Source organism: Thrips palmi, unplaced genomic scaffold (assembly GCF_012932325.1).
Source record: "Thrips palmi isolate BJ-2018 unplaced genomic scaffold, TpBJ-2018v1 HiC_scaffold_8, whole genome shotgun sequence".
Lineage (NCBI taxonomy): Eukaryota > Metazoa > Arthropoda > Insecta > Thysanoptera > Thripidae > Thrips > Thrips palmi.
In genome coordinates, this window is record NW_023144635.1 from 3,031,484 (window position 1) to 3,169,132 (window position 137,649).

At 58.2% G+C, this 137,649-nt stretch overlaps 6 protein-coding genes, 1 long non-coding RNA gene and 1 other non-coding gene across 17 annotated transcripts; 4 read left to right on the plus strand and 4 right to left on the minus strand.

Moving 5' to 3' along the window:
- The first annotated feature begins 230 nt into the window (after positions 1–230).
- On the plus strand, positions 231–27,962 carry LOC117653038 (A disintegrin and metalloproteinase with thrombospondin motifs 9). The gene is made up of 28 exons (XM_034398378.1): positions 231–341; positions 1,397–1,545; positions 1,924–2,053; positions 10,222–10,405; positions 15,045–15,316; positions 15,388–15,605; positions 16,649–16,801; positions 17,950–18,099; positions 18,519–18,669; positions 18,748–18,932; positions 19,012–19,173; positions 19,481–19,758; positions 19,843–20,013; positions 20,227–20,644; positions 20,839–21,055; positions 21,132–21,293; positions 21,374–21,538; positions 21,646–21,786; positions 21,899–22,336; positions 22,422–22,766; positions 22,857–23,078; positions 23,695–23,868; positions 24,544–24,877; positions 24,959–25,145; positions 25,258–25,397; positions 25,588–25,787; positions 26,016–26,133; positions 26,317–27,962. The coding sequence occupies exons 3-27, from the start codon at positions 2,051–2,053 to the stop codon at positions 26,103–26,105; spliced, it is 5,160 nt and encodes a 1,719-aa protein (XP_034254269.1). The 5' UTR covers positions 231–341; positions 1,397–1,545; positions 1,924–2,050; the 3' UTR covers positions 26,106–26,133; positions 26,317–27,962.
- Positions 27,876–31,053, minus strand: LOC117653440 (proton-coupled amino acid transporter-like protein pathetic). Its single transcript, XM_034399097.1, has 10 exons — positions 30,895–31,053; positions 30,645–30,743; positions 30,469–30,531; positions 30,242–30,392; positions 29,811–29,932; positions 29,312–29,396; positions 28,949–29,224; positions 28,562–28,740; positions 28,320–28,486; positions 27,876–28,243 (listed from the first exon to the last, which is right to left on the minus strand). Coding segments are annotated over exons 1-10 (1,413 nt in total). The 5' UTR covers positions 30,897–31,053; the 3' UTR covers positions 27,876–27,974.
- A 2,799-nt stretch (positions 31,054–33,852) lies between these two features.
- LOC117653855 (rho GTPase-activating protein 1) lies at positions 33,853–40,078 on the plus strand. The gene is made up of 9 exons (XM_034399821.1): positions 33,853–34,110; positions 34,534–34,641; positions 34,775–35,081; positions 35,175–35,393; positions 35,471–35,569; positions 35,657–35,865; positions 35,947–36,147; positions 36,227–36,333; positions 36,422–40,078. The coding sequence occupies exons 1-9, from the start codon at positions 34,062–34,064 to the stop codon at positions 36,590–36,592; spliced, it is 1,470 nt and encodes a 489-aa protein (XP_034255712.1). The 5' UTR covers positions 33,853–34,061; the 3' UTR covers positions 36,593–40,078.
- Positions 40,079–40,122: 44 nt separating this feature from the next.
- Positions 40,123–41,651, minus strand: LOC117653856 (gem-associated protein 2). The gene is made up of 6 exons (XM_034399822.1): positions 41,514–41,651; positions 41,147–41,425; positions 40,923–41,054; positions 40,712–40,825; positions 40,424–40,606; positions 40,123–40,343 (listed from the first exon to the last, which is right to left on the minus strand). Exons 2-6 carry the CDS (start codon positions 41,345–41,347, stop codon positions 40,254–40,256), a joined length of 720 nt encoding a protein of 239 aa, XP_034255713.1. The 5' UTR covers positions 41,348–41,425; positions 41,514–41,651; the 3' UTR covers positions 40,123–40,253.
- A 5,270-nt stretch (positions 41,652–46,921) lies between these two features.
- LOC117653857 lies at positions 46,922–64,252 on the plus strand. Of its 10 annotated transcripts, XR_004588254.1 has the most exons (28): positions 46,922–47,262; positions 47,341–47,611; positions 48,180–48,331; positions 48,417–48,556; positions 48,640–48,780; positions 48,866–49,007; positions 49,091–49,232; positions 49,330–49,473; positions 49,592–53,028; positions 53,122–53,297; positions 53,395–53,534; positions 53,662–54,101; positions 54,192–54,433; positions 54,547–54,645; positions 54,736–55,215; positions 55,301–55,441; positions 55,527–56,442; positions 56,519–56,820; positions 56,904–57,143; positions 57,230–57,443; positions 57,556–59,190; positions 59,289–59,457; positions 59,552–59,700; positions 59,791–60,004; positions 60,119–60,358; positions 60,453–60,606; positions 60,704–60,913; positions 60,992–64,252. It is a non-coding gene; the product is annotated as an uncharacterized LOC117653857 (long non-coding RNA). The 10 variants fall into 10 exon arrangements; XR_004588262.1 differs by lacking the exon at positions 49,091–49,232; XR_004588261.1 differs by lacking the exon at positions 48,866–49,007.
- A 1,282-nt stretch (positions 64,253–65,534) lies between these two features.
- On the minus strand, positions 65,535–77,769 carry LOC117653737 (ABC transporter G family member 20-like). Its single transcript, XM_034399599.1, is given in 15 exon segments — positions 65,535–66,357; positions 66,446–66,622; positions 66,718–66,806; positions 66,891–66,961; positions 67,031–67,146; positions 67,217–67,394; positions 67,475–67,632; positions 67,635–67,690; positions 67,774–67,970; positions 68,103–68,430; positions 68,548–68,655; positions 68,902–69,056; positions 69,179–69,338; positions 69,615–69,838; positions 77,448–77,769. Coding segments are annotated over 14 exon segments (2,298 nt in total). The 5' UTR covers positions 69,809–69,838; positions 77,448–77,769; the 3' UTR covers positions 65,535–66,046.
- Trnav-aac lies at positions 67,987–68,059 on the plus strand. Its single transcript has one exon. It is a non-coding gene; the product is annotated as a tRNA-Val (tRNA).
- A 534-nt stretch (positions 77,770–78,303) lies between the features above and the next one.
- LOC117653039 (inactive tyrosine-protein kinase transmembrane receptor ROR1-like) lies at positions 78,304–94,549 on the minus strand. Its single transcript, XM_034398379.1, has 16 exons — positions 94,417–94,549; positions 86,217–86,349; positions 84,938–85,289; positions 84,717–84,861; positions 84,573–84,642; positions 83,298–83,598; positions 83,092–83,216; positions 82,684–82,985; positions 82,438–82,577; positions 82,150–82,363; positions 81,821–82,038; positions 81,610–81,736; positions 81,389–81,524; positions 81,168–81,300; positions 80,852–81,080; positions 78,304–80,737 (listed from the first exon to the last, which is right to left on the minus strand). Exons 1-16 carry the CDS (start codon positions 94,547–94,549, stop codon positions 80,307–80,309), a joined length of 3,189 nt encoding a protein of 1,062 aa, XP_034254270.1. The 3' UTR covers positions 78,304–80,306.
- Positions 94,550–137,649: the final 43,100 nt, after the last annotated feature.

Sequence of the window (137,649 nt, forward strand, 5' to 3'; positions counted from 1 at the left end):
TGCCGCGAGGCGAACTGTCCCATCGCGTACCGCCGCACCGCCCCTTACCGCCCCGCGGCGAGAAAGGCATGTGCCAATTAAGCTGTTGTTTACGGCCAGGCAGGCAGCCAGCCAGGCACGGCGGCAGGCGCTCCCTACCGCCAGGAACGCCCGTGGAGGTGAAGTGAGTGTGAAAGGGAGAGGTTCGGCGGGTTCCTGGTTGTCATGTGGTGTGTTGTTTCGTGTTGCAGGCATGCCGTCGACGGTGCAGCCCTCCCTGGTGGAGTACGTCCAGCCCGTGAAGGTGTCGCCGCCGGCCGCGGACGAGCGGGACGTCCTCAGCGGCGGCGCCCCGACCACAGGTCCGTGTGCGAGAGAGAGGGAGAGAGAGAGAGAGAGAGAGGAGAGAGAGAGAGAGAGAGAGAGAGAGAGAGGGGGGGGCGTGGACACTGAGAGTGACGGACACCTGGACCGAAGGCTCGTGTCCCCTTATCGACTCGTAAACTTAAGCACTGTCTCGTGTCGCGCTGTAAAGTCTAAAGGGTGAGATCGGTGGTTCGAGCCCCGCCAATGCCCCGGCGGTTCCCCATTATCGGGGCACGCACTTGGGCTAGGGCATGGCGGGCATGGCGGGCACGGCGTGGAGGGCCTTAAGTGCACCAGGCCGGACAACACAATGGCCGAGGCGAGGCGGAGAGGCCGCGCCAATTCCGCGCGCCTCGCGGGATCCCTTTAGCCATGCTTTAGCAGCAGACTGATTCCGAGAGTCGTTCTCGTCGCTCTGTCTCTCTCGCACCCATGGGGCGTCCCGTATGGGCGCGGGAGAGACAGCGATGGAAACGATTCAGCCTGCAGCGTTTGGACGCGCTTCGGTTCGGGGTGGTCCGTCCGTCGGGCCGTCGGGTGCGTCGCCACCTCGGAATCCGTTTCACACATTCCCCGCATTTGAATGTGCCAGAGGAAGGCTCCGTCTGTGTTTTTGTTTGGCCGGGCGCGTCCTCTGCCGGCCGAGCGATTGTCGCTCTGTCTCTCTCGCACCCTCGCAGCGAGAGCCCCGTGAGTGCGACAGAGACGGAGCGACGAAATGGCTCGGCCGCTCGTGACGAATAATGTCACTGACGGATGCTGCGCTGCCGCGCTCTCCGCTCGCGCTGACGGACGACCTTTTAAGCTTGTCGTCCTCCCGGTCCTCCGTCCTGCGGGTAACGGGAGCGCCGGAGCGGCGGCTCTCTCTGTCTCCCTCGCACTCACGGGGCGCCCCGTAAGGGAGCGAGAGAGACAGCGAGAGGGAACGACTCCCAGTCTGCAGGTGAAACGCTGGCAGCACGCGCGCACTTAGCCGGGGCGGCGTGACAGTGTAGTGACAGTGTGAGAAGGTGAAACAGCCCCGAAGTAACGGATGACACTTGTGTTGCAGGATCGCCCCCGCTGCGGCCGACGGGGCACTTCAGGCACATGCAGGCCGACTTGTGGGACCCGCACCCGCAGTACGCCTTCACGGCCTTCGGCATCTCCTTCCGACTCCAACTCGCTCACGACGCCAGCTTCGTCGACCCCAACATGCTGGTCAGTGTGTGTGTGTGTGTCGCTCATCATAGACGGACGATCGCGAGGCCTGATTAAAGCTTTTATGAGTTCAAATGCCTTTCGACGATTGCCATTTTATTTTCCTCGTGTGTGTGTGTGTGTGCGTGTGTGGGTTACTGCCGGGACGTTCTATCTCGGTTTGGCAGCGGTACAGTAGCGCACACATTCTAAGCACACTGCCCGTATATTAGTGTATGCGAGTGCGAGAGAGAGAAAAAGTCAAGTTTTATGAATGACGATAAAGGCGCGAAAACCTTTGGAATTCAATTAAGAGGAATTCAGCTCGCGTCCGCGGCGTGTAATCTCAGTCGTAAAACCGTGCCGGACATTGTCTTGAAATCACTTCATGTTTTTCAGGTGACCCACATGGCCCACAACTCGACTCAGCGCAGCCCCCGCCTCGCAGCGCTCGTCGCGGTGCTTCTACACGGGACGCCTCCGCGGCGACGACAAGTCGGCCGTCGCCGTCAACCTCTGCCACGGCATGGTGAGTGCACTCGCAGCGTGTGCACTGCCAAAAACGTAGCAAATGAATGGATGGATAAGTGAATAAAACGCGTGGCCGTTCGGTCCAGGCACGCAGCTCCCCCTGCGCCGCCACTGCCACCCCACTGAAAGTTTCCTTCCGCGCCGTTTGGCGCGTCGGACTGGGGAGGGTCACTGACTCCCTTTGCATTTCCAGACGTAGGGCGGGGCGGGGCGGGGCGCCGCGGCCGTCTGGACGTCCCTGCAGTCAATTTAAGCCCCTTTGTTTACGTCCAGCTGCAGCGCAGCGCACTGCATCGGCCTGCGGTGCCGTACTGCCGTACTCGGCAGTACTCGCCACTCGGCGGTGCGGGGCTCCCCTCGCAGTGCACTGCCTCGCAGTCCCTTGCGGAGTGTGAGAATCAGATCGGGCGGATCCGCGAGATTTTTTTCCCCTCCGCCTCGGGCAATAAGGAAGGCGTACCGCTTTCCGCCGCCCCCTCCCCCCAGCCGCCCCGCCCCGCCCCGCCCCGCCCTGACCGCCGAGGAGCATTTTGTGCGTCTATTTCTGCAGACGCCGCCCCGCCCTGCCGCGCCCTGCCCCGCCCCGCCCCGCCGCCACACGGTCAGTCAGTCTGATCTTGGGGCCGGCGGTCGACTGGCTGCTTGCTGCCTCCGCGTCCACGCGGCCACCCTTCGCCCGACGGCCGTGCCCGGCCATGCCATCCCATCGCGGCTAACTCGCCGTGTCCAATGCGTCCACTGTGCGGGATGGCGCCGTCGGCGACAACCCCGTCTAGCCAGCCCCGTCTGGCGTTGCTCTGCGACGCGCTCTAGGGCCTGCCTTTTCGCCACGGCCGGGGCCCTTCCTCAAAGTACACGGAAGTCAAAATGCTGCGAGGCTCAACGCACAACGGCGTGCACCCTTGCCCCGCCCCGCCCGGCCCCGGCCCCGGCCCCGGGACCCTCGCGTTGTGTGTTCTGCTTAGCGTCAGACATTGCTGTAGGGCCACCAGAATAGACCGGGCCAGCCCAAGCCGGCCCTAGTACTCCACTCTCCGCGACGTGCGAAAAAGATTCGCCAAACCGTACACACACACGCACACTCACATACGCCGGCCCGCCAGACTCCCTCTCCCCCCCTCCCCTCTCCACGCTGCCACGCCCTTTCTCGCGCGTTTTCTTCCTTTTCGCCGCGAATATAAAAGTGGGAAATAGCCGGGCGGCGGCGGGACTTGCGCAAACTTTCTGCCATAACATAGTGGCCGCGCGTGACCTTGGCGACGACGACGATCGCCTTCCGCCGCCAAACGCCGCCAAACGCCGAACAGTCGTTTTATGTTTTCTTGCAGTTCGGGACTGACGCGTTCCTGCCCGTCTGTCTGTCCGTCCGTCACGCGTGCACCGCGCCGCAGCACCGCTGTTCTTGTCTTTTCTTTCTCCAAAGGACCCGAGGTATTCCGCCGTGTCGACGGCGTCGACGGCGTGCTCGGCCTCGCGGATCCTTCCTGCTGCAGTGGATCGCGTGTCGCGCTGAGCCGCTTAGAGACAATCCTCTCCAATGCGGGGCCCGCGTCGTTCCGCCGCCCCGCCCCGCCCCGCCCCGCCCCGTCCCGTCCGGCTAGAGGCACTAGAGACCGCCGCCGCCTTCAGTTTCGCCGGGCGGCCGGCCTTGGCTCCGCGGTGGCGAGGACCCCGTCGGCGAGCAGCAGACTGATTCCGAGAGTCGTTTTCGTCGCTCTGTCTCTCTCGCATTTATGGCGCGTCCCGTTTGGGTGCGAGAGAGACAGAGCGACGAACGCACGACTCTCGGAATCAGCCTGCTGGTCCGAGTAGTGGACTTCCTCGTCCACCTGAAGGGTGCGGGGAGGGGTGGGAAGTGTGCCGACCAGACCATCCCGCGCGCATCCCTTCTGTTTACGTTTTTCGCCTGCTTTCTCCGGCCCGGCATGAACTTGGCCGCGGGGCGGGGCGGGGCGGGGCGGGGCGGGGCCGCGCGTATGAAAGACGGCATTCATGGGCCGCGGCGGCGGCGGGCCGCAGGACACGCTGGCGCGGCTCGCGTCTCTGGCGATGTTGCATTCTGCGTGTGTGCCAAAGTGCAGTCGTCGTGTAATTGGCGAGGGGGTTCTCGAGGGAGTCTTTGAGCGGGCCGGGCCGCCGCGTGGCAGTGCAGGCCCAGCTCGGCCCCCGTCACAGTGGGCCGGAAGAACGGCCCAGCTGGTCAAAAGACTTAGATGCGTTTCGAGCTCCAGAGTCGCTGAACGGGCCTAGAACCGAACGTGTGACCCCACCAATCGATTCCTCGTTAAGAGAGCAATCCATTGGTGGAATCACACGTTCGGTTCGAGTTCCATTTAGCGACTCTGGACCTCAAGACGCTTCCGGGATTTAGACCGCCTCCACCGGCCGTCTAGCCCACTGTGCATCAAGGTGCCGCCCTACAGGCCCTGCGGCAGAGCCCGGTAAAGCCCCTGCAGTGTGGTGGTGTATCCGAGGCGGCGGCCGGGGCGTGGAGCGTGGAGCACAGGGCCGCGCAAAAATAGCCAACAAGGTGTTTGACCTGTTGGATGATGTAAGAGAGTCTGTGCGGCTGGGTGAGGCTGCCGAGGCCGAGAGGCCGGGGCGGTAGCCCCTCCAGATTCCCCCTCTCTCCCTCAGAGGCCCCTCAGGGGCGGTTCTTACCGCATTCTGCGTCGCTTGTGTGTATGTGTGCGTGCCTGTATGTGTGGGCGTTGTAACTAGTTCAGCGGAGGTTAAATTTCCGTGACACTGTACGGCACGTCTGGGCGCGTGTGGCCTGGCATGTGCCTGGGGCGCGAAGACCTTCACTTTCGTTGCCATCGAGTATAGTATCGTCAGGGCGCCACGGTACCGCGGCGGACAAACGGCGTGGTCTTGGCGAGGACCGCGCGGAGGCAATGCACCCCCCCACCACCACCGCCACGCCACCACCCCCGCACCGCACCGCGGGGCCCGCAGCCGTTTATGAAGACTTATCGGCCTGTTTGTCGTATCGAGACGCAGCGAGTCGAAAGGCAAAGGCAGGCGAGTTGAATCGAATTTATAGCCCGCGGCTCGGCCAGCGCCGACCCCGTCGCAACGCCCCGTCGCAACGCCCCGTCGCAACGCCCCGTCGCGTCCCGGCGCCAAAGGTGACTGCGCTGCCGCGCTGACGGGCCACAGTGGGCCAGAAGACCGGTGGAGGCGGCCAAAACTCGAGACGCGTTTTGAGCTCCAGAGTCGCTAAGCAGGACTCGAACGGGGCGTGTGACCCCACCAATGGATTGCTCTCCGAACGAGGCACCCATTCGTGGGGTCACACGCTCGGTTCTCGTCCTGTTTAGCGACTCTGGAGCTCAAAAGGCCTCTGGAGTTGTGGCCGCCTGCGCCGGTCTTCTGGCCCACTGTGCGGCCGGGCGCGGCCGGTCCTGGTCTTCCCCCGCGCGGCCGCCGCCGTCGCCGCCCTCCGCTCGGCAACAGGAGCAAGCTCGCGAATCCCGCCTATTTCTGGTCGCTGCCTATTCGCTAGCCCGCTGGTGTTTCGGCGCCGGCCGCGCTACCGGCTGCTGCACTGCCTATTCGCTAGCCTCGCTGGCCTCGCTGGCCCCTCTTGCTCCGCTTCCGCCAAAACGCCGAAACTTACGCCGCGCCTCGCCGTTTGCCGCTCGACGCTCAGCGCGGGATGCGCCACCGCCACGGCGTGCCGTGCACACCGTTAAAGTTGGGACATATTTGCCCCGGTTTTTTGGCCGTTGGCACCGCGCTGGCGTGCTGCCACGTGGGCCACGTGCGAGACAATGTCGCCGGCAATGCGTGGCGGGGCGTGGCGGGGCGTGGGCGGGGCGGGGTCGAGCGGGGCGGGGCGGGGCGGGGCGGGGCGGGGCGGGGCGGGGCGGGGCGGGGCGGGGCTGAGGCGCTTGTTGGACCCATTAGCCGGGCCGCGCGGTCACTTTAAATCGGGCGAATAACCCAAATGGAGTGCCGGGATCAAAGAAAGGAGTGCTTTTTCTGACGCGCCGTGCTGCGCTGCTGGCCGTGCTCTACGGGCTGTAAGACGTGAACGCTTTAAGGGGCGCCGAATGGCGGAGCGCGGAGCGGACGCGGCAGTCCAGTCGTGGAGCCGCGCCGTGAGGTCAGAAGACTGATTCCGAGAGGCGTTTTCGTCGCTGTCTCTCTCGCTCGCTCCTTTACGCGACGCCCCGTGACTGCGAGGGACAGAGCGATGCCCGTGCAGTGCAGCGCCCTGCAGTGCAGCGCCGTGCGGCCGTTCAGCGAATGCGTTCGGTCATTGAGTCATGGAGTCGTTCGCTCATCGAGTCCGTCCGTCTGTCCGACGGAGATACAGTAATCATGCGTTTACGAGTTGCGTGCGCGCAGCGCGTTGTTCGTGGTTCGTCGGTGTGCCGCGTGCCCCGTGAGCTATACTGCCGCGTCGTATCGCCGCGGCCGCCGCGTTCGAAAGCGCAATGAACACGAAGGTAAACACAATAAGGGCCGCAAAGCTCCGCGCTTGCGTCAGGCCTCCTCGCGTGTCGGCGTCAGCGCGGCAGCGCTCGCAAATCCGACCAAGTTGACCAAACTTTGCAAAAAAAAAAGTTTCTTCTAATTTTTTTACTTTTGTCAGGGTAGGCCGCAGACGAACGGTCTGCTTTATTTTTTTTCTCTCGGGGAGGCGATGAGGAATGGGCAGTATTTCTCTGTAATCCCCGCCGTTTCGCCACCTTCTCGAGAGCCAAAGTGCGTCGCGGCGCAGCGGGGCGCGGCGGGGCGCGGCGGGGCGCGGCGGGGCGCGGCGGGGCGCGGCGGGGCGCGGCGGGGCGCGGTGTGTCTGTAGGAGCCGTGCCAGGAGGAAGACGTCTCACCTGTCCTGCTGGGCCTTATCACCAATTCTAAACCTCTCCGAATCTGAATAAACATATCCTATCTAATCATGCGTCCCTGCGCGCGCGCGTGTGTGTGTGTGCGTGTGTGAGAATGTCATTCATTACTCAGCAACCGCACAGTCACTGCAACGTTTATTTTCTTCGGAACCACCACCTCATTCGGTCCACCTCCAGCTCCTTCTCCTTCTTCTCCTCGTTGGCGTTCGATCCCGAAACATGTGCTCGTCTCGTTATCGGCCAAAGTGACCGCCGCGCGACGGCCCGACCGAAACGCGTGGGCAATCTTGTTCGGAATGAATTCACACATTGCGCTAAATTACCTCCTTACCCGCCGCGACCCCGCGCGTCCGTCCCGCGCGTATTATCGTCTGTCGCCGTGTCCTCGCCGTCGTTTCGCGTCGAAAAACGAGCGCAGATCACAGATATCGCCGGCCTTTCCCGCTGTGTGTGTGTGTGTGTGTTTCTCCAGTTGCAGTGACGGCGAATGGAGTCGTTCCCCCGGCTGGCGCGGGCTGGCGTCGCGGCGTCTCTTTATGGCCGTTTATGTCTGCGATTACTCTCTCTGCTCCGCGAGGCCTCGACGACGGCCTGCGCGGTGCGCGTCGCGGTGCGCGGGGTGGCGCGGCGGAGCGGGGGTCGAAAAATGCGCGCATTTCGCCGAGGATGCGGCCGTCTTCTTTCCCCCCGCAGACTGATGCCGAGAGTCGTCGCTCTGTCTCTCTCTCGCACCCCCTGGCGCGTCCCGCGTACAGGTGCGAGGGAGACAGACAGTGCGACGAAAACGACTCTCGGAATCCGTCGACGGGGACCAACTTTTGCAGTTGGGAGTGACAGCCGACGAGAGCGACTCCCCGCGTGATGGCTGCGGTGACCCGAATCTGGCGCGTTAATGCGCCCGTAAAGTCAAGTGGAAGCCCCTCTCGTCGCGGTGCGGCCGGTGCGGTGTAGGGTGTGGTGGATGCGGCCGCTGAAACCCTGAAGCCGTGTCTCTTGGCGGCCCGGCGGCGGCTGCAGGTTCTGGGTTTCTTGGGGTTTACTCGGGTTCTTCACACTTTGCCGCGACTTCTTTTCTCTACCAGTGCCGTGCGCCTTTTTGCAAACGTTGGAGTCTGTTTCGAAAATTTGGATTCCTTGTCGCTTGTCACTGCTGTCATGTTCGTCATAATTCTGCGGCGTCCCTCCCTCTGCCGAAGTGGCGTGTAGACTGATTTCCGAGGGCCGTTTTCGTCGTTGTGTCTCTCTCTCGCACTCATGGGGCGTCCCGTCTAGGTGCGAGAGAGACAGAGCGACGAAGAGGACTCTCGGGATCAGTCTGCAGGGCGGCGGGGCGGCGACCCTCTGCGGCACCGCGTCGCGTCGCGTCCTGGCCGCCGAGTCGGAACGGTCGGAGGGAGGCTGTCTCGGCCGCGGCCTCCACCGCCGCCTCCCCGCGACGCGACGCGACGCGACGTCTCGATGGCCCTCGCCGTTCCGTTCCGTTTCGTCTGGTTTCCCCTTCGGCTTGTGGACATGGGCTTTCTGGCGGTGTGGTGGTAGCCATGGCAACATTGTCGCAGGGCGTGGCCGGCCGGGCCTGAGCCGCTTGAGCAGGCTTGAGGTTGAGGCGCCCGCTGCGCCGCTGGCTCAGGTTCAACGGAACCGGCATTTGCCTGCCTGCCTCGGTCCAGCGATAACCAGGGCCCTTGTTTTCAATAACGGCCTTTGGTCCGGGCCGGGCGCGATGCCCTTCAGCACGGCCACCCTGTCATTGTTATTAATTAGCACCGCGTTATCGAGTCGCTACATTATAATGAGCCCGGCGACATGCTGTCATTGATTACGCCCCTGTCGCCACGCGCCGCCTCGCCGCCGTGCTCGCCTGCTCCACGACGCGGACAGTCCTCCTCGTCGCGGTCCTCGTCGTGGTCCCCGTCGATGTCCCCGATGATGTCCTCGCCGCGGTCCTCGTCGCGGGGGGTCCCGTTGAGGGGGGCGTCGTCGCCGCCAAGCCCCACTGCAAGCTGATTCCGAGAGTCGGTCTCCCTCGCTCTCAAAAGAACGCCCCATGAGTGCGAGAGAGACAGAGCGACGGAGACGACTCTCTGCCGCCAAGCCGCACTGGCCGCCGAATCCAAGAGCCAAGCCCCGCGACGATGCCACACACGCGGCGGATCTACGGTGTAGCGTGCGCGGTCCGGTCCTCATTTATGATACTGCACGCCAGATTGATTAGCATGTCCCAGTGCACCGTTCGGGAAAGGGGAGGGGGCGGTCATGTGTGTGTGCGTGCGTGCGTGTGTGTCTTGGCGGCGTGGCGACGCAGCGGAACCGAGTTCGTCTTCTTGAATGAGGGGCTCTTGTTGTCCGCACTGTTTGCTGCGCCGCGGTTCGCGGTGTGGAGTACACTGTACAGTCAGTGCAGGTGCGTACTGTACACTGTTCCGCCGCCTTATGTCACAGGACGCAACGCAGCCCCGCCGCAGCCCCCTCCCGCCCCGGCCTCTCCCCCCGTGGCCGGGCAGGCCGGGCAGGCCGGGCAGCGCGAAGGGGCTCCCCGGCGCGGTGACTCAGCGAGCGGCGCGCGTGTCTCGCGTCTCGCGGTCTCGGCCGCCGCGCGGTTCGACAACGCCATCGCCGTGTTCGCTGTTCGTCTACGACGACACGTCCGGTACCGCGTCGCCGCGTCGCCGCGTCTTCCGGGCGGGGTGGGGTGAAGTCACTCCACTGGAGTGCGACACGGGGCGTGGCGCGTGCCGCGTCCCTTTCCCTCGCACCCCAGCAGACTGATTCCGAGAGTCGTCTTCGTCACTCTGTCTCTCTCGCACTCTCGAGGCATTCCCTATTGGTGCGAGAGAGACAGAGCGACGAAAACGACTCTGGGAATCAGTCTGCACTGCAGGCGCCGATAAGCGGACCAGCGACACGGCGTGGACAGGGCACTCTCGGGACGGCGACCTCAGGCCAATAAATACACGGACATTCCGCCAGCCGGCAGTGTAGTGGTGCTGGCAGACGCAGGCAGACGCCCCCGGGCCCCGGGCCGCCCTGGCGCCCCGTCCCGCCGTTTACTGCGGCTGTTTGAAGTTTGAACCAGTCGGACGCGACCTCCTTCCTCCTTCCCGGTTGCCTCCTGGCCGCCTTGGCCGCCCCTGCAGACCGATTCCGAGAGTCGTTTTCGTCGCTCTGTCTCCCTCGCACGCACAGGCCGTCCCCTACAGGTGCGAGAGAGAAAGAGCGATCGGTCTGCCGAGGCCCTGCACTGTTTTGCCGGCGCTGTTTTGCCAGCCGTATTTACGCCACCTGCCGGTGTGATTTGTGATTTCAGCGCGGCCACATCCGCACCTCGCAGGGCAGCTTCTTCATCGAGCCCGTGGAGCAGGTCGCCGAGGACGAGCGGTCCGACGGGCCCGACGCGCAGGGCCCGCGCCACATCATCTACCGCCTGGCCGCGCCGCCGCACCCGGAGAACCTCTCCGAGCAGCCCACCCACCACTGCGGCGTGGTGGACGGTAAGTCCCCGGCGGAGAGGAGCGGAGAGCAAACAACTTTGGCCATGTTTGCGTGTTGGCTGTCGGCGGGGCGACGTGCACGCAGCGCGATGGCGCGATTGGCATTCATAGACGAAATGTCGCTGCCAACAACGGGTTTTACGACGTGGTCGCCCCGTCCCACCCCGCCACGCCCCGCCCCACCCCGCCCGCAGGCTCGGGCTGGCCAGGGCAGACAGGCAGAAAAATCTGCCGGGGCCTTCGGGTTTGGGACCAGTAACGTCACAAAGTTGGTCAAAGAGTGACTGAATCTCCGAAAGTAGCCGTTTTCGCTGATTTTGGGCGGCCTCTGCGTCCGATCTAGTTGCGGCCAACGGCCTACCTCGACGCCCTAGAATCCTTAAGACCCTACTCTTTCATGCCCTGTATCGGGAAGACGTTGACCACAACGATTTTGGCTTTGACCGCAACGATTTTCCGACCAAGTTGGTCAAAAAGTGGTCGAATCTCGGTAATTTGCTGATTTTGCTGACTTTGGGTGGCCACTGTGTCCAATCTAGTCGCCGTAAAAGGCCACCCTCGACGTCCTAGTATTCTTAAGACCCTACTCTTTCATACCCTGTATCGGGAAGACGTTGACCACAACGATTTTGGCTTTGACCGCAACGATTTTCAGACCAAGTTGGTCAAAAAGTGGTCGAATCTCGGAAATTTGCGCTCTGCGCGCAGGAAATGAAGAAAGAGGCGCCGCCGAACTGCACGCAGCAGCAGCCTGGCGCACTCGGGTTGGGAGGAGGAGGCCGTATTTTTGCCGAACGAAAGTAAAAGCGAGGAAGAGAAGAAGAAGAAAAGAACGTCGCACTTAAAGCGCTGCCGACCGCCACCATGACGTACTTCGGGGGGAGCGACGACACTGAGTAATGTTAATGCAATTTACGCGTGACGCCGCCAGGCGGCAGCGGAGGCTGTGCACGAATCACGTAACCGATCGAAAGGGGGGAGGGGAGGTTAATGGTGGTCACTACACTCGGCGTATGGTCCGCCGGCCGCCACACCGTAAGACGGATGGCCCGCGTGTCAGCGAGTCAGCGCGGCGCCAATAGGCCGATGGAGCGCCGTTTGCCTCGCCGTTGGCGGAGCGGCCGACCGAAAGAGCGGAGAGGGAATGACCCCCGATTGGGGGGGGGGGGGAGTCACCGTGATCCATGCACTGCGGAAGTCTGTTGAGTCTGACGGGAAAAGCGTCGCGCTGGTTTCAGTCCGCACGAGACGCTGTAACGCTCCATTCTTCGCCACCCCAGAGTGGTTCCGCGGTCCGTCGGCCCCGCGGCCCCGTCATCGGCCTGTCGACGCGCTGCTGCATCGCCGGCACCGCCGCGGTCGGTGCTTGGCGTGCTTGGCGTGCTTGGCGCCGTCCGCACTTGCATTTGGCACTGCTTGGCCGCCGGGCCGAAGGTCCACTTGTCTGTCGTTGCACGCCGCGCTGCTGTTCTAGTTTCCGCGCGGCCGTCCGTCAAGGACGTCGCGGACCCGCGAGGGACGCGCCGAACGGACAGACAGTCAGGCAGACGGACCGGCAGATGGACCGGCAGACGGCCCACCCGCGGCTATACTTCCAGAGTAATCGATTTTCACGCTGTTTGGCTAATGTGACGGACCGCCTCATCCAGTCTCGCCGCGCGTCACGCCAGCCGTCACGCCAGCCGTCACGCCAGCCGTCACGCTGGCTGTCACGCGGCCGTCTCGCCCGAGCGTGCTCGTTAGGGACCGCCGCGAGCGTCGTGTTCATGCTCACCGTGGCGGCGACGCGGCGCGCCATCGTCCCGCGCGCCGGCGGCGTGCGGCGGGTGGCCTACGCCGCGCATGGCAGGCGCTCGGCGCTCCGGTCCGCCCGCCGCCACCTGGCGTCTCATCGCAGTGTGGTTTTGTGTGTGTGTGTGTGTGCGTGTGTGCGTGTGTGTGTGCGGTGCGTGTGTGTGTGTGTGTGTGTCCGAAGGGGCGGGCGCGTTCAAGGGGCGCGACGGAGTGCAGCTGCGCGTCTGCTCTACATATCCTCCCACACTCCCTGACGGCGCCCCTCGCTGGGCCGGCTGCCGGCTGGGCCCCTCCGAGGGCCACTCCGAGGGCCCGTGCAGACTCATTCCGAGAGTCGCTTTCGTCGCTCTGTCTCTCTCGCACTCGTGGGGCGTCCCCTCTCCTAAGAGAGACGGCGGCGAAAACGACTCTCGGAGTCAGTCTGCAGAGGCGAGAAGGGCCCCCTGCTGGCGCGCCGCGCGGCCCCGCCGCCTGCTGTCCAGGACCCCGGGCTGCTCTGGGCTGCACTGGGCCCTAGGGCCGGCCTGAAGGGTCAGAGGGTCAAGAAGACGGACTCCATCTGGCGGCGCCGCGGCCAACTGGAGCAAGGGCGCGAGTGGCGCGGGGCGGGGGTTGGGAGCGGGGGGGCATCACGTCGCTTCGCAGTTACTGCGCGGGAAACGGGAATTTGGGCGCAGGAGGCGGCGGCGGCGTGGCGGCCGAGGAAGAGAAGACCGAAGACCGCGTGGAGGGCGGCCAGGGCGGCGGACTGGCAGGAGGAAAAGACTGCAGCGCCGCTCGGGCCGCCTCGGCCGCCTCTGAAAATAAACGAATGGATTTAATCCTGCGGCAGCCGGCCGTCATTAATTTGAGCGGGCCGCCCTGCTTCGCCCAGTGCAGCGGCCCGTCCGCCCGCGGGCAAACCGCGTGCGTGTGTGTGTGTGTGTGTGTGTGTGTCTGTTTGCGTGAGTGCGGCGTCTTCCTCGCAATTACACGTGTACCTGTGAAGCAGTGGCGGCGAGCGACGAGACGAGACGGGGCTTTCGGATGCGAGCGCGCTCCGGACGATTAGCCGCTGCGGTGCAGGGGTCATGTGGCACGTCGTGCGTGTGTGTGTGTGTGTGTGTGTGTGTGTGTGTGTGTGTGTGTGTGTGTGTGTGCAGGCCCTCCATTACCTGTCGGCGCTGCCAAACGAGTCTTTTCCCACCTCCGCTGCGCGTATCATTGCGTTGATGAAGATGCGGATGGCGTGTGTGTTTTTTTTTTTTTTTTTGTGTGTGTGTGTGTGTGTGTGTGTGTGTGTGTGTGTGTGTGTGTGTGTGTGTGTGTGAGGAAGATACAGACGGATGCATGACAGTGAGCTGCGCACGGAACAATTATCTGCGTGCGATCGTGTGCGGAAGTTGTCATGAAAGCGTTGGGTTGTCGCTATGGTACTTGTGTTACATATGCTGTACCTGCGTTCTATGTTCTAGTTTATGTTCTACTCATGACGGGAGTATCGGGCGAGGGGCGGGTCGCCTCGGCTCGGGATTACTTTCTAACGAACGGGCCGCGGCCGCTTGTGTGGAGTGTGTTCACACCTCTCCGGCGGGGCGGGGCGGGGCGGGGCGGGGCGGGGCCTGTGGGCAGTGATCTCTGACCCGCTCGGACTGCACGCGATGCTGCCCGACGTGTGAAGGCCCGAAGCCTGGAGCGCGATATCTAGCCGTTGTTTGTTGCGTCTCCAACACCTTTCCAGGCTGCTCCAGGCTCCTCCAGGCTGCTGCAGGGCTCGCTGGCTAGACACGCCCTCGCCTCCTCTACTTTACTTCCCCGGCCCTGGCCCTCGCGAACTGGACAGTCGGAATGGGAAGGGAAAACACACACACACACTCACACTCACACTCCTACGCCAGTGAAAAATAGGAAACGAAATGAAAATGTTGTTGTTGCGGCTTCGTACGAGTGAGTGAGTGTGATGATGAATATTTTCCTTCTCCGCCTCCGACACGGTTCGGCGTGTCGCTGTGTCTGAGCGTGAGCGTGCGTGTGAACAGGTGTATTTGTGTGTGAGTGCGTGCATGCGTGGCGCGCGGGGTGTGACCAAGGGACGACCGGCCGCGCCGTGCACAGGCAGACACGTAACGTGATGGTGACTCGTGTTGCACGCTTGGCCGCGGCCTGCCCGGCCTGCCCGTCCCGCTCGGTCCCGCTGGACTAGGCCGCGTGCCGCGCGGCGTGACACGCGTCACACGCACGCGCGCGTCCTGTTTGTGTATCTGTCTGTGCCGGCGTGCCGTCGGCCGCCGCCGCCCGCCGCGGTCCTTCACGTCGTCTTGGCCGGCCGCCCGGGGCTCGTCTCGTCGGGGCGGGGCCGCGGGGCGGGGCCGCGTGGAGGTGAGCCGAGGTGAGAGGGCTGATTATCCGGCCATTAGCATGGATGCCTCAGGACGCGACGCGACGCGACGCGACCGCCGAACTCACGACGACGGAGGAATGAGGACCGGGGAACCCTCGCCGCGTCGCCGTCACCGGGACTGGGGGTGAGGGACCGACCGCATCACGGGCCGCCGTCTGGACTTGTGGCGGCGAAAAAATTGTGAATGAAGCCGAGGGAGATAAATAAAATGTTGTTGTTGTCGTTGCTGCGGTGCCAAGGATTCAATCAGCGCTGCGCCGCGCTGCGCCGCGCTGCAGGCGGCGTGGATTAGCGGCCGTGAGCGCGCGGAAAGCTTTCAACGCGTTGACGCGGCGCGGCGGCGCGGCGTGAGTCGCTGCATCTCGCGGCGCGCCCTTTGTTGCACCGCTGCAGTAATTGTGCCTTTTGTTGTTGTTTTCGTTGTTTGTTGTTGACGTGTTGTTGTTGTTTTTGTTTGCCTTCCAGACGAGGAGGACATGCAGCGCCCCGCGCCCGGCCTCGGCCCGCTCACCCGCCTGGAGATCATCCACGTGAACGCGTCCGACGGCGCCGCCCAGCTGCCGCGCCGCCGCCGCCGGTCCGTGCCGTCGGGGTCCTCGACGAGCAACCGGTACCAGGACGACGAGGGCAGCTCGCAGCGCGCGCACTCCATGGAGATGATGGTGGTGACGGACAAGCGCATGACGGACTACCACGGCAGCGACATCATCAACTACGTGCTCACGCTCATGTCCATCGTGAGTAGAGAAACGAGCGGCGGTCTGATTTTTTTGTTGGCTGGAAATGTGATGCCATGGCTGCGTTGCAGGTCGCCATGGTGTACAAAGACGCCACCATCGGCAACCCGATGACGGTGGCCGTGGTCAAGCTGGTCGTGCTCACGTCCGACGACCCCGACTTCGTGCCCGAGTCCCGGCGGCGCAGTGGCGGCCGCGGCACCTCGGCGGCGGAGATGCTGCGCCGGTTCTGCCAGTGGCAGAAGGAGCACTACCACCAGGACCACGACACGGCGCTGCTGCTCACCAGGTAACCCACCCTCTGGCCGCCTCGACGGCGACGTGCCAGGCGCGGCGCCAACGCGGGGAAGGGGAAGGCCACGCCATAAGGAAGTGTCACGCGCTGCGCCGCCGCGTCGCCGTGGAGCCCCCCGCGGTGCAGGACTTGCAGGGCGCCCGGACAGCGCGTGTGGTCAGGCAGGCCTCAGGCCGAGCCGCGGGCCGACAGGGAGTCAGCCGGCCGGCTAGGGAGCCCCAATGCGGGACTAGAATGGATCCCGGCCTTGACATTCTGACTGACTGGCCGAGCCGTCCGCTCGCCGCTGGACGTGCGCTGTCTGTCTTCTCGGTGTGTGTGCGTGTCTGTGTGTGTGTGTGTGTGTGTGCCAGTCCCATCCCCGCAGGGGGCACGCGGCCGCCGCGCCGTGCCTGCGCCGCGAGCCGCGTGTGGCATTGGTGGTAACGAGCTCGGCGACGGCGGCCGGAGAACGTTTTTAAGATGCATTGTTGACACTGTCGAGTGACTTACCCGCGGCCGGCTGTTCCCTTCGCGCACACCGCCTCGCGTTCGGGACATGCACGGCGAGGCTGTCGGCCGGTCCGCGAGTGACACTGCAGCCGGCGGTGCTGCCTGCCTGCCTGCCTGCCTGCCTGCCCGCCGAGCGAGGCGTGCTCTGCCCATATGGGTGGATATCCTCGCCTTTGTATGGAAAAACAGTTAGCGATTGATGCGGCCGGGCCCTGTGGGTCCTGCAGACTGATTCCGAGAGTCGTTCTCGTCGCTCTGTCTCTCTCGCGCCCTGACGGGACGCCCCATGAGTGCGAGAGGGACAGCGCGCCGGAAACGACTCTCGGAATCAGTCTTCAGTGGGCCCTGGCGGGGGCTCCTGTCGTCGGGAACCGGTTCGACGGTTCGACGTCGCGCTCTCGGGCGTCACGTCGCACGCGTCCCGCTGTCTGCAAGTGCACCGAGTGCGGCGCGCCGAAGCGGGCCGATGCAAGGGCCATGCAAAAGAGCCCGGCTCGCCCCGCCCCGCTCGAGACGGTGACCCACATTGCTTTGCTCTGTCGCAGGGAGAACATCTGCCGCAACCCCGAGCAGAACAAGTGCGACACGCTGGGCCTGGCCGAGCTGGGCACCATGTGCGACCTGAACGCGTCCTGCGCCATCGTCCAGGACAACGGGCTGTCCGCCGCCTTCACCATCGCGCACGAGATCGGCCACGTGTAAGTAGAGGAGCGGGCGCCTTGATTACGTTGCGTTTGCTACAAAGAGGGCCCGCCCCGCCCGCCCCGCCGCGGGTTGTCGACAGAAAGCAGAAGCTGGGCGCGGCCCGGCGCCGGCCGGCCGGCCTGCCGGCTCTTGGCAACACTAGGGAGCCTAGGGATGGCCCGGCCGGGGGGGAGAGCGGGCGGCCTGGCCGCGGCCCTGTCTGTCCGAAGGCCTCAGGCCCGAGGCTCAAGGTAAAGAAAAAGCTATGCAGACCTTGAACTTCGCCTGCCTCTGCCGCGCCGCGCCGCGCCCCGCGGCCGTTACAAATGGGCGTGTGGAGTGCGGATTGTGTACACGGCGTACTACCATCTCGCCTTCCGCGCGGCGTGCTACAGTGTAGCGCCTAGCGCGCCACATGTGCCGACGTTGCAGTCTGCCCCCCGCTGCTTTGATCGCGGTGCTGCTGCCGAGCGATTCGTCGGTCTGTCTCCCTCGCACCCACGCACGGCCCCACCGCACGCCCCACGAGTGCGACAGAGACCGCCGCCACAGGATGCTGACCGCGCTGCGTTTCCTCGTGCGCTTCCCGGGATCCTTGCTGCGCGCCGCGGTTTTATTGGTCCTCGGGCCGCAAGGGGTAGTGGTAGGGGTGGCTGCACGTGCCGGGACCCGGTAGGGGTGGTGCGCCGCGCGGTTTCGCGGAATACCGATTAATTTCTAGTGGCGGGGCGGCGGGCCCACAGCCTGGCCGGCAGCAACGGCGGCACCACGGCGGCCAGGGCCACTGCAAGGATCCAAGGATCAAGGGCAGGCAGCCCAGCCCAAGGCCCAGCCGGCCTAGGAGGGCCGCGGCGCCTAGCCGGCTCTGTCTGCTGGCCGTCATCGCCTCCCCCGCCCCTCCGCCGCACTCCGCCCCGCCGCTGTATCCATAGCTGTAACGCCAAAGGGCCCCGGTTTATTGCGGACCGCCGCTGTAAAACGACCCGACGGCCCATCCAAACCGACACTACTTTTTCCGCGCTCTCTTTGTTTTCTTTTGTTTTGAACGCGCGAAGGGAAGGTGTAGCGGCGCTAGCCACTCTAACGCCCCTGCCGGCGGCCCTAGAGGCGGGCCGGCGGCGCATGCTCTGCGACTAGCAGTGACCTTGCAGTGACTTTGCAGACTCAACATGCCGCACGACGACGACCAGCGGTGCGGCGCCCTCAACGGCCAGACCGTGCGGCACAACGTCATGTCGCGCATGCTGGACCACAACACGTACCCGTGGTCCTGGAGCAACTGCTCGCGGCACTTCCTCACCGAGTTCCTCGAGTAAGTAGCTGGCCGACTCACAGTGGGCCGGAAGACCGGAGCAGGCGGCCAAAATCCCGGACGTGTTTTGAGCTCCAGAGTCGCTAAATGGGACTCGAACTAAACGTGTGACCCCACCGATGGGTTCCTCGTTCGGAGAGCAATCCATTAGTGGGGTCACACGTTCGGTTCTAGTACTGATAAGCGACTCTTGCGCTCAAAAAGCGTATTGAATTTCGGCCGCCTCCACCGGTCTTCTGGCCCACTGTGCGGCTGGTCCGGGTGGGCGGGGCCGGCGGGCCTGGCGCGCCGAGCGCCTTGCAGCCCGCGGCCGGCAACACGCCGAGCACGCCGCCGGTTGGGTTGCCCGCCTCCACGGCGTCCTGCCCGCCTCGACGGACGACGGACTCTTGAACGCCTCGCGCCTCGCGCTGTTGCAGCGGCGGCTACGGCAAGTGCCTTGACAACGCACCCTACAAGGACTACATCGCGGACAGCCCCGCCGCCAACAAGCTGCCCGGCGAGGCCTTCACCGAGGACCGGCAGTGCGAGCTGGTGTTCGGCCGCGGCTCCAAGATCTGCTCGTACATGGTGAGCTCCGGGCGCGGCCGCCGCTTCATGAGTGAATGTATCGGCAGCTAACGCGTCTCTCTGTCTCCTTCTTCGCAGCCGGTGTGCACGCGCCTGTGGTGCACGACGGACGTGGGCGAGCAGGAGGGCTGCCGCACGCAGCACATGCCCTGGGCGGACGGCACGCCGTGCGGCGAGCGGCGGTGGTGCCAGCGCGGCCAGTGCGTGACGCGGGACCGCGTGGCGCTGCAGCCAGTGGACGGCGGCTGGGGGCCGTGGCAGGGGTGAGCCTCCCCGTCATCCCCTCTCTCAATCAACAACTGTTGAGCGAATCGGCAGTGACTCTCCGCTCTTTGTCTGCAGGTTCGACGACTGCTCGCGCACGTGCGGCGGCGGCGTGCAGAAGTCGTCGCGCGACTGCAACTCGCCCTCCCCGGAGAACGGCGGCCGCTACTGCGTGGGCCGGCGCGTCAAGTACCAGTCCTGCAACACGTTCGAGTGCCCCGCGGGCAGCCGGGACTTCCGGTGAGTCTGCCGGCGGTTTCAGTCCCTCGGCGCTCAGTGGGCCAGAAGACCAGCACCGGCGGCCACAACTCTAGACGTGCTTTGAGCTCCAGAGTCGCTAAATAGGACTTGAACCAAACGTGTGACCCTACCAATGGATTCCTCTTTCGAAGACCAATCCATTGGTAGGGTCACACGTTCGGCTCGAATCTAATTTAGCGACTCAGGAGCTCAAATGGCGTCCGGGATTTCAACCGCCTCCTCCGGTCTTTTGGCCCACTGTGCAGCGAGTGTCTCTAGTGTCTCACCCTCGACGTGCCGCTTGCAGCCTGGAGCAGTGCGCGCAGTACGACGGCACCAAGTTCAACGGGCTGGGCAACGACGTCAAGTGGGTGCCCAAGTACGTGACCGGGGACCTGGGCGGCAGCTCGCTGGACGAGCGCTGCAAGCTGTACTGCAGCGTGGCCAACACCAACATCTACTACAAGATGCAGGAGAAGGTGGTGGACGGCACGCCCTGCGAGGTGGACAGCTACGACATCTGCGTCAACGGCGTCTGCCAGCCGGCGGGCTGCGACCACACGCTGGGTTCCACGGCCAAGCTCGGTAAGCTCTGCGGACAGCGCCGTGCGATGGGTTGCCGACGTACAGGCGCGCGGGTACTACTTTTGACTGTCCCTCATGCTCCAGATCGGTGTGGGCGGTGTAACGGAGACAACTCCACCTGCCACTTGGTGGTGGGGTCGCACAACAACAGCCAGCTGGGCTACAGCGAGGTGCTGCGCGTCCCCGCCGGCGCCTCCAACCTGGACATCCGCCAGTACGGCTTCAAGGGCATGAACAAGGACGACACGTACCTGGGTGAGTGGCGGGTGGCTGCGCTAATGCTGCACTCAAGGACAAAACTTTTATGGAAATGAAAAGATTTACTTGGAATAAGGCGAATTCACTTTGAAGAACGATGATTAACCCTCATGGTGTGAATCATCGCCTTGTTCCAAGTAAATTTTCTCGTCTCAAGGAAATAAATTTCTGGGCCGAGCCGGGTATTGAACGCAACTCTCGCTTTCGCAGCGCTGGTGGACCCCGAGACGGGCAAGTACCTGCTCAACGGCAACTTCATCGTGACGCTGTCGCAGCGCGGGCTGATCTACGAGGGCGTGTCGCTGGACTACTCGGGCGCGGGCGAGATGGTGGAGCGCCTCAACTGCAGCCGGCCGCTGCACCGCGAGCTGCTGGTGCAGGTGCTGGGCGCGGGGCCGCTGCACCCGCCGGACATCCACTGGGAGTACACGGTGCACCGGCCCGAGGAGCGCTTCCGCTGGGCGCACGCCGACGCCTGGACGGCCTGCGACGACGCCTGCAACGGCGAGCGCCGCCGCGAGGAGGTGTGCGTGCGCGTGGACACGGGCGGCGAGGTGCCGCCGGACTACTGCGACGACCTGAAGCGCCCCGCCGCGCAGACCGAGCGCTGCAACCCCTGCACTGTGCAGTGAGTACCGTCAAGGGCGATATGGCACGAGTGTTGCCCACCTACTGGGGCAAAGTGCCTAACCTTTAGGCGGCTTTGCGGTCTTTAGGGGTCCTCCCCCTGTATCAGCGCCTGAGCACCGCTCGCACCGCCTGCCCCTTCCTTGAAGACCCGCAGCGTCCTGCAGTGCGCGCTTTGACGGCTTTGCCCCGCAGGTGGCACGTGGCGTCCACGTCGGCGTGCTCCGTGACCTGCGGCCGCGGTTCGGCGACGCGCGTGGTGCAGTGCCTGCAGACGCAGATGGAGACGCGCGCCTCGCACGCGGTGCCCGCCGAGGCCTGCGCGCACCTGCCGCACCAGCCGGCCGACGTGGTGGAGTGCGAGGAGCCGGCCTGCGAGCACTACGCCTGGAAGTACGGCAAGTGGCGAGAGGTGAGTGCTTCGAATCCCAGCCGCCGTGGCGTTTTCGGCGCGAGTACTAAGAATCCCTCTATGATTGCGACGGCAGTGCTCCGTCACCTGCGGCCCGGGGGTGCAGCAGCGCGCCTCGTGGTGCGTCAACGGGCAGGGCGAGGCCGTGGACGAGGCGCTGTGCGAGGAGAAGCGGGACGCCCAGCGCGCCTGCCACGACCAGCACTGCCCGCACTGGGAGCTCGTCGACTGGACTCCGGTAAGGACCAAACCGAACGGTGTGGGTTCGACTCCCGCCCCAGCCGGGGCCCAGGTCGCTTACTCCTTGGTTTTTGCCAGTGCTCTGTGACCTGCGGCGAGGGAATCCGAGAGCCCGCCTACGCCTGCATGGTGGACGCGAGGACCGTGTCGCAGGACTACTGCGACCCCAAGCTGCGCCCCACCATGACCCAGCGCTGCAAGGAGAGGCCCTGCCCAGTGTGGGAGACGGGCCCGTGGGAAGGGGTGAGTAGCCAGGCAGCGCCTGTAGCCTGGCGTAGTGCATTGCAGTAGAGTTAGACCGGAAACGCAGCGAAAGCGAGATGGACTGGACGCGCTCGCTTTGCTTGTAGTGCTCGGTGACGTGCGGCGCGGGCACCACGGTGCGCAAGGTGTGGTGCTCCCTGGAGTCCAAGAAGGTGGACGAGCAACAGTGTAGGGCCGTGGGCGAGCGACCCGCCTCGTCGGAACACTGCATGCACACGCCGTGCCCGGTACGTAGCTGAGAGCGCGCCTGCTGTTAGAGGCCAAGCATGGCATTATGATTGCAATGAGCGATATGTTTGTGCTGCAAATGTGCTTCGTTGACGTGTCGCTTCTGTGCAGCCACCACCAACCACGACCACCACCACGACGACGACCACCACGACAACGACGCCGCCGCCACTCCCGCCGGCCTTCCCGCGCGTGCTGGAGCGCGAGGGCAACGACTGGCTGCGGCGCAACCTGAGCCACCACCACCAGCACCTGCAGCACGCGCCCCACGACGACGACAACAACGAGCTGCCGCCGCTGGCCTCGGCCGACGGCCGCTTCGCGTGGCGCTACTCGGACTGGAGCGCGTGCTCGGCGACGTGCAACTGGGGCCAGCGCGTGCGCCGCGTGCGCTGCGAGGACAAGAAGCTGGGCAAGGAGGCGGCCGACGCGCGCTGCCTCAAGCCGCGGCCCACCAGCACGCTGCCGTGCGTGCAGGCGCGCTGCGTCACCGCCACCTGGATGACGGGCGAGTGGACCGACTGCGCCGCCGACGCCGCCTGCAAGGGGGTGAGTGGGGGTGGCCGGGGCAGGCTCCGGACGACGGGGACGCCGTCGACTGGGAGTCGTGCTCTAGCTCGGTCTTGTTCGGCAGGGCGCGCCCCAGGGCAAGCAGCTGCGCACGGTGCAGTGCGTGTCCACGGACAGCGGCAGCCCCGTCGACGAGGCCTCGTGCTTGGGGGAGCGGCCGCTCCGCAGCCGGCTCTGCAAGTGCACCGGGGTGCTGTCCGCTCCGCCGACGCCGCCGACGCCACCGTCGAGTCTCGGCGGCTGGAGGACCGGGCCGTGGGGCCAGTGCTCCAAGTCGTGCGGCGGCGGCACCCAGGCGCGCCGCGTCGTCTGCTCCTCCAGCGAGTGCGACGACCAGGAGAAGCCTCCCACCTACTGGACGTGCAACCACCACGCGTGCCCGTCGTGGAGCCAGGACGACTGGGGCAGGGTGAGTCGAGTAGGCGAAACTAGAGCGCCACCTGGCGGCGCCTGGCGGCGGGGCCGCGAGCTTGCCAGTGACGCCGCCTTCTCCTTGCAGTGCTCCGTGTCCTGCGGCCCCGGCGGCACGCAGACCCGCTCCTTCGTCTGCATGTCCTGGCAGAGCGAGGTGCTCGCCGACGAGGCCTGCGCGGGCGAGCGGCCCGCCATGGAGAAGAGGGCCTGCCCCAGCACCCCGCCGTGCCAGCCGGCCGGCCCGCGCGGCACCAGGCTCACCAAGTCCACGAGGGGCTTCGCGTGGAGGCCCAGCCCATGGGGTCCGGTGAGTAGCCGCCGCCGCCGTAGTAGCCAACCTGATTCAAGTGCTCCCTGAACCTTGCAGCAGCTTCAGAACGCTGCACCACTGTTTAGTCGTCTGTACTCCTCCCGCCCGGGCTTACACTGTGAGTCTGCCCGTCGCTCCTTCCACCTCTGTCCCACTGCCTCGCGCTGTACTCGCTGTACTTGTGCACCTGTTCGTTGTGCTGTTTATGTAATTTTGTCTCCTGCGTGCGCGGCGCCCAGCCGCGAGTCGCCAGTTGTCCCAACGCATTGCCCACGCAGCGCGCTGTAGTCACCCCTTTCAGTGGTTCCTACGCCTCGACGGCGTCTCCATGCCTTCGTAGCCTCGTGTCACTAATGGCGTAGACTGTAACAGTGTACCGTTCCCTAATATCCCATTTCGAAACCATGTTTTCGGTTCCTGCAGGTATTCGCTTCCATTACTAATCCACTTTATTCATCATCACACCTGTTGATTTCTAATTGGAAAGTGCGACGCCGAACCAAGTTCCCCACCCGCCTTCCCCAGCCTCGTGCTCGCACTGTGTCGCACTGTCGTCGTCCTTGTTTTGTTTTGTTGTCTCTTTTTGGTAATGACCGCCATGGTTGCCTCGCAGTGCTCTCGGAAATGCGGCGAAGGGAAGCGCGTCCGCGAGGTCCCTTGCGTGGACAGTAAGACGAACCAGACCGTGCACGAGATCTTTTGCGGTTCGAATCGACGGCCACGCCTGCAGAGCAGGTGCTTCCGCCGGCCCTGCCCCTTCGACTGGGTCGAGGAGGCCTGGTCAGAGGTACCACGCACACTTCTTTTTTATTATCCTTGTTTTTTTTTCGTTTGTTATTTTGGAAAAAAAAATATCTAGCGTACGGCCTTTTTGGTTGATGTTTCATTTTTCATGCACTGAATTTTTGGATCGGGTTGTTTGGAATTTTTATGTGTGCCGCTCGTCTTTTGTTTATTTGTTTTCCTTGTTGCGCTCGCACCCCCTTCTTTCCCCTGTGCACCTTTCCCCATTGGTTGCATGCGGTATCAAGCCTCTCTTATTGCACGCTCATTCCTCATTGTGGTTTTCATTCTCATCCCGTCTCACAAATTTTTCAAAGTCGACCTCTTGCACGACTCTCTGTTTCATTTTCATTAATCCATAACATTCAGTGAGTATGTATTTTTGTCTTCCGTTTTACGAATGACCACATCTCCTGGGAGTTCTATTTACGGTTGGTGTAGGTTGCCTGGAAGTGCCTGGAGTGGAATGTCGTCAACATGACTGTGCATTGGTGTGGTTCTGGTACTTGTCTTGTTATCACGACTTTTGGTTTGAACTGTACACTTTGGAGGAGAGGTGGCGCACGCTACCGGCTTTTCGGTGGGCTCGTTTGATAGACCTCCTGCATGCCTGTCGTGTTCGGCCAGCAAGACGGCCTTGGCCGTGGTCGTGTCTGACGTCATCCTCTTGCCCCCGCAGTGCTCGCAGCCCTGCGGCGGCGGCCGCCAGTTCCGCACCGTGAGCTGCCGGCGCCTCAACGCGTACGGCTGGGTGGACCCGGAGCCCGTGCCGCAGGACCGGTGCGACGCGTCGCTGGTGCCGGCGGCGTCGCAGCGCTGCAACGCCTGGCCCTGCTCGGCGCCCTTCCTGTGGGAGGCGGCCGACTGGGGGCCGTGCTCGGCGCCGTGCGGCCGCAAGGGCCGCCAGACGCGCCGACTCTTCTGCCGGCGCCGCGACGGCCGCTTCGCGCCGCGCTACAACTGCCCGCGCGAGCACAAGCCGCCCCGCAAGCGGAAGTGCAACCAGCGCAAGTGTGAGTCACGCCAAAAGAATAAACAAGAACAATTGTTGTTTTCATCCAACCCGCTAATTTATCTTGTCGTTCCCCACGCAGGCGGCATGGCGTCGTGCGTCGACGCGAAGCGCGTCACGGGTTCCACCCTGGACACGGAGTACCTGCTCGTCGTGGGCGGCAAGAACATGTCCATCTTCTGCGCCGGCATGAACACGTCCACGCCGGCCGAGTACCTCACGCTGCCGGCCGGGGAGCGCGACAACCACGCCGAGATCTACGACCTGAGGTGAGGACGGGGCCGATGTCTCTTTCGCTCCCTTACGGGACGCCCGTGAGAGCGAGAGAGACAGTGCGATGAGGGTATAGTGCTCGTTGTGACGCGTTGTCTCGCTTCGCAGCCTGCAGCACCTCCGGTCCTGCCCGTACGGGGGCGCCCGCAACGACAACTGCTCGGTGTGCGTGCCCAACAAGCGCAGCCCGCCCGGCCTCACCACCTTCAGCAGGGTGCGCCTCGACGTGGACACGCTGCGCGTCCGGAGTAAGGCCATCTCTATGGAATGATTCCGAGAGTCGCTTTCGTCGCGCCGTCTCTCTCGCCACGAGTGTGAGAGAGACAGCGACGAAAAGCACTCTCGGAATGAGTCCCCACGTCCTCGCCAGACTGTACCCCGACGGGCTGGCCCTGCCTGGCCTAATCGAGTGCCTTTTGGTGCCTTTCCTCTCCGCAGCGGACGACTGGACCTTCTCGCGGCAGGTCAAGGGCGAGCACCAGGTCAAGTACGGCGAGGCCGGCGACTGCTACTCGTCGCTGAGCTGTCCGCAGGGCCGCTTCTCCATCAACCTCAAGGGCACGGCCTTCAAGGTGTCCGAGGCCACCACCTGGGCCGAGTACGGCAAGAATCCCTCGATCCGCGTCAACCGATACGATGTAGGTACCCGCCCCGTCGGTGGCGGTCACGCCATTGGCCACTCGGCGGCTCAGCGCGCGGGTCGCGTGCCGCCCGGGCGTTTCGGCCTTCCCGAGAAAAGAGCCCGACTGTCATGGCAGTCCCACACAGTCGGGACGCTTTTCGAGGGTCGGCTCGGTGGGCCGCGGCCTCGGTGCGGATGGCGATTGCACTGTGATTGCATTGATTGCATTGTTGCGCTTGTGCAGGGCGGCCGCAAGGTGCAGGGCAAGTGCGGCGGCTACTGCGGGGGCTGCCGGCCGTTCCAAGGACTCAAGCTGGACGTGCTGCCGCCGTAGGCCCCGCCAGCGACGAGGAGAGGTGCAGGTGAGTGGCGGGAAAGGGGGAGAAGCGCCCGACGACGCGCAGGTAGGCACGGCGGCGGCCACTCCTGCGCCGCGGGTTGCCTACCTGGCGGTCTGCGGGCGCCCCGGCCTCGCTTGAACTTAAGGCTGCAGAGCGGCGGGCCGAGCGAAGCGGCTGACCTGACGCTCGCAACTTTGTTCGTAGAAACCTCTCGGCTCAACCGACGAGCGCCTCGGGGCGCTTCAAACCACCGTGCGGCGAAACTGGAAGCAGATGAGCCGGACCGTGCCGGGCCGAGCCGGACCGAGCCGGACCGAGCCGGGCCGCACCACACGCCTCCCCAGTGACTCCGTCCTCTGCAGTGGCACCGTGGCCGCAGGGCGCAAGGCGCCGAGTCGAGAAACAGGCATTGGTCCGCTGACGCCGCTCACGCCAGGGTACACTGCCAGAAAGAAACACCGTCCGCAACGCGCAATGCAAAGTCGCTTCGGCAGGTTTGCAGTTTGACAGCGCTAGTCATGTTGTGACCTAGCTGAGGAGTGGAGGCGATTCGCGAGACCCCTGTCCACTGTCCACTGCCATGTGAGACTGATTGTTGCAGATGCCATATTGTCTCTGTCATTCTGTTGGCGCTCCTTCGCTGTGCAGGGATCCTCTGTGATAACATCGACGCGGCGCGGCGCAGGAGACCCGGAACAGGGAAGGCCGCCCCTTGTCAGGCCCTGTAGTCCGAAACGTACTTTTAAGTTTGGAGGCGTCAGTTCTCCAGTGGTTCTGTTCCTAAATGGCTGTGCTTGTCGGCGATGCAACCAATGCCTGCCAATGCCTGGCATGTGTTGTACGCGGGCATTCCAATGTGTACGTATGTGTGTGTATATGTGTGTATGTGCGTCTGTAGTACTTGGTATATAAATTGATATTATAGAGGTAGGTATTTATTTGTAAACGACATTTCATGTTGGACAGATGCTCGATGTGTCTTGGGTGAAATTACTTTGCATCACATGACGTTTTTGAGGTGTGTTATTTATTTTTGACGATGTGACTTGTCTATTGTCCGTAAGGACCAACTGTACCTGTATTCCCCATATGTTTGGCGCTGTGGGGTCTAATATATTATATGTCTGAGTCGTGTATAGAATATACATATATAAATATTGTTTCTCTATATTGTACAAATGCCAAGCATGCTATGCAAGATGTTGTGTCATATTATTTATATATTTACTATATGTTATTTTTATGAATGTACATTTTCAGAATGAAAGCTTTTTTTTTGTCTACTGGCGAGTGGAGGGGTACTGATGTAGTTGCTGGCGCTCAATCTAGGTTATCTTGTCATCCCCTTAGGACCATTGTTCTAAAGTAATCATTTTCCACGACGTCTAATTTTAAGATAACTTATCCCTCACCTCCTTGGCCCTCTAGTTCTGTAGCTTTAGATTAATTATTATTGCTCTGTACGAAACTAATTGTAAACTTTGGGAATGAATCTCAATGTGTAACTGCTGCCAACTCTACTAAAGTGTCCTTTTCACGCCAGTTTCAGTGTATATAAGATCTTATCTATGTAATCCACATTTTCACCCTCCTAAAAGTTACCATTTGTCACCAATAATATTTGTATTCAAGTTATGCTGAGAACACCAGTGTATAAGGAAATAGGATTATAAATGCTGTAGTATATTATGCCAAATACCATGTAATAATCTAAGTGATCATGATTTGCTTGTCTGAACCGCTCAGCGGACTTGTAATAACCATTGGGCTGTTACTCATGTTATTTATTGATAAATACAAACACCACCACTGCCATGCAATTTGTGTATTAAACGTAATGCGAAACGAAACCCGAATGTTCCTTAGAAGCCTGGGTCGTTGGGGTTGACGTAGAACTCGACCAAGTTGATGAGGCTGGTGGCGGTGCCCAGGATGAGCGCGCAGATGCCGAACGAGATGATGGCGATGTTCTTGTACACCTTCCAGTTGCCGCGGCCCCGGCCGCCCTCCTTGTCCCAGAACACCACCATCTCGATGGCGGGCGGCATGATGAGGCCCAGCGAGGCCAGGCACAGCGCGCCGATCAGCGACATGAACACGTCGAGCCGAGGCACGGCCACGGCGATGCACACTGCAAAAGCAACCAAAACAACCCTTGAGATTTTTCTTTAAGGTTTTGGTTCTAAGACACATCCTAATGCCTTCACCTGTCATGATGCCCAGCAGGATCCTGTAGATGGTCTCGCTGCGCGCGCTCTGCTCCCCCCAGCGCCTCTCGATGGCCTTCATGATGATCTCGAATGGCACGTAGAACTGCAGGAAGTAAGTGAAGAAGATGGCAATGGACATCATGATCTTCACGGACTGGGCCAGCCTGCGGGACAAAGTCGGGATCAGCTCGAGGAACGGGTGGAACAGCTTGCAGTGCACTTCCCCGTGCCAGACGCACCCCTCCTCCACGGGCAGGTTGAGCGTGATGGCGTCGTCGGTGTCCTCGCCGTACTTGAGGTAGCCGAAGAAGCCCACCGTGGTGTACAGCACCGTGGTGACGGTGAAGCCGAAGCCCAGCACGCCGGGGCAGCCGGGGAAGCGCCTCGGGTCGCGCATGTTGTTCTCGAGGGGCATCACCTGCAGCCGGATGGATACGTCAGCGCCGTGCTGGGTAGGCAGCACTGAACCTTGCCCGACACGGCTGCGCCGCGGGTTGCCTAGCCTTGCATTCGCAGGCGGCAGCCTCCCAGGGTAGGCAACACTGTAGGCTACGCCACACGGCTGCACCGCGGGTTGCCTAGCCTTGCATTCGCAGGCGTTGGCCTTCTGCGCCACTGTTACCCACCACGCCGATGCCCTCCAGGGCGAAGATGACGGTGGAGAAGTAGAGCGGCACGGTGTAGTAGTGGCCCACGGCGAGGCGCTGGGAGGGGCTGGGCACGTCGCGTAGCATGTAGTAGAAGCAGATGATCATGCCCACGATGATGAGCGCGTTGGCCAGCATGGACGTGGGCGACAGGTACTTGAGGTCGCGCACCACGATGAACAGCAGCACGAAGGGCAGCAGGCACACGATGTACAGCCGCACGTCGTACTCGCTGTAGCCGTGGTGCTCCATCACCTGCGGCACGTTATCCGGCGTGAGAAAGACCCGTCCCGCGCTGGCACGTTCACCAGCGGCCTCGCCGCGACACGCCGCGACACGCACCTGCTTCATGTTGGACGCGATGAAGACCAGGTAGATGCAGCAGGTGCCCAGCAGATTGATGGACATGAGCCAGTTGACGCTGTGCCTGCAACGAGGTGCTCCCGGTTAGGCACGCCGCCGTGACGGCCCAGCAGACTGATTCCGAGAGTCGTTTTCGTCGCTCTGTCTCTCTCGCACTCGAGGGGGCCCCATCATAGGTATGAGAGAGACAGGGTGACGAAAACGACCCTCGGAATCAGTCCACTGGCCTTCGCCGAGACCGAGACCTTGATCCTCTAAGTGAGTGGAGCGACTCAAGGCGCGTCTCGCGGCCCGGGCGGGGCGGGCGGCCTGGGCCACAGACACTGTAGGCTGCCTCCGAACGTCGTTTGGACCCCACGGGTGCGAGAGAGACAGTGCCACAAGGCGCCGTTCGGAGGCAGCCTGCTTCGGCCTAAGGTCGGCGGGCGGACACGGCACTCGCCACTTAAAGCGACCCGAAGACAACGCGTCTTTTTACTTGGCTATCTTGGAGAGGAACCGCGTCCGCTTGGGCCCCGTCTTGAAGCCCAGCTCCGCCACCTCGGAGAAGTCCAGCTGCGGCACCCTCTCCCGGTGGTACAGCTCGTGGGCGGAGACGACCTGGACGGGGACAGCACTGTCAAACCAAGTGTGGAGAACTCCCTGCAGAACTCCACACTTCCTGGACATGTGGAGTTTGCACTCTCTACCCCTTCAAGTGGGAGAAGCTCACAGAGCCCCCATCGGACAGGGGCCTACCCCTTGGCATGATGCGAACGTGGAAGTCCACACTTTAAGTGTAGAGACTGCAAACTCTGCACACCTCCACACCTCTGCATTTCAGGTGTGCAGTTCTCCACACTCGGTTTAACAGTGAGGGCGTTATTGGTTTTCCAGTGCATCCGCGTGCACGCGCTACGCGCTACTCACCAGCATGTGCACGCAGTACGTGCAGATGAAGCCGATGACGGGCGTGACGGCGAGGGAGAACCACAGGCCGCCGTTCTTGACCGCCTTCGGCATGCCGAGGATGCCGGAGCCCATGCTGCCCTTCATGAGGTGCACCAGGGAGTCCACCTCACTGCAACACGACCGCCGGGTCAGCGCCGCTTTTACAGTGTGTGCACGGTGCACTGCGGCGACGGACGGACACTTACTTGGTGGGGTGCTTGAGATCCCGCAGGGCGAAGGGGTCGAAATCGCCGCCACCGCCACCCCGGCTGCGCAAGCAAGGCAGGGACTTGGTTACATGGCAGCTCTCTGGCCTTTTCGCCCCTCATGGGCTTCATGGGACTGTCAGAGAGTGCGAGAGAGACAGTGATAGACCCCTTACCTTTCCACGTTAGCGGTGGTGGTGGCGGCGGCCGCGGCGGCCGGGGGTGCCTCCGTCACATTGCGGTCGGAGGTTGACTGCGGTGGATTCCTCGCAGCCCTGGGGGGACATGGAGGCGAACAGCGAGGCCAAGCGGCCGGTTAGTCACGTCTGTCCGCTGCACCCGCTTCGCGCGCTTCGCCCTCGCCGCGACCTGTTGGGCCTCGGCTCCACGCAGTTTCACAGTGCACTGGTCACGGTGCTGGCTTACATGTCGCTCGGCCGGGGTGTCCCTGGGCGCCGCTCTCGCCACTTTCAGCGTCCGAGCGCCCGCGCCGTGGGATGACGTCTTGAGCCGTTACCGAGGGTCCTCGAGCAGCCGAAGCAGCGCCTGACCGCCGCCGTCACAGCCGTCACAGTGGTCACTGTTGTCAAGTCTCGACTAGCGCGGCCCGCGCAGCCCGCCGGGCCCGCGCCCGCCGCCCGTCGCACAGTCAGGGGGTACCCGACCGGCGCCCCGCCCCGCCTCACACCGCCCTAGTCCTCCAGCAGACTGATTCAGACAGTCGCTCTGTCTCTCTCGCACTTGGACGGGGCGCCCCATGAGTGCGAGAGAGACAGGACGACGAAACGACTCTCGGAATGAGTCTGCAGCCTGCTCCACGGGGCCGCCACGCGGCAGTGGGGGTAGTTCCCAGAGGAGGCCAACGAGGGGCCCGCGCCCCACCCACCTCCGCGTTGGCTCTCCCAGAACACGACCGACTTTGTGGCTGAACTGATTCGCTTATGTGTTCGATAGCTCATCATTGATTCGTGAATGCTAGTGTGAAGACAGCCACCTTTCTTTCACGGACTGTTCCGAGAGTCGTTTCCGTCGCTGTCTCTCTCTCTCATTGGCCCCCCTATAGATGCGCGTGAGACAGAGCGACGGAAACCACTCTCGGAATCAGTCTGCTGATGTAGTCTTGATCACTACTTACGCATCATTCATTCGTGGCGAGTGAATCGAGCCACGCGAATGGATGCCTCTCCGTTCGGTGAGTGAGCTTTTCCGTCTTTCTCACGCCCCCCCCTCCCCTTTTCCGGTGCCATTTCCCGCGGATTCTGTTCGTTTCCGCTCCTGCACTGTACGGTAACCTTGACCATGGCGGCACGGCGGCATGGCGCGGGCCTTGGTATTAATTCGGATACATTGGCTGGCAATTGGAGGCGCCCCGGCAGTGCCCCGGCAGTGCCCCGGCAGTGCCCCGGCAGTGCCCCAGCACGGCGGGCTCGGCGGGCACGGGCGTGTAGCGTGTACCGCGTGAATGGCACCGCTGTTCAGAATCAGCCTGCAGGTCAGGGGCCAGGGCTCTGCCTGCTTTGCCGGGCTACGCTATGCACGCGCTTCCACGAGTCGGTGCAAGGCGTGCCACAGTGGGCCAGAAGACCGGTGGAGGCGGCCAAAACTCTAAAGGCATTTTGAGCTCCAGAGTCGCTAAATGAGACTCGAATCGGTCGTGTGACCCCACCAATGGATTGCTCTCCGAACGAGGAATCCAGTGGTGGGGTCACACGTTCGGTTCGAGGCCGATTTAGCGACTCTGAAGCTCAAAACGCGTCTAGAGTTTTGGCCGCCACCACCGGTCTTCTGGCCCACTGTGCGTGCGACGGGGGGAACAACTTAACTTCCCAAAATACGGAGCAAGGCTCTCTCCCTCGCACCGGTGGAGTGGGCCGTAGGGGTGCGAGAGAGACAGAGCGAGAATTGCGTGCGGCGGAATCGTCCGCCTGGATGGCAGACGAGCTCGTCAACCCGAGACTGTCACGGTGTAGTCCGATTCCGCTGCGCGCACTAGCCGCTCTGTCTCTCTCGCTCCCCTACGGCACTCTCCATGAGTGCGAGAGAGACAGAGCGCAACAGCGCGCGACCGGTGGGCCGCCTCGGCCGCCACTACATAAATCCTCCAGTCAGGCTGCCCGTTGAACGTTAATGTCAATGTTAAATTTGAATTAAGCGTCGTCAAAGCGCCGCTAACTGTGTCCCCTGACCTACTTTTTATTCCCGCCACCGCGCTTGACATTTGGGCTCCGCGCTTTGCGCTACAAGACACAGCCGGTTCGGCCCGTTTCGAGGAGGCAATGAATGCAACCTTGAGTATCTATTCTGGCCGGCTGAGGAGGCGAGTAGTGTCTGGTAGTGTAGTGTCTCAAACGCCCCAAAGCCCACCGCGGTGCCGTGTTGGCCGTGATGACGAGCCACACGTGCTTCTGCTGGCTCGTCGCCCTGCTCGCTCTGTCTCTCTCGGACTCATTGGGCGCTCGCCGCGGTGCGAGAGAGACAGTGAATCGCTTCCCCGGGTTTTGCTTGGGATCGTTTCCCGATGCAAGACGCGCGAACGCCCCGCCACAAAGTGCCTGCCGCTAAAAGGCTGGAGGGTCACGGCGTGGCGCGGCGCGGCACGGCGCGGCACGGCGCCTGACTGCAAAACTCGGTGGCAAAGCGGCAAGCCCCGACTTTCCGACCCGACCTCCCAGCCGTGGCGGCGTGAGCACGGACTCGTCATGGTTGGTCATGGTCGGCGTCCCAACGAGGGCCGCCACCACCGCCACCCACCGCGCCGCCGCCAGCCTGCCCAGCCTGCTCTCGCCCTCCGGAGGGACTCGTCTTCCGTGGCCCGGGAAGACGACGTCGACGGCGACGGGGAGGAGGCGTACGGAGCGTCGGGCGGCGGTGCCCTGGCGGTGCCGGTCCGGAACAGGGATCACTTACATGCCTGGGTCGGGTTGGGTTGGCGGTCCGATCTCACGATGTAACAATGGCGTCATTTACACCAACCGTAAATACGTTCATCCTTGTCCGAGGTCGATTCAGTTCAGAACGATGCAGTTTGAGGAGCGACGCGTGTCGCACTGCTGCGGCCAGGTCCCAAATGCGGCACAATTTTGCCGATATTCCATTTGAGACTAAACGGGTCCTCTGTTCACGTGTTTAGTAAAACATCAAATAACTGAAAGGCCATTTCAGCGCATCTTTTTGAAATTCTACCGCTTTCCGGTCGCCGGACGCGACAGTGCCGCCAACTCACTTCCAGTCCACGCCCTCTGAAAAGAATCCGTGGATTGGTATTTGTTATCTTTTAAGAAAGCTCTCCGAAAATGGCAAATAACGTCCAAATTTCAATCATGACAGTATCGTGCCAAATTTACTCAGTTTTTCAAAACACACGAGACGTCATGAGAGACCTGGCCACAACACCCAACATTACTCTCCAGTGCGTGGGAAAGGAGAAGGCGTTAGTAGGTCAAAAGCGAAAAGTCGAAAATCAAAATGGTTAATTGACATTTAGGCTTATTTCGTTGCATTTGTTTACATGCTGTGTGGCATAGACAATGCTGTTATGCGTTTTCACTGTTAATCACAGTTAATATATTTGTCCGGTGTAAATTACATAGAAAATGGAGGCGGATTATCAACCCAAGTTTAGCCCCTCTCGCAACTTGTTAGGTAAGAATATGAAACAACCCACGTAGAGCCTTGGGCGTATTCCTAGTCATATTTCCTCAAATGTCAATGGGCGTGTTCAATGAATTTCATTCATATTACTGAGAATTTCCTTATATAGGTATTTCCTGTTCTCATTTAAAATGAAGGATTGCTAACCTCCTGCTTAGTAATTGATGTCAGTATTCAATCACATTAGTTTCAGACACTCATTTACATTTCTATGCGTTTTATTTCTTTGCTGTGAAACCTAGCGTTTTTCTTCGGGTCTCAAACCACTATTATCTTCTATGGTTGGACGACCAGCACAGGGAATTTATTTTTGTGTATGAACCAGATTTGCTCAACTTGTTTTGCATTTCACCCCTTATGTTTTCACCTACTCATGGAGACCTTCTGAATTAATCAAATATTCCTTTATTGCAGCTCATCATGACAGTGACGAACCGTATCCAAGTCTGTCTGATTACCATGACTATGAGCCAAATCTTGAGTTTGACGACACGGAACTACAGCACACTGCTGTTGACGGAGGTAATAACTAAATATGCTGCATAAGTGTAGAAATGGCATTTAGTATACGTTATTATTGCATATTTCCTCCCACTCTCTCCTCAATCATAAACTTTTCTAACAAGCTTGATTTTTTGTGTTTAATTCTTGTTAGAACTTGCCGAAAAACTTGTCGAGGCTGGTGGGCTAGACTACTTGGAATCACCTGTATCGGATGGAACAATTGAAGAGAACTTTGAAGAAGAGCTTGTTAACGCACCAACCTTAGCTGCTGGTATGGATAGTCTTTCATACCCATTTCTTGATGAAGATGACCCTGAAGATGAAGAAGATTTTAGTGATGTATCTCGTTATGGCATTGTGGACGTAGTTGGTGATGATACAGTGGGCAGAAAAATTATTGTTGTATCCGCTTGCAAACTACCAAGCAATAAGGAGTTGGATCATACTCGTTTATTAAGGTATGTCTTCTTTATTACAAGTAGTGTGTTTCTTAGCAGTCTTGATTGAGTTACTGTGTAAAGAACCTAATGGTTTTCATATATCTTTGGCAGGTATTTAATGTACACCCTTGACAAATACGTGGAACAAGACTACAGTCTTGTGTATTTTCATCATGGTCTGACGAGCAAAAATAAACCACCACTTTCATGGTTGTGGCAAGCATATCGTGCCTTTGACCGCAAATACAAGAAGAATTTAAAAGCCCTTTATCTAGTCCATCCAACAAATTTCATACGTGTTGTTTGGCACCTATTCCGAGCTGTCATAAGGTCAGTGTGGTACCTATGAGGAGACTTACTTTTGTGTATTTCAAATTCTAAATAATCATGTAACACTTATGTTGCAGTGCCAAATTTGGTCGGAAAGTGATGTATGTTAATTACCTACAAGAGCTGTCTCAACATTTGGACTTGGATCAGCTTTGTATTCCTCAAGCTGTTATTGAGTAAGTTGGAAATTTTCATATGCATCCACTAAGGATATGCTCGCCTTTTGGGTTTTATTTGTATCATAAAATTATATTTTTTAACAGACATGATGAAAGGGTAGCTGTACGAAGCAATCGTTCTACCGTGCCCAGAACAAGTGGTGCCACACCATCTCCTGCATCAAGTCCTGTACAAAGTAGATTTATCACTCAACAATTTGGTGTATCTTTGCAATTTATCAAAGACAACCATGGAGGAGAGGTGATTCCTCCAATCATGCGTCAGTGCATTGAATTTCTCAGCCAACCTGATGGTTAGTAAGATTCACGTGTTCCACCAGTTGATTTACTTTGTTGTATTAAGCTTACTGAATGGACTTTTTTTCTTTTTGAAGCACTAGAAACAGAAGGCCTTTTCAGAAGGTCAGCAAATGTTACTTTGGTTCGAGAACTTCAAGCTAAAGTAAATCAAGGAGAAAATATTGACTTCCATAGTGACGTCCACATAGCTGCTGTATTGCTTAAAACATTTCTTCGTGAGCTGGAAGAACCTCTCATGACTTTTGACCTTTATGATGAAATCGCTCAATTCCAGGGTAAGTTAAACCCTTGCGTTACCTCTGTGTGTGTATCCCTTTAAGATTTTTAAATAAATATTCTCCTGCTTTCATATAGTGTTGCCTCGAGATGATCGACCCAAACGAGTGAAAGTTTTAATTCTAGAGAAGTTACCAGAAGATAACTATCAAATTCTTAAATACCTTGTTCAATTCCTTTCTAAGGTATGTTGTGTGGCAGTCTTATTTTTCACTCTTCACATTCATTGGTCTTTTACAATACTAAGTAGAGGTTCTTTCTTTGAATTTCTAGGTAATGGATCGTTGTGATCTTAACAAAATGACATCTTCAAATCTGGCTGTTGTATTTGGTCCTAACCTCGTGTGGGCACAGACCGGCCAGCTGTCCTTAAGCAACATTGGTCCAATTAACATGTTCACAGATTTTGTACTCACTCATCATGAATCTATATTCATCATCTGAGGAGGATAAGTATGAAGTCAACCTTTTGCGTAATGCTGTGTATCCGTACCTGTTACAGAAAATTCTGCTGTGTTCTAGTGTCTTGCTTGTTCTATGTGGTTGGCTGACATAATATTTGACATACACATAATTAAATTCAATATACGTATCAGCTTAGCTGAGCAGCTTCATTAATGATTAGAATGTATGTTTACTGTTTTTTTGTAAATCTACATTGTGTCTGGGGATCTTTTATCTTTCTTTTCTCTATTCTCAAGACTTCGTGTTTATCTTGGCAGTACATAAGCTTTTTCTGCCATTCAGTCATAAATCTTTGTAGAAGATTGTATTGTCTTTTTATAAAAAGTCTACAAAAATTACGTCCCTAATAAACATATCTTGGTTGGTCCTTGTGGGGATGTTTCTCTCTAGCAGTTCAGCCAGCCACTTAGAACTGGCAATGAATTCCACAGCTTTATCCCTAGTTGTGATTGGAGGATTTGTTGATTAAAGGTTATAAAAGATAATATTTTTGTAGTGATGTGAAAGACGTATTCTTCTGTATGGGATAATGAGTGTGCATAGTATGTGTTGTAGTAAGATAGATTTGTGAGATTTATTTTCAAGTTGAGGCCTACCCTTTCTTCAAGTTTTAATTGCCTGTATTTGTTTTCCTCTAGTACATGTATTTTGACCGCATGAAATGTTCTTTTTGAACTAAGGATAATGACCATAGAGTGTTGACTTGCATGCAACATGGACACCTTAATTGTATATAAATCTTAAGTTTATAATGTTTTTAATGATAATCATATCTTTTACATTTTAAGTTGTGGTTTGTAATTTAATCTGTCATTCCACCAGTACCCTATACCCTTGCTGCTCTTCTATGTTTTTTTTATTTGTTTTTTCGTTTTTTTTTCAAATGCAGAATCCCAAAGCTGTAACAATAAGTCTCTAAGAAATCATACCTAAAATTTAATCTATATGTGTTTATTTTTTTGTTATAACAGAGTTTATTCTTGAATTGTTATGTATTCAATCCTTGTAATTTAGAGCTAGTCCAAATTGTATACCTCGGGAGTTGATTTCCTTTTTATTGTATGTTAGTTAAATAGTGGTGTTTTGGGACTGAGCGCCAACTTTCATAGGTATTTGTAAGCAGAGATATCACAATGTAATGCAGTGTTACAGCTTTTGGTTTTCTTTTGGTCAGAAGGTTCATCATTTCTGTAATTTTTCATTTTACAATTATTGACTGATTGTCTATGATCAGAAATTGGGAGTCATGCTGATGTGATATTTATCCTCTTTGAGTTTCACTATGATGAACCAAGTTCTGAGTTTTACTTTATTTGTAACTTTTAAAAAACGGTACGGCCGCACCTTGTCGAATGTAGCCTTTCATACGGGCCGTAATATTTTGATTTGTGTGTGCTGACTGATTTGTTTGGCTAGTATTGGGAGGAAACATAACAACAGGCTTTCAGGACTCAGTTGTAATGGCTATGTTTATTTAATGTTAGGGACCATCTCGGTGCATGCATGCATGCATGTGGAGGTAAAGTATATGATGTTTTAAAAACTCTGCCCCAACCCAATGTTATAATGCATCCAATTTTAAAATGAATGTAATGGATTGGACTGACTAATCTGTGAGATCTTAGTCAAATTAGGATTAATCATGCATGGGTACATGACTGGGTTATGAATTGACCTTTCAATGTGGAGTATGGACCATAGGTCATTCAGGGGGGGTAAAAATGAGGATCTTATTTCAAGTCAAACCCCTTCTTCTTGTCTGGTTTGGCTAAGTGTTACCATTAATTTATAGTGAAGCATGTCTCTATGCATTTTGTAATTTTTAATACCAAAGATTTCAGGCAATTGTTCGTCCCTGCCTGGTGAAGCACAGCATCAGCTGTACAACTGTTAAAAAATCTGAAATCAGTTTTCTCCATGGCAAGCTGTTTAGATTCTTGTCAACTTACCTTGGCGCCAGAGCTACCTGGCAGTACACAAATTTGGGTTGAAAAGCATTTTATAACTAAGTTCAATAGAACTACTATGTACCCATTCTGTACATAGCTGTAAAAAAAAATATATTTCAAGTCAAAATTGGTGTTATTGTTGTCACATGGCTTCACTGTGACTGTTCCAACTTAAACTGAAGAACTTTCTTGATTCAAATTTATTGGATGTAATAGGTAGCACATGTAACCTCAACTTCCTGGTGGTGACCAAGCAAAGTAATTTTTAAGACAACTCTTTTGACGGGCGGCTGAGGATTGCAATAGAGAATGTATGAGATTAATATCCCATTGTTTGGTTGGTTTGTTGCACAATATTGTTTTCATATATTCATGACAAGAATTAGTATGGGAATGGAAAAAAATTGCTCAAAAGTAACTCCTGATTTTTTTGATTTGTACAAAAGCAAATATGTTGTTTGACTTCATTAGTTTTTAGTTGAAGAAAGTGTTGTACAGTGATGTGATATAAATTTTGGATGGTTAAAGTTTATCAGTTTTTATGCTGCTGTACACTAAAAAACAGCAGTTTCAGAAATCAATAGATTCAGTAGCAAAATGTCAACATTTTTTGTTGTTTCTTTTGTGGAATGATTTTTTTTTCCCTCATAAAAGCCATGCATTGAAACTGCAGCCTTTTTTAAAATTTTACTTTGTAAAGATGAGGAAGCTGTTAACTTTCTTTAATTTGTAAACAAGACAGTTCAGCTATTCAGAAATGAACTTATTTCTCCTTTCAACCAGTGCTATGCACAGAACTTGCAATTTTTTAAAAATTTCTTATTGCAGTTGTTTGCTTGTCCTATCCCGGTACTTGTACCAAATACAGTCAACCTTACCTAGCCTTACATGTGTCTTCAAATTAAGTGAGAATCTGCATGGATATAAGTGGCTTCCAGATTACTGTGCTCATCAAAGATAAGAAATCGTGACAAATATTTTTGACTACAGCTTGGTTGTAGTCAGTGTTTGTCCAGATTACTGTGCTCATCAAAGATAAGAAATCGTGACAAATATTTTTGACTACAGATTGGTTGTAGTCAGTGTTTGGAAAACTCTCTTACTGCACAGCTTTCTTTAATTCAGTTCATTCTCTAGTCAGTTCAGTATTTGCTTTAAACCATGCCTCGTCGATTGTGTTCGAACCCAGAGAAACATGGCCTTTATGTTCTGTTATATTTTTCCAATTGTGTTTTCTTTAAGTGATAGTTTCACATTCCCTCTTGATACTGGTCTTATTCAGTAATATGTGTCTTAGCGGAATCTCTGTCTTCTTTTAATGTGCTGTCATGTATAACTTTAATTTCATCTTCCATTGAAGCCAACTATAATTGTAATACATTTTGATACGCTATTAACCTTTTCTTAAACACTTAGTGCACAGGCTTCAAAGACTTTGCTTCCTGTATTGCAGGAAAAGTGAAGGCAAACAGACAGCACTATTATGGATGTTGTGAAATAAACATAATAAATCTTAGTTGTGAATTGTTTTTGTTCTAGAATAAAGGCTCACAATTGGGGTAATTTAAAAACTTTCTCCGTCAGCATTTCATAATTCATAATTCATACAGTAAAATAAATAGGCAATAAAGATTTACAAGACAGTTCATAATACCTTAAAATATTGCATCAGTAAAATTGATTAAGATTTGCTAATCAGCGAGATCCATTTGGCTAAAATATCGTCCTACAAGACAGATCAATAAGTTAACAGCTGCAAGCTCAGTTGCATCAGGGTCAACCTGAAACCAAATAACATTATTAAATGAGCTGCATGTCACAACTTCCTTCAAGGTGAGTGAATAACTAAAAACTATTTTACCATAATGTTTCGTATTTGCTGGCAAGTGCGAGCAATAAATCTGATAGTGCTACAGGTATCGGGGTGTAGAGGTAGTTCCAAACAAGACAGCAAGGCAAATATCCATTGTCCATGACGATGAGTCATATGATTACATTCTTCTATCCATTGACTATGCCAATTCAAAAGTGTGTCTACCATAGGCTAAAAACAAGAAAAGAAGAAGAAGAAAGACTGGAGATGGTGGTGATTAAATCATTCAATAGAAGACTCTTCTTTTTTTTTTCAATCAGGAGAGAAGGGGTTTACCTGACCCATGTTGACTAATATACTGAGGAGTGGTGGACTTCCACTGTCATCAACTCCATCACACTTGGGACCAAAACAAAGAAGTTCCCATCCTTTCTTGTCTGCTAAGGAAGGCTGAAGAAGTAAATCATAATCATATGTAACTTTAAAACAGAAACTGTCTCCCTGTCCTTTTTCAGTAATATTGACACAAATAAGAAATTATAAATACCAAAGATATCTGAGGCCCAGGATGACGGCAAGCTTTCCTCTTGGCCATTTTTTGACGCAATTTAGAAAATTCAAACACCTGTTTTTCTTGCCACTCTATGCTTGGAGCTAATGGTGAAACTTCTTTCTCTTCCTACAGAGCACAGCAAAATCCAATGAATGCAGTGTCAACACAATGTTCATGAAATTGCCATTAATTAAAAAACCAAGCCATATGATTATTACCTCACTTAAGGAGGGTTGAGGATTACTGGACAAAGGGGGTTGAGCTGTGACAACACGGTCACAACGTTTAGCTTCTAGCATTACTCTCTGAAGGTACTCCATTCCATTCGAAGGTAGAACGTTCAAATCAATGTCGCTTTCATTTATGCGACTGACGGGGAATGCTGTTGCAGGGGCATAGTCAGAGTCATCACTGTCCATTTCTGGTTAATGATACGGTGCAGCGAGATGAGGTTAGAACGCAACCGGCTTCTCGTTTTGACACTAGCTCACTAATATCTGTTCAAATTTCAAAGACGTGCAACGAGCTTGAAATGTAATTATCAATAAAGAATACAATGGCAAGATACTGTGAATTGATAGATACAATAAAAAGCGTCAGTAGTGAAAAACAAGTTTAGTTTTCAAAGCTTTCTGCTGGTGTTGTCGCCAGCGCCAGGAGTCGGAGTATGAAAAACTCGTAAACGGTCCGTAGACCGGAGGAGCACCCGGGAGCCGTGTAGGATCGGGCGGATCGGGCCGACGCTCGGGATTCGGGTTCGGGTTCGGCGAGGGGGAGGGGGGTTGCAGAAAGTGAAAAGGGGAGGGGGAAGGCTGGCACCCCCACCTACCTAGGTAGCTCTAGCTCTAGCCGAGCCGACGAGGCGCTGCGCCCTCGCACTCCGTTCATTCTTTGAATCGCCTTCCTAGTGGATTGTCGGTTTGCGCTCCTTTTTGCCCTCGATTTTTCTCGCTTCGGCGCTCCAGAGTTGTGCTCCAGTGTTGTATCTAGCGCTTCTGCTTTGCGCACTCATCTCCACCGTCAATTAGGGCTTGTTGCGATTTGCCTTCCTTTTTGCCCTCGATTTTTCTCGCTTCGGCGCTCCAGTGTGCTCCAGTGTTGTATCTAGCGCTTCTGCTTTGCGCACTCATCTCCACCGTCAATTAGCGGTTGTTGAACATCATGATGTTGACGGCCAATTTACACCCTCGCCGCGGTAAGTAAACTCTGTTGTGGTTTTGTGTTTGTTCTCCCGCTTGCTCGCCGCGTCGCCGCGTCATGGGTCCGCACTCGGCTGCCTTCGGGCTTGGCCTGGACAGTGATTGTCCCCAGGTCTGTGCGTCGCGCTTTGCATCGGGCTGGTCACGAGAGTTTCCCTTGAGAGTGGGTTTGCCGGCCGAGCCGTCCGTGCCGGCCCTGCCCCATTCGACAGCGTGGGGCGGCTCGCGCCCTCGCGGCTCCCCGTCTCGTGTTGGCCCGGCCTTTGTTTTGGTCGGGCCGCGCCGCGTCGCCGCGTCTCTGCCGGGCTTGGCCGCGTTTGGTCTGTTTAGATCTGTAGGGCTTTTCGGTCGGGGTGGTCTGGCTGCGGCTGCGACGTTTTGCAGCCTAGTTGGCGCCAGCTGGCGTCGGGTCGGTAGTGATAGACGTCATAGTACGGACGTGGCGTAGAGCGAGCGGCCTAGCGAACCCCCGCCCCGCCCCCGTCGTTTACTGACAAAATTTGCTGTTCTGTATGTCTGCATGTCCTCCCGGGATTTCCGGGCAGGCTTGACTGATTCAAGTCTTCCGAGTCCATGTGTTCCCCATGTCGTCGCGCGGCGCGCAACCCCACCCCACTTGACCGCCCCGCGATTGTTGACTTGCTGCCCGAGTAGCGCTTTGCGCGGCTGGACCAGGCACTGCGAGTGGCACTTCCGGCGCGGCTTGTACGGCCCAATGGTTTGTCAATCCCACAAGAGATGGACGATGTGCTCGCTTGGTTTCGACGGAGCCGTGCAGAGACAGGCACTGGCCCCCGTTCTCGCCCGCACTCGCCCGTTCGGGCAGCGTGCGTTCGCTCGCTTTGCCTCCCTCGGCCCCGCCCGCCCACCGAGCCTCGTGTTGCAAAACAAGCCCTGCCCTGTACCCTGTACGTAGTTCCTTGCTGTGTGCCCTGCCGTGCCTTCAGTGTGGTCCCCAGCTCCGGCTCGCTGGCCGGCCGCTGGCTGGCCCTGCGCACCAATCCCACACGTCGCTTCCGTCGCTCTGTCTCTGTCGCACTCATGGGGTGGCATGCTAAGAGCGAGAGAGACAGTGATGTGGCACTGTGCGGCTGGGCTGGGACGCAGAGGACGCGAGGGCCGCCCCGCCCCGGCCTCAGGTTATGTTTTGGCCTGTGATGTGTCTGCAGTGGCTGTTGGGGCAGCTTGACTCGCCGTTACCGCAGTCCGGCCGTGGCGCGGCGTAGCGCGAGCGGCCCTACGCGAACTCCCATCCCCGGCGTTTATTGGCAAAATTTGCTTTTCTTTATGTCTGCATGTGCTCCCGGGATTTCCGGGCAGGCTGGGCAGTCTGACCAAGACTTCCGAGTCTATGCGTTGCCCTCCCCGCGCCGCGCAACCATGGCGCAACCCCACCCCACTTTACGGCCTATTGTTGTCATGCTTTCTGAGTTGGCGCTGGTTGGCGCTTCGCGGCTTCGCGCAGCTGGATCCGGCGATTCGGCACGACGTGTCAGTTTTTCACGCAAGTTTGGAAAGCCTCTGGCTGCCCGCGGTCCAACGGTTTGTTATGGTGCCCGTGTTTAGGCTACCCGATGTGTCACTCGCTGGGTCGCCCGCCGGCATCTATCCTTGTCTATCCCACAAGAGTCAGTAAGGGAGATGGACGATGTGCTCGCTTGGTTTCGACGGAGCCGAGCGATGCCAGCCAGGCCCGCCGGGGTCGCCGAGCTAGCTTGGCCAAACCCGACCCCGCCCGACGTAACTCGTCAACGGGGTTCGTTGGCCGCTGGGGGTTAAAGGGGTGATGGGTTTTGGCTAGGCCGAGCGAGGCGACGACGGCCGCTTCCCAGCACCGAGGCGGCTGGCCGGCTTTGCCCGGCTTGCGTTCCAAGCGACTCTGTGTCTTGTGGCTCAGCCCCGTCTCGTAGCAAACTCGACCGGCCGGCGTGCCTAAGGCGTGCCGGGCCATTCCCCATTCGACAGTTTGTCGCGTCTTTCGTAGGCTTCGCAGGCTGCCGCGCTCGGCTCAACAAGCTCGTTGCAAACGATTGCGTTGCCGTCTCGTCGCGTCGTTGCTCGTGCATCGGAGATTTTAAACCGGGCGGGAAATGAACGTTGGCGAAAACTGTCCTTTCGCCGTCGCATCTTTCATGCTGGTGCATTCCTTTGTTGGTTGTCTGGTTTGTGTGTGTGTCTGTGGGGGGGGGGGGGGATGTCGTTAGACTGCGAGGACTTCTAGGAGGACTCGCTACTGTTCTAAACGTTTGTTGTGGTCGCGCCGCGTTCCGCTGCGCCTCGTCCGTAGGCATCGGCACAGGCCCTGGCTGCGGGCCGCCCCGGCCGGCAGGTTATTATGTTTTGGCTTGCAATTTGGCACTCGGCTCTGCTGTGGCTGTTCGGACAACTTGACTCGCCGTGCCGCACGGCGTGGCGTGGCACGGCGTGGCACGGCGTGGCACGGCGTGGCGTGGCACGGCGTGGCGTGGCACGGCGTGGCGTGGCGTGGCACGGCGTGGCGTGGCAAATAAGGCCCAACGAACCCGCGCCGTCTGCCCCTGCCGTTTGGCCAATGTGCCTTGCTGTGTTTGCATGTCCTGCCGGGCTGCCGCCGGGCTTGGCTTCCGAGTCCACGCGTTCCCCGCGCCGCACAACCCCACCCCACTTCGCCGCCGATTGTTGCCTAGGCGCTTCGCGCAGCTGGGAGCTGGACACGGCTGATCCGGCACTCGCGGAGGTTCGGGAAGGCCCTCGCTGCCCGCCCCGCAAGCCCCGCATGCTGGCCGCGGCCCGACGGTCCGTCCATCTCTCTCGCACTCATTCATATGGGCGAGTCCGCTCAGCCGGCTGCAGATTGCCACCGCGCCGCTGGGCGGCCGGCTCAAACTTCACACGTCCCTCGACTGCGACGCGCCCCGATCTTCTATCTCTCTCTATCGTTGTCCGCCCCGGGTTTGCTACCAGTCTTAGACCCCTGATTTGTGGTCGCTCAGTTTCGACGGAGCAGAACGAAGCCAGCGCCCCGATATGAGCCCCCCCCCCTCTCGATCTCCCATCTCGTTTCTCTCGCCGTTGTGTGAACGAGAGGCCCAAAACCGATGTGTGGAATGTGGGCGAAGGCATCTGTCCAAAGAGGCCCTCTTCAGACGAGTGTCACTGCCTCGGCCAGGCCCGCCAGCCCCGTCGTCAGAGACGAACGCACGCACAGCCACCGGCTGGCGCTCGGCTTGCTGCCGGACGGAAACCTCGCACCCCTTCCGTGCGGACGCGCTCTCGCCTCCCAAGCTTCGCCCTCGCCTCCCTCCCAAGCTTTGCCCTTTGTCTCTTCGCTTTGGCTGCAAGCTTTGTGCCTTCTTACTTCCATTGCGTAGGCTTTGCGTCGTAGCCTTGCGTCGTCGTAGCCTGCGCAGGCTGCCGCGCTCAGCTCAACAAGCTCATTGCGTACGACTGCGTTCGCTGTCTCGTCGCGCGGCGTGGCTTCCGTGCCTTCTTGCTTGTGTTGCTTGGGCCAGTCGTTAGACTGCGAGAACTTCTTGGATGCCTGGACTTCGCCACTGTGCTAACGTTATTCTTTCTTCTTGCAGGACGCTCCGCTCACCAGGCATATGTTCGCCGCCAACAGATGGCATTTAACGGTTTTCCGGGGATCCAGGTGGTGGAGCTGGGAGCGTCGCATCGAGGTATGCAGTCTTGTCTTGATTCTTCGTCCCAGTCGGGTGACTGTTCCTTGCTTATGCCGAACTTTTTGTTGCAGCTATGTATGAGCTAATTGCTACTTGTGAAGTGGACGCCACCGGCACGGAGGGCGAGTGGATGCCTACGGCCAACCTTCCCGGATACGCCCCTACGCCCCGCAAAATGAAGTGCGAGTTCTGTGCCGCCCCTCTCAATGACTTCAGGCACAAGGCGATCCACATCAGACGATCGTGCCGCCAGTTTAACCACAATGAGTAAGTCGCCCGTCGCCTCCCCTTTTAAATTCGGTTTGCCTTGCACTAACAATGTCTTCTGTTTCAGTCCCTTGCAAGTGGCCATTTACAACAACTTCGCCAGGTACTTGCGGGCATACTGCGGGACTAATCTCAGCGAGCTGCCGGTTCCGGGCGAGGCGCCCCCTGACCTCGAGGAAGCCCTGCAGACTACGCTGGACAACCAGGTCAAGCGGGGTCAGTTGGCCACGGCGGCGGCTGCCCCGCTCGGCCACCCGAATGAGCATCTGTAAGTCAGAGTGAGCTTAGCCCCGGGCTTGCCCGGCGTGCCCCATGTTTCCAAGTGACACATCTCAACCGTCCGTTCTGCTTGCAGGGCTGAATTGGAGGCTGACGTGGAGGAGAGCAGCCGGGCACTGTTTCAAGCCGTGAGGAATTCAGTCATAGCTGCGCGGGATGTTAACGAGGAGTGAGTATCCGGTGAAGTATGAAAGACGTGGTTGGCCGGTCGGCGCCCCAAGAAAGTGAATTTTAACTTGCCTTTCCTCCTTCCAGTGATATGTACGGGGAGATGCGCGATGTGAAGGCACTCACCAGGGACTTCGGACAAGCAGTCTTGGCCCTCTTCCACGAGGCTAGAAGGTAAGCTGGATAGTCATCGTGCTAGCTCAAGTCTTCTGAACTTGGTGAGCTTAATTGTGTTTCTTTCACAGGGTCAGGGACATGGAGGAGGAAGACGACGATGACGACGATGACGACGACGACGACGACAACGGTGGCAACAACAACAACAACGGTGGCAACAACAACAACGGTGGCAACGGTGGCGGCAACAACAACAACGGTGGCGGCAACAACAACAACGGTGGCAACGGTGGCGGCAACAACAACAACGGTGGCAACAACAACAACAACACCACCACCACCACCTCCTCCTCCTCCAACACCAACAACAACAACCACCACCACCACCACCACCACCACCACCACCACTACTCAACGCCCTTCGTCGTCGAAGTCCTGCACCTCAGGCCCGTCGTCGTCGAAGTCCTGCACCTCAGGCCCGTCGTCGTCGAAGTCCTGCACCTCAGGCCCGTCGTCGTCGAAGTCCTGCACCTCAGGCCCGTCGTCATTCCACCCTTCGGGCTCAAGCACGCCAACGTCAACGCGTCGTAGCCTGAATGTAACAAGTTACTCACTAAAGAGCTTGGACTACACGTGCATGGAGTAAGTTATTCGTTTCAGTTGTCACTAGGTGAACTATTCGAAATACTCGGTGGTATTTATCTATTTTTCTTGTTTTAGTTTCAGTTTACCATCTTCCGCAAAGAGAGAGAAAAGGCGGCGTGAGGAGAAGGACGACGACGAGGAGGAGGAGGAGGAGCAGCAGCCAGGCCCGCGCACTCCGACCCCTCCCCCACGCAAGCGGCGGCGTCCGAGGCGTGATGACGACGACCCGCCCGCTCCCGCGCTTCCGAAGAGGGTGTCAAGACGCCCCAACTTTTACGGGGTTGCTCCCAACTAATTTTGACTGACATGGACATCATCTACCAAGCGAGGAACATGAAATTTAAAGGTATGTACATTGCTTCCTGTGTCGCACTCACAACTGCTTCTTCTTTAAAAAGGGATTCCGTCTGTATCACATTTATTAGCTATGAGCCATTACTCGCAATGAGTCGGGGGCCTAGGTTAGGGAGCTGTAAAGGCTCGGTCAGTGTGGCCGTGCCCGACCGTTCCTTTCGCTGGTTTCGCTCTAGGGCTCTCAGAACCTTTGTGGACCGGGCCGCAGCCCCGGGGCCCCTCGCTGTCCCTCAGCGCGGTGCGGTGACCGCAACACCTCCCCCTCCCACACCCCCACCCCCTCTCCATCGGAGTCGTAAGTGAATGCAATACATATTGCAAACGGTATACTAACTGTATACAGTGTCACAGTGATATCAAGTATCAAGTGACACGATGGTAGGGTGCGCCCGCTTCTTTGCCTAAGCCAAGCCTTTAATCTGAGTTCCAGCCTGATCCACGATTTCCTTTCTCAATCAACAAGCGTGACCTTGCACAGCTGTAGCGTAGCTTCCACCAAAGGTCTATTTTTTTTAAAAGAGGCCTTTTTTAATTATTGATTTGCTTTTCTTGTTTTGCAGGTAATATATAAGATGCTACAACAAAGCTCCACTGATAAATTCTATCCACGCTAACCAATGTCCGTCACTGTTAAGAAATTCTTAATGTCAATTGAAGAAGGTTAAATTTCTTCTGAGCTTTTCCTCGCTGGTTTGAGAATGGTGCCAATTCTGTAAGTAACACTTCTTCTGTTTTCTGAAGCATTTTCTGGTTGTTGTCTCAGAATCGTTTCTTCAATTTTATCATTTTTATTTCAGACCATTCTGGTAGTTCGTTTATTTGGTTAATGTCGCTAACCAATGTCCAAGTCACTGTTCAGAAATTCTTTATGTCAATTGAAGGAAGGTTAAATTTCTTCTGAGCTTTTCCTCTCTGGTTTGAGAATGGTGCCAATTCTGTGAGTAACACTTTTTTTTTTCTGACGTATATTCTGGTTGTTGTCTCAGAATCGTTTCTTCAATTTTATCATTTTTATTTCAGACCATTATCTGGTAGTTCGTTTATTTGGTTAATGTTGCTAACCAATGTCCAAGTCACTGTTCAAAAATTCTTGATGTCAATTGAAGAAGGTTGAATTTCTTCTGAGCTTTTCCTGTCTGGTTTGAGAATGGTGCGAATTCTGTAAGTAACACTTCTTCTGTTTTCTGACGTATTTTCTGGTGGTTGTCTCAGAATCGTTTCTTCAATTTTATCATTTTTATTTCAGACCATTATCTGGTAGTTCGTTTATTTGGTTAATGTCGCTAACCAATGTCCAAGTCACTGTTAAGAAATTCTTAATGTCAATTGAAGGAAGGTTAAATTTCTTCTGAGCTTTTCCTCTCTGGTTTGAGAATGGTGCCAATTCTGTGAGTAACACTTTTTTTTTTCTGACGTATATTCTGGTTGTTGTCTCAGAATCGTTTCTTCAATTTTATCATTTTTATTTCAGACCATTATCTGGTAGTTCGTTTATTTGGTTAATGTTGCTAACCAATGTCCAAGTCACTGTTCAAAAATTCTTAATGTCAATTGAAGGAAGGTTAAATTTCTTCTGAGCTTTTCCTCTCTGGTTTGAGAATGGTGCCAATTCTGTAAGTAACATACTTCATTTGTTTTCTAATATATTATCTGGTTCTTATGGCTTTTTCATGCAAAGTTACTTCAATTTTACTTTTTTTTTTGTTACAGAGCAGTATATTGGACCATCTTCAGAGGTCAATTGAGGGAACTGCTTTAATCCATAATATGGTCTCTCTTGAGTATTCTGCCAATGACACATACACCGTTCTGATGTTCGGGAATGGCTGTAATTGTTGACCAAGGTAATGAATGGTAAGTGTCGCCTGCCAACTGTTTCGATCAGAAACATGAAGCCATCTAATTTTGTCCATGTACTAACTCTACTTGTGGTCTTTCTTTCTTTAATATTTGTCCCCTTTTGTTGGTTCAGATTTAGTGGTAGTGTTTTAGGCTGGATTTGGTTGACCAATGATGGATGCCTATTTCACACGCCCTTTCTTTAAACCACACGGAGTCCTCATTCTTGTCCTAACTCAAGTCAATGGTCAAGACTGTGTGGAAGAAACGCAATTCAGCTGATCAAGTTAAGAAAGCCTGCAGTTGTTGAGTGAAAAGTGTCCTTGCCCAAACTGCTCTATTGTGCTCTGGATGAGGATGTTCAATATTATGTTAATCTTCTGAAGCAATTGCATTAAGAGCTTGCACTTAGTTATTATTGTGTTTGGTAAGAGGTGCATTCAATACTGGCTCTTGTTAATGATTGAGAATGGCATTTGACTAGGTTCCTAAATTCTAGAGCTGTTGCTCTTAGATTTGATCTTCTAATTCTCGATGGTATCTTGCCCAAAATTACCTCCGGATCAGTCTTTACTCGGAAACTCCAACTCAAATTTTGTTGTGTTTGTTGTAGTTAACCATATTCAAACAGAGTCAAATTTACAAATATTGACAGTTCGTCCCGATGTCCTTGATCTGCTGATGTTTAGCAGAACAGCAGGTTCATTTTGCGACACTTTTCCACCCAACGTGAGCATTATAGTACGGAATATTCACATCAGTCCATTTTCCTTTCCATCATTCGAAACCCTTAAGAACAGTCTAGTATTCATGTCTTGTTTCTTCGTGCCCATTCTAAGAGTGTTCAAGCCTTTCTCAATTTCTCGCCTTCAAAGAGAAGCACGTTGGTTGTTACAGCGCTTTAATTTTAGGATACATAGAGTTTGGTTGACTCGCTTGTCTTAAACTTAATGATAGTATCCGTGTGAAAGGGCGCCATTTCTCATGGATACTCTTGACAAATTTTTTGGAAGAACATGAAGCTGTGTTGGGGATGTATGAATGAATGTATGAGCTAGTCTGATTTCAAGTATGTCTGATAACATGTGTGAGAGAGATGGTGGTGGTATTATAGTCACACAGCTTGGGGCCCCGTGTGTTTAGATGGTGGCATTTTATGTGTTTTGTATTTTGTGTGCTTCAATGTTCTTCTAAAAATTTGTTTGAAAACTGCGAGTTGAAGTAGGAGTTAGACAGGCGCGGATTCAGAGGAGGGGGATAGGACTAATTACCCTGAGGTAGCTTAGGTAGCTTCGGACTCAAAGGTAGCTTAGGTACTAGGAAGGCCGCCTGGAAGATAGGCAACAAGCACTATTTAGCTCCTGTAAGCAGGCAACAAGTATTGCTTCTTCACCCCCTCCATAGGAAAATTCTGGATCCGCGCCTGGAGTTCGGAGATTATCCAGATTATGCAATTGCCTATTCGGGCTATCCAGTTTGCAATGATCGTATTTGAGCCCCCCTGCTCTGTTGATTGGATGGAAAATGCAGCCGAGTATTTGAGTGAACGCACAGACTTGGTGGCGTCCTCTCAAGCCTGCATTGATCAAGCGCCATAGAATCTCTGAACATGTGGCAAATGAATGTGGCACCCTCACTGCATTTGTGCGTTAGAACCTGTGTTACTGAGAGTAACATTTTGAAGCTGGTCCTTCCTGAAGGCCCCTATCTTTTTAGTATAGCTGTCCCTTAATTACCCAGCTTATGATTCTACCGTTTCCATGATATGCGTTTTGACAATTGTTCATGGGCTGAACACTTCTTCCTCTTTTTAAGTCTGTTGATCACTTTCTACCTGTCCAATGTCATGCTCACTTTCATGTCACTGAAAGTCACTGCGTCACAGAACCTCATGATTTACTCACATTCGCCCCCTTCTGCCGATGGCTGCATCCCTTTTGATTAAGAAGTGTAATTCATTGTCATTTTCTTAATATTTGGCCCTTCCAATGGAATTTTAGGATCCAGGCCCCCCCCGCCCCGAATTATGAATTTCGACTCTGTTTGTTTATGATGCATTTCTCTCTTTTTCTCCTTTTCCCCTTTGTTAAATCATGTGCTGGTGCTTATTTATATGCTTAGTTTTGTGGATATTATGTGCCTCTGGATTTTAAATGTAAATTCTGACCTGGAGGATAAGGGCAAGCATTGAATTCAGTACAATACAATATTGTTGTAAAAGCCAGTTAGATGAGCCTTTGTTGGATCCTCTCTTCCATTCACTCTGATGCTAGTGTTAGTCAACTCCTTATGCTTCTTCAGTTTCATTTTATTTTGAAATGTTATGTGCGCAAGTCAGACAGGAATGTTTTTGTGTATGTTTAGCCTGTACTCTTACAATGTTAGTTTGTAGCAACCAAACTTGTTCAATAATAGCTTTGTTGAGGAGAAATGAAAATGTTATAGCTAAGGTTATTTTATTATTATTTTTTTACGTCCATAGAGCTGAACTTGGCCTGCGTCACAGGCGGTGCAGATGCATAGCTTCCTGAAACTTCAATTTGTATCGGAATTTTGATTGTTAATTCCCATTCTAGGCATGTTGATGTGCAGGCATTCAGCAAGCGAGTAACATTGTAGAAGCCATTCATAAAAACCTCTGTTGATGCCTCTCTCAGGTGTAAGTGTGAACTCTCCATGGTTCTTGTAAGGAAGTTTCGTTTTATCTAGGAATGTATCATGCTCGAGTTGGGCAGGAATAGATTTTGGTGTATGATGAGCTTGCACTCATACAATATCAGTTCTTTGTTAATTGCAATGGTGTATTGCTCTTTGAGTGAAATGTTTACTTATATTCCTTAAGTTTCTTGATTAGTTTAATTCAATTGAGAATTAATGTTTGTGACAAAGAAGGGTGTTCCTCATGTATGTCGCTGCTTTTATTCCTTTTACCTTTTAATGTCGATGTATTCTTAATATCTTCATTTCAAACTTTGGGTCCTGTTTGTATTTTGTGTATTGTTACATAAGTTACTAGAACGCCAATATTGTCTGTACAATATTGCATTTGCTTATTCCTGTCATAGTTTATCTTTTTTGCTTTTCTTGTTTTTGTGTTGGTTGAGTTCTGTACTATTTAAGTTAGGATTTGTCTGTAAATTTGATGGTAGGCAACTATATGTATGTGTATTACTGTTGCAATGCTGTAGCAGTTTTTATTAAGATCAAATGGTGTAAAACTGATTTTTAAAAAAAATCAAAGAGGCGTATTGTTTCACAAAAAATATTAGTGATGGGAAAAAATTGTCAAAAAAAAAAAAGTAAAAAGAGCCCTTGAAAAAAAGAAAAGTCAGAAAAAAAAATTGTTGAAAAGTAAAACCTAAAAGAGAATAAAGAAACTGTACAAAAAAATAAGAGTTTTGAAAAAATTACAAAGGAAAATAATTATAAAAAAAGAAAGTGTAGTGGTTTGCATTTCGTCTTCGAGGTAGTTCAACACTTCATCAGCGCTACTAGGCCTGAGCAGACCTGTAAGCAACTACAACAGACTCAGGACTCAGACTGCAAGACTCCAGCACATCAGTTAAAAAGGTAAGCAGCCATTTTGTATGCTTTCACCTTCTTTGATTTCTTGTTTTCCTGTGTGGCAAGAACTGACTTCTATTTTGTTTTTTTTTCCCCTAGTTGATAGGACCGTCTCTGACCCTGATTTAGACCTTCATGAATTTTATCACATTGAAACAATTCAAGTTCTATTGTCTTCAGTTGATAAGCCTATATGCCTACGTAATGAACGACTTTCAATACGTTAAATTTGTTTTTGACTTCCGATATGTGAATTCATTGAGACTTTTCATAATGTAAGTAAGAAGTTCTTTTCTTGTTTCTTTATCCGTTTATACTGTACTTGTGTGTTTTATACTAACTTTTGTATTTTTTGTTTCTTGCCGATGACAGAAGTCGGGTTGATCACAACATGTGACCGTGTTTTGGAACATAAAAGAAATGAATTGATTGATGGGAAAAATGAGAGCAACTAAAAATCTACGCATCCAACAAGCCACTGAGCTTACACGCCCAAAGTTGTCTGTTCAAAGGTAAGGTTGTCCTCCCTTAAGCTTTGTAGCAGTCCAGTTTTTAAGCATTACTCATGACTAGTCTTCAGGTTCCATTTGAAATCTTAGTGTCCGACCAGTGTCTACAGGTTGCCTTCTTTATTTTCAGGTTGTCTTCCTGCCTCTCTGCCATTGAATTTGTGTGGAGGCCATGAACGTGCCTGGTAGTGTGTGGCAGGCATCCCATACCAGGAACAACATCTGTAGCGGAGATAGCCAATAATTGCTTTGAATCTTCAAACCACATGGAGTGTTGTTAGCCTGGCAATAGCAACTACATGGCCTGCTGTCCTTTGCTGTGGTGGTGTTCTGCCTATGGATGTGACTGCTGCCATTGCCATCATCCAGACTAAGAACAGCATCATGTTCGTCGATTGGTTGACCTATTATGTTGAAGGTGGGCATTAACTAGAAGGCCTCTACCGTCGTGTGTGGTGTTGGCCAGAAATGCACTTATTTGCTGCGTCATGCTGGAAGAAGGAAAGGCTTTGGTTCATCAATACCTGCTGGGTGCCTTTTTCACACACCCCTTTCTGCTCTTCTGAAATTGTAAGTAAAATACTCCCTTAAATTATGTGTTTTCTGGTTCTCTTAATCCTTTCATGAATAGTTTCTTCAATTTTATCTGTTTTATTACAGACCAGCAGTTTGTAGTGACTTGGAGTCACTAATGGAGAATTCGATCAAAGTCGATTAAAGAAAATAAAATTTCTTCTGATGTTTTGGACCATCTTGATTACAGAGGTCTATTGAGGGAATTCTCTTTCTTGCTATCAAGGGACCTCTTTAATCCATCGTATGGTGTCTTTTGAGTATTGTGCCAATGGCACACTGTTCTGGTGTTTGGTAATGGCTGCATTTGTTGACAACCATAAAAAATGGTGAGTGTCACCTGCCGCCTGCTTTGATCAGAAACAAGGAGCCCTCTAATTTTTTCCTGGATGTATTTACTTTATTTATGGCTTTGCTTAACGTTTGTCTCTTTTTGTCCTAGGTTCAGGTTTAGTGGCCATGTTGAAGGGCTGGGTTTGGTTCACCAATATCTTCTGCATGTCTCTTTCAAACGCCCTTTCTGCAAAGCACTTTTGAGATTGTAAGTAAAATCTTTTGATTTTAATGTTTTTTCTGGTTGTCATAATCCTTTCATGAATAATTTCTTTAATTTTATCTTATTTTATTACAGTTAGTGGGCCGTGTTGAAGGGCTGGGTTTGGTTTACCAATACCTTCTGGATGGCTGTTTGAAACGCCATTTCTTCAAACCACACAGAGTCCATTGTCATCCTAACTCAAGTCAATGGCCAAACGCTGTGGAAGAAACGCAATTAAGCTCATCTAGCTGAAGAAGACTTGGCTAGCACTTGATCACTATCCAGCTTACCCTTTGGCCTCGTTAGAGGGCCAGGACTGATTCACTGGATACTTCGGCCTCGGTGGCGTCCCGCGCAGCCATCTTGTCGATGTCAGTCGAATTTAGTTGGCGGCAACCCCATTAGATCACCCAGTGACAACTGAAACGACTAGCTTACTCCATGCACGTGTACTCCAGACTCTTGAGCGAGTAATTGGTCATATTGGAGCTGGTGGAGGGGTGGCTGGTGAATTGAAGAAGGTTGAATTTCTTCTGAGCTTTTCCTCTCTGGTTTGAGAATGGTGCCAATTCTGTAAGTAACACTTCTTCTGGTTTCTGAAGCATTTTCTGGTGGTTGTCTCAGAATCGTTTCTTCAATTTTATCATTTTTATTTCAGACCATTATCTGGTAGTTCGTTTATTTGGTTAATGTCGCTAACCAATGTCCAAGTCACTGTTCAAAAATTCTTAATGTCAATTGAAGAAGGTTGAATTTCTTCTGAGCTTTTCCTCTCTGGTTTGAGAATGGTGCGAATTCTGTAAGTAACACTTCTTCTGTTTTCTGAAGTATTTTCTGGTGGTTGTCTCAGAATCGTTTCTTCAATTTTATCATTTTTATTTCAGACCATTATCTGGTAGTTCGTTTATTTGGTTAATGTCGCTAACCAATGTCCAAGTCACTGTTTAATTCTAAATGTCAATTGAAGAACGTTGAAGAGGTCCAGGACTGCTTGTCCAAACTCCCTGGTGAGGGCCTTCACGTCGCGCATCTCCCTGTACATCCCACTGGAAGGAGGTCCTCGTTGACATCCCGCGCAGCTATAACAGAGTTTCTCATGGCTTGAATTAGTGCTCGGCTGCTCTCCTCCACGTCGGCCTCCAATTCAGCCATGCAAGCAGAATGGGCAGCAGCCGCCGCCGTGGCCAGCTGACCCTGCTTGACCTGGTTGTCCAGCGTAGTCTGCAGGGTTTCCTCGAGGTCATGGGGCGCCTCGCCTGGAACCGGCAGCTCACTGAGATTAGTCCCGCAGTAGGCCCGCAAGTACCTGGCGAAGTTGTTGTAGATGGCCACTTGCAAGGGACTGAAACAGAAGACATTGTGGTTAAACTGGCGGCACGCTCGTCTGATGTGGATCGCCTTGTGCCTGAAGTCATTGAGAGGGGTGGCACAGAACTCGCACTTCATTTTGCCTGGTGTAGGGGCACATCCGGGCAGGTTGGCCGTGGGCATTCCATTCGCCCTCCGTGCCGGTGACGTCCACTTCACAAGTTGCAATTAGCTCATACATAGCACGGTGAGACGCTCCCAGCTCCACCACCTGGATCCTCGGAAAGTTGTTAAACGCCATCTGCTGGCGGCGAACATACGCCTGGTGAGCGGAGCGTCCTCTAGTAGAAAAATGTTGAGCAACCTCACTAAGTAACAGTGAAAGGCTCATGCTTGATGAAACCGTTTGCTGAACATCCATCCTTGAACCTTTATCTTGGACGGACATGCCTTGAAAATGATTTGCTCTGACACTTCAGCGCCAAGACTATGGTGAGTTTCTTTTTACTAAAGTTGAGTTTCCGTTAATGCTTTGTGTGGTTCTTACGCTCTCCTGTTTGTCTTGCAGCCTTTATGGTTCGTCACTGCAGTGATGAAGTGGCAGCTCACAAGCCGCTAGGCCATTGTTTTGCATGGCTTGCCTGTTCATGAATGGAAAAGTGTCTGTTCCTGAAATGTGCAGTACCATTGACAATTGGACTTGAATGGCCTCTGACTTCGGAGTGATAATTTATTTGTTTTTGCTGTGGTGGTCAAAACTCAAATATCACTTGGTAGCTCTAGTACATTTGTGTCTATGGTGGTATGAAACTCAAATGGAAAGAAGCTGAAGCTTCAGCTGCTGTTGATCCTCTACTAGCTAGTACCTAGGTAAGTGGTTTTATTCTTCCTGACTTTCTTTGGCCCATTTTTCCATTGATAACTTTTCTGTTTATCACGTGTACTTGTTACAGATGCCAAAACTCATTAGTCCCTGGTCACGACAACCTGGCCAGGTCACTACGGTATTAGTGCACTGGTATGTTGGAGACGTGTGGGAGGAGGTGACCGGGCTGCTTTACGGAAGGAATATGGAGGGTCAGCATCAACAGAGTTGATGATGATGATGAAGGTGGTGAGGAGTATTGAAGACTAACTGCTTGTGGTGCTAAACCACGTATGTCTGAAGGAATCATACCTGTAATACGCTGTGGGTAAGCACTTCAAATCCTTTAATGTATAAGGCTCACAATTAATCATAAATACTGTTCATTTCATAGGTATTTCTTGTGCTTTTCAGAGAGACGATATGGAGTCACTTTGCGTTTTGTGATTAACCATTTGAGGGGCCGCTCTGTTTGCCAATGAGTTATTTCACATTCCTGGTTGGGGTAACTTTCAATTCAAATTGCATTGAAATGCCAGCCATATTTATTATTGGAAGTCTGTGGAAGGTCTGATTATGACATAGAAGACCCTCTAACTTCGAGATGTTGCTGCTAATGGGGTGCCAGGTAATCATTTTTCCTTTTTTTTTTTTGATTGTTTTTCTAGGGTATACATTTTATAAAACAATAATTTTTGTCTTGTACTAAAATTTTAACCGTGGTTTTCTTCTTTTTCCAGGGGAATCTAAATATCCAACTTAACTGCTGAGGAAAACTGGTATTCGGATATGATGTCCATAGAAGCTAGATCAATGAAGTGGTGAAGATTTTTGATACTGCGACAACAAATTTTCTCGTTTGTGGTGGTATTAACACCTCACTATTTTTTGAGGTTGCGAGCTTACTTCATAGTGATCATTTATTTGTCAAGGCAGCTGTAGTACATGGAAAGATGCTGGCCTTAGGCCCATGTCAAGGCACCTGTACTGTGTAGAATTGTTTTTCTTGCTATCTCTCTTTTTCTCCTTTTTCACTTTGCTGTTAAATTATGTGCTGGTGCTTATTTATATGCTTAGTTTCGTGGACATTATGTGCCTCTGGATTTTAAATGTAAATTCTGACCTGGAGGATAAGGGCAAGCATTGAATTCAGTACAATACAATATTGTTGTAAAAGCCAGTTAGATGAGCCTTTGTTGAAGCTTCTCTTCCATTCACTTTGATGCTAGTGTTTGCCAACTGCTCATGCTTCTTGAAAGGCAGTTATATTTTATGTGTGCAAGTCAGACAGGAACGTTCTGGTGTATGTTTAGCCTGTACTCGTACAATGCTAGTTGTACAATGTTAGTTCCTTCTTAATTATTTGTGATGCTGTGTTGTATTTTTGAGTGGTATGTTGGAACTTTTTTTATTACTCTGTCGGTTCTGTTCATGGCACTATTGCAATAGTGTCTCCTTTATGGAGAAATGGAAAAGTTAAAACTTGGCTGCGTTGCAGGCAGCACAGATGGTCAGTTTTCTGAAACTATAATTTGTATCGGAATTTTGATTGCAAATTCCTATCCTAGGCATGTTGATGTGCCAGCATTCAGCAAGTGAGCAATATTGTATATGCCAATTATATAAGCCTCTGTTGAAGTGCCTCTTAAATGCAAGTGTGAACTCCTCATGGTTCTTGTAAGGAAGTTCCGTTTTATTTTGGACAGGAATAGATTTTGGAGTATGATGAGCCTGCACTCGTACAATGTCAGCTGTTTGTTAACTGCGATGGTGTATATTGCTCTTTGAGTGAAATTATTCCTCATTCTCGAAGTTTCTTGATGATTTTTTTGTCAATTGAGAAAGATGTTTGCGACAATGAAGGTGTTGTCTTATGTATACCTTTTGCCTTTAAATGTCCATGTGTCCTTAATATTGTCAAACTTTGGATCCTGTTTGTATTTTGTGTACTGTTACATCAGTCACTAGAAGGCTGTTATTGTCTTTGCAGCATTTCATTTGCTTATTCCTTTCATAGTTAATTTGTGCAGCTTGTCTTGTTCTTGTGTTGTTTGAGTTGTGTGATCTCTAAGGTAGGATTTGTATGTAAATATGATGGTAGGCAACGTAAAGTACGTGTACTGTTACAATGCAAAAGCATTTTTATGAAGATCAAATGGTGTATCACTGATCAATAAAGGACACAAAGAAATATTGTTTAGGAATTAATGTTACAGTAACAAAAAAAATGTGAAAAAAAAGTGAAAAGAGCCTTAAAAAAAAGAAACAGGCCAAATAAAAAAATTGTTTAAAAAGAATGAAAAAAAAGCATAGTGTTCATTTCTGTTTTTGTTTTTGAGACTTATAAGGCAGTTGAACACGGCACATCAGTTAAGGTAAGCAGTAATTTTGTATCCCAATAGCCTCATTGAATTCTTTTTCCTGTGTGCCAAGGACTGACTTCTATTTTGTTTGTTTCCCTCTTGTTGATTAGACGAGATCTGACCCTGCTTTAGACCTTCATGAATTTTTTCAGGCTGAAACAATTTAAGTTTTATTGCCTTGCAGTAGACAATCTTATTTGCCTGTTTAATGGACAACTTGCAAGACGTTATGATTGTTTTCGACTGACAATACTTGAAGGCATTGAGCCTTCTCATAATGTAAGTAAGCAGTTCTGTTGTTTCTTTACCCGTTTATATCGTACTTGTGTGTAATATATCAACTTTTGTAATTTTTGTTTCGTGCCGATGACAGAAGTGGGGTCGATCATGTTGATATACCAACATGTGACCGTGATTTGGAACTTGAAATAAGTGAATTGCTTGATGAGAAAAATCAGCAACTCCAAATATGGGCATCCATCGCGCCACTGAGCCGACACTCTCGCGATTGCCTGTTCAAAGGTAAGGTTGTCCTTAACTTACTTGTCTTAAAGTTCCATTCAAATTCTCAGTGTCCGACCAGTTTCCACAGGTTGTCTTTTTTATTTTCAGGATGTCTTCCTGGCTCTCTGGCAATGTTTTGTGCGTGGAGATCATAAGTGCCTGGCTCTGTGTGTCAAGGCAGCTGTAGTTTGTAGAATTGTTTTTCTTGCTATCAAGGGACCTCTTCAATTCGTACTATGGTCTCTTTGGTTATTCTGCCAATGACACGTACACAGTTCTGGTGTTCGGCAATGACTGCGTCTTTTGACAACCATCCTGAATGGTAAGCCACCTGCCAACTGTTTTGAACTGAAACATGAAGCCATGTTATTTTTTCCACGTATTAACTTTATTTGTGGTCTTTCTTTTCTTAATAATTTGCCTCGTTTTGTTATAGGATGCGGTTTAGTGGCTGTGTTGTAGGGCTGGTTTTGGTTCTTGAATTCAACTAAATTCGAGTCACTGATAACGATTCCATCAAAGCTTACTGTGGATGAAATAAAATGAAATTTCTTCTGAGGTTTTGGACCTCACATTTGCTGTGATGAGGAGATTTTCCGACAGGTGATGAAAAGAAAGCTTAAACCTGGAGGACAGAATGTGACAGTGTCTCAAGTCTCGTTCCCATTCTGATACTGTAAGTAAACTTTTTGTTTTGTTTTCTAGTGTATTTTCTGGTTGTGATAATGCTTTCATGAATAGTTTCTTTAATCGTACTCTTTTTATTACAGACGAGTATCTCGTATTTAGTTTCATTTTGGTTTCATTCATAACCAAGTCTATAAGTAATAGAGGGATTCCATCAACTCTATTTAATGATGATGCAATATCTTCGCTTGTTTGTACAATCTGTCTTTGTTCAAGTCTCCTTCCAATTCTGATATTGTAAGTAATCTACTTGTCTTGTTTTCTAGTGTAGTTTCTGGTATGTTGACAAAACTCCTTGAAACTAGATCTTCACAAATTTCTCTTCTTTTTGCAGATGCCAAAGCCTATCCGTCAAGACCCTGGAAGTCTAAGCAACTTGCATTCGTGTTTTTCTCTTCCAGTTGGCAAACAGAAAGTTTTCTTCAGCTAGCACCAGCCTATAGACAGCCTAAATGCTCCAAGAAGTTTCAATAACTGATAAATTAGGGCAGGAGGCTTCATCATTTGAACCAAATGGCACACTCAGATTGTGATGAGTAAATATGTAAGTATGATGTGCTCTATGTACGTTTGCCAGTTTTTTGCCCCATGCTTTGTTTCTTATTGTTCATTACATCCCCAGGTGCATGTATTCACCATATCAGGTGCCATGCTGGTCAAGAGAGCGTGCACACACTTCGGTGAATGCCGTGCTTGGGAGTCTGAATCTCACTGCTTCACTATGCCAGTCATTCAAGAGTGGAGTCCTGGCTGCTTCGAACCAATCTGAGAAGAGCATCACGTTGAGCAGCTTGTCAAGTCACCTGCTTTTGTTCTATTGTGAGTTAGGATATATCCTAGTACTGTATATTCTGAGAGTGGCGGACAAGAGTTAAGTGTCCATGCCATAATTGCACTTTTGTGCACTGGATGAGGATGTTCAATATTATGTTAATCTTTTGAACGAATTTCATTATGAGCTTGCTCTCAGTTATTGTGTTTGGCAAGAGCTGCCTTCAAAACTGGCTCTTGTCTATGATTGACAATGGCTTTTTGACTAGGTTTCTAATTTCTAGAGCAGTTGCTAACAAATAGATCTTCTAATTCTCAAAGGTAACTTGCCCAAAATTTCCTCCGGATCAGTCTTTACTCGAAAACCCCAACTCCAATTTTGTTTATTTGTTGTGTATAGTGAACCATATTCAAACAGAGTCTCAAATTTATAGTTTAAATTGACGGTTTGTCCGGTTGTCCCCTTGTTCTGCTGATGTTTAGCAGAACGGCAGGTTCATTTTGTGACACTTTTCCACCCAACGTGAGCATTATAGTAGGGAGAATTCACATCAGTCCATTTTCCTTTTCATCATTCAAAACCCTTTTATTCATGTCTTGTTTCTTAGTGCCCATTCCGACAGTGTTCAAGCCTTTCTTAATTTCGCTCTTTGAAAGAGAAGCACCTTAGTTGTTACAGACCTTTAATTTTAGGATAGATGGAGTTTAGTTGACGCGCTTGTCTTAAACTTAATGATAGTATCCGTGTGAAAGGGCGCCATTTCTCATGGATACTCTTGACAAATTTTTTGGAAGAACATGAAGCTGTGTTGGATGTATGAATGTATGATGTATGTATGATAACATGTGTGAGAGAGGTGGTGGTGGTATTAGTCACACAGCATGGGGCCCCCTGTGTTTAGATGGTGGGGTTTAGTAGTAATTTGTGTGCTTCAATGTTCTTCCAAAAATTTGTTTGAAAACTGCGAGTTGAAGTAGGAGTTAGGCAGGCGCGGATTGAGAGGAAGGGAATAGGATTAATTACCCCCTCCCTTAGGTACTAGAAAGGCCGATGATTTGTGGTCCAACCAATATTAGCAATAGCAATCGCCTGGAAGATAGGCAACGAGCACTAAGTAGCTCCTGTTCGCAGGTAACAAGCACCGGTTCACCCCCTTGACCGCCTTAGGAAAATGCTGGATCCGCGCCTGCAGTTAGGAGGTTATCTAGATTAGACTATTGCCAATTTGGGCTATCCATTTTGCAATGATGGTATTTGAGCCCTCCTGCTCTGTTGATTGGTAGCAAAATGCAGCAGAGTATTTGAGTGAACCCACAGACTTGGTGGCTTCCTCTCAAGCCTGCATTGATCAAGCGCCATAGAATCTCTTAAGATGTGGCAAATGAATGTGGCACTCTCACTGCATTTGTGCGTTGAACCTGTGTTACTAAGAGAAACCCTTTGAGGCCGATGCTTCCTGAAGGCTGTTATGTTTAGTGAAGCTGTCCTCTAATTACCCAGTTAATGATTTTTATGGGCTGAACACTTCTTCCTCTCTCTAGCTCTGGTCACTTTTTACCTGTCCAATGTCTTGCCATCTTTCTCATCACTAAAAGTCACTGCGTCACAGAACCTCATGATTTACTCACATTCGCCCCCTTCTGCCGATGGCTGCATCCCTTTTGATTAGGAAGCGTAATTCAGTGTCATTTTCTTAATATTTGGCCCTTCCAATGGAATTTTAGGAACAAGCCCCCCATGAATTATGAATTTCGACTCTGTTTGTTTATGATGCTTTTCTCTCTTTTTCTCCTTTTCCCCTTTGTTAAATCATGTGCTGGTGCTTATTTATATGCTTAGTTTTGTGGATATTATGTGCCTCTGGATTTTAAATGTAAATTCTGACCTGGAGGATAAGGGCAAGCATTGAATTCAGTACAATACAATAATGTTGTAAAAGCCAGTTAGATGAGCCTTTGTTGAAGCTTCTCTTCCATTCACTTTGATGCTAGTGTTTGTCAACTGCTCATGCTTCTTGAAAGGCAGTTATATTTTATGTGTGCAAGTCAGACAGGAACGTTCTGGTGTATGTTTAGCCTGTACTCGTACAATGCTAGTTGTACAATGTTAGTTCCTTCTTAATTATTTGTGATGCTGTGTTGTATTTTTGAGTGGTATGTTGGAACTTTTTTTAATTACTCTGTCGGTTCTGTTGATGGCACTATTGCAATAGTGGCTCATTTATGGAGAAATGGAAAAGTTAAAACTTGGCTGCGTCAGTTTTCTGAAACTTTGATTTGTATCGGAATTTTGATTGCAAATTCCTATCCTCGGCATGTTGATGTGCCAGCATTCAGCAAGTGAGCAATATTGTATAAGTCGATTATATAAGCCTCTGTTGAAGCGCTTCTTAGATGCAAGTGTGAACTCCTCATGGTTCTTGTTAGGAAGTTCCGTTTTATTTTGGACAGGAATAGATTTTGGTGTATGATGAGCCTGCACTCGTACAATGTCAGCTGTTTGTTAACTGCGATGGTGTATATTGCTCTGTGTGAAATTAGTGAAATTATTCCTCATTCGTGAAGTTTCTTGATGTTTTTTTTGTCAATTGAGAAAGATGCTTGTGACAATGAAGGTGTTGTCTTATGTATACCTTTTGCCTTTAAATGTCCACATTTCCTTATTATTGTCAAACTTTGGATCCTGTTTGTATTTTGTGTACTGTTACATACATCAGTCACTAGAAGGCTGTTATTGTCTTTGCAGCATTTCATTTGCTTATTCCTTTCATAGTTAATTTGTTCAGCTTGTCTTGTTCTTGTGTTGTTTGAGTTGTGTGATATCTAAGGTAGGATTTGTATGTAAATCTGATGGTAGGCAACGTTAAGTTCGTGTATTATTGATACAATAGGTCAAGGTTCCCTTTTTTTAAACCCTGCTAACTGCCTTCTCATTTTTTCATTCTAAATGTAATGCTTATCTGATGACTCTGTCTTTTGTTTCCTATTTTAAAGCGAACATGCTGGTATGTAAATTATTCTGCTGTTTTTCATGGTTGAACTTCTTTTACCCAATACAACGTTGTTTGTTCTGCATGAAGTTTACAGTAAAGAAAACTATTTGTCTCTTGTTTGCACAATATCTCAATTGTTCCTTCACCCACCTGTCAGCTTTGTGCTTGAGCCGTGTAGATCCCTTCAGGGGGTCTTTATGATTTCCTTGGGACAATTTGTGAATCAATCGAATTGTGAAGTAAGACCTCCTTTCATGATCATGCAGTTCTTGCCAAAACTTGCAAAAAGCACGGAGATTGCGACAGTGGTTTCCCCGTCACTCGGCCTGAGCCCGAAGTGTTTTCGAGATGTACACATCGTCAGCACGTGCGTGCGTTGGGACGTTAAAAATGTTTTACTGTCCCTTTGTTATTGTTTTCCAAGTGAACTTGTAATGAAAAGTCTAGAATGAAATGGCCGAGCTGAGAATTAACCACGTGGCTTTTGGTCTGACAGCGCGTAGCAGTCCTGTTGTGTGGACTGTAAGACACAACGTGTCGCCTGTTGAGGGTAGAGCCTTAGTTACCTCGTATTTAGGGTTCCATTGAGGGGTGGCAGAGGTTGGCGACCCGGACTCTGGCCTTGCCTCGGAGGTAGGGGGAGAGGGTTGCCCCTCTCTAGGGCCCTAGGGCTCCACCTACACAGACTGCGGCCATAAACAAGGCCCGACATGAGTGCGAGAGAGGCAGAACGACGGAAACTACCCCCGGCATCACTCTGCCTGCGGTCCAGCGGAGCGCCCGCGGAGCTACAACCGTATCACGAAGAAAACGAAGAAGTCGCAGCTGTGCCCAAGACAAGGGGACGAAGCAGGCGGGCACCGGACCCGTTAGTACTCAAAGAGACTGTATTGGGGCGGAGGTCTGCAATCCCTCCCGAGGGATGTATACCTCCCCCTGACTGGTCATACTGCGAGTGGGAGCTTCGAGCCGCTTGAGTTTCGTCTCCGCCGGTATGAAGTGTCACCCTAGTAAGGACGACCACGTCTCGTTTTGCAGTGCAGGCGAGCTTGTGTCGGGCCCGAAACGGCATACGATCATGTGTGGTCTAGCCCGTAATGGTAATCGGGGTAGGCCGTGCCGGCAGACGTCGCAGTCGCCCGGTTGCCTACCCGGAGGCCCGCCGGGCGCTCGTCAGCGCGACGTGCACTCGCCCGACCATGGTCGGTCGGGCATAATGTAACGGGCAGTTGTGGCTTGTTTGGGCAGTTCTTAATCTCAATTTGGCAGTTGTTACCGAAAAAATGGGCAGTTGTCTCGAGGCCAAATTTGGCGAAGTTAGGGTAAGGAAATGTGGCAGAACACAGGTTTTGTGGGAAATGACGGAGTGTGTGAGCAGGGGGTCGGGGCAACAAACACTGTTTTCTTTTTTTTTTTTTAAATTATTTTGGAGCAACTTAGACTTTTATTTCTGCACAAAAAGTACAACTCTTCTCTTATAAACACCACCCAGTCCACGTCTAACCTTTGATTTAATTTTAACCCACATTGTTTCACAAGTACTATTCTAGAGTCTTTAGGACTGAAATTTTGGAGGATTCGACACAGCTTCCAAATCAACTTTACAACAGACACACACAATGAGAATATGGCGGGGAATGCCCTGCCGTGAAGCACCAGTGTGTAGACCGCCTGGCCCGGCGAGCCTGGCCCTTTCACGTTCTCGCTCACACAGCCTTTCGAGTAACCATCACAATTAATTGACACGCACATACATACAGACACACGCGCGCGCACACTCAGCCACCCTGCCGACAGATTCCGAAAGTCGTTTTCGTCGCTCTGTCTCTCTCGCATTCGGGGCTTCGCCCGTACAGGTGCGAGAGAGACAGAGCGGCGTCCTGGCGTTGGCCGCGGTTCGCCGCGGTCGCCGTTCACCGCGAGTGCGTGGGCCTGAGGACGAACAGCACGGCCGTGAGGAAGATGGCGATCCAGGCGATGGTGGACAGGAAGCCGTAGACGACGTCGGGGTGCGCGGGGCCGGGACTCCATCCGCGCGCCATCATGTAGCGCAGCGAGGTGGTGGCGAGCGTGAGCGGCAGCGCCCAGCCCATGCGCCGCAGCCAGGGGTGCATGCCCTCGATGGGCCACATCATGCCGCTCAGCACGATGAAGGGGAAGAAGGAGCCCAGCGCCACGAACGTGGCGTCCCGGTCCGAGTTGGTCAGGCTGGACACCAGCATGCCTGCGAGGGAAACAAGGGGAGGCTTGCCATAGGCACCATTTTTCTGAAGCTGCGGGTTGGCGATTGCAGAGGAAATCTCCTCGCTTACCCAGACACATGCCGCAGAAACCTTGCAGCATGCACAGGAGCACCACCCAGAAGATGGGGCCGTCGTTGGTGACCTGCAGGATCTCCAGGAAGCCGACGAGCACGATGATGGTCTGCAGGATCATCATGCCGGTCTGGATGACGATGTGCGACCACATCACCTCCCTCATCGTCACGCCTGCCAACCAAGGAAAACAAAATGAGCGTCGCCTGTCGCTCCTCGAGGCCCCCAAGCGCGACGGCGGCGGCCGTCCTTTCTTCCAGTGGCGTTACCCATGACAAGGCTCCTCTCCAGCAGGCCCTCGTTCTTCTCGGACAGGATGGCGCCGACGGCGGAGGCCACCGACATGAAGAAGACGAGCCTGCGGGGAAGACGGGCGAGGTAAGCGACGAAGCGACCAGGTAGGCGCGGCAGGCTGGCGCGGCCAAAAGCCAAAGGTACTCACGTCAGGGTGCACCCCGGCGCCGAGAAGTCCAAGAACTCGGTGCTGAAGAGGCCGTAGACGGGGGTCTCGAACTGGAGCAAGGCGGGCAGGACGTCAAGATGTGCGCACACTCAACAACGCTCGCGCTTTCGGATACTCACCCGCACTGGGATCCCCGCCACGGCAGGGTTGAAGTCGCAGTGGGACAGCATCTGCTGCAGCAAGTCCACCGTGCCGTACGACATGTCGGTCTGCATGAGCGTCGTGATGTACGAGTCTGAAACGAGGGGCGCGTTAGACTTGCCCTTACCCTGAACTCACTGCCACCTCCACCCTCCTCCACTCACTCGAGTTGTCCAGCCAGACGTTGACCTCGGAGCCCAGGAGGGTCTCGTTGGAGGCGTGCTGGCCGTCGTTGATGCGGGCGAAGATGTTGTCGGTGAAGTTGGCCGGGAAGTGCAGCGCGGCCCAGGCCTTCCCCCGCTCCACCGCACCCTTGGCGCTGACCAGCGAGTCGAACATGAGCTGCCGCGAGGAAACATTGTTAAAAACCGCCGCGCCCTCGGCCGCGCCCTTTCTGCGAACACTTGCCTTGGTGTACTTACAGTGTCGAACTCCATGCGCTGCAGCATGTTGATGTACCGACACGACAGCAGGCTGGGGTTGCTGCAGTTGAACGTGTCCACCGAGTCCAGCCCCGGCGCCCCGCAGAGGCCCTCGTCGTTGGCCACGGCCAGCTTGAGCCCCTTGGGGTCGCGGCCACCGTCAGCCCGAACAGCATGCACTGCACCACGGGCAGCAGCGTCAAGAAGCACACCATCCTGGAACGCGGGGCATGGCATGGCAGGCCTGAGTGTGCTTTGTCCGCTTTGTCGTCCAGCAAGTGAGGCGTTGAGGTACTCACGGCACGTTGCGCCGCATCCACAGCACGTGCTTCCAGAGCAAGCAGGCCATGCGCGTCGCCGAGCTCGTCGCCTTCCTGGCGGTGCCGGAGCCTTTCCGGCCGAAGGGCAGGGGTGCCAGCGGCAGGGGCAGCTGCGACGGGGACGCCGACTTCCGCCGTCGCACCGGCAGCGCTGTGAGAGGCGGTGGTGACACGGACTGTGTCGGACAGGCAGTTCCCGTAGTGTAGTGGTTATCACGTCTGCTCAACACGCAGAGGGTCTCCAGTTCGAACCTGGTCGGGAACGGACTTGTCCCACCGTTCCGCCACGACTTGCGCACGGGTCCTACCTGCTCGGTGATGGTGGGCACGAGCACGCTGCGCGCGCTGCGGTCCTGCGCCTCGCCCTGCTCCTCCTGCGCCAGCGCGGCGTCCGCGTCGTCCCGCCGCGAGTTCCTGTTGTTCCTAGTCTGCAGGACGCTGAGCCTCAGGAACACGTCCTCCATGTTGCTGCAGTGGTAGCGCTCCAGGAGGCGGTCGGGGGCGTCCTCGGCCAGCAGCACGCCCTCCCGCATCAGCCCCAGCGTGTTGGCCTGCCGCGCCTCCTCGATGTAGTGCGTCGTGATGATGACCGTGGTGCTGCCGTCCGCCGTGATGTCCATCAGGTGGCCCCATATCCTGCGGCATCAAAAGTGACGTTCCAGAGGAGAACAAACTTGACTCGAAACTTGACGAGACCGGCGGGGCGCGAGGCCGCGGGCCCCGCAAAATGCGGATAGACAACTGGCGGCTCACCTCTGCCGCAGCAAGGGGTCCACGCCGACGGTGGGCTCGTCCAGGATGAGCAGTGGGGGCTGGTGCAGCAGCGCCACGGCGAAGGACACCCGCCTCTGCTGGCCGCCGCTGCAACACCGAGACACGCAGCATGCCGTCAGTCCGGAGGTCGGTGCGTGCTGCTTTCATGTTGTCACGCTGTCATTAGGACAGGACTGCCCTTCGCCGCGTGCTTCAAAAAGCAGTGCGGGGCAAAGCCAAGGCAAAGCGACGCTGGGAGCCAGACGGCTGTGCCTGCCTGCCAGCCATGGAGCCACACGGCGGCCCCTTCGTTCGGACAGGCCAGCACGCCGCTGCACTTCTGCGCTTTCGCACCTGAGCTGGCCGATGACGCAGTGCGCGGGGGGCAGGTCGAGGAACTTGATCAAGGACGCCGTCCTCAGGGCCAGCTCCTCCTTGGGGATCCCCGAGAGCCAGCCGAAGTAGCGAAACGTCTCGCCGATGGTGAAGCCGATGTACAGCGCCAGCTCCTGTGGGAGACGACGGCGTTCATTGGGGCACGGTGGATGTATGGGTATCGGTCAACTGGAAGTCCGCCGCCGAGTCCACCGCCGTCATCGTCGGTGGAGCGAGGCGGGGCGGGGCCTCTCACCTGCGGCATGTACCCCACCGCGGCGCCGGGGACCCCCGAGCCGGGCGCCCCGGGAGTGCGGCCGAGGGTGCGCACCTCGCCGCTGGTGAGCTTGTCCTGGCCGACGATGGACTTGAGCATGGTGGTCTTGCCGCAGCCGCTCGCGCCCAGGAGGCCGTATCTGCAACAAAGGGAACGAGTCCGACAGGGTTCGACGCGGCGCGGTGGCGGTGCAGTCCCACGGCGCTGGCCACGCACATGCAGATCATGAGCACGCAGAGCGCTCTGTCCCTCTCGCGCCCCTCCGGAACGCCCCGTGAGTGCGAGAAGGACAGAGCGGCTCCATTGTGGCGTCGGCCATTCAAAGGACTCAAAGGCAAGGCGGGCGGGCCGCGCTGCCGCGCCAACGGAACGCCAATCCCGAAACGGTTCCTCCTTCAAGCACTGCGTCACTTACATGGTGCCGCGGCGCACCGTCATGTCCAGCCCCTGGATCACCTGGTTGTTGACCGTCTTCCGGAACAGGGACTTGCTGCGGTACACCTTGTAGGCCTTGCGCACCAGCACGGCGGCGTCCTCGTTATCCATGCCCTGGAGGCCCTCCAGGCGGCCGCTCAGGTCGGCCGCCATCACGGCCTGGGTGGGCGCCATGCCCGTCTGGAAGGGATCCTGGAAGGGATCCTGGAAGCACAGATTGCATGTCAGGTCTGGTGGAGGTCAGGTTCGGCTGGGGCGTTCCAAGGGGTGGCGTGCGCGAGGCTGCCCCGCCCCGTCCCGCTACTCGGGGACAATTTGGCCCGCGTGGTACCATTCCCGACCATTCCCGGCACTTGCATGACAGAGCGTCGCCGGGTCAAGTCATCCGTTTATTTACCCGCCGTCCCGGACAGTGAGGACTCCGGGGACTCCAGGCACTCCGGGGACTTGAGGGAGTGCCTCCGCGTACTGTTTGCTTTGTCTTCGTCAGCGCGACGCACGGCCAGCACGACGAACAGTCCAACAGTTCAACGCCCGGCGGCGCAGTCCCTCCCGCGCCGCCGCGTCCGACATCGCCAACCGGACCCACGGCGACGGCCGCCCCACCCGGAGACTGACGCTGACGCGCCACCCACGAGAGTCGAGCCCTTCTTCGAACCCTGGGCCAACCGCTGCTGGGCCCAGGACCCGCGCCCCGATCGGACTGCGTGGCGCGGTGGGGCGCGAGATGAGCCCCCGAATCAATCAGCCGTTGCGACACGCCGCTTGGCGTGGCTTTGCGTCAGCGAGGCGCTACACTGCATGCACCGCGGCACGGCAGCAGCCTCATTTTTGCAATCCTTTATAGTATCTCGTTTTATATCTCGCGGGACGGCTGAATTCGCAACAAAGCACGCCTGTGTGCGTGAGTGTCTGCGAGGAAGAGAGAGAGAGAGTGAGAGTGTTTACAGAGCGGCGGGCCGGAGCAAGGTGTTTGTTCCAGTTTCCGTTGCGCCACTGGAATGGAACGCTGTAGCCGCGCCGCTGCTGGGCACTGCTGAGGCTGCTGGGGCTCCGGTAAGTAGTAGTGGCGTCTGGGCAGGCAGGGCAGGCGGGCCGCGGGCAGGCAGGGCGGATGTAGGCTGGCGGGCTGGCGGCAGCACCGCGGAGCCTTGGCGGTGCCACGGGCCGTCTTGTCCTGCGCGGGGCGGCGCGGGGTCCGCAGCCCGATTCCGCTGCCCGCGCTCGTCGCTCTGTCTCTCTCGCACTCTCGGAGTCTGCCGCGGGGGGCGAGCGAGACAGCGCGACAAGTGCGGTGCTGGCCGGACTGGCCGCCCGAGACTGCTGGCCGCCAGCCCGGCTAGGCCGTGCCACACCGCCCCGCGGTACTTCCCCGCCGAAAGGTCGGCGCTGCGGCGCTGCACCGCTACGCGGCTACGCGTTACGTCTCGGCGCGGCACTGCGTACTTGGCCCGTGCGTGGGCGGCGTGCTGGGCGCGCCGTCCGCCTAGCGTCGTGGCACGACATACAGCGGCCCTCCAGCCACTCCAGCCTCCAGCAGCCCAAGTGGGTCGTGCTGGTCGTGCGGAGTCCTCCAGCCCCTGGTCCCTGGTAGTCCCTGGGCGGGGGCGTGCTGCAGAGCAGCTGGAGCCGCCTTGGCGCCGCGGCACGCCACGCCACGCCACGCCACGCCACGCCACGCCACGCCGGAACTGGAAACGAGCGGGGCCCGTCCAGTGCGGCGCGGCGGGGCGGGCGGGGCGCTGTTACCGCGGTTACCTCATCTCGGCGGCGTCGTGAGGCCGGCGAGGCGCGAGCAGCAGGGCCCGCGAGCAGAGCCTAGCCGGAGGGGAAGGGGGGGGCCGGCACACATCCAGTCTCTAGGTCATCGCCGCCAGCCCAATAAGTGGCTCAAACTGCTCTAAACGGCTCCGCGTGTGAGCAGAGAACTCATCCAATTCCGAACAGTTGTCGCCGTCTCTTTCGCACCCACACGGAGGGTCCCTCTCTGTCCGGGACGATCGGTATTGCTGAGGCTGAGAGCGAGTGAGAGGGGGGAGACGCTGGCGGACGTGATGCCCTAAAGCCTTTCGCTCTCGGCCCTCGATCGCCTGTCTCGCGTAAAGTCCTACAGTGGTTAGTCTCGCGATCCTGGCGCTTCCCCCACCCGCCGCTCCTCCACCACACTGTCCACCAGGTTCTTGTTCTTCCTTTTCCGCTTGCGGTGGATATGGATGTCGATGCGGGTGTGGGCGTACGAGACTCAATGAGCCCAACCAGAATCGGTTTGGCGGCTGCAGAGCGCTGGTCATTCCCTCCTGGCAGCGCCGCGACATTCTGCTGGGCTTGACGCCAAGCTTGACGCCAAGCTTGACGCCCTCACCGGGCGCACCGACAGCACACACCGGCATCCGGTGCGAGTCGCCGTCGTGTCGGCAAATACTTGGCGCCAGTGGCGGACCCAGATGCGGCGTTTTGGGGGAGGGGCAAAGTACTCGCACTTTTTTCCTACTCACGCGGGGGCAAAGTATGGCTTTTTGCCTGCCTTTCAGGCGGCTGCCTAGGTGCCGGGGAGGGGGGGGGGGCGTTGTCCCTCTCTGTATCCGCGTCTGCTTGCCACTTGGCAGGCACCACACACCGGCAGACGGCGGCGGCGGACGGCCCGAACAAGTCCGACTCACTGGTCAAACGGGCTCGTGTACTCTAGTATACAGCTCTATTGGTCAGCGTGGGGAACTTTGAACTTTAACTAACTTGACTCGCTTTAATTAATTTTGGGCCGACTATGAACGCTTAAAACCCGTGGAAATAAATTGCGGGTTCCTCTCGAGTTGGCCAGTGCCGGAGACCTGCACTGCACGGTTCGCCAGAGCCAGAGACTGGCCAGAGACCTCAACGCAAGGCGGGCCGAGAACTAGGACTTCTAGCCGCGCGACGGGGCGACGGGGCGACGGGGCGACGGACATGAGACACATGCCCTCGTCGTTTGGCAACTTTGACAAGTGTGCGCGGGGACGTGTGGACGAGGCGGCGGGCCTCAGCTCAGCGCGGCCGGCCGCTCTGCTGGGTTGGGACACGAGGTGGACTCTCGACAAACATCCGCGGCGCTTGGCTGTGGACGCTTGTGGGCACTGCTTGTGGGCGCCCCGGGGCGCCGCGGCACTCGAGCAGGTACCGGGTACCGTCATCGTCAGCGTCGTGCGCACGCAGTGCCACGCAGTGCCACGCACGCATGCACCTTCCCGTTCAAGCGAACAAGAAATGTGCGCGGATTCGGCATTTTCGGCGTGCTTCCAGTGCAGGCCCTGTCCGTTGCGGGCTGGGCTGCACTCAGTAAGTACCGCCTGGAACCTAGGGCGCACGGCTCCGGGCTCCTGGCTCCGGGCCTCGCCGCGGGCGTAGAGACAGCCTCCAGCCGCCTCCAGCGCACAGTGGGCCAGAAGACCGGTGGAGCGGCCAAAATTCTAGACGCGTTTTGAGGTCCAGAGTCGCTAATTATGACTCGAATAGAACGTGTGACCCCACCAATGGATTGCTCTCCGAACGAGCAATCCATTGGTGGGGTCACACGGTCGGTTGGTGTCAACGCGTCTCGAATTTTGGCCGCTCCACCGGTCTTCTGGCCCACTGTGCAGCGGTCGTGTGGCCACTCGGCCAGTGCGATGGTCTCGTTCCGGGATCGGTCATCGGGCCGCGGCTGGAGCGGGCTGGACCAACAGTGGGCCGACCGGGCAGACCGCATAACCAAAAGGCGCGGCGTGGCGCGGCGCGGCACGGCACGGCGGTTACGGCGACGACGCACCGCACCGCGCCGCGCACGGCCAAGGTTAGGCCCCGCTAGCCCGCGGGGTACTGCGGGGGGGCCTCCGCGACGACGGCGACAAAAGGGAGCACGAACAAAGGGGTCTTTGTGAGCGGCGCGCGGATTGATTCATCATTGTCACACCTTTTAGGCGCTGCGGCGTTGCGGTGACGAGCTTCATCGCCTCGCCGTGTTTTTCAGGCCGGCCGCGCCGAGCCAAACGGACTTCCCATTCAGACTCACCGGCCCGCAGGCCCGGCAGGCCCGCCAGGCCCGCCAGGCCGTCGTCGAACCGAAATAATGATCAGTCGAGGCTACCGATGTCAATCCGCGGTGTCAATCCAGCCACGTCCGCGTCGTCCGCGTCGTCGCCCCGCGCGCGGAAGAGCGCAGGCCCGTCATCACCTTGACGCCGCACGCCTTTGGCAAGCCGCCCCTACACGCGCGCGGCCACGTACGCACGCGCGTGCATGCGCAGACACACAAACACACGCACGCACACACACACACAAACACACGCACGCACGCTTTTGTGTGTGAGTGTAACCGCACGCTCACTTATGGGCATGGACACATTGGGAAGAGAGTTGTAAGTCCGTTGAGGACAAGCGCGCGCTGCTTGACTAGCTCGGCGTCGCGGCGGCGCTTGCGCTTGGACTTCCCCTCGCTGGCGCCTTCCGTCAAGCCTTCCGGGGTGCCGAATCAAACAGTGGCGAGGTTCGTCAACGACAGCAACGCGTCGGCAGAGCGGGCCGTTTTTATTCGTCATGTATTCATTACCGAAGTCACTCGACACTCGCAGACACGTCACCATCCTTGCGGCCTTTGTCACCACCAGCCATAGCCTTCAACCCGCTGCGACAATAGATTTTTAGCGCCGAATAAATTGGGATTCCGGGGATTAAAAAGCGGCGAGCAATCTCGCACCTGCGGCACGCCATGAAGGCTAGGAAGATGGCGGAGCGCCTGGCTAGTTAGAGTCCCTTTCCTAGAGTCCTCGGTCTCAGAATCCTTAAGACCTAGATTCCTATTCCTAGAGCTGAGGGTCCTAAGGTCCTACCAGAGTCCTAGGGTCCTAAGGTCCTAGGGTCCTAGAGGCCTAGAGTCCTAGAGTAGCAAGCAGCACGGCGCCGTCGCGGTGCTCGTGCACTCGGCACTGGCGGCGGCCGGCGAGAGGAGGGTCATTGTGGAGGGGCGGGAGGCTCGGCCGCTCGGCCGGTGGGCTGGCCCGGTGGGTTGACCCGCGGGGCTGCGGCTGCAGCTGCCGCGGCCCCGCGGAACTGCTCCCTGACGCCGCGTGCAGCCTGGTGCAGCCTGGCGCAGCGCAGCCCGGGCCGCTGGAGAATGACTGCCGGAGCGGACCTGGACCGCCTGGAGGCTAAACAAGCGAACGGCAAACGGCCGCTTGATGCCGCGGGCCAGACTCATTACACCGTCACGCACACGTGCAGTGTGGCGGCGTGCCCTGATAGCTGCATCGGGCAGCCGGGCCTTGGTGCACGTGCAAAGGCCGGCGTCGGCGGCCAAGACGCGTTTTGAGCTCCAGAGTCGCTTAATGGGACTCTAACCGAGCGTGTGACCCCACCAATGGATTGCTCTCCTTACGAGGAATCTATTGGTGGGGTCACAAGCTCGGTTCGAGTCCTGTTCAGCGAGCTCAAAACGCATGTATAGAGTTTTGGCCGTCTCCACCGGTCTTCTGGGCCACTGTGCGGTGTCCGAACGCATCTCGGTCTATCAGGCCGATCGGGTGCGATCGGGGCATTGGCACCTTTCCCCTCCCCGGCTGGCGAGGCGTTCCCGCGCGTTCCCGCGCCGTTCCCGCTGTTCCGGTCCGGCGTTACACACTGCGTTACATGGCGTTACGTCATCGCTGTGCTCTGCGCCGCTCTGCGCCGCTCTGCGCTCTGCCTGGCTCTGGCCGCGCAGCGCGGGGCGGGCGGGGCGCATACGGCAGGAGGGAGATGAGGGGAGGGGGGCGCAAAGGCGGTCAACGCCGCGGCGGGGCGGGGCGGGGCGGGGCGCGGTGGTGCATCGCGGTGGTACGGCACGCCGCGGGTGCCGCTGAACCACAACCACGCCGTCGTCACGTCGTCACCGAGCCCTGGCCGTCGCGTGGACCCTTCAAAAGTCGTCGCACCCCGGCAGCAGCGAAACGGGTCGAGTATCGATTCATCGATTTCGGCCCCGGGGTGTGCGTGCGTGCCGCCATGCCGCGCTCCTCGCCGTCCTCGTCGTCTCTGATGGCCGATAACCGGGCCGGGGAGCTTGGCGGCAACCGCGGCCGCTATCATCGCCGCCGAGCGATGTGTCTGCCACCCTTCCGATGATCGGCCCGGGGCTGTTTAGCCATGGCTGTCGCGTTGTCCGCGGCCGGGCCTCCCGGATCGAGTCCGCACCGGTGGCAGCGTGGCACCCATTCACCATGTAGGCACCCAGTCGCACCCAGGCAGCACGCTGTCACACAGTCTGCCGGGCTTTACAGTGCGGTGGCTCTGGCGGCGCGGCTCCAGCTTCCCTGCACTTCCGTGCAGCGCCGACCGCGGAGCGCGGAGTGTCGCGGTAGCCCCGCGACCGCAGGCGGGGCCGGGGGGCTCACGAAGACGTCAACAAGTGTACGATGCCGGACAGGCAACCTGTGCAGCCCGCGGCCCGAGCCTCAGGGGATGCTGGGCAGGGATGCGTCACGCTGATTCTCAACAGCGATTTCGTCGCTTTGTCTCTCTTGCACTCGTGGGGTGTACCATGGCGGTGTGAGAGAGACACAGAGATTGCTTGGAATCGGAATCGGACTGTCGACGGCCGCCGGGTGGCGTTACGTGAGTGGACGGGACACTGCCTACTGCTCCGCTGCTGTGCTACGATAAATTACCGGTACGCATCTTGCCTCCCGACGCGGCGACCTCGCCTCGCTTTCCCTCTCTATCCAGACCCAAAGACCCACGCTGGACTTGATGCAGGCCGAGGCCTGGCCACGGCCTGGCCGTCCAGACCCAAAGACCCACGCTGGACTCCACCCAGGCCGCGGCCTAGCCTCCACGCCCCGCCGCACCGACCAACTACCGACTAGGACCGTCCTGGAGTCCCGGAGTCCTGGAGTCGCCGAGTCCCCGGCAATCGAAACAGGTTTCGTTTTCGGGAGGCGCGCGGCGCGACCAGACCAGCGTGCCAGACGAGACTATATCCCATCCGTATAAAAAGGTCAATTGGAAAAAGCACAAACAGACGGAATTTGCGGCGTTGCTGCGGCCTGGCCTCTGACGCACCACGCAAAGACCGTTCCTCAAGTGCGCGACGAAGGTGGTCCGCGGCGCGCTGAGCGCACGCCGGCGCACGCAGGTGCGAAAAGGCACCAAAGCTATTCGTCACCTCGCCATGGACCCGCGATTGCGAAGGACTCGCGCACACACGCACACACACGCACACGGCGTGGCGGCTCGGTTACGCTTGCACGACTCCGTGGCCGTTGAGCTGAATACTGGACTGTAAGGCACACACACATCCCCGCGGATGGGCGCCAGTGCCTCCTTCGCCTTGGGAGTAACGTTTCGCAAGGCGGAGCTGAGCTCGCGGTGTTGAGACTGAGAATGGGTGTGGAGTCGTTATTTGTCCTTTGACCGCCGCGCCGCCGTGCGCCGCCGTGCGGCCGTGCCTCGGCGCGCGTCACGCCAGGCCTGGGCGAGCCTGGGCCCCAGTCTGTCAATTAGAGGCTGCAAACCGCAGCCAGGCAAAACGCTAGCGCGGCCCGGCACGGCTAGAGGCACGGCTAGAGGCACGGCTAGAGGCACGGCTAGACCGTGAGCGGGGGCGACGGCGGCGGCCTGCAGACGCCGCGGGACCACGTTCGGCGCGGTGCTGCGCGGTGCTCATCGGTCCGGCGAGCACGTCTCCGTCGACGCGCCGCGCGCCGCCAGCCGGGAAGACCGCGACCGTCCCGTCCCCTCATGCACTGACCCTATTCCCAACCAGCGCGCGCGGCACGCTCGCACGCATGGCAAGCACGCGGCGGCGTGGCGCGGCGCGTGCACTTACCTGCTTCACGGTAATCCAATCATAGCCGCAGGTTGCTGCAGGTTCCCGCAGCCGCGTCGTCTGCTACTTCCACTTCCGCGAACGGGGAGCAACGTAACGCGGAGGCACGGCAAAGGCTGCCACTGTCTGCCTCTCAGACCGACACGCGCGGGCAGACCATGCTCGTTTCGTCCGTCTCCTCCTTGCTGCAGGGCGGCCGCTACAACACCATGCTCCTGGTCCTCGCCAGGGTCCTCGCGGGCCGGGACGGTCGGAGCGCTCCAGAGATTGGGCTGACAGACAGGCGGGCTAGCAGGCAGGCGGGCACGCGGCGCGGCGGCCAGAGCGGGAATGCCAAGTGCCTGTCAGTCTGCTGGGCCGGCATGGGGCACCGCGGCACCGCGCTGGAGCCGCGCCCCACCACACCGGCACGCCGCGCCGGCCCACGGCCCTTACCCCACCTGGGGCCCCGCCGCACCCCGCCGCGCCCCACCCGCCCCACCTGTGCCGTGTGCATCCGCCAGCACCGGAGAACTACTTTGCCCATGCTGTGCCGCGCAGGTTAGACTCCTTGGCCATGCGAGATAGAACCGTAAAGGAGGCGATCTGATTGGAGGCAACGCTGCTAGCTTCCAATGAGCTAAGTTTAATGTATGGGCGATGATTGCATTGAGAGATATAAGTCTGGGGATGTTTGCGCCGGATTTACCCAGTTGTTTCTTCTGAAAGCCTTGACAGTCCCTCTCCTCAACTTTTACTCATTCATGTGATTGAACGCATCATATCTCTCGCTCTCGTCGCCAGCTTCTCACAGCGCTGCGAAGATGAACTGTGAGAATTCCCTGTGGTGATTGATGGAAATAAATGAGGCGAGAAACTTGTTTCCGCTGATACACCAATTTATTAACATGTATAAATACAAGTCATTTACAATTAAGTTACAAATCAATTTTATGTTAGTCTTTTGGACTTTATCATTATGGTTCACATAAAAAACGGGCAGTTGAGTTCACCACTGAAGAGTGTCAGACTTTTGCCAACTTCTCAAATGATCACTGGGAAATTTGACTGTTTCACTAGTATTTCTTTTGAATATTAACTTTAGAAGTTCTTGTTGATTGCAGATCAAAAGTTGATAATAAGATGATAAAAACAATGGGGATACTAAGACACATGCTGTAAAGTACACAAATTTTAAATGCATTCAACATAGCTCTTCTCATTAATTTAAAAGAACATAAAATGTTCATGAGACCTGCATGTTAATGCTGAAAGAGCGAGCTAAGTCGTTACACTTATATGTAAAAAAATAATAAGAATAAAGTGAGCTTGCTCTAATGTAAAAGTTATTAATTAAAACAAAATTTAATAAGTCATGCATGTGATGTAATATTTACAGATCAAGTTGACCTGCAAGTGTTTGTGTTTATCGACACTTTGATAGAATACAATGACTAGAGAATCCTGAATCTTCCATTCTGTTTCCCGTCTTAATGAAGACACTCCCTTTCTGTAAAGTTTCATTAGGGTGCACCACATTTACCCTACGACCAATCCAACAATAAATAAAGGGAGTGGTACAAGAGCACAATGTCAATATTTTTGGTACCATAGATTCATAAGCAGAAGTTTCCAACTAATGTTGCCATGCTCCATGCAAAAATAAAGGAACAAGAACCTTTCTAGACTGCTCAAATGTCAAGACTCATCAGGATATAAAAAAAATTCTCAACACAGAGCACATTTACTGGATAACCATATGAATTTACATATGGGTAATAAAGCTACAACTACATAAACAAAGGATTTAAACAAACTTTTACAGGAACAAAACTGATCAATATGTACATACAATGTACATTCTCTTTGTTACACCAATCATAATCAATTTACAACAATAGTACAACAAAATGTACAAATTTTAAAAAAGTAAAATAAAGGGGCAGTGTTGGTAGGGTTACTTCATGAGACACCTATCACATCATCTAGCTAAACAGATCTGAATTTACCGCGATATGAGATCTAGGAATTTTTGAAAGCTTAGCTTCCCAGAATTGACAAGATTGTGGCAGTATGTAAAGAACATATACATCAAAAACATCACATACTCATACACAATACACATAGAAAAGTTTAAGATTGGGGTAAATTACAACAAAAAAAGAGGTTGAAGCAATTTTAAGTGCTGACACTGTTTAAAATAACACTGACTCAAAATTTTTTCAATTTTTCTGGTCGGCAGGGATTAAGCAGTTGCCTTTGCCCAGACCTCAAAATATTTTCTTAAAAAGCACACAAGATTTATCATATATGATAAATAACAACAAAGACTTATAGAATACACTCAAATAAAGATTTCTGAAAATGAAGCATTTAACAAAGAACATTACTTCCCCTTTTGACAACACACATATTAAAACAGAACTATACAATATATTGTGCTTACAATACTTAAAATGGCATTTAAAACAAAACAAATGGCATTGTTTAAAATTAAAAGAGAAAATTATCACATTTTAGGTATTAACATGAAGATTGAAAATCTTCAACAATAATGAAACAGCTTCTCACACAGAGAACAATCTTCCAAGGTAACTCATACAATACATTGAGGAGACAATAACCATAAAGGGCTCATATGTTTTATGTACAATATATGCTTAAAATCTTTCAATCAACACCCACACAAAGAAGTGGGAGAACAGCTCAGTTACTTGAGTATGCTGTTTCCACAGGTGCATCAGTCAAAACCATTTAAAAATCCATATCTACTACAGGTGGTCAGGAGGAAATGTTGTCAAGAAGAAATGATTACACATATAATCAGTCAGGTATAACAGGTTGCAAAATTACTATAACAAACTTGATTCAATCAGTGGCCTAAATATTTGAGATTTTGGTCTCCACTGCATTGCTGTGCCCATTATAAGGGGGAGGTAATCGAACAATAAGTTGAGAGCCCACTGGCTTACCAAATGAGTTGAGCTGAGAGAGAGGTGGTGGTGGTATGTGAGATTGAAGGTTGTGAAGCGAATATTGGGGAGGAGGGTACCTCTGGTTGGCCAATTTGGTTGGCGTTTGGGATGACTGGTGATGCATGACTTGGTGGTGGAAAGGCGGTGTGGGAGGAGGCCCAATCCTTCCTGGACTTTGCAGTTGGTGGCTCAGGGAGGTCTCCGGGCGCGCTCGCAAGGGCGTCATACCAGGAGTAATACTTCCTAAGTCAGCATTGTTGGATAGCTGAGTGGACCCTGTCTTGTTGCTCGGCCCAGTGCTGGACTTGTGACTACCACTGCAACTACTGGTCCCACCTGCATTAAAAAAAAAAGACAAAAAGTAAAATACAACATCTTGTAGGTCTTATTTAAAGATGGAGTACATCTTCAGACATCTTCAGAAATCTTCAGATTGTCCATCAGCTGTACCTTGCATGCTTTCTGGGGCACCCCAACTGTCAGTGCTGAATCCACTCCCTGCCCACCATTGCCGCAGTCTGGAGTGAATTTCAGGGAAAGACGGTCTTCTTCCCGGGACCTCATGCCAGCATTCAATCATCAGGGCATAAAGGCGTGAAGGACAGTCTTCTGGACATGGCAACAGCTGTCGGCTTCGTATCATATCAATGACCTCTTGGTTGCTGTATCCATAGTAAGGCTGCAACAGGACTTTTGAATGAGCTAAGGGGAACAATATAATGTCACACACAACCAATGCAAAAACTAGACCATTGAGGACACTTGCCTGTAGACCAAAACTATATATTTCCCATAACACCACACCATAGCTCCATACATCTGATTCTGTGGTAAACTTTCCATACAGTATCGATTCTGGTGGCATCCAACGCACAGGTAGCAGTGATTTGGATTGGACTCTATAAAATAGAAATAGAAATTATTATTAATCTCTACTCTAGTTTAAACTATGTATGCCGAGTTTGTTTGATTTATTATTTCATTCACCTGTAGTAATCCGACGAATAAATGTCCCTTGAAAGGCCAAAATCTGATATTTTAACGGTGAGATTGTCTCCAACAAGGCAGTTTCGAGCAGCGAGATCACGATGAACATAATGATGACTGCACAAATATTCCATGCCTGGAAAAGAAAATCTCAACTAAGATACGAGAGCAAGCACATTATACAAAAATATATAATAGAAATTAAAATTTTATCAACATACCAGCAGCTATTTGCAATGCTATGTGATGGAATTCTGGCTGATCTAAAACATGGGAACTGCCATCATCACTGCATGCTGACACATCAGATCGGGGAGAGTGACAGATAAGGAACTCATGAAGATCTCCCTGAAGGACAAAAGAGGTAACAAGTCAAAATGGTGATGCCAAAAGCAAGACAATAATAATTAATTGATTAGATGGATTCTTTACCTGAGTCATGTATTCAAATAACATACACATAGGCTCTCCTTTCAGCACAACACCAAGTAGACACACAATATTTGGATGACGTAGATCTGACATCAATTCAACTTCTCGTCTGAAGTCCCCTTGAGTTTTAGCACTAGCATTTTCCTTCAGGGTCTTGATAGCAACCATCAGTTTGGCCTCATCAGGGTTGCCAGAAACTTCACCTTTGTAAACTTTGCCTGATAGGAAGAAAAAGAGAAAGAAAGTTAAATACAGGTAAAAATCCAGAATTACTAAATGATCAAAGACTAGGGTGAATAATGACCATTCATGCCCAGCAAACCACTTACCAAAGGCTCCTTCTCCCAAATCTTGCATGAATCGTATGTTATTTAGCTGGTACTCTCTGACTCTGAGGATATTTCCATTGCTAGGACGTTCACTCCTGTGGCTGACAATAGTACCATTGGCAGGAAGCAACGAGTTCATCTCCATCATTTGATTGGCACTGCTCAGTTTGTGAAGAGGAGAGGTGGCTGAGCGAGGCGGCTTCAAACCATTCATCTAGATGGAGTGGAGCAAAATTAACCATAAGTTTGAGAAATAAAGGAGATTTCATAACCCACCAAATGGCTTACCTTGCTCGCACTGCCAGGGAAGCGGCTCTGTGCTGCAATTCTTCGCCGACGGCAGCACCAATAAGTCACAATGCTGCAGGTAAGAAGCAGTAAGGCAGCTGCAGGAAATGCTATATAAAGCATAACATCTTCGGGAATCACTGTAACAAAGAGCACAATTGGTCCCATTATTATTTTTTCTTACAAGAAATACAGAAATCAAAGCTGTGTGCAATCTAAATGGATGGATTCAAAATCAATTTGTACCTGGTTTTGCTGATTCAGCTGAAGGGATGTTGAGAGACAGACAGCCTTCATCATCAGGTGAGCCTGTCATAGGTAGATCACTGCAGTCCTGCATAACTTGCTTTATCAGAGCATTTCGCTTAGCCAAAGCATATTCTAGTGGACAATATTCATTTTCAAGGCGGTCACAATCTCTACGACATATTCTGTGAGGTTTCAGAGTTGGTTTCACCACTTTATCATGGGGATCCTCTCTACACACTGGGAATGCTGAGTAACAAAGTGAGGGCTTGGCAAATTGCACACACTGGGGTGTAATATCACTGGGGGAAAACAAAAAGCAAACATTAAACACAAAATCAAAGTAATTGGATAGAGAACATAACAGAACTCGTAGATTAAGTTCTGCCATCTAACAAGGACACTTACGGGGAATGCTTGGCAACAGTCAAAGCTCGAGTGAGCATAGCTTCTATATGAGGTTGCTTCAGAGCCTGTGCTATATAGACAGATCTGTTTGCAAGGTACTCCCAACAAATCCTTCCTTGATATATCTGTAAATTTACCGAATATATTGTAAGCCAGGCACAAATTAAGAAAATTAACCAAATTGTCTTCAATGATTAGTGCTATACCTGACAAGTAGGTTCTGTAGAAGCACCATCAGGTAAAATAGTGTCAGATGAGTCTCCATAGCCACCGAGCCCAGACAGGGTGAACGTTTGATGAGGCATCCCACCACTCAGATCAATGTTTCCGAGTCCTCCAGGCATCCCAGGAATTCCTCCAGGCATCCCTGGAATTCCGCCAGGAAGTCCACCGGACATTCCACCAGGAAGTCCAGCGGACAGTCCACCAGGAAGTCCACGAGGCATGTGCCCGTCCATCTCTCCCATTGGACCCATGCCCATTGAGTCTATATGGTCACTGGTACCACTGCAACACACAAGGTAAACATGTCAGTATAACCCTTCTTGGTTGTGCTCAAGAAACTAAAACCAATACAGACTTGAAATTAACTTAGAAATCGTTCAAAAAACTCTATTTAAACAGTAATTTGATGAGAGCAGCCATAGATTCACAATGAAGGGACAGTGAAAATAATTAGTATGTTTATGGCACAGAGTTCTCAAATTTTGTTATTCCAGACATTAGGTTAGGGAAGAGTATTTATCTTCTAGCATGAGTGGGTAAACAAAGAAAAACATTTGAGGAGCTTATTACATACTTAGTTTCTATCTCTTCTGAAGTACTTTCATAATCATACTCTGCTGAATCGGTCAATGATATGTTTTGGGCACAAACTGAGCCCATAAGCAAATTTAAACATAGTAGCAAAGTACTTTTTAGCAGAACTTCGTTCATGGTTTTCACATATCAGAGACCACAGAGCATCGTAAGTCTAACCGCAGCACTCAAAAGCCAAACTTCAGTCAGAATATTGACAAACAAAGCGATAAATACAAAGCAGAAAACACAACTGTCTGACTCATGCGCGAAATATCGGGTCGCCGCCTTCTATGAAAGGGAAAGGGAGGGGCGGGGCTGGAAAAGGGGGGGAGGGAGGGGGCACGGCGGGCACGGCTGAAAACGCGCAAATGCAGTTCAAAATGAACTATCAGCCGCGGCGACTGAAACAACACTTAAAATCTTGTTGGGACAATCTTGTGATAAAGAAGGCGACGCTGTTTTCGCTCCGCCGGCGAGCTTAGTGTCGTGAGCTCGCAGTGTGGTGAGGTTGGCAGCGAGGAGAGTGAAGGGGTGGGGGAATGGACACCAGCGCGCTCTAGCGGTTGGCGCCGCAATCCAGAGGATTCAAAGGCGGCCGCGGAACCGTCGCGCCACCATCCAGGGTCCAGGACTCCGGGGCGAACAGGAGAAAAGATGAAACCATTCCCTCCGAGACTTACCCGAAGCCTCCGTGCGAATTGGCGAACACTGGCGGGAAGTGCGGGATGTCGGCCGGGGCGTTCATCACACCTGCGGGTCAAAGTAAAGGCCGTCACGCACGCGCCTCACAGAACACAGCACTGGTGGACTCACGCGGTACTCACCCCACTTGGGCACCTTGACCAGCAGGATGGCGGTGGAGTCGACCGTCTTGACGCCGTTGGAAGCCTCGCACTTGTAGTAGCCGCTGTCGTGCACCTCCAGCATCGAGATCCTGAGCCGCGAGCCCATGCTGGTCCCGCGGTTCCCCTGCAGCAGCCAGGCGGTTGTAAGCAAATCAACCCCCAAAACAAGCACAGAAGGCCATCGCCAAGGCCACACTTACCTCCACGTGGTAGCGCCGCGTGACGAGCCGGTTGCGCTCCTCCTCGACGGGGGCGTCGTTCTTGTACCAGCGCACCTTGCGGGGCGGGGGGTCACCGGCCACCTCGCAGCGCAGGCGCACCGACCCGCCCGTCTCCTTGGTCACGTTCACCAGGTGCCGCGTCACCTCGAGCCAGGCCGGCGCCGCCGCCCCCGGGGCCCCCGGGGCCGGCTCCAGCGCGTTGCCGCCGGCGCCGTGCGACGCCGGCACCCCAGCTGCCGAGGGCGCCGACGGCGTCCTGGTCTGCGGCGTGGTGCCCGTGCCGCCGGGGCTGGGGGCCAGCGCGCCGCCCCCAGCGGACTCGGAGTCGGACCTGCGAGTCGCAAAAAAGCAACATTCAGCGAAAGAGACAAAGTGGCAAGAGGCGGCGGCCGGAGGGCCTCCACGTGAACCCCTGTGCCACGCCCTGCCGGCAAAATGGCGCGTTTCGATTACAAGTTGGGAGGCGGCTTTGGGGTAATGACGGAAGAGACAAGCCTTGGCGTGCCTTGGCGTGCCGGGGAGGAAGTCAGAAAAAAGGCGGCGACGCAGGGGGAGGCGGGTCGGCGCACTACACCCCTGGTCCCACCCCTGGTCCCGCCCCTGGCTTCGGCTTCGGCCCCAGAAATTGAAAGGCGCAAGGCGCAAGGCGCCGCGGGGCATGCCACGCCGAGCGGTGTCACAGCTACAGCAACAACGCGAGCGCGGCGTGGCCAAGGCGAGGCCGTGGCGGGGCCAAGGCGGGGCCGGCCCCACTTTCCGTAAGTCCGTGGGAGGATCCCTGGGGGCGCGGAGGGCGCGGCAGCGCGGCCCGGCCTATCCCGGCCTAGTCCGGCCCGGGGGAGTTTGCGATGGAGGTAGCTGCACGCTTACGGGGCGGCCGCGGCCGATCGGGGCGGGGATTCGCTCAAATCTCGGCCCGCCTCGCCCCGGGCGCGGGGCCGCCAGGGCCTCTAAGGCCACTGCAGCTTGTTGTTTCGCGGCCTTTTTTTTCGGCCGAGGAATTGGGGCGGCAAAAGGGCATTTCCTTTTTTTTTTTGCAGAGTCGCCGGCAGCGAGGGTGGTGCTGCTAACATCTGTCACATCATGATGGATCTACGCCGCGCTGCAACCAAATGAACCACCCCCACCCGACACCGCGCCACCCCCACCCTTCGATGCCCGCTCTCTAATTTAACCCCCCACCCCCTCCTCCCCCGCCCGCCCCGCACTTCATTTCGCTACAATACCGCATCCCGAACAAACAGGTGTGGGGCCTCACGTGTTGGTGGTGTCGTCGTAGGCGTCGGGGTAGTCGTCGGTGGCGTAGTCCTCCACGGGGGGCGCGGCCTCGAGGTGCGGCGGCCCCGCACTGCCCGCCAGGCCCGGCACGGAGCGGCTCACGTCGGCCCAGCCTGCAAACAGAAAACAGAACCAAACACTCGACGTTAGTTGCCGGTACTTCTGGTCGCTTCGGCTCAAGAAATTTGCGCTCCGCGGAAAGGGGGATCCTCACGGCCCGCCTCCGGAAGGGGGTGGGGGTGGGGCGCGGGGTGGGGCAGGGCGCGCTCACTCGGCGCCAGTCTCCCGAAATATGATTTGGATTTCACGATATGCCAATTCCTTCTTTATTTTCTCCCCGGGCGGCCCTGGATTGCCAGGATGCAGGCCTCCTGATCGACGCCGCCGAGGCGTGGCGGCGTGGCGGGCGGGGCAGAGAGAGGCACTAGAGGCAGGCGCCCCGCATCATCGCGCCCGAGTGGCGCCGTGGCGCGGAGCAGACGCCCCATCGGCGTAGGAATGGGAATGGCCTCCTGGCGCGCAGGGCCGCTGCAGCCGCGCCGTCAGGACTCACTCTCCAGGCCCCGCCAACCCCATCCACGTCGTGCACTTGCACTGCGAGCGGAGCGCGCGGAGCGGCGAGGGGGAAGCCCAGAGAAAACATATTCCACGCGTCGGGACGCACCCGAGACGCTCCAGCTCCAGCGGGCCGTCGGCCGGGCCGTCGGACCGAAATCAGAATAATTGCAACTCCCTTCCAGCCGCGTGCGCTTCGATTGCAATGTCCACAACAACAACTCCAGTCCCCTCGCCGCCCCGTCGCCCTCTGCCGCACTTGGCCCTTTTCATCGCAAACCTCTCGAGACGCGCGGTGCGGCGCGGCGCGGCGTGGCAGCACTCGCATCGCGTCAGCCCAACGCGTCGCGCGTCGCGTCGAGGACTTGATAATCGAGTGAGTGGGCAGGGCATCGAGGGGCTGCAGACCGATTCCGAGAGTCCATTTCGTCGCTCTGTCTCTCTCGCACTCATGGGGCGTCCCGTATAGGTGCGAGAGAGACAGAGAGATGAAAACGACTCTCGCGGGAGGGACGTCCACACGTGTCGGCGGCGCGGGCGCGGACGAAGGCGGGCAGGTGCGTCGGAGCACCACCGCGACGACGCCCGGCTCGTCGCCCTGCCGCCAACGCCGCCGCCATGGCTTCCACAGCTGGCCGCCACCCTTCACCACCACACTGGTTGTCTTATTGCCGCAACGAAAAGTTGATGGCGCAATATGCAGCCAGCTCCCTGTCCGTCGTCGCCGTCGCGGCCGAGGCCCGGATGGACGCGCGTGGCTGTCGGAAGGGTTGCCTACGCGCCGTTCGGCGGCGGCCCGGCGGCCCGGCGGCCCCGGGGGACGACGTCGAGGAGGCTCATCGCGAACGGCACCTACGAAAAGCGCCCCGTCCCGTGAGTGCGAGAGAGACAGCGACGAAACGACACTTGCGGCGGGGCGGGGCCGCTGTCGTTAAAATATTAATAAAGCCACTGGCGGCATAGGCGCCGCGCCGCACCTCGGGGAGTTGAAACACATCCTGCACTTCGTCATCGCGCTGAGCACCGCGGCCAACGAGGTGGCCGACGCGGCCGACGGCAGTGCGGTGGCGGTGACGGCCGCGGATCGCCTTCCGGAAATCGAGACGGGCGTGACGGCGTGACGGCGCGCGTTTAGAGATGATTTCGGCGCTGAAAAACGGCCGGGGATCCTCCTAGCGGCGCCGCGAAGCGACGACACGACACGACGCGACGCGACGCGAAGCGAAGCGCACCGCCGGGCGCCGAGGTATGATCCATCAGCTCGCCGATCAGCCGGCGATCGGCCGTCGCCCCGCGCCCGGCGCGCTGCGAGTGATTACCTCCCACTAATCTGTCAACGTCCGCGCGCAGCCCGGCCGCCCGTCCGAAGCCAAGCGCTCCGGTTACCACGCCAAAAAAAGGGGAAAAATAAAACTAAAACAAAAGGGGAAAAAGACAACGAAAGCGAAGCACCGGTGTCGTCTGCAGAATGTTGCGCGGTCCTGGCACTGCCCCTCCCCTCGCCCTTTCCCTGACAGCGCCTTGTCTTTCCAGTCCGCCGAGCAGACACCCGTTCGGGACGCGATATGCGCTTGCTTTCCACGGCCCCAACGGGCCCCACGCATCCCGTCATCCAGCGAGGCGGGCGGTGTCGGCATCCACCAATATGAACCGACCGACTCATGGAGAGCGGGGGGTGCTGCACGAGGTGCTGCAGCTGCACTGCAAGGTGCAAAGGCACTGCAAGGCCGTCGTCGGCACCCCAGCCCCAGCACGGCTCGCGTTTCACTTGTTGGCTGCACTTGGGTTTCCCTCTGACGAGGTCAAACAAAAAAACACCCACCAAAAAAAAATTAGAGCAAACGTAAAAATAAAATGACATAACGGTCGCCAATATGTGTGGCGTTGCTGTTGTCCTTGTTTGTTCCGCACGTTTGGAGCGTGCTGGGCGGTGCTGGGCTTTGTTTCCCTTGTTTCCCCGCGTGATCGAGTCATGGAGTTGGCCCGGCCACGGTGCCCCATCCATATTTCGCCTCCTTATTCGGCCCGATACGCCATTTGCATTAATTCCGATTCCCGCTCCTGGCCCCCTCCCCCCCTCTCACTCTCCCTCTCGCGGAGCGCTCCACCCCGCCGCCCCGCCTCGCCCCGCCCCGCCCCCTCGTATCGCGCTTCATACTCTGCCGCCTATTTCTATTCATTCACAGACACGGCCGTCGGCACGCCGTGGGCACGCCGTGGGCACGCCGTGGGCAGGCTGAGTGACAGCGCCGTGCTTATCTCGCCCCGTCGCTCGCGGAACCGGCACCGAGACATTGTTATATTTCCAGAAATCGCGAAGGGCGAGGCGGCGAGGCGGCGGCTGCAGACTCATTCCCAGAGTCGTTTCCGTCGCTCTGCTTCACTCGCACTCTTGGGGCGTCCAGTGTAGGCGCGAGAGAGACAGAGCGACGACAGCGACTCTCGGAATCCGTCTGCTGCGCCCGGGACGCGCTTCCCGCGGCGGTGTCACCGTGCCTGGCGGTTCCGCGCCTAGGCCAATTACAGGCCCTGATTAGCCCCGGGATCTCGATTGGGTCGCCGGGTCGGCGAGCTTGGCGCTGATGGGATGCGAGGCGGGCGGGGCGGGCGGGGCGAGGCGCGGCGGGCCTTCCTCGACGCGATGCCGCTTCGACGCGGTGCTCGGCAAACGCCGGGCAGGGCGGCAAACCCGCGCAGCACGCCAATTCCCGTTTACGGCACGACGACGGCAGCGGCCTCGGGAACAACACAAAGCCGCCGCGGCGGGGCGGGGCGGGGCGGGGCGGCGCGGGGCCAGGTGTGAAATGGGAATCATCTCCATGGCAAAGGAGGCCCGGTTCATCCACCCCGCCGCCGCGTTCAATAAGCGCGGGAACAATGGTGGCGCTAATGAACGTGTCGCACCGCTGCCAGTGTGGTGGCGCCGCGCCGCCGCGCCGCCCCCTCGTCCACGCCGTCCGCGCCGTCGCCGTCCTCGCGGTCCGCTGGCCGCTTTCAGGCCTCCAGGTGCGCGATGCCCAGCATGTCCAGCGCCAAGAGCGAGGCCCGCAAAGCGCCCAGCCGGGCCGCGGGCCGCCGCCGGGCCCCTCCCTTAACACGACGCCAACCCCACTTTCCAATAACCCTACCCTACCGGCACACCGTGCCGCGCACCGCGCCGCGCGGCACAGTGGCGCGCTTAAACTGATACACAATGAGTTGTGCACGCTCCAGTGCCTCTGAGTGGAACCGCGCCCCTGCCAACCACCCCCACCCCTCTCCCCCTCCCCTCCCCCGCGACAGGGACGCACGGCGCACGCCATTATAATCAAGTCATTTTCGTGCGCCACCCGCGCCGCGACACTTAAAAAATAAAGCCCCTGGCCATTTTTCTGCCCGGGGGTATCATTTTAAATTCGCGCGCTTGCCGGCTTTGGAGACGACAATGACGAGATCGCCGTGGACCATCCTATCACCACGCCACCGTCGTCGTCCAGCAGGGAGAGGTCATGAGGACGGCGTTCAAAGCTCGCGGGACTCGAAGCGCGAAAGCCTGGCGAAAGCTTCGCGAAAGCCCGGCACAACAACGCCGCCCCGGCCCGGCCCGCGTCTTTGTGTGAAATAATCCACCCTGATAAATATGTACATAGATTAGGCCGCGTGCCACCCCTGCCCCTTGCCCGGCTCCAGCCCGGCTCCAGCCCGGCTCCAGCCCGGCCGAACCCGGCGTCGTCCAGGCCTCCAGGCCTTCCAGGCCCGAGCCGGATCATGCCTGTGACAAAACGGGGCTTACCATCAGCGGGCGACCGCCGTGCATTAATGAACGCCCCTGTCCGCGTGGACGGCGCTGACGGACGGACCCCGTGCGCCCCGCGCACTCACCGCACACCGCGCCGAACACAATGCTTTGGGTAGTGCCGATTGCCGATACCCGGTCACGCAGTGTCGTGTGTCCTCCCCCGAAAACAACAACAACAACTTGTTTTATTCACTTGCTTTCCATTTCCTGCCGACGGATGCCGTGAAAGGGAATCGCCACGCGGGCCCGCCAGACTGATTCCGAGAGTCGTTGTCGTCGCTCTGTCCCTCTCGCACTCGCGGGGCGTCCGTATGGGTGCGAGAGAGACAGAGCGACGGAAAAGACTCCCAGTCTGCAGTGTGCACTTTGAAAGAAAAGCTCTTTCCGGGGGACTGTGTTAGCGCGGGCGGCACACTGGGAGCGGGGCGGGGCGGGGCGGGCAAAAGGGGCTAATTCGGCTGCACATTCCCGACTTACGACTCCGTCCTTCTTACAGAATGCTGACGACGCAAGCGGCTAACCCGGGACTTTCTTGTCTTTTTTCTTGTCGCCGTTTGTGGACGGGGCGGACGTGGCGGCACTTTAGGGGCAAACGGCGAGCGGCTGCCCTCGCCCGGCCCAACTAGGCAAACGGCAGCAGCACACCCCTCCGCCAAAGTTTGGCCGCCACCGCCGTCATGCACTAGCACACTGATTCCGAGAGGCGTTTTCGTCGCTCTGTCTCTCTCGCACCCACGGGACGCCCCGTGAGTGCGAGAGAGACAGAGAGCGACGAAGACGACTCGCGGAATCAGTGAACCAGAGCCGACCAGGGACGACTTGGACACGGCGACGAGGCCCCGACTTCATTTCGACCGCCTCACACACACACACACACACACACACAGAGCAGCGAGCCACTGAAAGGAGCGACGGAAATCAGCACCGATTTCTATCTGTGTGCCTGCCGACGCCTGGTGCACTGTGTGTGTGTTGTTGCATTGCAGTGCGAAATCGCAACGAGGGCAGTAAAGCAGTAAAAGGGGAAGTTTGAGACGGCGCGGTGCGAGCCGAGCACAGAGCACCGAGCACCGAGCCCGGCCGGGACACGCGGGGACGGGCGTCGCAGTGTCGCAGTCGCAACGCGAGGGCCAACGCGACGACGCGCTCTCTGCAAGTGGGCGCACATAAAACCATGAGCATAAACAGCCCCAATGAAATGATGCTTCTTATACGGCCAGCGATTGTGACTCACCATCACCCCCGCAACAGCGGCAGCCGGAACCACGGACGGACAGACAGACAGACAGACAGACAGACAGACAGACAGGCAGACAGACTGACAGACAGACAGACAGACAGGGACGTGAAAGCCGCCGACGTTTCATCAGATTTGCCGCATTTTTTCCAATTTGGTCCGCGCGGCGCGGCGCTAGGCTGTTGTAGGCAGCGCGCCCATTGCCGCGCCCTCCCCTGTGTCGCGTGTGATGGCCGCGGGGACGGGGCGGGCGGGGCGGAGGTCAGGGGTGGAGGTTAGGGGAGGGGCAGGGGGATGAGCGCGATGATTCAGCAGAGCGGAGTCCAGTGCCTTAGGAGTGGACAGGGCGCGCGGCACGCCGCGTGGGGTGGCCGCCTAGATACAGCATGTCGCAGGATACCCGCCCCGCCCCGCCCCGCGCTGGATGCACCATATTGGACAACAACATTACACGGCCTGACGTTGACGAGCTGGCGGACTGTGAAGGTTCATTCCGAACGGTGCCCTGGTCGCGCTGTCTCTCTCGCACTCACGGGGCGTCCCGCGGTGCAGAGAGAGACGGGACGACAGGGTCCTGTTCCGAACCGCGGGGTGGCCGTGCTCATTCCGCCGTCTAGCCCAGCAGCAGGCGGAGCGAGAGAGATGGTGGTGGTGAGATATGCAGCAGAGCCGAGCGCCGCGGACGCATTCAAACATTCAAATTTTGGCGGCCGCACCGCTTCATCGCCTCGCCACTGTAAGTACCGCCACTCGGCGACGAGGAGGACAACGTCGGTCCACCGCTGTGCGCGGCTGTGCGCGGGGAAGGGTTTTAGAGGAGGATCTACGCGATTAAACACTCAAGTTGCCAAACACAGAGGCGGCGCATCGCATGCACGTCCACGGCCCCGACACCCCTGCACACACACACACACACACACACACACACACACACACACACACACACACACACACACACATACACACAAACGCGCACACACCCACACACACACGCACACTCGGACGTGCACCTAATCCGCCGCGGCTGCCGATAGCAAAATATGCAATTGTCCGCACGCGCTACCGCCACGCCGTCTGTCCGTCCGTCCGTCTGTCCGTCCGTCCGCACGCACGACGCGCTCCGCCTGCTGTTCGTGCTCCCATCAGAGGCACGCCGCCACGCCGCGCGCGACAGACGACAAAAAAGGACAAAAAGGACGACAAAACGGGACGGGCGAAGCGAAAATTATTGAGATTAATATCGGTTCGCGCGCGTCGAGCGCGCGCGTGGCGTGTGGCCTCAAAAATGCAGCCACCTGGGGTACATGCGGGATAAACCTCCGGCAGCAGACGGATTCCGAGAGTCGTTTCCGTCGCTCCGTCTCTCTCGCACTCATGGGGCGTCCTGTATAGGTGAGAGAGAGACAGAGCGACGAAAAGGGCTCTCGGAGTCAGTCTGCAGGGGGCAGGGCGGTGACTCGGCGGTCCTCCCTCCGCGTCCGCTCTTTCTCCCTCTTCCGTGGGCAGGCTCAGCGGGCTCGCGGATGGCGGATGACACGAAATTAATTTCGCTTCGACGTCACGCCGTCACGCCGTCACGCCGTCACGGCCGACACGGTGACACCCTGGCGGCGTGACGGGACATGACACTCCGGCAGGCCGCGTCCCACTGTCCGACTCGGCGGCCTTTATTCCCATGCGGGTCCTGCTGCAGAGCAACAACAACAAAGCCCTCGACGACAACAACAACAATAACGGGAAAAACATTAATTAAAACTCAATCAGAGACGTAGAAAGGATTCAATTAGACGCGGCGGGCTGGGTGCGCGGAGTGCGCGCGGCGCGGTCACTGCGGGGCGTGTGACAAAGACAAGACGATGGGCTGGGTGGCCCTTCGGTCCTCCTTCGTCTTCTTTCTCTCTCTTCCGCGACATTAGCCGCGCACCTCGCCGCCAATCGCGGCGTTAGCGCCAAGCCGGCCGAAGAGGGGATTTTGTTGGAACAGGATAATTGAACACAGCATCAGCATCGTCGCCTCGTCGCCGGGCGGCAGGTGGGGGAGCGCGGCGGGGCGCGGCGGGGCGCGGCGCGTCATAATTGATTTTCGACTTGAATGCGTCGCATCGGCCCAAAGCCCAAAGGCCGGCAGAGGCGCAAAGGAAGGCACTAGGCAGCCCCTCGGCGACAAAGGGCCAAGCGAATCACCAAGAAAAGGAAAGAGGAAAAGGAAAAAGAAAAAGACGTGGCGGATCCGAACTACGGACTCGACACGCGACACGCGAAAAATCAGGAAAGCAGGACGGAAACAGAAACTGCGTCCAGCGGCACGTACCGTACCGTGCTGCTGTGCTCGCCGATGGGGTGGCGGTTCCTGCGAGTGCGAGGGAGAGAGAGAGAGGGCGGCACGCGCCGCCACGCCCCGCCACCCAGCGCGAAGAGCAGAGCGGAGCAGAGCGAAGCGCTTTGGCGCGCGACGGCGTGTCTCGTTGTCGACGCCAAACGCCGCCACGCGACGCCCACGCGACGCCACGCGGCGCCGGGCGGACGCCACGGACTCCCCTATTATCTTTGCGTCCTCGCAATCAGGAATCAGGAACCCCAGGACCCCGGGCGGGGCGACGTCGCGATGACCCTCTTCTCGTCCTGCTCGAGCTTCTTCGTCGAGCTCCGACTTCACACATTCGCCGGGGCCGCCAGCCTCCTGCTCCTCGACGGCCACTTTCACTCTCTCCGGGTCGTGAGCAAGGTGGTGGATGCGCGCCATGTGGTGGCCCCGGACACACGTGACACCGCGCGCATCCTTATGGCCGCTAAAATTTTACTGCCCCCGCCTCCCCCCGCGCTTGTCATTGCTGTCAAAGCATGTGACACATCGCCCCGCCGCCCCCGCTACCCCGCCGCCACGACCACGACGCCGTGGCCCCGGTCTCATCTTACCGCAAACAAGCAGGCGGAGGAGGGCCTCGCCCGTGCGGGACGGCCGCGGCAAAAACTGATTCCAGCCAAATGTGTAAATAATACGACGCGATAAAGGGCCGGGCAGCGCACGGCACGGCCGGCACGGCACGGCACGGCACGGCACGGCACGGCACGGCGCCGCAGCCTTCCCTCTGTGCAAAGAGACCCCACGGCTCCACCCCCACCCCCACCCCACAGCCTCATTCCTACATCGCGCCTTCTCAATGTGTCAATCAAAATGTCTTTATGTTGGTTGGCACTGAAAGGGGGTGGTGGCGGATAGGGGTGTGTCTGCGAGTGTGTTGTGTGTGTGTGTGCGCGTGTGCGAGGGGAGGGTGGTAGGGGTGCTTCTGTGTGCGACCGAGCAGGCGGTGGGGCAGCCGAAGGGGAACCGCACAAACTAGTGGAGCCCGATCCGAACGGCCGGAATGAATCCCGTGGAGGGATGGAGGAGGATGAAGCACTTTTCATTTGGAAAGGCAAACGGAGCCAGCCGCCAGCGAGCTCGCACCTCCACGACGACGAGGGTGGGGACGGCGAGGACGAGTGCGCGGCGCGTCTCCGGGGAGGCCATGATGCACGTGATGGCGGTAGTGGCGGCGGCGCAAGAAGAGACAACATGCAAATGGGGTGCGTTGCCGCCGACGCCAAGTTTCGGCCGAAAACTTGTCAGCGCCGTCACGGAGGCCACAGCCGTCGTCACAGAGGCCACAGCCGCGATGCCGAGCGATGAGACGCGCCAAGCCCTCTCGACGCAAACGCAATAAACTGACGGGCCGCGTCACGCCGTCTCGCTTGATATTAAAGAAAAGAAAGCAGCGAAATAACGTTTCCAGTGAATAAGCGGCTGGCTGCTCCAACCGCTGCTCCAAAGCAGGGCAAGCAGGGCAGGATGATGGAGCGGAGCGCGGAGGGCCACCCCGCGAGGCCGCCGTGAGACTGCGAGACAGACGCAGAGAAAGCCCGCGGACTGATTCAGAGAGTGGCCGTTTTCGACACTCTCTCTGTAGCACCTATAGGGGACGCCCCCGTGAGTGCGAGAGAGACAGAGCGAGGATAGCCGGCCGATATGGCCCGGATCGGTCCAGACACGCCGTGCACCGGGAGCGCAGAATGAGCCGCCCAGAAGGAGAGACGAGGGTTTAATGGGATTTTCGCCACATCTGCCCGCGCGCCGCGCCAGACCGCGTGTGTGACTGTGTGGGTGTGTGCGTGCGTGTATCTGCGCGTCGTTTTTCGCAGGTAAATCTGGCGGCGCGGCGCCCCCGCCTCGCCGGGCCGCCCCTACACCGGATGGGGTTGCGGCGTTGCGGCGCGCAGATAGCGCTGAGTGATGGTACCCGTATCCTCCCCGCCCCGGCGGGCCTGAGCGTGCCTACCTCTCAGGCGGCGCGGCGACGGCGACGACGCAACGCAGGGAGGAGGCCAGGTGGAATGCAACAACCCTCCCCGTCGTACGCCCTCCCGGCGCACGGCCAGGCCCGCCGCCTTGCGTGGCGCAGTGCTCCGTCACCACCGGGGCGCGCCCCAGACACAGTAAATACCCGCCCGCCCCGCCCCGCCCCGGCGAGGCGTGCAAGGCGCCTGCTCCCCCGCCCCGCCCCCGTCCATCTCCGTTCTAAACATTTACTAGGCCATTTTTCCCCCACGCGGGCAGAAACTTTGCAGCGCATCCAAAGTTCCCCGGCTCGGCTCGGCACATATTTCCACACTTGCGGCCCCTTTCTCTCCCTTTCTCTCCCTTTCTCCCCCGCCTGGAAGGCCTGGAGGGACGAGGCCCCCACGGCCGGCCCCCGGGGCCAAACGTGATTCGGTCGGCATTATCATTTTTTATGAGTTTCGCCCGATTTATTTCACCCAACATTAGGCAGCCCCTGCACCTGGCCGTCGACGCGCCGTCGTCCCCGTCGGTCTCCGTCGCGTTAAAGGCGCTTAAATTATTGACACTTTTTTCCCGGCGCACATCGCGTCGTCGCATCGCGTGGTGGGGCGCGGCGCGGAGGGACTTTCCAAGCGGTGCTCAATGAAACAGGCAAATCCGAACGCCGCCCTGCCCCGCCCCGCCCCCGATGGGGCCAAGTCGCAAGTCGGAAGGGCTTTGCCAAAGAAGGGCTTTGCCGCGCCGAGTTCGTGTTTCGGGGAACAAATAGTGGAATGAAAAGCAAACATCCTCGGCATCATCTTTCCGGACTTTTTCGGCTCCTTTTTTGCACTCCCTTCTGAAGAAGAAGAGAGAGACGACGACGACTAGGAGCGAAACAGCCTCGCAATTAGGATTCAATTATCCGGAAAGCACGCCGCCGCCAGCGAGGAAGAGGAAGGGCTGCAAAAACTCGGTCAGGCTTCCTCGCTCTGTCCCTCTCGCACCCCTACGGGACTCCTACGGGACGCACCGCCCCGCGGGAGTGCGAGAGGGACGGCGCCACGCGGGACTTCCCGGCCGGGCTGGGCCGAGCTGGGCCGGGCCGCCACCATCAAGGCCTACATGCACGCTAATGAACCACAACGCCTACCTGGCCGCGGCCGCGCTGGAGGCGCGACACTGACAGAGACAGATTCGCCGCTCTCGCTTTCTCCAGCGCTCTCCAGTTTCAGCGGACTGATTCCGAGAGTCGCGCTGTCTCTCTCGCACTCACGGGGCGTCCTGTAAAGGAGCGAGAGAGACAGAGCGACGAGAGCGACTCTCGGAATCAGTCCGCAGGGGCGGCACGCGGGACGGATCCGCGGGGGGTCAGGTGTCGCCGCCACTGCAATTAGTTGGCGTCCGAATCGGCCGCCTAATTGGCAGTGGAGGGGAAGGGAGGGGGTGGGGGGCCGCGGCCAGGGCGTTATGATAAACCTCGCGGCGCCTCGGACTATTTGCATAACCCACTACAACGGGGCAGGTGCGCCCAACGGGTCCCGCCGCCCCGCCAGGGCCTCGGCGCCGACCCTCGACCCCGGACCCTCCCCGGCCCGCAGCCAGCACCGCAAGCATACGGTTCCCACCCCAGCCTCGGGTTCTCCTTCAAGGAGCGGGGGAGTGAAGGGGCAGCGCTGTCCACCGCGGTCCACAGTGGGCCAGAAGGCGGCCAAAACTCTCGACGCGGTTTGAACTAAAAGAGGCTCGAACCACGCGTGTGACCCCACCAATGGATTTGCTCTTCGAACGAGCTCAAGCCGCGTCGCGTCTGAAGTTTTGACCACCTCCACCGGTCTGCTGGCCCACTGTGCGGCCGCGCGCTGCGTGGCTGGGTCGGCGCTGCTCCACCGCCTGGCGGGCGGGCAGTCCCGCCGCGCAGCTCTGGCCACCGGGCAGCCTGCCTCCACGGCGCCGACGGCCTGCCGCGCCTGGCTCACCTACCTGTGGCGGCAGCGGCAGCGCGGCGGCAACGCGACCACGCCGTCGTGGACGCGTCGACGTCAGGGAACGTCATGTCAGCGACGTGATGACGTCCGCGGGGGGTGTCGAAGTGACAGCAACCCCTGGCCTAGCTCGGCCTGCAAGCTGATTCTGAGAGTCGTTTTCGTCGCTCTGTCTCTCTCGCACTCACGAGGCGTCTCGTATAGGTGCGAGTGAGACAGAGCGACGAAAGCGACTCTCGGAATCAGTCTGCAGGCAGGGCTCGGCGTCCCCGCCAAGGACAACGAGCGCCGTAACGAGGACCCCGGGGAGAGGCAGGGCCTGGCAGGGCCTGGCACGCGGCGTCCAGCTGCGACGGCGACGTCAGGCGACGCCCGCTGCGTCCGCCCAGCCTTGGCCTCGGACCCCGGCGACCCCGGCATGGAATTCCGACGCGGATTAGAGATTAGAGACATTGTCGACTCCCTCCTCCCTGCTGATTCCCCCGATGCCGTTTGGCGCGCCAGTAATTCGGTCAGGCGAGCACGACGAGCAAGACGAGCACGACGAGCACAAAGGAAAGGAGAAGCGTCGCTACAATCTGCGCCGCGGAACCGGCCGCCGGAGATCTGATCTCCTTGAGGAGGACGAATAAGACATCGCGGAGCAGCCAAGCCCATCGTGCTGCTGGCTGGACAATTCGGAGGAGTGTACAGTGCACCGCCGCGCCGCCGATTGCTGGGGGGACTGTACACGCCTTGCCACCGCCCCGCCGCAGGGAGCACCCCTTTCGAGTCGCACACCTACACGAACGCACACTCACACACGCACACGCCGGCCGGGGGTAAGTGGCGATAGGGACTGTAGCGGCAGCTGGACGTGCGGTCCGCGCCGCCGAGCTGGTCCACACGGCCCTCACGGCCCACACCCCGCCGCGTGGGGTACACTGTAACGCTGCGGCGGTGCGGCAGTGTAGCGGCAGTGGAGCGGGGGTGGAGCTGTCACCGCACCGGCCGATCCATCACCGGAACCGATGCACACGCGTCGAAGCGCGGCGGCCAGGGAGGAGGAGGGGGAGCGAGAGAGACGGGAGACGGGCTCGCTCGGGGAATGTCCCGTCGATCCACCGCAAGATCAGACGGGAATGTGCGGGCGGCTCGCCTCTCTCTGTCTCTGTCCCTCTCGCCGCCGGCCCGCAGCAGCAGGGCCCGCAGCCTCCGGGAGAAACGATCCGCAAATTCGGCCCCTCTGCGGGATTGATTCGGCAGCCCGATGTATAATTGAATGCCTTCCGAGCAAAATCCAGCCTCAGCATCCAGGGGCCGAGGGCGGTGCGTGTTTGTTCAGCGGGCCTCCCTCCTCGGCCTGGACGGGCCTCGGACAGCAGCTCTGTCTCTCTCGCACTCATGGGACGCAACGTATACGTGCGAGAGACTCTCGGAGTCAGTCTGCCGCACCGTCTGGGGCCACGTCATGGAGAGGCCGACGCAGCACCGCCAGCGTGTCTGGGGGAACGACGGGGACCTCGGTCTCCACAACCCGTTGCACCCGGCCGGCCCCGCCCCGCCACCCCCGCCACCCCGCCAGGCAGCCGCCATGTGCCCCGGCCGGCCTGCTGGCTGTTGTCAGTGCTCGTCGGACAGGTCCTAGACGAGCCCTCCTAGACCCTAGACATCGCCACGAGCAGACCGCCCAGCAGGCCGGGCACGGCTCGGCACGGCAGACGGAAACGAGGGGCCTAAGCCAGCGTGCGCGGGATGGGAGTACAACGTCACCCTAATCTCCCGCTACAACCTGCTGCACTGCCACACGCACGCACGCACGAACACACACACGCATGCACGCACACACATTCTTTCCCCTTGCTGGTGACTCGACAGTATCGCGCGCCCTGTACGTACATGCCGGGGCAGGCCGGGGTGGGGTGCACTGTGCAGCACCTCGCCAAAGGGTGCGCGGCCGATTGAATCGACGCTCGACTCGCCTCCCCCTTTGCCTTGCCGCCCACACGGCGAGCACGACCGCCACGGCGAGGAGGACGAGGACGACGAGGACGCGGTGCTCGGCGAGCCCCTGCAGCCCTGCAGGCCTGCAGGCGGGCGGCGCGGCGCGGCGGCGGGGGATGCGCCACAGGTAGTCGATAACTCACCCCCGGCGTCCATTAATCCCCAGGCCACCCCGCCCCGCCCCGCCCCGCCCCGCCGCAGTGTGGTAATCGCAGAGCCCGCCGCGGCCCAGCCTGCCCCGGAGCAGCGCGATGGCTTTGACCCCTCCGCAGGTCACGCACCGCCACAGGCAGTGTAGGCGAGGCTGGACCAAGGACACTTCTGGTTCGCCGAGTTTCTCAAAGAGAAGACTATTCCGCGATCCTCGTTCGCAGCGAGTTCGATTCGAGCACTCGAGTCCTGTTCGAGTAACGACTGCCTAGAGGTGCGGCCGCCTGAACGGACCCGGTTCAGTGCGGGTGCATCTTGGCAGTGTAGTGGAACTGCACGTCCGGAATGCCGCTGCCTGGCGCGCTGCGTTGCTGCGCCGCGGGGCCACAGTGTGGGTGCGTCGCCGAGGGGCGGGGCGTGCCGCCTGCCCGGCAGATGCACGCCAATTTGACGATGATGAATGGGGAATCGAGTTGGAATATTGTCGAGTAGATATGCGCGGCGGCGCGCGCCTCCAACTGCACGGCACTATGCAGGCAATGAGAGCCGCTATGCAGGCTAGGCGGCCGAGACTCGGGGACTCGGGACTCCCCCACGGGAAGCGCATTCACTCGCCTCGCCTCGCCCCAAGGCCCTCCAGCGGCCCGCCGGCCGTTTTCCAAACACTTCCTGCAGCTGCAATTGGCGCGGCGTCGCGTGCGGCCCTGGCGGTCCTGGCCCTGGCGGCCCTCCAGAGACTCCTAAAAATGTTTGCACGCCGCGGTACGCCGTGCTGCAACAATTTCCCCGCCCCACCCCGCGTCGAGTGTGTATATTCCTCCAGTCAGGACCAGGCCGGGCGGGGCGGGGCGGGGCGGCGGGGCCACGTGGCGGAAAATCCATTTCCGGGCCGAACGGCGGGGCGTGGCGGGGCGGGGCGTGGCGGGGCGTACCAGCGGGGTGCGAGAGGACAAGCTGCAGACGGCTGCCGCTACTCCACCCCTTTGCCTCGCCCTTTGCACCCCTTGCAGTGCAGAGGGTACCACGGACGTGTTGCACGCCCTCGTCCGCCCTCCCCCCACTTCGATTTCAAGTGGCCTCCGCCAGAAATGAAACAAAAACGGCGCCGCCAGAACAACACGCCGAACACGACGCAAGCGGGCAAGCGGCGCCCGTGCCGCCCACACTGCCTGCGGAGCCCCACAGGCCCACGCAGCACTGATTCCGAGGGTCGCTTTCGTCGCTGTCTCTCTCGCACTCACGGCGCCTCCCGTACGCATACGAGAGAGACAGAGCGACGAAAACGACCCTCGGAATCAGTCTACAGAATGAAGCCATCCGCTGTGTCAATACCCGGGGCAGCCAGTGGCAGGCAGGCCAGGCCCGGCGGGCCGGACCGTCGGACTCAATTCCATAATCGGTCGCCGGTAAAAGAGTCCGTCTCGCGCAAAAACAGGATTATTTGTTTTGTGCAGATTGCAGGGAGCAGGGCAGCGCGATCGGTTTGTCGGCGGGCCGGCGGGTCTGTATGTAACCCCCCCCCTCCCTTTTACACACACACCGTCGCTTAATTTCATATTCCCTTGAAAACACAACAACAACACAGTGGCAAAATTCGCGCCGTGGCGCTTCATCCCGCTCGCCGCTACTACACAAACACTCGCCGAACACACACACACACACAACAATAAAACGCTTTGGGCACGTAGCAGGCTTACGGTATCGAGCACGCGCCGCCGCAGCGGGCGCAGCGCTGCAGCGCGACACAATGCTATCCTGGCGGCTATCTCCGAGTCGCTCCGCGCTGCGCTGCTCCGCTGCTCCACTGCTATCCGCGTCCAGCGGGCCGTTCGCAGTCCGCGCAGCATGCCGCCGCCACCGCCGCCGGCCCCGCGCGGAGCCGGCAGACTCGTTCCGAGAGTCGTTTTCGTCGCTCTGTCTCTCTCGCGCTCATGGGGCGTCCCTTCAGGTGCGAGAGAGATAGAGCGACGAAAACGGCTCTCGGAATCAGTCTGCAGGGCCCAGGGCCCTGTCCTCTCTCTCTCCCTCCGCTGGCGTGATTGGCTGTCGTGATAGGTCGCCGCGGGGCGCAGCGCGCAGCTGCCGCACGCCATCTGCGACGCCGCGACGCCGCGACGCCCGCGCACCTGTGCAGTGCAGCAGCACCCTCGCGACAACGACGCCCACGCGGCGACGCGCCGACACGCCAGCAGACTGATTCCGAGAGCCGTTTTCGTCGCTCTGTCTCTCTCGACGAAAACGACTCTCGGAATGAGCATGCTGGTGCTGACCACGATAGCAGGCGATGCAGGACGGCGAGGACCTGGACGGCACACCGTCGTCGTGCTTCGCGGTCTTCACAGTGTGCTTGCTGCTCGGTCCGCGCGGCACCGCGGCACGCGGCGTGCCCGGTCCAGATCGTGACTCGCCGCGCTCGAATGGCTCGGCTGGCTGCTTCACGCGCAGCGCACGGCCCCTAATTGAATCAACCCCCTCCCGGCCTTTTCTTCCACGCTAACGTACTTCCTCTCCGCGATTCGGACCGGCGACGCTGTAACGGAATCGCGCGAGCACACACACACATGCGCGCACGCACACACACACACACACACTCACCTCGCAGATTTGAATTAATTAGAGAGCCCTGCCATCTAAGATATTCCAATTAGAAGCCCTTATTAGGCAGGCACGGAGGCGGAGTCCGCGGGCACACTGTGCAAGGAGGAAAGTAAGTCAAGTAGCTAGCGCCGAGGCTAGCGCAGCCGGTCTCTCGACGTGCCAAAAAACGTCCTCTGCCAGACGCAGCCGGCGTGTCATACTGCACCGAATTCTTCAAGTTTTTCCTTCCTTTCGTTTAATTTTTTTTGCATCACCGGGTTGTCGGGTGATTGCGTTCCTCTGAACGGAAGTCTCGCTGTTGTAAAATGGGTCGACCGACGCGCGCTCCGCCCCGCCCCACCCCCGCTCCGCCGATACACAAAGAATTTGTTTGGCGGGGAAGAACAACACATGGACGGGGGCTAATGACGCTGCTGTGCCCGCGCTGGTGCCATACAGTGTGCCATCGAGCGTTCGAGCTTCGAGGAAGAGCGGAGCGTATGTTTTATGTTTAAACACACGCGGCTGGAAAGGGGGAGGGGGCACCCATTAGTCTCTGTGTGCGTGTGTCTGTGTGTGTGAGTGCGTGTGTGTGTGTGTGTGTGAGTGAGCGCGCTGCGAGGTCAAGGCGTGCGAGAGTCGGGCGGGGCGCAGCGGCGCAGCAGCAGAACGCGGCGCACTCCATCACACATTAGACAGACAAATAAACTCGTCGCCACAAAACAAATGAAGGTGCGCGCCTTGCGCCGCGACAGCGCGCGCACTGACACACACACACACACACACAGACCAGACACCGTGTCGCGCAAAAACAAATATTGTTCGTCATTATCGCGTTCGTTGCAGCTCGCGGGGCGCGGCCCGCCACTGCGGGGTTTTCGTTTTCCAGTGCTGTTCCCGAATTCCGGCTTCCGGCTTCCGCGGCCCCACCTGCAGACCTGCAGCGGGCCCTGGCCCCCCTGGCCCCGGCCGCCCTGCAGACCGATTCCGAGAGTCGTTTTCGTCGCTCTGTCTCCCTCACACCTACACGGGGCGCTCCATGAGTGCGGGAGAGACAGAGCGACGGAAACGACTCTCGGAATCAGTCTGCTGGGCAGTGGCGCAACATAAACCTGCGATAACGCGGTAAATGTTTAACGCCGAGAGGGACAGCGCCAGCAGCGGGGGCACCACTACACTGGGGCACGCCGGCACGCCGCAGCGACCAGGGGCAGGGGGGGTCACCGCCAGCACCGCCGCCTAAATTCCCTCCAGTGTAGGTAATACAACAGCAGCCTGCCCGCCTTGCCTCCGGCCGCGAGTTTGGAAAAACTTGTTGATCCCGTCCGGTCGAATAAGCCTCCCCCTGTCCGAATATACACTGCTTTACTTTCTCGGAAGCAGCGGGCCGGCGCGGCGCGGGGGCTCCGTCGCGGGGGCTCCGTCGCGGGGCCCCACAGCTGTTGCCGATGCGGCCTTCCTTCTGGTGGAGCGGCGAGGCAGATTCGTCGGTGGGAGGAGAACCTCGACGGCGACCCTCGGCGACAGTGGCGCCCCTCGCGGACGACGGCGGCGACGGCGGCCGCGGCCCGGGGGGCTTAAGTCCGGGGTGCATTGTGCGGCCGGCCACACAGCAGCCCTCCGAGGCCGCGCCTCAGATCTGACCCCCGAAGACGCGGCGGAAAATTGGCTCAAATAGGCGCTCCTTTTATCCGGGGTCCCCTTTTTCCGACCCCGCCTGGGCTCGGGCCTGGGCCTGCTTTTGGGGCTCCTGGTTGATTAAATCCGGGGGGATGACTTATGATGATGATCGCCCCGCTGCTGCTACTGCCGCCGAGGCTGAGCCGCCCTGATGAAACCGAGGCCCCTTATTGAGGGATGAGCCGCCCAGCCATCAGCCCTACAGTGTAGTCAATCCAGGTGGCGCCGCCCTGCGCTGCTCTGCGCCGCTCGGACAAACAAGGCCCATCAGGTAACAGCTTTACGGCGGAAGAAAAGAAGAACCCACCCCCCGGGGACGGAGACGGAGCAGCGTCCGCGAAGAGGGGAGGCAGAAACGGGCAAACCCCCCGCCAGTGATGCACGGGTGTAGAACGGGTTGCCTACCTCAGAGATCTCTGCGATCCTGGCCGCGGGGATCGGCAACCCTTTCAACGCTTTCTATATTAGTCGCGGGACGTTCTTGGCTTGTACATCTCAATACTGAAACGAACCTCGGCCGTCCGCGCCAGCGCCAGCCAGGCGGGCAGCCAGGCAGCCCGTCGGTCGGTACCCGGATGCCTAACAAATGACGGCACTCGGTCGAGGCGGGCGCGCTTGACGAAGTGGCCGTCGTTACTTCGGCCCGGACAAATTCATCGGGACGGAGAAATATCGCGGTCGGGGAGATAGCGAGCGCCGTTCGCCGGGGACGTGAGGCGGGTAGCGATCCGGACGACGGCCTGCCCGGGACGACGGCGACCCCGAGACGACGGCGACCTCGGGGCGACGGCGACACTGGGACGACGACGACGGCGACCTCACGACGACAGCGGCGGCCTCGCTCGCTCGACAGAGCTTGCGCTAATCCTAATCGGCTGATCCAGACCGCCGGACCGCGGCCAACCCTCACGGAAGCGGATGAGAAGCGAAAAGAATAAAAAGTAAAAGAGAAAAACGGTCGAAAAGAGCAGAGGACAGAGCGAGAGAGCAGCAGGAGGCAAAAAGACCGAAAAACGGGGAGAGAGAAAAAAGGCGAGCTTACGGTAATTTCCCTCTTGCGTGTCGGCGGGGAGGTGCATTGCACGGACGGGGCCCCGCCTGATAATGCAAAGCACTGCCCCAGGTGGGGTGGAAACGGAGGGGGGGGGGGCTGCTGTAATGACGGGATTCAATATCATCGCCTACCGGAGCGACTACCCTCTGACCACCGCACGGCCCTCCATGGCGGCGGCGACGTCGCTGGTCGTTGCTTCCCACTGGTTCCGTCGTGCCGTCCCGGTTTGTTTTGCTATCTGGGTCATTAGGGGAAACGACTGCAAGCAGCGAGCGGGAAAAGGTACGACGGGGAGCGCGTATGTGTGCCGTGCTGTTGTGGGGCCGTGGGCTTGGCCGTGGGCTTGGCTGTGGGGGGCGGGAGATGTTTAGGCCGAGTGAGGCCGCGGTACGCCCCATTGCGGCGTGCGTGCTGCGGACGCGGGGACGTTACAAGGGCCGGCCGGACAGAGCGCGCTGTCTCTCTCGCACTCGGGGGCCGGCCCGCGGGGACGCAAGGGAGTGAGAGAGAGAGAATGCTATGGCGGCGGCGGGCGGACAGCGGGGAGGCGGTCCGGCAAGAGGGATGGAGGCGTTCTCGTTCACCTGCAGGCTGCTTCGGCTGCTGCGAGTGCGGAAAGAACGCACAAGGAACGAAACAAAGCGGCCGTGCCCCCCCCCCTCCCCGGCAATGAGCGGCGATGAGCAGAGAGAGGGAAAGGGTGTTTGCCGGGCCTCGGGCCGCGCGGCGCAGCGCATTGCTGGCTCGCTGCCGGTGTGGGTGCGGTTCGATCCCCGGCGCTGTTTCCGCAAACAAATTTGCCCCTGCCTTCGTCATCAAGCCCATCTGCGCTAAGCGGACGATTAGGCGCCGAGGACGTGCACCTGGAGGGCGGCGGAGTCCGTGTTGTCCCGGCGCGGTGCGGCTCATCTGCGTTCGCAAACAATAATTTGTCAGCCGGCGGACTGGGCGGCCGCGGACGCCACGGCGGGCGCCCCCAGCGGGGCGCCGCTGCCACCCTCGGAGGGGCGTGGCTGGCCGGCCGGCCGCGGCGCTGATGGATGTTCGCGGGGCTGGCCGGCTGGCCGGGCGCTGATAGTGCACAAGCCAACGCGGCAGAAAACATCTGACCGCTCCTTGACAGACAGAAACACATTTCGACAAATCGGCGGCGGCGGCGCGGCGGCGTGGGACTCGGGCCACTCCACTGCACGGACTCGCTAGCGCCGCCAGATAAAGGACTTCCGGCCCGGCGCGCGCGCCTCGCTTCCTTAAAATAAATCTCGTAAAAAACAATTACATCGAGAAGTCCGCCGGGTCGGATAATAAAAATCGATGCGTTTTTCAAAAGAATGGGGGCGGGGAGCGATAAGGCGTTAGTCACAGGCGACGCCCCCCCCCTCTCTCTCTCCCCCTCCCCCTGCCCGGTCCGCCGCGCCTGCAGACAACTTGGCGTGTCACGAAGTTTCTTGACGTGATTATAACCGCCCTTACACTGCAACCTACGCCGTGCCTTGCCGTGCCGCGCCCGGAAGGCTTCTAATTGCGGACAAACTAATACGCGTGCTGCTGTTGCTGTCGATGAGCGAGATAGGGCGAGGCGAGGCGAGGCGGGGCGAGGCAGAGCGCTTGATTGATGGCGCATTTTTACTCAGCGCGAGTCAAGGGATGCCGAGCTGCAAGTTGGCTCCCGCCGTCGCCGCGCAGGGGGCGCCACCACCAGTGGGGAGGCGGGGCGGCGGCGGAGCCTTCTCCAAAATGTAAACAAACCTCAAGTGGTGGGCCCCCTCCCCATAAATAATTTACCCGTGTGAGCGTGTGTGTGCGCGCCGAGACCGGCGCAGGTTGGCCAGCGCGTCTCACAACGTGCCAAACAGATGAATGGAGACGACGCCCGTGCGAGAGAGACGGAGGGGAAGAGAGAGATTCCCACGGCCGCCTTTTGTTCGGAACTGTTTCAAAAGGAAAAATTAATCGAATCCATTTGTTCCCGACCGGCCACTGACCGGTCAGCGCGATGAATGGGATTCATTCCCCCAGCCTCCGCAGCCGGTTGGCTGGCTGGCCGGCAGGCAGGCAGAAGAAGCCACGGCACGCTCGGCCTGCCACGCCCTCATTTAGGCCCAAAGTCCGTACAGCCTTCGCCGACAAAAGCGCGGCACGGCTACCGCGCTGCGGCCAGGCTGCCGCACGCCGCGCGCGAGTGGTGGCTTCGACTCCGGCATCAACCAGATTGAGAAAGTTGAATTAGGTAGAGGGACCTGGCACCAACGCCGTCGTGCGAGGTGACAGCGGTTGTTTTTATCACTCGACGTCCGTCGTCGGGACGGTGCGGAGTGACTCCGAGGCCGCGTCGTCGCCTCCGGCGATAAACTTGACCCTCGGCGCGATTGCGGTCCTCGACGACGACGGGGCTGCACCACTGGAAGCAGCGCGCCGTCGTCGCCTCGCCGAGGCCGCCGTCAACCCCAGCGCTCATGAGCAGCGCAGCAGCGCGACGAGACCAAAATAAATCATGTTTCGTCAGAGAAATCCGTCACCGGGCTCATGGTGGTAGTAAAGCAGCGCGCCGTAAAACAAAAACTAAAAAGCATAGGGGAGAGGAGCCGCAGGGCCAGCGGCAAACCGAAAACAACATAAAGAAACGAAATAAAAATAAAAATAACGAGTATTTCTTATTTTTTTCCCAGGGCGCCTTTCACACAATAAAAGCGGGCCTAGACTTTATTTCGGGCGGGCAGATCGTGTGTTCCACCTCAACCTCATTACCACTAATCGGTTGACAAGCTCATCTGTCGACAGAGACGGAGTGACTGAACACGTACAGCCTCGGCGACGGCGCTCGTGTCAGTGAGTACGCGTGCGCGCGCGCGCGCGCGCGTGTGTGTGTGTGTGTGTGTGTGTGTGTGTGTCACCGCGATGCCTTATAGGTGTAACGCCCCAGACGCCCCAAACATTTCCGCCCCGCGTCCCCTTCTTGTTTTTTATTACCTGTACGTATTCCTTTTATTTCCATCGGACTGCCCTGGGCCCTGCGAGGCGCTGGGCCCTGCCCGTTCGTGGAGGCGAAGGGTGCCCTAAAAGGTTGTTAAACACCTCTGGCAGCGCTCGCGCGGCGCTCTTAATCGCTCCATTTGTCCGGCCGGCGACGCTCTGGCATGGCATTCCCCCGACAGCGCCAAGTCCGCGCCACTGGCCGGCGGCGCCAGGCGAGGCGCCAGGCCGCGCCAGGTATCCTGGATTGGGCGAGGAGGAACAGGGACGCGTTTTGAGCTCTGGAGTCACTAAAGGGGACTCGAAACGAACGTGTGACCCCTACCAATGGATTGCTCTCCGAACGAGGAATCCATTGGTGGGGTCACACGTTCGGTTTGAGTCCTGTTTAGCGACTGTGGAGCTGAAAACGCGTCTAGAGTTTTGGCCGACTCCACCGGTCCTCTGGCCCACTGTGTGCAGGCGTCAAGGCGCGGCCTTGCGGAGGGAGGGCGACGCTTCCAGCTTCCAGCCACCTGTCGACCGCGCCGCGCTTCGCCCTCGCCTCGCCTTGCTGCCGCTTGCTGTCCCACGAGTCTCGGGTGCCCTCCGAGGAGGTGTCCCAGGCCGCCGCCGAAGACCCGCGCAGCGCGTAGAACAACCAGGCTCCGATAAATCAGCGCCCCTCTCCTCTCGCTCTCTCTCTCTCTCTCTCTCTCTCTCTCTCTCTCTCTCTCTCTCTCTCTCTCTCTCTCTTCTCTCTCTCCATCAGCATGTTGCGCCCCGGGCCGCTTAATCTTTTCGCGTGCTCCAGGCTGGGAGGATCCGGGAGGCTCCGGAACAAACACGGTTCAAATCTGTTCCCCCTCCCCGCCCCCTCTCGGCTCCTCTTCCCCCGGGAACATCCGGCGACATGAGTTGCGAACGCCGCGGCACCGCCCCGCCTCGCTGCTCCCAAGATTGTTTGCAATAATCCCTTTACGCGGCGAAATGCGGAAAACTGCAGCGCTCGTCGCGCGGTGCGCCGATGTCCGTATCGACCCCCGACTCGGCTATGCTTTCCCGCAGGGATTACTACAGAACCCCGTGGACCGAATGCACTTTCACGGCCGCTGATCGGAGAGTTTCTCATCAGGCGGGGCGGGCGGGGCGATTGGCCTCCAAATTGAATTAGTTGAACGCGGCAAAGCGGGCCAAAGCGGCCGGTCCACGCTATTAATAGGGTCCATCAGGCCGACACCGCGCCGACCCGCGGCCAGAACAGTGCCCTCTCGCGCCTTCTCTCTCGCACCGCGACGGCACGCCCCAATGGGTGCGACAGAGACGGAGCGACGCGGACGCCGTTTGAAATCAGCCTGCCGCGGGGGCCCCGGGCTTGCCCCCGGCTGCCCCGGGTGCACGGCACGGTAGCCGCTGGGGGCACCGAGGGGCCGGGAGTAAGCGATGTGGGGTCCCCCACAATCAATTCGAGTAACATAAAGTAAAGTTGCCGAGCCCGCCCCGCGTATGGCTTTATTTTCAAAACCATTTTGGAACCGTCGTTTCTTGCACGCCTTTTATCAACATCGGCAAGGGATGCACACTTTAAAAACTTAATTTTTCTCTTTTTCGGAGGTCCACAAAAAAATACGGGGTAGCGGCACGGCCGGCCCCGTGTAGTACTCGGCGTGCTGGGCGCGGCGCCTGGAGGAGTTACGCGTACCCGACCCGCCCCGCCCCGCCCCGCCCCGCCCCGCCCCGGGGCGTGCCGGTCTCATTACCGGGCGAGTAAATGCTAACGAGCCGACTTTGACTCGAGCTACGCCACTTTCCAGCGAGTGAGCGAGTGACTGCCCTGCCCGGTCGGCGCACAACAGCAGACGCGCTGCCAAAACTTGGACCACCGCACCCACACCGTGAAACCGTAAAACTAAACCGCCAGCAGGTACACTACACTGCGAGTACCGCCAGCAGCGCCTCCTTTGGAGAATCAATGCGGGCTGAACTCTCTGCCTCCGTGATGTCGCGTTCGTTCGGGTTTGTTTTCTACTGTACTTTAATAATCCATCGCCCGAAGCGCGCTGCTCTGCGTGCGTTGCTGCTGCTCTCGCCGCCCTGCCTCGCTTTTCCGCCCGATCGTCACCAGCCGGGACGGGACACCAACCTGCAACAGACGGCAAAATGGGAATACAGTCGACGGCAACGACAAAAACAACAACAACAGCAACGCACTAGTTTCCACCCATTTCGCCGCGATCCGCGTCGCGTGCGCGTGACGCGTGAGTGTCCCGTGATTGACACGCGTGACAGCGCGTCAACCCGACACGCCGCGCGCTGGCTGGCTGACTTATCGAGGAGGTTACACAGGCAATCGAGGCATCGGGGCGCTATACAGTGCCACAACAGGTAACCCCGCCTTCCCTCCGCAACGCAACAAAAACAAACCATTCCGTGACGTCGCTCCTCCGTTCCGTCGTCTCGGATGAACTGATTGTAAAAACGGCGTTCGATGCCTTTTGATCTGGCTGGGAGGAGGGACAGACCCCCCACTCTTGTTGCCAGAGCAAACGACAATATTTAAGTTCGTTGATGATAAATAGGAAATCAGATGTGTGCCGGAAACGCTTTGGCGAGGAGGGGGCGCCTGCCGCCCGCGCCCCGCCCGCGCCGCAGATGAAAACAATTTCTGTTGACTTGCTTTTTCGATTCCCCGCCTCCCTTTGGCTGCCTTTGGCCGAGGGATCGCGGCTGATATCGAGTTTTCTCGTTTCCTGCCGTGTTTCCGCGGCAGCCACTATCGCTGAACTCGCCGCGTGCCGCGTGCCTCGCAACGCAATGCGGGCGGAGCGTGGCGCCCGCGGCGGACGGACGACGACGAAGCCCAGGGCTTGACCGCTCTGCATTCCGCGTGCCTCGCCCCGCGGCCCCGCCCTCAAGTACCCCCTCGACAACAACAGCAGCGGCAGCAGCGGAGCACGCCGTCGTACGTCCGCCGGCCCCGCCCCGCCCAGCCCCGCCCCGCCCCGCCCCGCCCCGCCCCGCCGTCTGGCCCCGACGATACACTGCAGCGCGATACCGCGGGGGCACTGCGAGGGCAGGGGACGTTCCCTTTGAGCCCCTAGCGCAAAAGATTGCGGAAAATTATGGGTATGCGATTGCGCGCGCCGCTCCGGAATCGAGAGGTGAGGTGAGGGGAGGGGAGGGGAGGGGAGGGGGGAGGGGAGGGGAGGGGGCGCTGAAATGTAAATCGGTTTGGGGAAAGGGCGCGGCGGCGAAGGGCGGGAGGGTCTTTGATTGAGTGGCTTTGGGCCCTTTAGGCCCTTGCGCGGTGATTGCAGCGTAGAGAAAGGGCGACAAAGAAACGCGTCCGTCCGCGTGCGGAGATTAAAGCGAGTACACTACAAGGGAGCGTGGTACAGAGAGGGTACAGTGTGTGCCGCCCGCAGACTGATTCAAAGAGGGGTCTCTCTCGCACTCATGGGGCGTTCCCTATAGGTGCGAGAGAGACAGAGCGACGAAAACGACTCTCGGGACGGCGGGGGCCATGGCCACGGAGCGGCGCCCGGCAGTTAGGGACAGGCGCTGACGTACGTGCGCGCGGGGTAGTAACTTCAACCTGCCAGACTGGCGCCCCGCCCCGCCCTGCCAAGCCCCGCCTTGCCGCCCCGCCCCGCCCCGCCGGCCGGGTTCCGCCAGTTAGTCCAATTAAGGCGAAAATCCGGCACAGCGCGCGGCCGCGCACTAACTTGCCGGCCATTATCAATTCTCTGTGAGACGGCGTGCCGTGTGCACGCTGCGGCCCGCCCTGCCCGCCCTGCCCGCGGCACCGCGCGGTCCGGTCCAGACTCATTCCGAGAGTGGCTTTCGCCGCTGTCTCTCTCTCTCGCGCTCACGGGGCGTCCCGCGAAGGTGCGAGGGAGACAAGCGACTCTCGGAATGGCCGGGCCAAATCGGCCATTTAACCGCGCGCTAACTGGCTGACTGGCAGACTCGCGGGTGGATTCAGTATTCCGTTTGACGGGTAGCTCGCTGGCCACTGGCTGGCCATGCCGCTGGCCGCCAAATGGAAACACTCGTCGGACCGCGGCTGGGGCGAAAAGGGGGGGGGGAGGCCCCACGCGGGGTCAGCCATTGCCGCTAACAGTGGCTAACAGGCCCGGAAGGGGGAAGGGGCTGAAGGGGCGCATTGTCTCGGCCGAACCGCCTGCAGTGCGAGAGAGACGGCCAGAATGCAACCCGGTCTGGGGGTGGGAGAGAGAGAGAGAGAGAGAGAGAGGAGAGAGAGAGAGAGAGAGAGAGAGAGAGAGGGGGCAAACACGCGGCCATCGACGTTCGACGGCTCCCTCTTTTTCCTTTCTCCAGGTCTCAGAGTCTCGGCTCATACACCGCAAGCCCTTCACCTCCCCCACCAGCTCGGAACCATTGCCGTTGACGCTAAAGCGATTTGTCCGAGGGAGTTGCAGCCGCACTGGCGAGAGCATGGTGAGAGCGGCGCGGAGGAAAAGAAGAGGAGGACGAGGACGACGAGGAGAGGGCTTGGCCCTTGTTCGTTCCGAGCAAACATATTCCGGGCCGCGTTTCCCGCAGAAGGAACCTTTTCCACCGGCGGTAGTCGAAACCTTCTTCCAGCGTGCCCGCGCGAGTCGCGTCGTCGCGATATTCGCGCGCGGTCGAAAATAAACCCTCTGACAGTGATAAACGAGCCTTTTCCTTTTACCGCGCGCGCGCTGACATGTTCATTGCGGTCCATCTCCATATGTGCATCCTGTGCCGCAGATACCGCACGCCTGTGTGTGTGTGTGCGAGCGCAGTACAAAACCGCAGCAATGCATCGAAAATAGAGTGCGCGCCGCGGGGCCGCGGGCATGCGGCGTGCAGTATGCAGCAAGCGCCGGGGAGGTTCGGGTTGCGCGCGCAGCAGTGTTAGACACCGCGCCAGCCTCTCCATAACTCACACGGGGGTCTTCGCCTTCGCCAGGACGGCTTCGCCAGGACGCCGACGGCGCGGTGCTGCCGCCGCCACCGCCGTGACACTTTTGTGCAAGAAATCACTCGCCCAGCCAGCCCCAACGTTGCGCGGGGAAAGGAGCTCAAGCGCAATGCGCGCAACACACACACACACAACCCCTTCTCCCCCTGCTCTTCCTCTCTCTCTCTCTCTCTCTCTCGCACACACGCACACGCACGCAGCGCGACCCGCGCCGTCACGCTGGTGGCGTCGACCCGTCGACTCGTCCCCCAATTTCAATTCCTCCGGATAATAATTAGCCGCATTCCCGGCCGGCGAGCGAATGTGCCAACTTTGGCGGCGGGGCGGCCAAGGGCGGGGCCCGGATGGGGGAGCGGAGGGTCGGCGTCGCCGTGGACGCTGCTGCTGCTGTGGTGGACAGTCCTGTCGTCGATCAATATAACGCCAGTGACTTTCATCGCGGAATTCGGCAAAGCATAGCGGAGAGGGGGGGTTGACTTTGACGAGACGCTGCTGCAGCACACACACACACACACACACAGAGGCGCAGACTCAGGAAATTGGAGGACAAGGTGTGCGGGGCGTCGGGGCGATCAGCCCGGCCGTTTGCCGAGGGAAGGTGGGGAGGCGCGAGGGGGCGAGGGGCGGCTGGGGCTTAACCGGAGTTTGATTATTAGCCCGCCAGAGATTGCATCCCGAAAAGCGAACAGGCCGACGGGCCGGCAGGGGCAGGCGGCTGGCGGGGCGAGCGGGGTCCACCCCAATGTCAGCCGCCAACTGTGCGGGGTCAACGGGCGACCGCCACCGCCGCCACCGCCAGGACAGACGACGGACAGCGGTAGCAAAAACCGCACCACGGCGCCGGACGAGCAAATGATAATCCTGGACGACACCGTCGACGATACCCGCCGAGGCACACCCAAACTCGATCAGCCGAAAACGACGGCGATGAGACAACGCGACGACGACGACGATGGCGTCATCCACCTTTAATGCCCCGCCGGATTGGCTGGCGGGGTTGGCTATGCACCGAGCCCTTCGTCGCCATGCAGGCCGTGCAGGCCGTGCCGAAGCCCATCAGGGCGCCGTGCTCCAGTAATTAAGTCACTTTGGGGCCGACGTCGTCGCGAGGTGCGTCTGTGTGCGTGCGTCAGTGAGTGTGTGTGTGCACGGGTGTGTGTTGGTGTGCATGGCGGGGTGTATGGCGTGCTCAGGAGAAACGATGCGCGTCCGCGGCGCCGAGGGTGGCCCGTTCGCCTCGAGGAGGGCGACGCTGCGGGGCGCGGCGGGGCGCGGCGACGCGGGCAGGTGGTGGTGTGGGCGTGCGGCGGGGTAAGCCGATTACGTAAGGGGATGTGGGGCGCTCATGTGTGTATGTTAAGGAGTCATCTCCACCCTCCAGACGCCTGCGAGAGGTGTGCGGGCTGGCTGCCTGCCTACCCCCCAGGCGCCGCGGCTCACAAGCGGCTTAGCCGGAGGGGGCTAAGGGGATGGACACTGTGGCGGGGGAGGCGTGTGTAAAGGAAAGCCCCGGCCCCCCACAAAGGGATCGGGCGGCCCAAAAAATCGCGACCGGCCAGAGAAAGAGACACGATCGTGCGCCCCATCCCGGCCTGCCGGGCCTGGCCGCGTGATCCGGAGCGGCACGGCCGTGCTCACAGTGCGAGGCGGGCAGGCAGGCAGGCAGGCAGCCAGCCCCACGCGGGGCCCCGCCGCACCGCTCCGCCCACGCGCCGCCACCCCACTAGCAAAGCTGCAGCGCTGCCCAGGGCGTTAATTAAACAGGGATACAAAACTGGGCGCCCTTCCCCGCCTTCCCCTCCCCTTCCCTCCCCCGCTCCTCTTTGTGCCTCGTCCCCGTCAATCGCGAAACAAGGTCTGATTGTGGCGAGACGCGTGTGGTAATGAACAATAACGGGGCGACAAACCAAATTACGGCATGGGACGCCGCGGCGGCCGAGGCCTCGACGGCGTCCTCGTGCTCCAGGGCACGGAGGCCTCGACGGCGTCCTCGTCCTCCAGGGCACGGAGGCCTCAGCGGCGTCCTGGTCCTCTAGGGCACCACCGTCGCGTCGCAGCGGCCGGGGCCTCGATGGCGTCCTCGTCTTCCAGGACGCCGCCCCGGCGGCCGAGGCCTCGACGGCGTCCTCGTTCAGGGCGGCGCCGTCGTGTCGCCGTCCAAGTGGTTCGAGTGTCGCCGGCCCGCATCATCGGCCACCAGCGCGGCAGCGCGGCAATCAGTCAGTCAATGAGCGACGGCCGGAGGGGCCGCGGGGCCGAAGGGCAGCAGCGTGTCATGCAGTCCCATCGGCGGGATCCCGGTTCGATCCCCGCCGCCGCCGCGCCCCCCGCGCCAAGACAAACGGCGGCACGGCCCGCCTCGGACACCGAGACACTGGCGGGACGACAGGGCGGGGCGGGCCGACGCGTCACGGCTCGGGGACGTCGCGTCACGTCACGTCCCCCGGCGCATTCCCAAAGTAGAACAACACGGAGAGCAGGGCGAGCAGGGCGAGCACCGCGTCGGCCGCTCCAAAGAGCGCGTCTGCCTCTTTTTCCCAGGCCGCGGCTAAAATAGCCCGCGTCATTACGACGTGCGCCGCGCCGTGCTGCGTGTGGGCGTGCATGTCCGCGGCGGGCGGCGGGTCGCGGTCGCGGGGCTCCGACGCCACGACGCGCAACGCCGCGGTGGTGAGTCACGGCGTTCAATTCCATTGTCGCCTCGGCCTGCCTCGGCCTCTCGAGACACCGAGACACTGGGACCCGAGAGCAGCCGAGAGCCAAGGGCGTTGCTGCGCATTGAAACAAAAGCACCATTCCCGTAGATTGGGTGTCGTCTGCCCGGCCTGCCCGGCCAGCCCCGCCTGCCCGCTGCACTGGTCGGCGAGGCGCACGGCGGGGGGCATCTCCATGCACGCGTCCCCAGTGGGCGGGGCGGGGCGGGGCGGGGTGGGGCGGCAGGAAACCGAGTACAGCGTCGCGTCCTCATCGCCAAACTTACTTCCTCCAGGAAGGATTTATTCCTCCAGTTCTCCAGTTCTGGCGCGTCCCTCCAGGCGAGCCGGCGGGCGGCGCGAAGCAGCGCAACGCGGCAGCTGGGCCAGCGCCGCCAGCAGCACTGGGACTAAGTCCCCGCCGGCGCTCCGTGCCCCTCCCCCCTCCCCCCGCACCAAATGACGATTGATTGATTCCGACCACTTCGACCAACGCATCACCATTCTTCATTTGCGCCGTCCGCCGAGCGGGGCCGTCGTCCTGGACTCCAGCAGACTCCAGCGGACTCCAGCACGTAAGACAACTTGATGCGGACGGGATATAAATGCGCCATCATAACTCTGCCGGCCGCATGACGAGTATCGGTATACGGTCAGTGCCTTCTTTTTTCAATCGCACGTTCGCCTTACACACACAGCCTTTCGCTGTCCCACACACACACACACACATGCGCGGTCGAACACGCGCAACAGCGGTCCGACGACGTGAAAAAGAGCGGCGCGCAACATGGCGCGCACACTCACACACACACACACACACACACACGCAGACGCGCGCGGCCATTGCATTGCAGATCACCGGAAAAACAGCCCGGCCTTGGCCCTTTCTCGCGCTGGTGGAGGCCCAGAAGGGCAAGTGCATCAGGGAGGAAACGGGGAATCATCAATAACACGCGGAGGGCAGCAGGGGCCCTTCGGCACACACACACACACACACACACACACACACACACACACACACACACCAGGCACAGGCCTCGGCCAGCAAGCAACTTGAAGGGGTGATGCAAATCATGCCCAGCGCGCGGGCCGACGGGGACCTCGACGGGGACCTCGACGGGGACCTCGACGGGGACCAACGGGGGTCGTCGGGGACACCGCGGCGGCGGGCTGACCGCCGGCCTGACCGCACCGCCGTGTGTTTACTTTGAGATAATTTGAAAGTAAGAAGAAGCGGGGCGGCTCCACCCGCCGCACTCACGCACACAGAGGCACGGTCACACACACGCACACACACAGGGACACACGCCGAGTTGGGGCTCGGTTCCGGTCGGTTGGGGGCACATCGACCCCATCGCCTTGCCGTCGTGCGGTATCGGGGATGCACACACACACGCACGCACGGGCAAACACACAAACAGACAAGGCGGCACACTGGGCCACGCCCAAATTGGTTTCCGTATTTTTAAATCCTCCCGGCCTCTTTTAAATTTGGCTAAACCCGATCGGAGATACATGCACGCAAGCAACGGGGGCCGTCACTGTGTGTGTGTGTGTGTGTGGCCGCGGGGTGCAAGGCGAGGGGTGGAGGATGTCCAGCCAGAGATAAGGCAGCACCGTCCAGTCGGTGCAAACACCATGAGATATGCAAAAGGAGCGGAAGGACGTCGCGCGGCGTGTGTGTGTGTGTGTGTGTGTGTACGTGTAAGTCGGTGTGCCTCTGTGTGTGTGTACAAGGGCTCAGCCCCCTGGCACTGAAAAACGCGGGGGCCCTAAGTGCACGACGTATTGGCAGTGGGCTGGGCCGGGACACGACCCGCTCGGCATTGCCAAAAGCGTCCTCCTGAAACCGGGACAACCCGATCAAGTGCCCGGAGTTGGAGGGAGGGGGCCCTGCTTGTATCGATGGATCGCCCCGCTCAGGCAAGCGCTCAGCGGACTCATTCCGAGAGTAGTTTTCATCGCTCTGTCTCTCTCGCACCTATAGGGGACGCCCCATGAGTGCGAGAGAGACAGAGCGACGGAAACGACTCTCGGAATGAGTCTGCAGCGGCACACGACAGAGTCGGGCCGTAATCGGAGTCGCCCCGGAGTCCCAAGGAGTATTCGCGGACGGAGACGAATCCCCGGACTCGTCTGCGCGCGTCTGCGTGCGCAATCTGTACGCGGGGGCGGGGCGGGGCGGGGCGGGGCGGGGCGGGGCGGGCACGGCAGCACGCGCTGCCAGCGAGACGGATGCAGCCCTGCCGAGCACATCGAGGCCGCCAAGCCGAGCCATCGGTCTGGGCCTCTGGGTCTCCTGGCTCCAGCAGACTCATTCCGAGAGTCGTCCTCATCGCTCTGTCTCTCTCGCACCTGTAGGGGACGCCGCATGAGTGTGCCATAAAGGTGCGAGAGAGACAGAGCGAGTAGTGTGCCGTCGGACTCCCTCGGCGGGGGCATTACGGAGTACCTCAGAAATCAGCGCTGGCCTTTTCTTTCCCCGGCGGCGGGGTCGCGGCCCGAGCACAAAAAGTGCCTGATGATGGCCGCTTGCAAAACAGTTGACGTCCCCCCGGGCCGCCCCCTCGCGGCGCCCGCGCGATATTTCTTTATTTCACGGACGCTGCGAGGACGCCGCACACAAATCTCGGCGGGCGACAGCTTGCTTGCTCGTCGCGGGGCGGGGCGGGGCGGGGCGGGGCGGGGCGGGGCGGGGCGCGAGGTCACTGGCTTGCTAGTGCGCTTACACACACCCAGGAGACGCCTGCATGCAAATGATGCAAATGCAGAGAGAGGAATGGGCGCCGCCAATCAGGCGGCAGGGAAACAGAAACAGAAACAAAAACAAAAGCAGGGGAAAATTGTGGCGGGGACGCGGAAAGCCGCAGAGTGTTACGCGCCAGCAGGGCGCTGTACTACACGGAGTGGAGCGGCAGGAGGCAGCGAGGGGAGCGCGGCGGCGGCGGGCAGATTCGCTCCGACTCTTACACATTTCATAAATCCCTGGCAAGCCAGCGCGGCTCCGAATCGCGCCACCAAAACAGGGGGACAATAACAAATTCATGATGACGACTTGAAGAGCGTCGTCCCCGCCCCGCCCCGCCCAACCCTCGCCACAAAAGCAAAACGCCGCGTGAGACGGCAGGCCGGCGCGCCCGGCCCGGCCCGGGGATTGGGTCCCCGCACGCCCCATACATATTTATGGTCCCCGCAAAGCTGCCCCGCGCGTCGCGGCGCGTCGCGTCCTCATCCCCATCAGGGAGACGGCGGCGCGACGACGGCGGCCACCACGTCGGCGGCACCTGCCCGCCGCGCCGCGTCCACCCCCGCCACGGCGACGACCGCCGCGCCAAGGAGGGAGATTGGAAGGGCGCGGACAAAGGTGCGCGTCGCGGCCGCCGGGACGCCGTGTAGTGCGTCCGCGTCACCCGTCGCCGCCGCCGCCGCGCCGCACTCATCCGAATTTTCCGGCCGGCTGGCGGAGGAGCTTCCCTCCCCTTTCTCTCGAAGCACTCCGTCAGGGAAGAAGGAAGGGCCTTTCCCTCTCCTCCTTCACGGTTTTCATTTTGTCCCCGCCGCGCCGCCGCCCCTCCTCGCACACGTCTCCGCCGCGCCGTCGTCTCGGTTTCACGCGATTCTGCTTTCGGTCTGGGCCGCCGGGCCGCGCGACGAAGGCGGTGGCTTACAGTGTGCACACACGTGCAGCGTGCAGCACGAGTCGGAAACTCTGCCCCCTTTCGCCGCCGCGCAGAGCCAGAGCGCGCTGCCGGCCGACCGGCCGACGCGAGTGTTTATCAATGAGCGCGGCGAGGGCCTGTCGAAAAACGGAACGGGGACACCTGATAACACACGTGGGAAGGGAGGGCTTCAAGTGGCGCGCCTGGAGCGCCGCCGCCGCGGCGGAGTGGCGGAGGCGGACCCTCGGTTGGCCGGGAGGGGCGCCGGCATCACGGCGCTGCTTTCAAAAGGCCCGGCCGCTATTCATCCCCGCATGTCATACCGGGCCTGTCCACCCGAGTGTGTCCGAGAGGGGCGTGGCGGGGCGGGGCGGGGCGGCGGGGCTATCGACCGACAGCTAGACTTCAACAATGCCCCTCATTTCAGACAGACCTTAGCACCCTCCCCCTTTACACTCTCCCTCACACGCACAGACACACACACAGGCGCACACATACCGACGGAAATTCGGACGCGTGGCCGCGGCGATCGAACCGCCACACTACACCACGCCCCCGGCCGCGGCCGCCGGCATGGCCCGGGCCGGCGGCTATGAAAGCACGCCGTCAATCAAGCTGACGCGGACGCGCCTCGCCGCCCGGGAGCGCCTGGCACCTCCCGGGTAGGCAGGCCCGCCGAGCAGGGCAGCGTGACGGCGCGGCCTACCCCGCACGGCGCTCGGCCGACGACGACAGGAAGAGCCTCCGTAAAGACGGAGGCCGCCAACGAACGAGGTGGCCGTCAACAAAAAGGCAGCCGCTACGAGGTGGCCGCCAACGAGGTGGCCGTCAACAACACGGCAGCCGCTACGAGGTGGCCGTCAACAACAAGGCAGCCGCCAACGAGGTGGCCGTCAACGCGTTGGCGCCGGCGGCAGCAGCTTGTTACAGGCCACGCTGGGCCGGGCCTGGCTGGCGGGGCCAATTTCGCGTGCGCATTACTTACGGCGAGTTAGCCCCACACTGCGTGGCGCGTCGCGCTGCAGGCACGCGGGTGGGGCCCCGACGCCAGGCAAACTTTTCCGCAAGTGTATGTGTCATCCGGACTCGCGAGACGCGAGCTCCCTCCGCCCGAGTTTGGCGGCAGAACGGCAGAAGGGGTTGCTGGCTTGCTATCTGCCCGTCCCGGCCGTCGCCCCGTCCCCGCGCTATTCACAGGCAGCCGCCCGTGAGGCCGTGACGGAGTGTGACGCCGCGGCGCCGCGACACTTCGACAGTCGACAACTCTGTGCCGTCGCTGCACCGCTCCGCCGCACGCCCGAGCGAGCGCACCTCGCCGACGAGGAGACGCGGAGGCACGAAGTGTCGGCAGCCCGACGTCTGCGTCGGACGCCTTGTTCCGGGGATCCGGGCCGCGACTTCCTCCTGATCCTGATCCGGCAGACTGATTCCGAGAGTCGTTCTCGTCGCTCTGTCTCTCTCACACCCACACAGGACGCCCCATGAGTGAGAGAGAGAGAGAACGACTCTCGGAATCGGTCCGCACATCCTCTCCGCGACGCCAAGTGGGTCTCGCTCCCGCTTTCCGCGAATCTCCTCGTCCCGGGGCCGTGGCTCCCAGTCGCTTCCAGTGGCTTCCAGTGGCGTAGCGACACGACGACGGCGCCCCGAGTGGAGTGGCCGCGCCGCCCTCCCCTCGCGTCAACACGCCGTCAATACTAATATCTCGAATTAGCGAGCACGCACGCGCAGAGTGGCGGGGGACACCGCGCCGGTCTGTCCCCGTCGCTCTGTCTCTCTCGCACCCCTAACGGACGGCCCGTGAGTGCGAGAGAGACGGCGCGACGCACGCACCGTTCGGCACCAGCCCGCTGCGCCCCATCACGGCCATCAAATGCCGAGTCATGACGGAAAATGCGTGTGAGTGCGACAGCTGCGTGCGGAGCGCCGAGCGCGGCCCGCCCGGCCGCCGGGTCGTCGCGGTGGCCGTGTTGACACTCGCGGCCCGCGCGGCCCCGCGACGTGCCCCGCTAGACCTCAACGCCGCCGTGCTTGCCGACGCCCCCCCACTGCAAATGCTAGGTGCACCTCGCCTCGGCCGGGCCGGGACGACCGTTCCCACGCGCCCGTCGACGCCGCGCGCTCGCCTCGCACGAATGACGCTTGTTTCACGTTCTGCTCGCGGTGATCCCATCTGTCCACTCGTTCGTTAATTTCCTATTCATCGGTCCCGTTTTTTGGGGCGCGAAAATCGAAAATGTGTCTATAGACGCCGTCCTCCCCCACCCCACCCCCTCGCTCCGCGGATGAAAAGCCTGCGGACGCGGAAGCGGGCGGAACACGCGCGGCGAGCGGAGCGGCCGAGCCATTCCGAAGATCGATTTGTCTCTCTCGCACTCAGGGGGCTCTCCGGAAGGGTGCGAGAGAGACAGGGCGACGCCCGGCAGCCCCAATCCAGTCCGACATGTGGCGATTAAGCGAGCGGCGACATGACGGGCTGTCAGGCGCAGCGCGTCCGGGAATCGCCTCGCCATTGTCTCGCTCTCTCACCCCACCCGGGGACGGCCGCGTCTCTCTCGCACTCGCGGGCCGGCCCGTCCGGGTGCGAGAGAGCACACCACTGTGCGGAGCCAAAGTGCTGCTCGGCGTCGACGACGACGACGACGACGACGACGGCGCGCACCTGCGGGGGGTCGCGGCCTCGGCCGCCTCGTCCCGTCTCCACCCCGGGCGGGGCGGCAGGGCCTTGGGCAGGGCGAGGCACTCCCGCTGCCCTCAATTACCCAACTCGGCGGCGCTTTGGACGCGGCCAACGCGGTGCGCAAACGGCGTTCAAAGCGCCGAGGCCCGCCAAAGGGAATATCTCGTGGAGCACGCCGAGCAGGGCAAGCAGCACCTGCCCGCCAACAGCTGCGGTCTAATTAAGCGCGGCAAACTTGGCCCCGCCGCGGCCATCGCGTACCTCGCCAACCTCGCCGCGGACAAGCAGGCCGCCGCCTTCCACGGCCTGCCAGTCTCGCCGACTCGAATTCGCCGCCTCGTGTTCGCGACAACACTGTCCGCGCCGAGGGGCTCATTTCATTAGTCCTCGACGACGCCGTCTGTTGCGTCTTGCAGGCTGCCGTCGACGCCGCGACAGCCGCGACCCCGACTTTAATTCCGGGCGCCAATCTTGCCTCGCGCCGCCGTCGCCGAGCAGGCCGAGCTGGCCCCGCTCTCGGAGGGGCGGCCCGGCGTGGCCCGTTTTGCCATGCAGATACCCTGCTTGACGAGCTGGACCCGCTCCAAGCGCTCCGGGCGGCAGCGCGGCAGCAGGGTGTGCCGTCCGCACCCCGCCTCGCACCCCGCCCGCACCGCCCCGCCGAGACGGCCTGCTGCACCTGCGGCTCGGCCTCCATCGGGGCGGCCGTAGTGCCATAGCGGCCATCGGGGCCCCCATCAGCACGACGCTTGCGGTCTGGCGGGGGCAGCGTGTCTCCGAGCAGGAGGGCGGGGCGGGGCGGGGCGTTACCAGGCAGTAGGGGTTGATCGCCACTACAAACAACGGGCTCATCAGAAGACGGCCCAGCAGGCTTGCCCGCCCCTCCGCCCCTCGCCCCGCCAGCCCCGCCACATGGGCATAACAGTGCATCTGTGTACACTGCACGGCCGAGCCCGTCCAGTCGTAAACGTTTCTCGATAACTGCCCCATCCCCCGCCGATCGCCCTGATTGCTTCCAGGAAATGCGTCATCCTGGAAAGTGACTCCTTTCCCGGCATTTTGAGCGAGGGGGCACGGCGATGTGGGACACGTCAGGGGGACGGACAGGGACACGCACAGGTCGATAGGGGGAACGCGAGCCCCGGGTGCTCAGGTGCGCGCCGCCCCGCAGTGTGCCCGCTCCCTCGTGGTGACCGCCGCCACCCTGCACCGCCCCGGGGGCGAGCCTACCCAGGAAAACACCGCGGCGGCTCGCGCGCGCCCTTCTTGGCCACGACGAGGCGCAAACGGCGGCGTGGCCTCGGCGACCCGACGACGGCGCGCCAATTTGTCGCGCACCGGGGTCGCCGTCGTGGATAGCCCCTCGGCGGAATGCCAAACAAGGCCGCCGTGGCCCTGGCCGCCTGGCGGCAGCATCCTCGGCATCGCCGCGTCGGCCACGCCCCGCGCGCCGGCCGAAAGGGTAGCGTTCAGGTTCGAGACATTTTGTGCACGCGGCGGGGCGGGGCGGGACGCGGTGGCGAACCGCAATGGACTGCGCGGGACGACGCCATCAAGTGCCCCGAGATTTACAGCACAGCATGCCGCGGCGTGGCGCGGCGCGGCGCGGCCATAGCGCCGCCCATTCGGCCGTCCGGCCAGCCCGACTGCATCGTCGCGTTACAAGGCGAGAGGGTCGCCGCCGTGCCGCGCGCCGCGCGGTGCTTTGGGGTTAAGAAAGGAATGCCGAAGCGCGTTATTGTCGCAAACGGTCGTTCACTCCGTCACTCCACCGCACGCACACAGACGCGCCGGCACACACAGACGCGGCGCGCGGCCGTCCGCACTGCCGGGCGCCACGCAGTGCGCCGCTCACTGCTCATGGGATTTGCAGGAAATATCGAAAGGGTAAAGCACTAGGTGGCCAAACAATGCCAGAACAAACGGGGGCCCAAATGTCAACCCCGGGCCGGTGAATGCCCCGCAGTGTGGGCTCTTCGCCAGAAGCGCCCCTCGCCCCGCCCCGCCCCGCCCCGCCGCACCAGCTCGCATATGTCAGATTCAATGAGGGGGCTGCCGGCCCTTCAGCGATTCCAGTAGCAGCCCCTGCTTCCGCACACTTCTCCACGTTTTTTCCGCCCTTTTTTCCGGACCATTTTTGTTTTTCGAAAACATGCAAACAAAAAGAGCTTGATCGGCATTTTTCTCACGGCACGGCCTTGCCCCCGGTGGGAAACCTGGCGCAGGGCGTGGAGGGCGCGGTGGCGGTGGCAGGCCCCGCCAGCCCCGCCAGCCCCACCCCGACAACTCCATCCAGTCACGTCCGCGGCGTGCCACTAAAAATAAAAGGGGGTCTCGCCGGGATTTAAAACAAAACCCCCGAGGAAACGACGGGCTGCAGCGGCGTAGCGGCGTAGCGACACGCCGGCAGCGGAGGGAACAGGCGGCGGGGCGACGGGGTCACTCGCAGGCCGGAGAAAAACACAACAAGTAAATAAATGAAACAGCCACCCTCCCTGCCTCCCTCGGCGGCCTCATCCAGGACCCGTCAAACTGCCAATCACAGCTGCCGACGCCGTTTCCTGTCTTTCCGGGCCAGACCGCCACCTGACACGACGACACGGCGACACGGCTTAATAGAAAACTCGCCGCGGTCCGCGTCGCGCGTCGGAAGTGGCTCTCTCACGACACAGCTTGGAACGCTTCCAGCGGACTGATTCCGAGAGTCGTTCACGCCGCTCTGTCTCTGCTGCACCTATAGCAGTGGTTCTCAACCTTAGGGTCGCGACCCCAAGTGGGGTCGCGAAAAAATTTTAAGGGGTCGCGGCGAGGTAGCAGGGGTCGTGTTTTGGGCCGATTTTAAGCAGCCACTGCGTCTGATCCGAGGCGGGCATTTTGCTCCCTCAACCGGCAATTGGTCTTTGAACCTTCCTTTAGCATTCATTTGTTACGGAGTGTGATTATCAGTCTTAGTTTGGGAGCAGTATTGTCTCAAAGTTTACCAAAACGGTCAGAAATGTCTTTGAAAAATCGTGTTTTGGGCCGATTTTAAGCAGCCACTGCGTCTGATCCGAGGCGGTATTTCGTCCTCCTTCAACAGGCAATTGGTCTTTGGACCTTCTTTTAGCATGCCTTTGTTACGGAGTGTGATTATCGGTCTTAGTTTGGGAGCAGTATTGTCTCAAAGTTGGCCGAAACGCTCAGAAATGTCTTTGAAAAATCGTTGTGCCTGTTTTGGTCAACTTTGAGACAATACTGCTCCCAAACTAAGACTGATAATCGCATTCCGTAACAGAGGCATGCTAAAGGAAGGTCCAAGGAACAATTGCCCGTTGAGGGAGCAAAATGCCCGCCTTGGATCAGACGCAGTGGCTGCTTAAAATCGACCCAAAACATGATTTTTTAAAGACATTTCTGAGCGTTTTGGCCAACTTTGAGACAATACTGCTCCCAAACTAAGACTGATAATCGCACTCCGTAACAGAGGCATGCTAAAGGAAGGTCCAAAGACCAATTGCCCGTTGAGGGAGCAAAATGCCCGCCTTGGATCAGACGCAGTGGCTGCTTAAAATCGACCCAAAACATGATTTTTTAAAGACATTTCTGAGCGTTTTGGCCAACTTTGAGACAATACTGCTCCCAAACTAAGACTGATAATCGCACTCCGTAACAGAGGCATGCTAAAGGAAGGTCCAAAGACCAATTGCCCGTTGAGGGAGCAAAATGCCCGCCTCGGATCAGACGCAGTGGCTGCTTAAAATCGACCCAAAACATGATTTTTTAAAGACATTTCTGAGCGTTTTGGCCAACTTTGAGACAATACTGCTCCCAAACTAAGACTGATAATCGCACTCCGTAACAGAGGCATGCTAAAGGAAGGTCCAAGGAACAATTGCCCGTTGAGGGAGCAAAATGCCCGCCTTGGATCAGACGCAGTGGCTGCTTAAAATCGACCCAAAACATGATTTTTTAAAGACATTTCTGAGCGTTTTGGCCAACTTTGAGACAATACTGCTCCCAAACTAAGACTGATAATCGCACTCCGTAACAGAGGCATGCTAAAGGAAGGTCCAAAGACCAATTGCCCGTTGAGGGAGCAAAATGCCCGCCTCGGATCAGACGCAGTGGCATGCTAAAGGAGGGGTCCCGTGGGGTCGCGAAACTTTTCCTGGGGGTCGCGGAAATTTTTGGCTACAAATTTGGGGTCGCGAGCCGAGAAAGGTTGAGAACCGCTGACCTATAGGGCAAGCCCTATGAGTGCGAGAGAGACAGAGCGACGTGAACGACTCTCGGAGTCAGTCCGCAGGACGGCGGCGACTGCGGCGCCTTTCGACAGCTGTGACGCGACGCCGCTAGTTTACGCGGCCGCCTGATACAACACGGCGGGCCGCGGGCCCACACTGTGAAACGGGCAAAAGTCACGACTCGACCCCCACCCCCTCATTTTCTCCTCGTTTCATCGCCTCCATTTTATCTTTTCTGCGTCGAGGAGAAACGGAATTCTAATTATGGACGATTTTGTTCGCGACGCGACGACGCCGCCGCCGTCTTTCTCGGAAGGGGAGAAAAAGTGCGCCAAGTCGTCGACGTCTTCGTCGTGCAGCAGACCAAAAAGGGGTCGCTGCTTCGCCGCTCGCGACAGGTTGTTGGCCCCTCCTGCCGCCCCTGGCCACCCTTTACCTCCCCGCGCGCCCCTTCCCTCCCCCTCCACCCCGAAAGGGCCTCCCAACTCACTCCGCGCCCGGCAAAGTGTAATGCAATCATATTATTACGGGACAAACCCAAACCCCCTCGCAGGATAATGGCTGCGGAGTGCACAACATGTCCGTCGGGCCGAGCCGCCTCTCGCGCGCCTTGCTTTGCGGTTGACACAGAAATGCTTTTCCAATATCAACTTTTTTCTTTCCGCCCGGGGCCGCGCGGTCGTCGCGCCTCGCACGAAATAGAGTGCCTAAAAAAGAGTGCTCACTCGGTCGTCTCGTCGTGCATGGCCTGCATGGCTGCGATGGCCGTGATACACTGTGATGGCCGTGCGACGCGCAGCAGGACACATGCGGCTTAACACACCGACTGACTGATGACGTCATATTTACTACGAGGGAAGAGTTTTTATCGCGACATGGCAGTGGGCGGGGCGGACAAAAAAACACCGTTTGACACCGCGCGGGCTGCGCGGGCACGGTGGCGTGGTTCACGCCAGGGAATTGTAAACGATATCAGCGGCAAGGATAATTGGCGGGAACAGCGATCCGAAGACTGGGAGAGTAGCGGCATGCATTATGCATCAGCGGGGCCGGCGGGCCGGCGGGGCTGCAGGGCGCGCTCCACTAGATGTCGCCCGGGCACGCGACGCCACGCTGCACCGCCGCGCCGTGCTCGGGGCCGTGCAGCACGCCGACAAGGGCGTTAACGAGGCCCCGGCGTCCATCACCTCGCCGATGACGGCAGGACGGTGCGCGGGTCGGGGTGGGGCCCATCACGGGCATGCTGCTGCAGCTGCACTGTCGCGGCGTAACTCGATTTGCGGCCGTTCGGGACGGCGGCCAGGACGCGCATCACGGCCAAGCTGTCACAATGAACTCGGCCTGCCGCGCGCGCCACTCCCGGTGGAGGCGGTCAAAATCCCGGACGCTGACTGGGACTCTAACCGAACGTGTGACCACACCAATGGATTGCTCTCCGAACGAGGAATCCATTGGTGGGGTCACACGGTCGGTTCGTCCTGTGTAGCGACCTGGAGCTCAAAACGCGCCTGGGGTTTTGGCCGCTGGCGCCGGCGTCTTCTGGCACCACACTGTGGAGCGGTCAGCCGCCATCCGGGGCCGGACTTGAAAGTGCTTTCGGCTTTCATCGCCGTCCTCGCCACAACGGGGAGGGTGTCCGGAGAGCCCCTCCTCCAGGCCAAGGGAGGCGCTCCCTTCAAGGGATGTGCACCTCGGGATGCCTAGCCTGGCCTCGCCTACCTGGCCGGGCGGCGGGCGGACGTGCTACCGGCGTCTCCCATGGGCGCCATACACTGCATCGCTCTGATTTATACGGCCGCCACGCTGGGGCCGCCGACATGGGGCCATACAGCACACTGCCACACAAACACACACAGCGCAGGTACGCAATGACGCTCGGAAAGCAGGAAAACAAACGGACTGAATTCAATTTGCTGTCCGCATCGCTTCAAAAGTGCCGCCCCCGCGGAAGTTTTTCAAGTGGAGCGCCGCCGCTGCTGCTGAGAGCACGCGGCAGGCATTGCCTCGACAAAGCGCGCGGCGACGCGCAGAGGGAGACGGAGACGTCGTCAGGCCAAAGCCCGGAAAACAAAATGGCAACAAACTCGACATCAATAAGCCGCCGGCCCGCGAGAGAAAGAAGAGGGCGCCGCAATTTTTGTAATAAAACACTCGCCGGCCAAACTCCGTCCGCGCCGCTATGCAAAGATGCGCCCCTCGTCCCGAGAGGCGGAGACAAACTCTCCTCGGCCACTCCGCGAGCCCAGCTAGAGTCCCAGTGGCAGCACGGCAGCGAGACCGCAGGCCGGCCCAGTGAATATGTTCCACACAGTGCAGGTGTCAGGGATAGCGTTCGTTTGGGGGGCCGCCGGGCACCCCACGCCCCGCCAGGCCGTCTCTCTCTCTCTCTCTCTCTCTCTCTCTCTCTCTCTCTCTCTCTCTCTCTCTCTCTCTCTCTCTCTCTCTCTCTCTCTCCGCCTCGCTCCAAAGAGAACGGTTCGGAGTGGTTTTCGCGCGGCGCACCGTAACGCCCTTCCCCTGTTTGCTCTCATCTCGGAGAGTGCCTTCTGTTAGCAACATCCGCTGGCACTAGCTGCGGCACTAGCTGCGGCTCCGGAAATCGGAAAGACATACACACATCCTCGCTAACACCACCGCCCTTCCCTCACACGCACACACACGCACACACGCGAACGCGGTGCAAATTCAAAACAACACACCCACTCGGCGCGCCGCGCTTCCCAAGGAGCACGTCCTGATCATCCTTCAAGGCTGCTGAGGCCACGTGATGAACTCTCGCTTGAAAATTTGGTAAACTCTCGCTTGAAAGCTGGAACAAATGGCTGCACGGTTTTCCTACCGCCAAGCGCAAGGCCGGCCAAAAATATGAAATTTAAAAAAAAATTAAAAAGATTATAAAAGCGTTGGGCAGTAAAAGCCGGAACGTCCGGACGGGACGGACCGTCCCCTACTGCCCGCGTCCACGGCGGCGCAGAGCTTTGACGTCCGCGTCCCTGCCTCCCCGCGTCGTCGCGCACCCCTCCCGGCCCTCCCGGCGGCCCAAATTGAACGCTCAAAGACACGAGTGCGTGAGGGAAGGGATACGGTATGGACGGCAGGGCGGGAGGGGGAGGGGGAAGGGCAGCGAAATAAGAGATATAGTCGGCGCGCTTTTGCCGTAATGAGACAAAAGCCCCTCCCTTCAGCCTCCTCCCCGTCACCCAGCAGGCCCTTCTTCCCCCCTCCCCTCTCTCTCTCCTCTACCTTTTCTCGATTGTCATATCTCTCGTCGTCGCCGTAATTGTGTTTCCTCCGCCACTCCGAAACGGATAGCAGCAGCGGGGAGAGAGAGAAAGAACGCGGTGACGCGTGGCCAGCGACGAGGCCCACGCCACGCCGCCGTCGACAACAACATTTCGAAATAAAGTCGCCGGCGGCAGGAACCGAACCTCTGGCCGTCAACTGGCGGACAAGTCATCGCGACGGAAATGCCGCGCTTCTTATACGACACGCCTGGGTTCAATCTTCCCGGAACACACACACATACTCACACACACGCTGCAGCTGACCCGTGCCGTGATGAGCTCTCATGCTACGCCCTTTCAATTAATCCGTCAATTGTGACAATTACACGGCACTAAATCAACTTGGCCGCGCGTCGCGCCCGCTGCAGCACGCGTACGAGTGTGTGCGTGTGTGTGCGTGAGTGAGCGTGTCTTGGTCTTGACGGACGACGAGCAGGGCCGTATAAAAACATAATGAGGGCGTTTGTCAGTGAGCGGGATGGGCATCATGTCCTCCTCCAGGACTCGCCGCCAGCCCCGCGCCAGCCCTGCTGCAGCGAAAGCCCTCGGAAAAAAACAAAGACTTGGCCGCGCGGGCAGCGAGCAGCAGGCCCAGTAGGCCGTCATCCTGTACGGACCGCATCGCTGGCCGTGCAAAACCGCATGTGACACGCGCGAGCCTCGGTGCGTGCGCCTTGGCGGTCTTGGACGGCCGCTGCCGACGGCCCGGCCCGGCAGCAGCAATCCCTTCATGGCGATGGCGGCCGTCAGCGCGGTCGCCATAAGTCGGCAAGCCGGGCGACATGACGGCGGGGGTAACTTTACTTCCCCTCATTTTTCGCCGTGATACGCCGCTTCCAGCAAGACCATCGAAAAGCCCGTAACGACTTGGGGGCGGGGCGGGGCGGGGCGGGGCGGGGGGCGGGGCGGGGCCCTGCGGAGCTTGCCTGCGGCCAGCCCGTCGGTGAGTTCGCTGACCCAGCCCGGCAGCTCAGCGGCTCAAAGCCCGGGAGGGTCCTAAGGAACCCCTCCAAAAGACCAGCGGGAGAAAAAGTTGCAGCGGCGACCCCTTGTTCGCTGGGCGGTCTGCCGGCCGCACCGCCTGCAGCCTGACCGCGGCAAACGCCGCGCAGGCGGGGCACGCCCTGCTGCACGCCGCCAGCACCAGCGGCACCTGGCCGCTTGCGGCGGGTCAGGACCGCGTCGCGGCGGCGCCCGGGAGGAGGGCGAGCCGCAACGACGGAGAAACGAGTCCTGGGGGAGAGGTTAGGGCGAGTGCCGCCGGCCAGCAGTTAAAAAATGCAGCCGCGGACGAGGCTGGCGGCCAGCGGACGAGCAGACATCCGCGGCGACGCGGTCCTTGCAGCAGCGCGATGCGCACACCGACCCCCGGCAAGACCGGCATGCACCGCGTCGACGCCGTGCCCTACATCATGTCGAGGCGGAGCGAGCGGAGCGCGAGGAAGAAAAATGGCGGCGTCTCGGCAACGACGCCAACGGCCCCCATGGGAGGAATCACGGCGACGCCCCCGGACCCCCCGGGCCCCGGGTAGCTAGCGCGAGCTGGCGGGCGCCGCGGGGGTGACTACAACTCCTTACAGGACTTTGCAGGACGAGGAGGGCCTTGTCCTTGCCGCGGAGCGCGCCGCCGCACCTGCAGCAGCCTGCAACCGGTCATCGTCACCCACCTGCAACAAACAAAGAACAGTGTGTTAGAACGGCGGCTGGGACGACGACGGCGTGGTGGCGGTCGTCGGCGACATCTGGTGCAGCAGCACGGCACGGCCACGGGCGAGGCCGTGTCAACGCCGCCATCAAGGACATCCGCACGGAAGCGCAGCGACTTCCCGGAGGGTGCCCGCTGCTCGGCGCGGCGCGTAGGGGTAGCGACGGCCGGCCGCACTGTCGGGGCCGGCCTGGCGGTGGCCGTCTAGTGGCGGCGGGTGGTGGACGCCATTTCGTGCGCAATTAAGCCGCCGCGCCGTGGAGGCCGAGGAGGCCGAGGAGCAGCCGGCAAATGGAGTGCGCCAATTAAGATAAAGTGACTCGCTGTTTTCCCCGGAATCGCGAGCAAGGCGAAGCAGGGCCAGGGCCAAGCAAGCGCCAATCGCCAAGCACGAGGCGACCTCGATTGACGACCGGCTGCCCCTTTATGGACGCGGCCCGGTCCGGCACTGCAATCCACTGCACTGCCGGACCAGGGTGGTGTGGGTGCTGCGGGGCAATCTACATCACGCGACCTCACGCCGAACTTGGCGATGGCCGCGCGCGAGCAGGGACGCCGTCAAACAAGTTTTGCGTCGGCGGACATCGAGAAGGGCACCAGGAAGGCTCGACTCTTTGACGCGCCGTGCAGGCTGCGACTTCGGGTTTATCTCACGAAATATTTTTCGGGAGCGCGTGTGTTCGCGCAAGTGCTTTGCAGTGCCTGGGCAGGCGGGCGGGCTTAGCGCTGCTCGGCACACACGAGTGCGCGGCTGCTCGCTGGTGACGGGGTCGCTGCTAATATCACGGCCGGACGGAACGCATGGGCAGTGCACAGCGCCCGCCCCTCGGGGCAAGGCGTCTTGCGCCGCACCCCGCACGCTGCCGAGGGTCTCTCTCTCTCACTCCCCCACGGGGCTACGGCCCGGGAGTGCGAGAGGGAAGCAGAGCGGCGGGACGACTCTTCGGAACCAGTTGACCCCGCGGCTCACTGACCCTCCACCCCGTCCGGCCAGACTCCGCCGCCTCGATGCTCATTTCTCAAGAGAAGCCTCAAACATGTCCCTCCCCTGCCGATCGGCCGCCGCGCCCCGCCACGCCGCCCTGCCCCGGGGCCTCGCGGTCCCTCCAGCCCGCTCCAGGCCGCCTCCAGCAGGGCCATCAGTGCGAGAAAAAATGAAGGGAAATGCGATCGAGGACGGCGACGTCGCGACGCTGGAGCGGCTGGAGCCAGGATCCAGTGTCGCCGTCTTGCATAACATTTCGGCCAGTCCCCATTCCATGCAGGACGCCGCCATGCCCGTCGGCATTCCACGCAGACCCGCCGGGAAAGAAGAGTTTTGCCATTACAGACTCGGAGACTTGCAAGGCGCGCGCCCCACCCCGCCCCGCCCCGCCACGCGCCGCCACTGCAAATCTACCTCCGGGACGCGTCCCCAGCAATTGGTTTGGACTCGCGGTGAGGCGCGGGGCGGGGCGGGGCGGGTTGCCCTCAGGCCAACGGCCCGCCGGGTCCCCGGGGGACCAGGCCGCCGAGGCCGGGGCTCCTCTCCACCCCCGGCGCGGCCCTGCACCCCGCCCGCCTGCACGCCGGCTCATGTGACTGTCTATCAGCCCGTGTCTCCTTTAATGACATTTCGCGAGTTGGGAGTGGTGGGGCCGTGAGGCCGTGGGGCGGCCGGGGCTGCCCTCCTGCATCCGTCATCCCCCCGCGCTCTGTTTGCCCTCATCCAGTCCTCCATCCACTACGAAGTACGAACCACTGCGCGGTCCACGAGCACGAGTAAGCCGCCCACCGCGGTTCGCGCCAAAAAGAGGCCGTAATTGATTCGACGGACACACACGCACGCACACGCACACACACACACAGCGTAACCCTCCCGAATTTATTTACCCCCAACAGGCTGGCGGCCTGGCGGCAGCTGAGCCGGGGGCACGGCGCGGCGGGGCGCGGGGGCCGAGCGGGCAGTCCACGCCGGCCAATCTCACCCGAGAGCCAGTCAGGCAGCCAGTGCAAGGCGGGTCCGTCCCTTCGCCACCCTCGCCTCGGCAGCCTCGGCAGCCTCGGCCAGGCGCGTCATCACAAGGACCGGCCGACCGGCCGGGCCGCGCTTTAACCCCATGTATATGCATCCGGGACCCTTTCCCTGTCGGAGGCCAGTCGGGCCGAAAGGGGCGTGTGGCGCACGAACACACGCACACACACACAAGTCGATCAAACTCCAGCGCCTGAGGCCGGCGCAGTGGCTTGGCTGCGCAGCCGAACCAAGTCGCCATCCTCCATCCAGTGAGTCCGCTCCGCGCTCCGCACCGCGATATGCCGAAAGGGCCCCAGCGAGAAGGCCTCGGCGCCGCGCGCACGCGCTCCATTCCAACTAGCCTAATACGGTTAAAGCGAGCAGCAGGAGCACTACCACCACCACCACGCCGTCGAGCAAACTAGCTGGAACCGCAGCGAACCGCCAGCGAGCACATGTATGTATTTATCTTTGCGAGCCGCGGCGGGGCGGCGCGGGCTGAGGCGCGCGGGGGCGGCTCATATACGCACGACGGATATATAATCGCGACAGCCGCACAAATAGAGAGAGAGAGCGCGCCCCGTCCCCGCCCCGCCTGCCCCGCCCGTCAACCGGCAGAACAAATAAATAGAGCGGTAACCGTAAGAGCCATTTAGCGCGAGGCGGGGCGCGAGGTGGCGCACTCCAACGCAAACACGCTCGGCACGTGGCGCGGCGGGGCGGGGCGGGGCGGGGCGGGGCGAGGCGGGCGCGACTCATTTCGGGGGGATTTCCCGGGGATTTGACTGCCGCAGCCTCCTGCGTCTCCCCAACGACGTCGTCATCCACGTCGTCATCGACGCGGCGGCCGGAGGCGGCGCGCCTGTCAGGCGGCTGTCGCGGGCCGTTCCGAAGAGCCGCCCCGTCGCGGTGTCTGTCTCCCTCGCCTCGCGCCACTACGGGGCGCCCCGTGAGTGCGAGAGAGACTCACGGCCCTTAGGAAGCAGCCCACTGGTGGCGGGGCGAGCTGCAGCCTCGGCGTCAGACAGTCCCGCTGCGCGCGGCCGTCCGCCGGGTTGCCTGCCCGCCGGGGGCTCCTGCCGCTCTCACTCAAACTTGCCGCCGCTGTGTCAACTGTTTCCGCTTGCGGTGTGGCGGTGCGGCGGCGTGCGCTATCTCGCCATCTGCATCCCGGCGATGGAAAAGTGTTTGCATATTCCGGGGCAGCTCGCCGTGGCGGCGGCGGGGACTTTGTGGGTTAGGCGACTTAAAGTTGGGGCGCGACGCGACGCCGCTCTCATCTCACGGCCAGGCAAGGCGAGGGCGCGGGGGAGCTTATTGCAAGCCTATTTTGTTTCCGCACATCACAGTGGCGCGGCCCTCTCGCCGCAGCTGCGCAAGTTGGCAGCTCGGAGCCGAAGCCGCCGCCGCCGCGACGGGTTGCGGAGCGGGGCGCGGAGCAAGTTGTGTGCGCGACGCGGCCGGGAGACAATCCCCCGCAACTTTTAAATAACCACCGCGACGCCGACGACGAGGAGGACGAAGAGGAGGAAGGACAGGATGCCGCCGCCCGTAGTGGGCCAGGAGACCGGTGGTGGCGGTAAAAATCCCGGACCCGTTTTGAGCTCCAGAGTCGCTAAATGGGACTCGAACCGAACGTGTGACCCCACCAATGGATTCCCCGTTCGGAGAGCAATCCATTGGTGGGGTCACACGTTCGATTTGAGTCCCCTTTAGTGACTCTGGAGCTCAAAACAGGTCCGGGATTTTGACCGCCTCCACCGGTCTTCTGGCCCACTGTGCGCCGCCGCCGTCGAGCTTCACAAGGCACTTCCAATGGACGCGGAATCGCTGGCAAGTCCGCGGCCGGACAGCCCCTCCCTCGCCTTTCTCCCTCTCACTCACTCATCTCGCGACTAATTCGCAATCGCGCGTAATCCTCAAAGCCCAAATTCACAATTTCACGGCCGGCCTCTCAGACGCGTAAAAGCGGCGCGGGGGCGGCCGTCGCTCTGTCTCTCTCGCACTCGCGGGGCGTCCGCTAAAGGAGCGAGAGAGACAGGGCGACGAACACGACTCTCGGAATCAGTGTGCAGGACACCGACCAGTCCGGGGCGCGGATTTGGAATCTCGGACCAAGGGCGAGCCAAGCGTGGGGGCGGACAGTCCGCCACCGTGACCCTCTTCTTGTTTTGCAAAGGCTGCGCGCGTTGGCTTCGAACGCCCCGCTCCCAGGAATAAAAGCACCGCCCAGGCTTCGAAATAAATAATCCGAAAATCATCGGTGAACAATTTGTTGGTGGTGGCTTTCCTCACGTTTCGCGTTTTGTTGCTGTTGTTTTTTCGCACCGCCCTTCCATTCTTTCAGCCGTTTTCGCTGGCGTTGTTTTGGCGGCCGCCTAATCTGCGAGTTGTTTCCCCCGGCGCCACCAATTCGCCAATTCGGGCACCGCGCTGCTCGCGTTGCAGGCCATTACTCTCGCGGCGGCCGGCCAGCCCGCGGCACGGCGCCCGATGGCGGCCGATTGCGCCCATGAAAAATGCAGCATGCGGCGGAGCGCCGTACACTGTATGACCGCGGCCAAACAGTGGCGCGGCGGCCCGGGTCACTTCGTATTGACGGCGGCCGAAGCGTCCGAAAACGGCGGCCAGTCCGGGCCGCGCCGCCACTGCAGGCGGAAATGCCAATTTGAGAGACGGCGGCGCTAATGCAGCGCGAGGGGGCGGGGGCGGCGCGCGGGACGCATGCGAATCGGCACACACACACACACACACACACACACACACACACACACACACACACACACATCACCGGCGCCGCATAAAAACGAGATTGGGGCGCCAGGCCGACCGCCCACCATCCGCCATCCATCGGGCAGAAGCGGCGGCAGACGCGATGAAACACAACACAGGCAGCGCGCGGAGTAGAGCGAGAGGGCGAGGAAGTGGTGCACTCCGGCGGCCCGGTCGGGGTAGGTCGGCAGATGCTGCGCGCCAGCGCGCCGCCCCTCCGAATAGCTCTCCCGATCAGGCGGGAGAGATCTGGCGCTGCGGAAACGCCCCGCCCCGCCCCGCCCCGCCCCGCCCCGCCCCGCCCCAGCGCCGACAGCTCTTCTGGTCGGTCTTACTTTCCTGCGGCGTTTTGCGGCCGAGCCGCGTGTTTCTTTTCTTACCTTTTAGCCACAAAACTTTGGCCGCGCCGTGAGCGGCATGAGCTATGAGGCCAGTCCGGTGGGGGAGGCTTTTCCGGGGCTGCGGGGGCCCGGCCAGCGCCAGCCCGGCCCTGACCCGCACGGCCTCGCCGCCCCGCCCTGCGCCCCTGCGCCTTGCTGGAGGGAACAGAGGCCGCTTGTCATTCCAGCCTCCAGCGGCCTCCAGCTCCAGCCACAGGTTCGCGTCCCCGCCTCCGTCCGTCCGGCCCCTCCGCGCCTCCGAGGCCGCCGTCCGCCCAGCCCGACTGGAGTGGCTCTGGGGCTGCTGCTGGCTGCCGCTGGATATCAAGTGATGAAGCGGTCGGCCAGGGCCTCGGCCGGGCCGCCTACCGCCCCTGAATACAGATGCCGCCGTTCGCAGCGCCCAGCAGACTGATTCCGAGAGTCGCTTTCGCCGCTCTGCCTCTCTCGCACTCAAGAGGCGCCCCGCGTAGGTGCGAGAGAGACAGAGCGACGAAAGCGCCGCCAGCGGCGCCAGCGTCTCGCGACTCGCGGCTCCCATTAGGGAACCTTTCGCCTGCTTTTCCCGCACTTTTCCCGCGGACGGGGAAATTTCCCGCCCTAATGCGGCACTCTAAATGCGGCGCGCCGCACGGCAGCGGCAGCGCGGCCGGCCGACTGGCTGGACGGGTGCGGGTGCCGCTGCGCGCTGCGCTAGGCTTGACTGCCGCTAGTGATTCATACCCAGCTGTCCATGAAACTTGCCAGACGGCCGACAATATTTCCCCTTTCCTCCTGCGAGGCGCCTGCTTCGTCGCGCTACGT

What these genes read in the sequence shown, in the direction of transcription:
- LOC117653038 (XM_034398378.1), top strand. An exon ending in CCAAGATCTGCTCGTACATG is followed by an intron (nt 18,670 to 18,747) that starts GTGAGCTCCGGG and finishes CCTTCTTCGCAG; the next exon opens with CCGGTGTGCACGCGCCTGTG. An exon ending in GCCGAGATCTACGACCTGAG is followed by an intron (nt 25,146 to 25,257) that starts GTGAGGACGGGG and finishes CTCGCTTCGCAG; the next exon opens with CCTGCAGCACCTCCGGTCCT.
- LOC117653440 (XM_034399097.1), bottom strand. An exon ending in GATCTCAAGCACCCCACCAA is followed by an intron (nt 30,393 to 30,468) that starts GTAAGTGTCCGT and finishes GTCGTGTTGCAG; the next exon opens with TGAGGTGGACTCCCTGGTGC. An exon ending in CGTACTGCGTGCACATGCTG is followed by an intron (nt 29,933 to 30,241) that starts GTGAGTAGCGCG and finishes GTCCCCGTCCAG; the next exon opens with GTCGTCTCCGCCCACGAGCT.
- LOC117653855 (XM_034399821.1), top strand. Translation starts at nt 34,062, where the DNA reads ATGGAGGCGGATTATCAACCCAAGTTTAGCCCCTCTCGCAACTTGTTA. An exon ending in GATCATACTCGTTTATTAAG is followed by an intron (nt 35,082 to 35,174) that starts GTATGTCTTCTT and finishes TATCTTTGGCAG; the next exon opens with GTATTTAATGTACACCCTTG. An exon ending in ATTTCTCAGCCAACCTGATG is followed by an intron (nt 35,866 to 35,946) that starts GTTAGTAAGATT and finishes TTCTTTTTGAAG; the next exon opens with CACTAGAAACAGAAGGCCTT.
- LOC117653856 (XM_034399822.1), bottom strand. Translation starts at nt 41,347, where the DNA reads ATGGACAGTGATGACTCTGACTATGCCCCTGCAACAGCATTCCCCGTC. An exon ending in TATTAGTCAACATGGGTCAG is followed by an intron (nt 40,607 to 40,711) that starts GTAAACCCCTTC and finishes TCTTGTTTTTAG; the next exon opens with CCTATGGTAGACACACTTTT. An exon ending in AGCAAATACGAAACATTATG is followed by an intron (nt 40,344 to 40,423) that starts GTAAAATAGTTT and finishes ATTTGGTTTCAG; the next exon opens with GTTGACCCTGATGCAACTGA.
- LOC117653039 (XM_034398379.1), bottom strand. Translation starts at nt 94,549, where the DNA reads ATGGCGCGCATCCACCACCTTGCTCACGACCCGGAGAGAGTGAAAGTG. An exon ending in GGTCAAGGTGCCCAAGTGGG is followed by an intron (nt 84,643 to 84,716) that starts GTGAGTACCGCG and finishes TTTGACCCGCAG; the next exon opens with GTGTGATGAACGCCCCGGCC. An exon ending in TATTCGTCGGATTACTACAG is followed by an intron (nt 81,301 to 81,388) that starts GTGAATGAAATA and finishes TCTATTTTATAG; the next exon opens with AGTCCAATCCAAATCACTGC.